At 50.8% G+C, this 144,179-nt stretch overlaps 2 protein-coding genes across 3 annotated transcripts; both read left to right on the top strand.

Moving 5' to 3' along the window:
• Nucleotides 1-244: 244 nt before the first annotated feature.
• Nucleotides 245-9,835, top strand: LOC140389469 (tumor necrosis factor ligand superfamily member 10-like). Its single transcript, XM_072473599.1, is given in 2 exon segments — nucleotides 245-395; nucleotides 7,116-9,835. Coding segments are annotated over 2 exon segments (642 nt in total). The 3' UTR covers nucleotides 7,607-9,835.
• A 32,639-nt stretch (nucleotides 9,836-42,474) lies between these two features.
• Nucleotides 42,475-109,177, top strand: LOC140389519 (growth hormone secretagogue receptor type 1-like). 2 transcript variants are annotated; one of them, XM_072473695.1, is made up of 3 exons: nucleotides 42,475-42,629; nucleotides 44,637-45,624; nucleotides 108,377-109,177. In XM_072473695.1, exons 2-3 carry the CDS (start codon nucleotides 44,844-44,846, stop codon nucleotides 108,679-108,681), a joined length of 1,086 nt encoding a protein of 361 aa, XP_072329796.1. In that variant the 5' UTR covers nucleotides 42,475-42,629; nucleotides 44,637-44,843; the 3' UTR covers nucleotides 108,682-109,177. The 2 variants fall into 2 exon arrangements, with proteins under 2 accessions (XP_072329796.1, XP_072329795.1); XM_072473694.1 differs by lacking the exon at nucleotides 108,377-109,177 and adding an exon at nucleotides 63,160-63,972.
• Nucleotides 109,178-144,179: the final 35,002 nt, after the last annotated feature.

The following is a 144,179-nucleotide window of genomic DNA, read 5'->3' as shown; positions in this document are numbered from 1 at the left end:
GGTTACTGGGTTATGGGGATAGGGTGGAGGTGTGGACCTTGGGTAGGGTGCTCTTTCCAAGAGCCGGTGCAGACTCGATGGGCCAAATGGCCTCCTTCTGCACTGTAAATTCTATGATGATTGTGACCCAACGTCTTCATGAGAGAAGTTGGGGGTGGAAATGGGTGGAACGAAAAGGCAGGGAGAAGAGTGAGAGGGAGGGAGGGATAGAGATAAATTCGGCACTGCGTCCATCCCTGAGGTGATGTATGAACTCTTTGTTCTGCTTCTTTCAGGTGAAGTGTCTCGTTTGCTCCCATCCCTGACGCAGTCGGAATCAGGTGCACGGCTAACTGTACAAAAAATTGCTGCTCATTTGACTGGGAACTACAAGACCAGGTCAACCCCACTGGCTGGTGAGTTATGGCCACTCGGAGTTCCTTCACTAGTAACGTTGGCAGCTTCTTTAATGTTGGCTACTTCGATATCATCTGCAAATAATAATATGGAGGTCCCTTGTTCGCACCATAAATGTAAATTTTGAATAATAAAGGCCATTGCAACACCGTTCTTTGCCCTCCTCCTATCTGAACAACTTTCCCTTACCTCCGCTCCCTGACTATTTTTAGCCAATTTGCTATCAGTTGAGCTATTTGTTGCCTGGCAGCGGCCCCCCCCCCCCCGACAATTCTCCGGGCCCCAATGGGCCGAGTGGCCGTCGGTTTCTGGGCAGTCCCGCCGGCGTGAAATGGACATGGACCCACATGGTGGGACCTGGCTGGTAGGCCGGCTGGTGTGGTCCTCGGGGGGGGGGGGGGGGGGCGCCAGTTGGGGGCTGTTGGCAGCAGCCCCCCCAGTAATTCTCCAGGCCCCGATGGGCCGAGCGGCTGTCCGTTTCTGGCCAGTCCCGCCGCCGTGGGTTACACATGGCCCACACGGCGGGACCTGGCATGTATGTCGGCGGGAGCGGTCCTTGTGGGGGCGCGGGGGGGGGGGAATCCGACCCTGGGGGGGGGGGGCCACGGTGGCCTGGCCCGCGATCGGGGCCCACCGATCTGCGGGCGGGCCTGTGCCGTGGGGGCACTCCTTCTTTCCGCCTCTGTAGGGCTCCGCCATGGCCGGCACGGAGATGAAACCCCCCCGCGCATGCTCTGGAATACGCCGGCCTGTCTGCGCATGCTCTAGAATACGCCGGCCTGTCTGCGCATGCTCTAGAATACGCCGGCCTGTCTGCGCATGCTCTAGAATACGCCGGCCTGTCTGCGCATGCGCGGAACCACACCGGCGGTTCTGCGCATGCGCTAACTCGCGCCGGCGTAACCTTCGGCGCTGGTTGGCGCGGTGCCAACCCCTCCGCCGCTGGCCTAACCCCTGGAAGTGCGGAGGATTCCGGAACTTCCGGTTGGCCCGGAGCCGGAGTGGTTTGCTCCATTTTTTTACGCTGGCGTCGTGCCATCGGGGGAGTCCCGCCCCCCCCCCCCCCCATCCCCTAAACTTTGCCACGGTTTTACCTTCTGATTTGATTTTTGATTGCAGGATAATGCAAATCTCAAAATCTATCGACCTCAAGTCTAGAACATGCTCAGTGACTGAGCTTCCACAGCCTCTGGGGCAGAGAATTCCAAAGATTCACCGCCCTTTGAGTGAAGAGGTGGCTCCTCATCTCAGTCCCAAATGGCCGACCTCTAACCCGGAAACCTTTCGACACCAGGGACCCCCAGGGTGTGGCGATTGGCTGAGAAACCGGAGTTGAGGTAGAGGTTCCGGTCCCGATCACATTGAATGGCCTCATGACCTACTCCAGCTCCTGTTTGTTATGTTACTTAAATTTGGGATTTTGAAATTCTGTTGGTTGGAGAGATAACAAAGAGAAGGGCGGAAAAAAAAGAAAGGTTTGCATTTATATAGCACCGTTCAACATGGTTCAACGGCCACTCCCAACATCCTGGGGTTGCCATTGGCCACAGACTGAACTGACTAGCTACATTTATACTGTGGCTACAATGGCAGGTCAAAGGTTTGGAATCCGATGAGTATCTCACTTCCTGACCCCTCCCAAAGCCTGTCCACCACCTACAAGGCTGGAGTGTGACGGAATACCCTCCACTTGCCTGGATGACTGAAGCTCCAACAACACTCAAGAAGCTCGACACAATACAGGGCAAAGCAAACCGCTTGATTGACACCCTATCCACAAACATTCACTCCCTCCACCACCGACGAACAGTGGCAGCCGTGTGAACCATCTACAAGATGCACTGCAGGAACTCACCAAGGTTCCTTAGACAGCACCTTCCAAACCCACGGCCACTATCATCTAGAAGGATAAGGGCAGCTGATACCTGGGAACCCCACCACCTGGAGACTCCCCTCCAAGTCACTCACCACCCCGACTGGGAAATATATCGGCCGTTCCTTCACTGTCGCTGGGTCAAAATCCTGGAACTCCCTCCCTAACAGCACAGCAGGTGTACCTACACCACACTTGTTAGGTGAATTGGACATTCTGAATTCCCCCTCAGTGTACCCGAACAGGTGCCGGAGTGTGGCGACGAGGGGATTTTCACAGTTACTTCATTACAAAGAACAAAGAACAAAGAAATGTACAGCACAGGAACAGGCCCTTCGGCCCTCCAAGCCCGTGCCGACCATACTGCCCGACTAAACTACAATCTTCTACACTTCCTGGGTCCGTATCCTTCTATTCCCATCCTATTCATATATTTGTCAAGATGCCCCTTAAATGTCCCTATCGTCCCTGCCTCCACTACCTCCTCCGGTAGTGAGTTCCAGGCACCCACTACCCTCTGCGTAAAAAACTTGCCTCGTACATCTACTCTAAACTTTGCCCCTCTCACCTTAAACCTATGCCCCCTAGTAATTGACCCCTCTACCCTGGGGAAAAGCCTCTGACTATCCACTCTGTCTATGCCCCTCATAATTTTGTATACCTCTATCAGGTCGCCCCTCAACCTCCTTCGTTCCAGTGAGAACAAACCGAGTTTATTCAATCGCTCCTCATAGCTTATGCCCTCCATACCAGGCAACATTCTGGTAAATCTCTTCTGCACCCTCTCTAAAGCCTCCACATCCTTCTGGTAGTGTGGCGACCAGAATTGAACACTATACTCCAAGTGTGGCCTAACTAAGGTTCTATACAGCTGCAACATGACTTGCCAATTCTTATACTCAATGCCCCGGCCAATGAAGGCAAGCATGCCGTATGCCTTCTTGACTACCTTCTCCACCTGTGTAGCCCCTTTCAGTGATCTGTGGACCTGTACTCCTAGATCTCTTTGACTTTCAATACTCTTGAGGGTTCTACCATTCACCGTATATTCCCTACCTGCATTAGCCCTTCCAAAATGCATTACCTCACATTTGTCCAGGTTAAACTCCATCTGCCATCTCTCCGCCCAAGTCTCCAGACAATCTAAATCCTGCTGTATCCTCAGACAGTCCTCATCGCTATCCGCAATTCCACCAACCTTTGTGTCGTCTGCAAACTTACTAATCAGACCAGTTACATTTTCCTCCAAATCATTTATATATACTACAAAGAGCAAAGGTCCCAGCACTGATCCCTGTGGAACACCACTGGTCACAGCCCTCCAATTAGAAAAGCATCCCTCCATTGCTACCCTCTGCCTTCTATGGCCTAGCCAGTTCTGTATCCACCTTGCCAGTTCACCCCTGATCCCGTGTGACTTCACCTTTTGTACTAGTCTACCATGAGGGACCTTGTCAAAGGCCTTACTGAAGTCCATATAGACAACATCTACTGCCCTACCTGCATCAATCATCTTAGTGACCTCCTCGAAAAACTCTATCAAGTTAGTTAAAACTCTATCAAGTTATTAGAGTGTTAATGTAAGCCTACTTGTGACACTAATAAAGATTATTATTATGGACTCCAACGGTTCAAGAAAGCAGCTCACCACCAACTTCTCAAGGGAAATTAGGGCTGGGCAACAAATGCTTGTCTGGCCAGTGAAGCCCACATCCACCCACGTCGGCGCTACCACCAAGAAAGCACAACAGCGCTTATACATCCTCAGGAAACTAAGGAAATTTGGCATGTCCACATTGACACACCAATTTTTGTTGGACGCACCATAGAAAGCATCCTATCAGGCTGCATCACAGCCTGGTATGGCAACTGCTCGGCCCAGGACCGCAAGAAACTTCAGAGAGTCGTGAACACCGCCCAGTCCATCACACAAACCCACTTCCCATCCATTGACACCATGTACACCTCCCGCTGCCTGGGGAAAGCGGGCAGCATAATCAAAGATCCCTCCCACCCGGCTTACTCACACTTCCAACTTCTTCCATCGGGCAGGAGATACAGAAGTCTGAGAACACGCACGAACAAACTCAAAAACAGCTTCTTCCCCGCTGTCACCAGACTCCTAAATGACCCTCTTATGGACTGAACTGATCTCTTCACACATCTTCTCTACTGAGTAGTACCACACTCCGTATGCTTCACCCGATGCCTGTGCCTATGTATTTACATTGTGTATTTATGCATGTCCTATGGTTTTTCGTGGATGGAATGATCTGCCTGGACTGTACGCAGGACAATACTTTTCACTGGACCTCGGTACATGTGACAATAAATCAAATCAATCAAAGTCAATAAAAAGACATTAGGCTGTCCCAAAGTGCTTTCTAGCCAATGAAGTACGTTTGAAGCACAGTCACTGTGGAAGTGTAGCAGCCAATTAACACGCAGCGAGCTCCTACAAACAGTGGTGAGGTATTGATCAATCTGTTGGTTCAAAGGGTTTTGTATCTTGATTGCCCCTCACAACTAGCCTTGAGCCTTTCAGCCTGGATTGCGCGCTGACGTTTCCGGAGAGTTGATTGAACTCATGGCCTGCTGACCAAGAGCTGAGAACATTCCTAGGTTGAGAAATGTTTCAAGACAGAGGTTGGAGACCAGGGGCGGGATTCTCCGACCCCCCGCCGGGTTGGAGAATCGCCGGGGGCTGGCGTGAATCCTGCTCCCGCCAGTTGCCGAATTCTCCGGCACCGGATATTCGGCGGGGGCCGGAATCGCGCCGTACCAGTCGGCGAGCGCCCCCCCCCCCCCCCCCCGGCGATTCTCCGGCCCGCGATGGGCCGAAGTCCCGCTGCTGGAATGTTTGTCCCGCCGGCGAGGATCAAACCACCTCTCTTCCCGGCGGGACAAGGCGGCGCGGGCAGGCTTTGGGGTCCTGGGGGGGGGCGTGGGGTGATCTGGCCCCCACGGTGGCCTGGCCCGCGATCGGGGCCCACCGAATTGCGGGCGGGCCTGTGCCGTGGGGGCACTCTTCTCCCTCCGCCTCGGCCACAGTCTTCACCATGGCGGAGGCGGAAGAACCCCCCCCCCCCCCGCCACCCCAGCGCATGCGCGGGGATGACGTCAGCAGCCGCTGACGCTCCCGCGCATGCGCGGACTTCCGCCGCCTGGCGAAGTCCTTTCGGCCCCGGCTGGCGTGGCGCCAAAGGCCTTCCACGCCAGCCGGTGGAGCGGAAACCGCTCCGGCGCGGGCCTAGCCCCTCACGGTGAGGGCTTGGCCCCTAAAGGTGCGGAGAAATCCACACCTTTGGGGCGCCCCGACCCCGGAGTGGTCCTCGCCACTCCATCCCGCCCGAACCCCCCGCCCCGCCGGGTAGGGGAGAATCCCGCCCCAGAGATGGGATAAGGATTGACTCTTAGATAAGGACATTTATGTCCCATCTTAAGGGCAATTAGGGATGGGCAATAAATGCTGACGTTGCCCATAACCTGTATTGTGTTGCAGATAAGGTCTCACCACTAACCAGTCTGAGTGCTTAAACTGAGGTGGTGTTGCAAACCCTCAACCTTAAAAGGCGAAGGGAAGTTTAAAACGATTAAAGATGTTGATAGTTTATGTAGAGAGGAATTATTCCTTCTGACGGGGAGAGTCCAGAACAAAAGGGCAGTCCCTTAAAATAAGAGCCAGGTTTTTCAGGAGTGATATCAGGAAGCTGTCCCTTACACAAAGGGAAGAGGGAGTCTCCTGGGAAAGCTGTCATTGCTGGAGGTCACTTGAAAATGTCAATCCTGAGAGTAGAAGATTTTTGTTACGCATGGGCACAGCGGCTTTCAGGAACAAGGTGGGAAATTAAGAGGCAGATGAGGTGTAATCTAACGGCACGCTGGAATGTTCCGGAAGGATTGAATGGCCCCCTCCTGTCCCTGTGGGTGGAATCCCTATGGAAAGACCTCAGGCTTCGGGACGGCTCAGAAGCACGGCAGCAGGATCGTCAAGGAGGTGCTCAGCTGACAAAGCGGCCTACCTCAGAATCCGCTGTCCCCGGTGCAGACATCGATGGGCCGAATGGCCTCCTTCTGCACTGTAAATTCTATGATTCTGGAGGGGGGGGTGCTTGCAGCACTGAGTGGAGGACAGTCCCATTGGGGAGGTGGCGCCGATGGGTAGGGAGGAACACATGAGAACCCTTCAAAATGGAGGCCTTCCCCCATGTGCGGCGAAAATGTAAAAAATAGAGGCCAGCGGTGTGAGGGACAGTGCCTCCTGCTGGATTTCCCAGAGACCCCAGCGTGTTGGGAAGCCACTCTAGCATCCAGCTTCAAAAAAACTTCATGTCCCCACCCCCAAACCTGCCTCTGCTGCCTTGGGAAGATTCCACTCGAAAAGAGATAGGGGCAGGTGCAGACCATTCGGCCCATCAAGCCTGCTCCTCCAACCAATGCCATCACGGCTGATCTTTTTGCCTCAACTTCACTCTCCAGGCCACTTTGAGAGAGACCAAAGATCTGCCCATCGCCACCTGAGAGGCACTCGACCGTCCTCAACCTGCTGGGGGGAGAGAATCTCAAAGATTCCGAACCCTTTGAGTGAAGAGACTTCTCATCTCAATCCGAAATGATCGACCCCCCCCTCCTACCCTGAGACTGGGCCACCCTGTGTTTCAGGTTACCCAGCTATTAGAAACTACCGCTCAGAATGCACCCTATCAACCTCCTTCACTACGTCTCAATGACTTCGCCTCCCCTTCTTCTAAACTCGAGAGATTAAATGCTCCGCTCGCCATTGCCGATAGATCTTTGGCCTACTCGAGCCTGTTGTCACTCAGCTTTTACTGTGTTAATGTTGCAGGTCCAGTGTCAAGGAAGCTTCAAGGACAGAAAATCCGCACCTGGGATCCCGAGAGAGGGCTAGCGTTCCTGCACAGTGTGGAATACAAAGATGGAGAGCTGATTATCCCGAAAACTGGACTCTATTACATCTATGGCCAGACCTACTTCCGATATTGCGAAGCTGCAGACTCCAGCCCAGCTGACTCGCTGTCAGTTTCCAGAAACACTCAGATGGTGCAGTATATCTACAAGAATACTGCCTACCCTGAACCTATTCTCTTAATGAAAAACACCCGGACAATATGCTGGGCTCGGAACAGGGAATATGAGTTGCATTCCATTTACCAGGGCGGAGTGTTTCAACTCAACTACCACGACAGAATATTTGTGACTGTCAGCAACGTCAGCTGGGTTGATATGGCTGCAGGATCCAGTTTTTTTGGCGCATTCCTGGTCAGTTAGACGGCTGGGGAAGGAAGTATCGCGAATCCCCGTTGTCCATTGGGCTAGTTTTACTTCTTTTCTTGGCCACGGCAGATCTTGTAGGAGACTGCGTGAAGATCAACTCGACAAGTTGTCAGTCACAGCTTGAAGACACGAATCAGAATTGTATTATCAAGCGGTTCCTCCGTCCTTGAGAGTGCTGAGGACTACGGGCCCAGCTGTGAATCCTCATGGGGGACTGGATCATAGGGTCAGTGCCCTTGTCTCTCTGCGACCTGGGTCCAGTTTCAACTCTTCCTGCTGGCTACAGTGGTCCAGTAGGCAATGAGCTTGAGTGGTCAAGACCCAGAGTTCAAAGTGGACATTGGACCCACAATAGTAAAGTACCCTCGCTTAGACACTATGGTGACAGGTAATGGTGACAGGAAATGCAAACTGTAGGGTTGTTGATCTGAGCAGACCAGAGGGAGAGCTTTACTTTGCATCTATCCTGTGCAGTACCTCACCTGTGAGTGCTGAGTGTCGTCGGAAAGTTCCCAAAGGTCTTCCATTCCCCAATACTGACATTCCTCACCTTAACAAAGGAACATTGAGGGGTAATTCCATGAGCCCTTGCTGTGATCCATAGGTGGAGTCATCGGCTCATAAACTACCCGCCCTCCCCCCACCTTCCCCTTGCTTATTAACATGAAGATGCCGAAGGGTTTCTGACTTCCCACAGGCTAGCATGAGTTCACCCTACGATTGCTCCAAGTTACTGTCGCTCCCTAAGACCGTTTCATACAGTAGCCATAGAGGTGAAGAGGCTGCCATTGCCTCGCATGGGAAGTCTGGCATCGCTATCCACCACTTTCAGACTTGAGGAGTGTAACTGATAAAATGTACAGTCCGAGCATGTAGCTGTTGGGTGGGGTCAGTGCGCACTTCATCTAATAGGCGAGGGCACACAGTGAAAAAAGGAGCAATATATATTCTTCTGCTATGCAAAGAACAAAGAGAACTCTGACTATCCACTCTGTCCATGCCCCTCGTAATTTTGTAGACTTAATTTTGAAAGAGAAAGACATCCTGTATGAAATAATATGTATATGTATATGTATATATGTAGATGTATATACGTATATATGTATATGTATATATATATATGTATATGCGTATATGTAGATGTATATATGTGTATATGTATATATGTAGACACTTTTTTACTTTGTAAGCCATTGTGTTCTATAAGAATAATTTTTATTGGTGTCACAAGTAGGCTTACATTAACACTGCAATGAAGTTACTGTGAAAAGCCCCTAGTTGCCACATTCCAGTGCCTGTTCAGGTACACAGAGAGAGAATTCAGAATGTCCAATTCACCTAACAAGCTCGTCTTCCGGGACTTGTGGGAGGAAACTGGAGCACCCGGAGGAAACCCACGCAGGCACGGGGAGAAGGTGCAGACTCCACACAGACAGTGACCCAAGCCGGGAATCGAACCTAGGACCCTGGTGCTGTGAAGCGACAGTGCTAACCACTGTGCTGCCCTCTATTCATTCAATGAATGCCAGGTATTCTTGGTGCCGTTGAATCAGTGAATTCAGGAATGAAATTTGGGTGATGATAGAGTGCATGCCTGTGAGCGAGCCACTCAACATTTAGATTAATGGCTGGAAGGAGTTCTGTGAGAATGTGTAACCTTCGCTCCCTCCCCCTGTAACTGCACCCAGAGCATTCAGTTTTCCCAAGTGCAAGGAAATGTCTTCCCAGTTTTCTTTCAAGCCTGTCTCCCAGCTGAAACGGTGGGACAGCCAGTCATAAAGGATCACATGTTATGAGCACTGCTCACCATAGGTGTGAGGATAAGTCTACACAGGGTGGTGGGAGGGGTTTTGATAGCTTCTCAGCTGCCACAGACGCAAGGCGTGGCTTTACCTGCACCGTATAAGACAGTCAGTGCCCAGGAGGCTGTGGTTGGTTGATTTTGACTGTTACTGAGATTGAGGCTCAGGTCGACCCTCACGCCAAGCATCAAACCCAGGAGCTCCTCACCATTATCACCTCTGTCACTCCTCCTCCTGTCTTCTCACCCAGCTTCTGTCTTGTGTCTGTACCTCACTTTTAAACCCCCACCTCAACCAGGCCACTGTAGCAATGCCCCACATACTGGGGGAAATGACATTGGGCCATCATAGGAAGTGGCTTGAATACTATCGGATGGAGCGCATCACAACCTCTTCTGTAAATATTACTGTTCTATGTGTCAATGTGAATGTCATAAATGTACATATGATTAAATTTGTTTTGATCTTTTCTCTGTGGATCTATTATTAGTCTTAATGATTTGGAGTACAAGGCAGATAAACTTTCCGTAATGCCATCAGTCAATAGAATTGACGTATAACCATCTTCAGCTGCTTCATCAATGACCTTCCTTCCATCATAAGGTCAGAAGTGGGGATGTTCGCAGATGATTGGTCAATGTTCAGCACCGTGAGCGACTCCTCAGACACTGAAGCAGTCCATGTCCAAATGTAGTGAGACATTCAGGCTTGGGCTGGCAAGGGGCAAGTTACATTCACGCCACACGCCAGACAACGACCATCTCCAACATGACAGAATCTAGGCATCTCCCATTGACATTCAATGGCATTGCCATCACTGAATTCCCCACTATCAACATCCTGGGGGTTACCATTGACCAGAAACTGAACAGGACAAACCTTATAAATACTGCGGCTACCAGAGCAGGTCAGAGGCTGGGAATTCTGCAGCGAGTAACTCACCTCCTGACACCCCCCTCCCCCCCTCAGAGCCTGCCCACCATCGACAAGGCACAAGTCAGGAGTGTGAAGGAATACTCTCCACTTGCAAGAAGCCTGATACCATCCAAGACAAAGCAGCCAATTTATCACCAATTTAGACATTCAATTCTCCCCCCCCACCCACACCCCCACCACCGCTGACTCACAGCGGCAACAATGTTGTTACAGCTACAAGATGTGCTGCAGCAACTCACCAAGGTTCCTTTGACAGCACTTTCCAAACCCGTGGCCTCTGCCACCTGGAACGGAAAAGGCAATAGACGCATGGGAATACCGCCACCTGCATGCTACCCTCCCAGTCACCCAGCATCCTGAGCTGAGCTGAGCACAGATCAGCATTCCTTCCTCATTGCTGGATCAAAATGCTCAACGATGGAACAATAGAGGGTCTATCTCCATGTCTATTTCTATAGGCCTCCGAAAAGTTCCAGAGTTGTAGAGGAAAGGATTGCAAAGATGATTCTGGATAGGAGCGAAAGCAACAGGGTAGTTGTTATGGGGGACTTTAACTTCCCAAATATTGACTGGAAACGCTAGAGTTCGAGTACTTTAGATGGGTCTGTTTTTGTCCAATGTGTGCAGGAGGGTTTCCTGACACAGTATGTAGATAGGCCAACGAGAGGCGAGGCCATATTGGATTTGGTACTGGGTAATGAACCAGGACAGGTGTTAGATTTGGAGGTAGGTGAGCACTTTGGTGATAGTGGCCACAATTCGATTACGTTTACTTTAGTGATGGAAAGGGATAGGTATATACCGCAGGGCAAGAGTTATATCTGGGGGAAAGGCAATTATGATGTGATGAGGTAAGACTTAGGATGCATCAGATGGAGAGGAAAACTGCAGGGGATGGGCACAATGGAAATGTGGAGCTTGTTCAAGGAACAGCTACTGCATGTCCTTGATAAGTAGGTACCTGTCAGGCAGGGAGGACGTGGTCGAGCAAGGGAACCGTGGTTTATTAAAGCAGTCAAAACACTTGTCAAGAGGAAGAAGGAGGCTTATGTAAAGATGAGACATGAAGGTTCAGTTAGGGCGCTCGAGAGTTACAAGTTAGCTAGGAAGGACCTAGAGAGCTAAGAAGAGCCAGGAGGGAACATGAGAAGTCTTTGACAGGTAGGATCAAGGATAACCCTAAAGCTTTCTATAGATAGGTCAGGAATAAACGAATGACTAGGGTAGGAGTAGGGCCAGTCAAGGACAGTAGTGGGAAGTTGTGCTTGGAGTCCGAGGAAATAGGAGAGGTGCTAAATGAATATTTTTCGTCAGTATTCACACAGGAAAAAGACAATGTTGTCGAGGAGAATACTGAGATTCAGGCTACTAGACTAGAAGGGCTTGAGGTTCATAAGGAGGAGGTGTTAGCAATTCTAGAAAGTGTGAAAATAGATAAGTCCCCTGGGCTGGATGGGATTTATCCTAGGATTCTCTGGGAAGCTAGGGAGGAGATTGCTGAGCCTTTGGCTTTGATCTTTAAGTCATCTTTGTCTACAGGAATAGTGCTAGAAGACTGGAGAATAGCAAATGTTGTCCCCTTGTTCAAGAAGGGGAGTAGAGACAACCCCAGTAACTATAGACCAGTGAGCCTTACTTCTGTTGTGGGCAAAATCTTGGAAAGGTTTATAAGAGATAGGATGTATAATCATCTGGAAAGGAATAATTTGATTAGAGATAGATAACATGGTTTTGTGAAGGGTAGGTCATGCCTCACAAGCCTTATTGAGTTCTTTGAGAAGGTGACCAAACAGGTGGATGAGGGTAAAGCAGTTGATGTGGTGTATATGGATTTCAGTAAAGCGTTTGATAAGGTTCCCCACGGTAGGCTACTGCAGAAAATACGGAGGCATGGGATTCAGGGTGATTTAGCAGTTTGGATCGGAAATTGGTTAGCTGGAAGAAGACAAAGGATGGTGGTTGATGGGAAATGTTCAGACTGGAGTCCAGTTACTAGTGGTGTGCCACAAGGATCTGTTTTGGGGCGACTGCTGTTTGTCATTTTTATAAATGACCTGGAGGAGGGCGTAGAAGGATGGGTGAGTAAATGTGCAGATGACACTAAAGTCGGTGGAGTTGTGGACAGTGCGGAAGGATGTTACAAGTTACAGAGGGACATAGATAAGCTGCAGCGCTGGGCTGAGAGGTGGCAAATGGAGTTTAATGCAGAAAAGTGTGAGGTGATTCATTTTGGAAGGAATAACAGGAAGACAGAGTACTGGGCTAATGGTAAGATTCTTGGCAGTGTGGATGAGCAGAGAGATCTTGGTGTCCATGTACATAGATCCCTGAAAGTTGCCACCCAGGTTGAAAGGGTTGTTAAGAAGGCGTACGGTGTGTTAGCTCTCATTGGTTGAGGGATTGAGTTTCGGAGCCATGAGGTCATGTTACAGCTGTACAAAACTCTGGTGCGGCCGCATTTGGAGTATTGCGTGCAATTCTGGTCGCTGCATTATAGGAAGGATGTGGAAGAATTGGAAAGGGTGCAGAGGAGATTTACCAGGATGTTGCCTGGTATGGAGGGAAGATCTTATGAGGAAAGGCTGAGGGACTTGAGGCTGGTTTCGTTAGAGAGAAGAAGGTGAAGAGGTGACTTAATTGAGGCATACAAGATGATCAGAGGATTGGATAGGGTGGACAGTGAGAGCCCTTTTCCTTGGATGGTGATGTCTAGCACGAGGGGACATAGCTTTAAATTGAGGGGAGATAGATATAAGACAGATGTCAGAGGTAGGTTCTTTACTCATAGAGTAGTAAGGGCGTGGAATGCCCTGCCTGCAACAGTAGTGGACTCGCCAACACTAAGGGCATTCAAATGGTCATTGGATAGACATATGGACGATAAGGGAATAGTGTAGATGGGCTTTAGAGTGGTTTCACAGGTCGGCGCAACATCGAGGGCCGAAGGGCCTGGACTGCGCTGTAATGTTCTATGTTCTATATCAGGATGGTGCGTGGCTTGGAGGGGAACCTGCAGCTTGAGGTATTCCCATGGTGTACCTTCACCTTGTAAACTGCAGGGGCAGGGGAATGTAGCTCACCACGATCTCCTCGAGGGCAATTTGGAATGAGTAATAATTGAAATTTATTCCAAACCTAGAGAATGAGAAAATGTTGACGGTATAACTTTGAACCTGGAGAACATGGGCGGGATTCTCCGACCCCCCGCCGGGTCGGAGAATCGCCGGGGGGGGGGGGGAGGGGCGGCGTGAATCCCACCCCCGCCGGTTGCCGAATTCTCCGGCACCGGGTATTCGGCGGGGACGGGGATGGCACCGCGCCAGTCGGCAGCCCCCCCCCCCCCCCGGCGATTCTCCGGCCCGCGATGGGCCGAAGTCCCGCTGCTGTCATGCCTGTCCCGCCGGCGAGAATCAAACCACCTCCCTTACCGGCGGGACAGGCGGTGCGGGCGGGCTCCGGGGTCCTGGGGGGGGGGGGGGGGGGGGCGCGGGGCGATCTGGCCCCCGGGGGGTGCCCTCACGGTGGCCTGGCCCGCGATCGGGTCCCACCGATCCGCGGGCGGGCCTGTGCCGTGGGGGCACTCTTTTCCTTCCGCCTCGGCCACAGCCTCCGCGATGGCCGACGCATAAGAGACACACCCCCCTGCGCATGCCCGGGGATGACGTCAGTGGCCGCTGACGCCCCCACGCATGCGCGGACTTCCGCCGCCCGGCGAAGTCCTATCGGCCCCGGCTGCTGTGGCGCCAAAGGCCTTCCACGCCAGCCGGCGGGACAGCAACCACTCCGGCGAGCTCTTAGCCCCTGATTGTGAGTGCTTGGCCCCTAAAGGTGCGGGGAAATCCGCACCTTTGGGGTGGCCCGACGCCGGAGTGGTTCCTGACACTCCATCCCGCCGGGACCCCCCGCCCCGCCGGGTCGGGGAGAATCCCGGCCCATGTAGCTGCGTGTGAATATCCCATTACTGGCTGCCCTTGACCTCCTAGGTGGTAGAGGTCACAGTTTTGACTTGGTCCTCACCTCAATAGCTTCTCTGCCTTGTGACTCTATTACCTGCTTACCCAATCAGAACATGAAGCTATAGGACGCCAGGTCCACTCCTTGCTGCACTTGATGTTCACACAGACAGTGTCACAGACTGACAAGGTGAGGCCACACCTGGAGTATTGTGGGCAGTTTTGGTGTCCTTATCTGAGGAAGGATGTTCTTGCTATGGAGGGAGTGCAGCGAAGGTTCCCCAGGCCTGGGGTGGCGGGACTGATGTATGAGGAGAAACTGAGTTGGTTTGTCGCCGGTCTTCAGGAGAATGAGGGGGGATCTCATAGAAACCTATAAAATTCTAACAGGACTGGACAGGGTAGATGCAGGAAGGATATTCCTGATGGTGGAGATGTCCAGAACCAGGGGCGGGATTCTCCGCAAACTGGCGCGATGTCCGCGTCCCGGCGCCAAAAACGACGCGGATCACTCCGGCGTCGGGCCGCCCCAAAGGTGCGGAATTCTCCGAACCTTTAGGGGCCAAGCCCTCACCTTGAGGGGCTAGGCCCGTGCCGGAGTGGTTTCCGCTCCGCCGGCTGGCGGGAAAGGCCTTTGGCGCCACGCCAGCCGGCACCGAAAGGACTTCGCCGGGCGACGCATACGCGGGAGCGTCAGCTGCTGCTCACGGCATCCCCGTGCATGCGCAGGGGAGGGGGTCTCTTCCGCCTCCACCATAGTGAAGACCATGGCGAAGGCGGAAGAAAAAGAGTGCCCCCCACGGCACAGGCCCGCCCGCGGATCGGTGGGACCCGATCGCGGGCCAGGCCACCGTGGGGGCTGCCCCCGGGGCCAGATCGCCCCGCACCCCCCCGCCCCAGGACCCCGGAGCCCGCCCGCGCCACCTGCTCCCGCCAGTAAGGTAGGTGGTTTAATCCACGCCGGCTGGAGAGGGTCGACAGCGGCGGGACTTCGGCCCATTGCAGGCCGGAGAATCGCCGGGGGTGGGCCCGTCGACCGGCGCGATTCCCGCCGAATCTCTGGTGGCGGAGAATTCAGGACACGGCGGGGGCGGGACTCACGCCAGCCCCCGGCGATTCTCCGACCCGGTGGGGGGTCGGAGAATCGTGCCCCATGGGTCACAGTCTGAGGGTACGGGGTAGACCATTTGGGACAGAGCTGAGGAGACATTTCTTCACCCAGAGAGTGGTCGGCCTGTGGAATTCATTACCACAGGAAGTAGTTGAGGCCAAAACATGTTTTCAAGCAGCAGTTAGATGCAGCACTTGGAATAAAGGGTTCAAAGAATGTGGGGGAAAAGCAGGATTAGGCTGCTGAGTTGGAGGATCAGCCATGATCATAATGAATTGTCGGGCCGAATCGCCTCCTCCTGCCTGTTTCTATGACAATGTCACACACAGACACGGGCTGATAGTGCCACACAGCTGCCAGTAAGTGGCACTCTAAACCAAAAAATATTCAAACATTCTTGTGGAAAGAGTCCTCAGAAGCCAATTTAAAACGAGAAGACTGAAACTGACCAGGAAAGCAATATTTTGGAAAATGGCAAGGGGACCTGAAAATCAGAAATCATACGTTAAATACCCCTCAACCACCAAGTTGCTGATGTTCTTGGACAGGCTGCTCTTTATTTGATTTGATTTCTATCTGCTCCTGTAATAGCCAGCTTGTCACAAGGTTGAATGCCCCAAGTGATTAGGGGCGGCGAGGGAGTCCGAGGGCAGGTGGGGTGCGAATGTAGTGTTGGATTGATTTACGGCACGCCTGCAGCTTCGTGCCTTGACCTGGATGCAAAGGGGATCGGACACCAGCCAGTCACTGGTTAACCAACATCGAATGTGCGCTCTTCCCCCAAAACCAATTTCACCCTCCGCAACTCTAAAATCAATGCAAGAGTATTCATCCAAAATTTAACCGCCTCTTAAACATCTGTTCTTTCAGCGCCATTAGCAAGAAAGTCCTGCATTTCCATAGCACCTTTCACAGCTGCAGGATGCAGGAAGTGCAGTCATTGTTCTAATGTCGGATACACAGCAGCTAATTTGGGCACAGCAAGATCCCAGAAACAGCAATGTGACAAACGGCCAGATAATCTTTTATTTCCCCCCCAATGATGGTGGCTGAGGGGTAAATAATGGCCGGGGCACCGGAGAAAAGGCCACAGCACTTCTTCCAATAGGGCTGTGGGAACTATACGTTCATCTGAGAGGGCAGGTGGACATTGATTTAACATCCCACCCAATAGACATCATTCCCTTAGTGCCACACAGCGATTGTCTGCATAGATTTTTAATTCTCTGGCGTGGGGTTTGAACCCACAACCTTCAAACAAAGTAGAGGAGATGCTGCCCATTGATCCGGAACGCACAAGAATAGGCCAACCGATCGGCGTTCTTGCTCCTGTGCATATTAGACAGTGAGTGAGCATCAGTGATTGACTGGGAATTTCCCTGTTCCTTGGTTGAAAGCATGCTGACTCTCAGAGGGGTAAGATCAGTTTGGGGCAGTGGAGTAAAACTGATGATTATTGAGCAGGGTGATTGTACACCCTGCTGGATTTTCTGCCACTTGCACAGAGTATGGAACTGCGGCTGATTCATTCTCACCCTATTTACACTTTTACCCACAGGCCCAGCATTGACCCTCAGTATTCACAACCTTTTTCGGGGTTAGAGTTCCAGAGTTTCACCAATATTTGTGCAAAGACACTTTGACGCTGGTGTCATGATGTGCAGACATGCAGATAATGATATACAGACAGGCAGCTAATGAACACAGAGAACAGGACATGACCAATGAGCAGGCAGGACACTCAGGGGTGGTATCTCATTAAAAAAAGGCACGAGGTACTCACACTCCGCCTCTTTCCACTGATGAACATCTACAGAGTGAGTCAGGGTGTATGTACAGTATCACACCTCCAGCACGTGGCTAAGAGCTAGTCTGGTTCAGTCAGACAGAGTAACCACACTTAGGTTAGCAGAGAGTCGAACTCGAGAACTGTGCTAACTGTGCTACTGGTTCAATAACTCAGATTGAACTAACTTCAAAGTCTGGAGTATCTTTTGGTTAAAGCTGCATCCAGTTGCAGCCTGTGTTATCCCAGAGTACAGAACACAAGATGCTGCCAGGAGACTGCTTAATCTAGGTGGTTTACCTCAGTCCGTTCCGTGACGACCAGCGAATGTACCCCGGCACCATGGAGAAGATTCAGGCTCCTCACCAGCTCAGGACCTCCGGCAATCTCAGTGCCAACTGGCGGACATTCAAGCAAAGGTTTCTGCTGTACATCAAAGCTTCGGACCTCGTGGGTGCGTCTGATGCAAGGAAGATCGAGCTTCTCCTCCCAACAGCGGGTGATGAAGCCATCGAACTCTTCAACTCTTTTCACTTCACCGAAGGCCAGGATAAGACAAAGTTTCAGACCATCCTGGACATGTTGGACAGTCGCTGTGAAGTGGACACCAATGAAATCTTCAAGTGCTACATATTGAAACAGCGTCTACAAGGTAAAGATGAATCTTTCAACTCCTTCTTAACTAACCTCCGCCGACTAGCGCTGTCCTGCAACTTTGGTGATATTGCTGACTCCATGATCAGAGACCAAATCGTTTTTGGAGTTCACTCTGATCCTCTGAGAGCAGCTACTGAAAATCAAGCACATGACCCTGCCAGTCACGATTGAAACATGCACAGTGCATGAGCACGCCAAAAATCGCTATGCCCAGTACAAATCGGCTGAAAATGAGAAACTTGCCTCCCACGAGGCAGAGAGTGTGCAGGCCATCTCCCGGATGCAGCGCCTCAGCATTGATGAAAGCGGCCATTTCGCGCGCTTTTCCTGGGGCCCCACGCATGCGCGATGCGAACTGGATAACGAAGCGGCCGATACCCGCACTGCGCATGTGCGACGACGCGCGGAGCGTCAAGTCGCCAACGTCATGACGTGCTCGAACTGCGGAAACGCCCACTTAAAGAAACACTGCCCTGCAAGAGGCAGGCGATGTTTAAACTGCGGGAAGCCTGGACACTATGCAGCCTTGTGCAGGTCTGCACCACCAGTCAGGGGCCAGCGCTCCCAACTCCGACAGCGTCGCGTTCAGAGTGTGCAACAACGATTACAGGATTCTGATCCTGGCTGCACAACGGATCCAGAGGAAGAATGCTTGGACTCCGCCTACTGTGTGGGCATCATTACCAAATGTGAATATTCCACATCCAACTCATCGCAAATTCAATCCATCCTCGCTGTGGATTCTGCGGACGAATGGTGTGCAGTGACGCAGGTCAACCGCTGCTCCATCCAGTTTAAGCTGGACACAGGTGCTTCTGCCAACCTCCTCTCACAGGCAGATTTCAAACGCATCAAGAAGCCCCCCAAGGTCCTTCTAGCAGCCTGCAGGCTCCTGGACTACAACGGAAATGCCATCATGGCACTGGGATCCTGCCATCTACTCGTCTCCAACCGGAGCACCCATGCACGGCTACGTTTTGAAATTGTCAAGCCAGACAGGGCATCCTTACTTGGCGCGCAGGCCTGCGAGCAGCTGAACCTCGTGCAGCGGGTTTACACAATGACATCCTCCAATGTGGATCTTCAGGCCGGCATTGACGACATCCTCGCTCAGTATCCGGATGTGTTCGACGGGATGGGCACGCTGCCATATCGATACAAGATTCTGCTACGACCTGATGCCAAGCCAGTGGTGCACGCACCACGCCGGGTCCCGGCTCCGCTGAGGGAGCGCCTGAAGGCACAGCTCAAGGATCTTCAGCAAGAGGGCATCATTTCCAAGGTAACCAAACTGACTGACTGGGTCAGCTCGATGGTACGCGTTAGAAAGCCTTTGGGAGACCTGCGCATCTGCGTTGATCCCAAGGATCTCAATAAGAAAATAATGCGTGAACACGACCCCATCCCGAAGCGGGAGGAACTCACCAGTGAGATGGCACACGCATTTTTTTTCACCAAGTTAGATACGTCACATGGATTTTGGCAAATCCAGCTGGATGAGTCCAGCAGAAGGCTCTGCACCTTCAACACACCGTTTGCTGATATTACTATAATCGCATGCCGTTTGGCATTGTCTCGGCATCGGCGATCTTCCATTGCAATATGGAGCAGATGATGGAGGGCATTGAAGGGGTTCGTGTGTACGTGGACAACATCATCCTACGGTCCACAACCCCTGAAGAGCATGTTTCCCGTCTCCAGCAGGTATTCCGCCGTGTCCATGCCAATGGCCTGAAGCTGAACAGGTCCAAATGTTGCTTTGGCATGTCGACACTCAAGTTCCTAGGTGACCAGATCTCTCAGCAGGGTATGCGCCCGGACACAGACAAGGTCAAGGCCATCAAAGCCATGAAGGTCCCTGAAGACAAGAGCAGTATTGCACTTCCTGGGCATGGTCAATTTTCTGGGCAAGTTCATCCCAAACCTGGCCTCACACACCACGGCCCTACGAAACCTGGTGGAAAAGGTCCACTGCCTTTGAGTGGAAGGCAGCACATCAGGCAGAGTGGTTGGAGCTGAAAGCCAAGCTCACCGCTGCACCCGTCTTGGTATTTTTCGACCCAGACAGGGAGACGAAGATCTCGACAGATGCGAGCCAGGATGGCATCGGTGCGGTGCTGCTTCAACGCAATGACACTTCATCCTGGGCACCGGTAGCCTACGCATCGAGGGCCATGACGCCCACTGAAACACGGTATGTGCAAATAGAGAAGGAATGCCTGGGCCTTCTCACTGGCATTCTCAATTTTCACGACTATGTCTACGGCCTGCCGACATTCACAGTCGAGACGGATCACAGGCCTCTGGTCCACATTGTCCACAAGGACCTGAACGACATGACGCCTCAGTTGCAGCGGATCCTCCTCAAACTTAGACTGTATGACTTTGACTTAGTGTACACGCCGGGCAAGGAGCTCATCATCGCTGATGCCTTGTCCCGCTCCATCACCTTGCCTAGTGAACCGCTGGAAATCATCCGGCAGATTGAACCACAGGTGCAGCTGTGTGCTAGCACCCTCCCGGCGTCTGATGAGAAGGTGGTTCGTATCCGCGAAGAGACAGCCAAAGACCCCCTCTTGCAGCGTGTCATGCACCACCTCGTCAATGGCTGGCAGAAAGGGAAGTGCCCTCAATTTTACAATATAAAGGACGACCTGGCGGTGATTGATGGTATCCTCCTCAAGCTGGACCGGATTGTCATTCCACTCAGTCTCCAGAGCTTGGTGCTCCGCCAAATCCATGAGGGACACCTGGGCGTCGAGAAGTGCAGACGCAGAGCCAGGCAGGCTGTCTACTGGCCCGGTATTAGCCAGGACATCTCGAACATGGTCCTCAACTGTGCGACCTGTCAACGCTTCCAGCCAGCGCAGAGCAAGGAGACGCTCCAGCAGCATGAAATCGAGACCTCCCCGTGGTCCAAGATTGGCATCGACCTCTTTCATGCGAATGGTCGCGACTATGTGTTGATTATTGACTATTTCTCCAATTACCCTGAAGTCGTGAAGCTCTCAGACCTCACATCTCGGACCGTCATCAAGGCCTGTAAGGAGATGTTCTCCAGGCATGGTATCCCACTCACTGTCATGAGTGACAATGGCCCGTGCTTCAACAGCCACGAATGGTCATACCATTGCAAACATGTCACTTCCAGCCCACACTATCCGCGGTCCAATGGGAAGGTTGAAAAAGGGGTGCACATTGTGAAACAGCTCATCTGCAAGGCCGCAGATTCTGCTTCTGACATCTACCTCGCGCTGCTTGCGTACAAGGCGACCCCACTGTCCACTGGTATGTCGCCGTCTCAACTCCTGATGAACTGGGACCTGCGAACGACCCTTCCAGCCATACACATGCCCAACCTGGATCACCTCCCGGTGCTGCAGAAGGTGCAGCAGCTCCGAATCCATCAGAAGCATGGCTATGATGCTCATGCCACCAATTTGCCCGTGTTATCCCCGGCAGACACTGTCAGGATCAAGATACCGGATGATGGCTGGTCTGCTCCAGCTGTCATTGTTCGACAGGCTGCGCCCCGCTCGTATGTTGTACGAATGGCTGATGGATCCCGCCTGTCAAGGCACCGTCGTCCCCGCCACCACCGCTCCGGCGGTCGACAAGGATCAGCCGCAAGTCACAGAGACTGGACTTATGAACATTTCTTTTGTTTGCTATGTTCTGTTTTCTCACATTAGACAGCTGACTTCACATGTAAATACATTCACATATGCCACTGCTTGTAAATATGTTAATATATGCCACCACATGTTAGTACGTTCCCATATGCCAACAAAACATTAAGAATAAGGGGGAGATGTCATGATATGCAGACATGCAGATAATGATATACAGACAGGCACAGACAGGCAGCTAATGAACACAGAGAACAGGACATGACCAATGAGCAGGCAGGACACTCAGGGGTGGTATCTCATTATAAAAGGCACGAGGCACTCACACTCCGCCTCTTTCCACTGATGAACATCTGCAGAGTGAGTCAGGGTGTATGTACAGTATCACACCTCCAGCACGTGGCTAAGAGCTAGTCTGGTTCAATCAGACAGAGTAACCACACTTAGGTTAGCAGAGAGTCGAACTCATAGAGAACTGTGCTAACTGTGCTACTGGTTCAATAAATCAGATTGAACTAACTTCAAGGTCTGGAGTATCTTTTGGTTAAAGCTGCATCCAGTTGCAGCCTGTGTTATCCCAGAGCACATGACAATAGCTGGGTAATCCGGCCCAATATCAGGATGAGGCCTACATTATCTCCACCCAACAATCAAGCTGGGTTTTGAAAGATATTGAGTGGAAATCTCACTCAAAGGCCAAACATGTCCCACTTGTACAGTGGGACTTGGCATTTCCCAATGTCGGAGCTTTAAATGTTCGTGCACCATGGGGTAAAATACAGAGTAAAAACTCACTCCACACGGTCCCCATCAAACACTCCCAGGACAGGTACAGCACGGGGTTAGATACAGAGTAAAGCTCCCTCTACACTGTCCCCAACAAACACTCCCAGGACAGGTACAGCACGGGGTTAGATACAGAGTAAAGCTCCCTCTACACTGTCCCCATCAAACACTCCCAGGACAGGTACAGCACGGGATTAGATACAGAGTAAAGCTCCCTCTACACTGTCCCCATCAAACACTCCCAGGACAGGAACAGCACGGGATTAGATACAGAGTAAAGCTCCCTCTACACTGTCCCCATCAAACACTCCCAGGACAGGTACAGCATGGGGTTAGATACAGAGTAAAGCTCCCTCTACACTGTCCCCATCAAACACTCCCAGGACAGGTACAGCACGGAGTTAGATACAGAGTAAAGCTCCCTCGACACTGTCCCCATCAAACACTCCCAGGACAGATACAGCACGGGGTTAGATACAGAGTAAAGCTCCCTCTACACTGTCCCCATCAAACACTCCCAGGACAGGGACAGCACGGGGTTAGATACAGAGTAAAGCTCCCTCTACACTGTCCCCATCAAACACTCCCAGGACAGGTGCAGGATAGGGTTAGATACAGAGTAAAGCTCCCTCTACACTGCCCCCATCAAATACTCCCAGGACAGGTACAGCACGGGGTTAGATACAGAGTAAAGCTCCCTCTACACTGTACCTATCAAACACTCCCAGGACAGGTACAGCACGGGGTTAGATACAGAGTAAAGCTCCGTCTACACTGTACCTATCAAACACTCCCAGGACAGGTACAGCACGGGGTTAGATACAGAGTAAAGCTCCGTCTACACTGTCCCCATCAAACACTCCCAGGACAGGTACAACACAGTGTTAGATACAGAGTAAAGCTCCCTCTCCACTGTCCCCATCAAACACTCCCAGGACAGGTACAGCGCGGGTTAGATACAGAGTAAAGCTCCGTCTACACTGTCCCCATCAAACACTCCCAGGACAGGTACAGCACGGGGTTAGATACAGAGTAAAGCTCCGTCTACACTGTCCCCATCAAACACTCCCAGGACAGGTACAGCACGGGGTTAGATACAGAGTATAGCTCCATCTACACTGTCCCCATCAAACACTCCCAGGACAGTACAGCACGGGGTTAGATACAGAGTAAAGCTCCCTCTGCACTGTCCCCATCAAACACTCCCAGGACAGGTACAGCACGGGGTTAGATACAGAGTAAAGCTCCATCTATACTGACCCCATCAACACTGTCAGTGAAAGTACAAGATTTACAATGAAGTAAATTTAAATTTCTCATCCTTGTTTTCAAATCCCTCCATGGCCTCACCTGCTCCTCGCTCTGTAACCTGACCAGCCCTGGGCGCCCCAAGAACTCTGTGCTACCCGATTCTGGCCTTGTGCATCCTCACTTGTTTCACACAGCCAGGGAAGGCCAGGCCTCCAGTTGCCTGGGTTGGATGCTGGACAATCCCCCCCCCACTAAAGCTCTCTGCCTCTCTGCCCCTCTCGCTTCCTTGATGATACTCCTTACTAACTACTTCTCTGAAGACGTTTTTCATGACTTGACCATGTGTTAGTTTTTTTCTTGTCCGATTGAATTCCTCGGATCAGTTTCTGCGTCAAAGGTGACGTACAGACTCCAACTTTAGATTGCCCATCGATTGTCCAACGGGCAGCACGGTAGCATTGTGGATAGCACAATTGCTTCAGAGCTCCTCGGTCCCAGGTTCGATTCCGGCTTGGGTCACTGTCTGTGGGGAGTCTGCACATCCTCCCCGTGTGTGCGTGGGTTTCCTCCGGGTGCTCCGGTTTCCTCCCACAGTCCAAAGATGTGCAGGTTAGGTGGATTGGCCATGAATAATTGCTCTTAGTGTCCAAAATTGCCCTTAGTGTTGGGTGGGATTACTGGGTTATGGGGATGGGGTGGGGGTGTTGACCTTGGGTAGGGTGCTCTTTCCAAGAGCCGGTGCAGACTTGACGGGCCGAATGGCCTCCTTCTGCACTGTAAATTCTATGATCTATGATACACGTTGTATTTATGATCAAACTGCTGCATTTAAATGCAACTTGTTGTACACGAATGCCAGATTTTGTTCTATATAACTATTTAAATGAAAGTTGCTGTTGTACATGAATGAGAGTTGTTGGTGCCAGTTGTTCACAATGTATATTAATGATTTAGATGAGGGAACAAAATGTAATATCTCCAAATTTGCACATGATGCAAACTTGGGTGGGAGAGTGAGCTGTGAGGAGGATAATTGAGAGAGCAGAATGTACAATGAAACCTGGGTGTCCTCAGACACCATTTGCTGAAACTAAGCGTGCAGGTGCAGCAGGCGGTAAAGAAGCAAATAGTAGGTTGGGCATCATAGCGAGAAGGTTCAAGTATAGGAGCAGGGTGCAATTATACAGGGTCTTGGTGAGGCCAGACCTGGAATATTGTGGGCAGTTTTGGTCTCCTTATCTGAGGAAGGATATTGTTGCGATGGAGGGAGAGCAGCAAAGCTTTACTGAACTGATTCCTTGGATGGCGGGACTGACTTATGAGGAGAGTTGGAGTCGGTTAGGGTTGTGTCGCTGAACCTCAGGAAAATGAGTGGAGATCTTCTGGAATACTATAAAATTCTAACAGGACAAGACATGGAAGATGCAGAAAAGATGTTCCTGATGGTCGGGGTGTCCAGAACCAGGAGTTAAAGTCTGAGGATACGGGGCAGACCGTTTAAGACTGAGGTGAGGAGAAAATTCTTGACCCACTGAGTGGCAAGCCTGTGGAATTCATTAGCGCGGAAAGTAGTTGAGTCCAAAATATTGTACATTTTCAAGAAGGAATTAGATGTAACTCTTGGGATTGAAGGGATCAAAGGATATGGGTGGAAAGCAGGACCAGGCTATTGAGTTGGATGATCAGCCATGATTATAATGAATGACGGAGCAGGCTCGAAGGGCCGAATGGCCTCCTCCTGCTCCTATTTTCTAAGTTTCTATGTTGTTGCATATCAATGTGAATTGTTGTTGTATATGAATGTGAATTTTGTATATGCTGCAGAGAGGGTGCAGAAGAGATTTACCAGGCTGTTGCCTGGTATGGAGGGCATTAGCTGTGAGGAGAGGTTGAATAAACTCGGTTTGTTCTCACTGGAACGGCGGAGGTTGAGGGGTGACCTGATAGAGGTCTACAAAATTATGACGGGCATAGGCACAGTGGATAGTCAGAGACTTTTACCCAGAGTAGAGCGGTCAATTACTAGGGGGCATAGGTTTAAGGTGCGAGGGGCAAGGTTTAGAGGAGATGTACGAGGCAGGTTTTTTACACAGAGGGTAGTGGGTGCCTGGAACACGCTGCTGGAGGAGGTGGTGGAAGCAGGGACGATAGTGACGTTTAAGGGGCATCTTGACAAATACATGAATAGGATGGGAATAGACGGATACGGACCCCGGAAGTGTAGAAGATTGTAGTTTAGTCAGGCAGCATGGTCGGCGCAGGCTTGGAGGGCCGAAGGGCCTGTTCCTGTGCTGTACTTTTCTTTGTTCTTTGTTCATGTGAGATTTGTATATGAATGTGAGTTGTTGTTGTCTATGAATGTGAATTGTTGTTGTATATAAATATGAGTTGTGTGGTGAACGTATTATGGTAACCATTCACCACTGTATTACATTGTACTATGCTGTTGCCCATGTGGGCTCCACCTATGGACCATTGTACTGTATTACACCGCTTGTATCATGTTGGTGCCCTTGTGGGCTCCGCTCCCTTGAGGGGAGGTACATAGAGCAGCTGCCCTGTAGGCAGCTCTCAGTGCAGAGCAGTCGCAGGCAGGCACTGTTCTAGTTGATTAAAGCCACTGTTCACTTCAACTCTCTGTCTCGTGTGAATTGATGGTCGCATCAATTTAATCAACTACAACATCACGATGGAAGCAGCCCTCAAACCTGACCCACTGGAACTCGACCCACAGGCCGCGGAAGCCAAAGGGATTTTTTCACACTTCATGTTCGACAATACGCAGCGGGGCAAGATCAAGAACGATAAAATCTTGAGGTGCAGGATCGAACTCTCCACCTATAATTACGATATAGTGTATCGTCCTGGGAAGCTCAACGAGCCCCCAGATGCCCTATCCCGCCGCGCATGGGCCAGCGAACAAGATAACCGACTCCGGGCCATCCACAATGACCTCTGCCACCCGGGGGTCACCCGGCTTATCCACTACATCAAGGCCCGCAACCTGCCCTACTCCACTGAGGAGGTCAGGGCCATGACCAGGGACTGCCAAATCTGCGCGGAGTGTAAGCCGCACTTCTATCGACCGGATAAGGCCCACCTGGTGAAGGCATCCCGGCTCTTCGAGCGCATCAGTATTGACTTCAAAGGGCCCCTCCCCTCTCCCAACCGCAACGCGTATTTCTTCAACGTCATTGACGAGTACTCCCGCTTCCCCTTTGCAATCCCCTGCCCCGACATGACCGTGGCCACCGTCATTAAGGCCCTGCATAGTGTCTTCACCTTGTTCGGTTTCCCCACTTACGTCCACAGTGACCGGGGCTCCTCGTCCATGAGCGACGAACTGCGTCAGTACCTGCTCGGTAAGGGCATCGCCTCGAGCAGGACTACCAGGTACAACCCCCGGGGAAACGGACAGGTGGAGAGGGAGAACACGACGGTTGGATGGCCGTCCTCCTGGCCTTGCGGTCTAGGAATCTCCCAGTTTCCCACTGGAGGTCCTCCCCGACACGCTCCACTCCATTAGGTCACTTCTTTGCACAGCCACGAACGAGACCCCTGATGACCGCCTATTTGTTTTCCCCCGGAAATCCACCTCCGGGATCTCGCTTCCAGCGTGGCTGAAGACACCAGGGTCCGTACTCCTCTGGAAACACGTGAGAAGCCATAAGTCCGACCCCCTGGTCGAGAGGGTCCAGCTCCTTCACGCCAACCCCCAGTATGCATACGTGGCACACCCCGACGGCCGACAAGATACGGTCTCCCTCTGGGACCTGGCACCCGCAGGATCCCCTACCATCACCTATCTCCCCAACCTACACCGAACAGCACCCCCGCCCCTACATAGCCTCCACACCCCCTCCTCTTCCTCCTCCCCCCATCGCCGACCTACAGGGATGAACCTCCAGAAGACACACTCCCAGAGTTCACACCTGTGCCCGCATCGCGAGTTCGACACCCGTGCCTGCTGCGAAACCAGAGCTCAGGCGATCGCAGTGCACGATCAGGGTGCCGGACAGACTCAACCTGTGAGCACTTCACCCCTGCCGGACTTCAATTTTTAACAGGGGGTGAATGTGGTGAACATATTATGGTAACCATTCACCACTGTATTACATTGTACTATGCTGTTGCCCATGTGGGCTCCATCTATGGACCATTGTACTGTATTACACCGCTTGTATCATGTTGGTGCCCTGGTGGGCTCCGCCCCCTTGAGGGGAGGTATATAGAGCAGCTGTTCTGTATGCGGCTCTCAGTGCAGAGCAGTCGCAGGCAGGCACTGTTCTAGTCGATTAAAGCCATTATTCACTTCAACTCTCTGTCTCGTGTGAATTGATGATCGCATCAAGTTGTTGTTGTATTTGAATGCAAGTTGTAGATGAATGTGAGTTGTTTTCTTTTAATAAACATTTTATTGAGGTATTTTTGGTATTGTAACAACAACAAAATAAACAATGTACATGAGCCTATAAACATAGTGCAAAAGCCGTCTCCCTCCCTTACAGGTCCCACCTTCACCAACCCCCTACTCTAAGCTAAACTAACCCCCCCCCCCCCCCCTTCTGCTGACGATTAATTTTATGCGAAGAAGTCGACGAACGGTTGCCACCTCCGGGCGAACCCTAACAGTGACCCTCTCAAGGCGAACTTGATTTTCTCCAGACAGAGAAAGCTAGCAATGTCCGATAGCCAGGTCTCCGACTTCGGGGCTTTGAGTCCCTCCAGGCTAATAGTATCCGTCTCCGGGCAAAGGCCAGAACATCTGCCTCTTTCTCCTGGATTCCCGGGTCTTCCGACCCCCGAAAATCGCCACCTCTGGACTCGGTGCCACCCTTGTTTTCAACACCTTGGACATGACATCTGCAAACCCCTGCCAAAATCCCCTAAGCTTCGGACATGTCCAAAAAGGTTCGATTCCGGCTTGGGTCACTGTCTGTGCGGAGTCTGCACGTTCTCCCCGTGCCTGCGTGGGTTTCCTCCGGGTGCTCCGGTTTCCTCCCACAGTCCAAAGATGTGCAGGTTCGGTGGATTGGCCATGATAAATTGCCCTTAGTGTCCAAAATTGCCCTTAGTGTTGGGTGGGGTTATTGGGTTATGGGGATAGGGTGGAGGTGTTGACCTTGGGTAGGGTGCTCGTTCCAAGAACCGGTGCAGACTCGATGGGCCGAATGGCCTCCTTCTGCACTGTAAATTCTATGAAAACATGTGGACATGGTTCGCTGGTCCTCCCACACATTTTGCGCACCTGTCTTCCACCCCAAAGAATCTGCTCATCCGGGCCACTGTCATGTGAGCCCGGTGAACGACCTTGAATTGTATCAGGCTGAGCCTGGCACATGTTGCAGACGCGTTGACTCTACGAAACGCGTCCGCCCATAGACCATCCTCTATCTCTCCTCCCAGCTCCTCCTCCCACTTGCGCTTCAGCTCCTCGGTCTGCGTCTCCTCTGACCCCATAAGTTCGATGTAAATGCCAGAGACGCTCCCTTCTCCTACCCACCCTCTGGAAACTACCCTGTCCTGCATCCCCCTTAGCGGTAGGAGCAGGAAGGTGAACACCTGTTTACGTAGGAAGTCCCGCACCTGCAGATACCTGAATTTGTTTCCCCTCGCCAACCCAAACTTCTCCTCCAGCGCCCTCATATTCGGAAAGCTCCCCTCTATAAACATATCCCCCATCCTCTCAATCTCTGCTCTCTGCCATATCCGGAACCCCCCATTCATACTTCCCGGGGCAAACCAGTGATTATTACAGATTGGGGACCAGACCGATGCTCCCTCTGCTCCCACGTGTCTCCTCCAATGCCCCCAGACTCTCAGGGCCGCCACCACCACGGGACTGGCGGAGTACCGTGCCGGCGGGAACGGCAGTGGCGCCGTTATCAACGCCCCCAAATTGGTGCCCTTACATGAGGCCGCCTCCATTCGCTCCCATGCCGACCCACCCCCACCACCCACTTCCTGATCATGGCTATATTCGCCGCCCAGTAATAGTTACTAAAATTTGGCAGCGCCAGCCTGCCCTCTCCCCGACTCCACTCATTACCTTGCTTACCCGCGGGGTCTTGCCCGCCCAGACGAAGCCAGTGATCACTTTGTTGACCCATTTAAAAAAGGACCTCGGGATAAAGATGGGGAGACACTGAAATACAAACAGGAATCTCGGGATGACCGTCATCTTCACCGTCTGCACCCTCCAACCAGTGACAATCTCCAAAAATCGTCCTTCATTTGGTCCACTAGTCGGGCCAGATTTAATTTATGCAGCCGGTCCCATTCCCGCACCACTTGAATGCCTAGGTACCTAAAGCTTCCCCCTACTAATCTAAATGGCAGCTCCCCCAGTCGCCTCTCCTGTCCCCTCGCCTGGACCGCAAACATCTCACTTTTCCCCATATTTAGCTTATACCCCGAAAACCAGCCAAATTCCCCTAGAATCCTCAAGATTTCTTCCATCCCTTGTATTGGGTCCGATACATACAGAAGCAGGTCGTCTGCATAGAGCGAGACTCTGTGCTCCATCCCCCCTCCTCCGCCCCAGACCAGCCCCTTCCAGCCCCTTGAGACTCTCAGAGCAATTGCCAACGGCTCTATCGCCAGCGCAAACAACAGTGGGGAGAGGGGGCACCCCTGTCTCGTCCCCCGGTGCAGTCTAAAATAGCTCGATGTTGTCCTATTCGTCCGTACGCTTGCCACAGGAGCCTGATACAGCAACCTGACCCAATCAATAAAGCCCCGCCCGAATCCGAACCGTCTCAGTACCTCACACAGATAATCCCATTCTACCCAATCAAAAGCCTTTTTTACATCCATTGCGATCACTACCCCCACCTCCCTTCCTTCCGGGGGCACCATGATCACATTTAACAGCCTTATTACATTGGCCACCAACTGCCTACCCTTAACAAACCCCGTCCGGTCCTCCCCAATAATGTCTGGAACACAATCCTCAATCCCGGAGGACAACATTTTGGCCAGCAGCTTGGCGTCCACATTCAACAGAGATATCGGCCTGTAGGACCCACACAGCTCCGGGTTCTTGTCCCGCTTCAGAATCAGTGCAATTGTGGCCTGTGACATCGTCAGGAGCAGCAGCACACCCCCCCCCCCCCCCCCCTCCTCCCTTGCCTCATTGAACATCCTCAACATCATCGGCCCCAATATCCCAGAGAACTTTTGATAAAACTCCACTGGGTACCCGTCCGGCCCCGGGGCTTTACCCGCCTGCATGGCCTTCAGACCCTCCACTATCTCTTCCAGCCCGATCGGGGCCCCCAGCCCTTCTACCAGCTCCCCGTCCACCTGGGAAATTCAGCCCCTCCAAGAGGTGCCTCATCCCCTCCAGCCCCGTAGGGGGTTCCGACCTGTACAGCCTACTGTAGAAATCCCTAAACTCCTTATTCACCCCTGCTGAATCTCCAACGAGGTTCCCATCTCCGTCATTTACTTTCCCTATCTCCCTGGCTGCCTCCCTCTTCCTAAGCTGCTGTGCAAGCATTCTGCTGGCCTTCTCTCCATACTCATAGATCGCCCACCCTCGCCTTTCTCAGCTGCCCCCCAGTTTCCCACTGACTATAATGTACCGACCTCCCACATCCGAGACTATTCTACCCGCCTCAAACACCACCCGCTTATTGATCAGGATCGCGACCCCTCTAGTCTTTGAGTCGAGTCCCGAGTGAAAGACCTGACTGACCCAGCCTTTCCTCAATCTAATCTGGTCAGTTACTCTAAGGTGCGTCTCCTGCAACATTACCACGTCTGCCTTCAGTCCCCTAAGATGCGCGAACACACGTGCCCTCTTGACCGGCCCATTTAACCCTCGAACATTCCAGGTGATCAGTCTAGTTGAGGGGCTCATTGCCCCCCCCCCCCCGCTTCGCCGATCAGCCATGTGGTGATATGCATCACTGTAAGTGCACAAGGGGTTAATGTAAATACACTTAGACCAGATAAACACTAGAGGGAGCACCAGAGACATCATGACACACAGACATTCAACCAATAGGCCAGTAAGATAAGACACGACCAATGGGCAGTCACGACACACCCAGAGGTGACACTACCACAGGGGGGCATTACACCAACCCATATATAAGGACACAACACACATGATCTTCCTCTTTCCAGTGGAGACACTTAGTAAGTACAGACAGGGTTGATTGAAACACATCACACCCACCACGTGGATTGTAGCAGACTGGTTAGTTAGTCTGTGTAACTATAGCAGGATTAACAGGAGAGTGAAATCCAAGTAGGAGAATTGTTAACAGTTTAATAAATGTGTTAAAGCTATCTCCAAGTCTGAACCTTCCTTTGTCAGAGTGCACATCAAGGAAGCAGCTTATGCTACGTCAAGAGCAGAACAAAACATGATACCAAGGAGTGACTGTTTAGATCCATATATTTTCAACTCAGCAAACCGTGACAACCAGCAACAACACCCAGGCAAGGTGATCGAGATTCCGGTTCCACAGCGGCTCAGGTGCCACGGCAATCTCAGTGCAAACTGGCGTGCATTCAGGCAAAGGTTTGGGATCTTCCTGGTAGCAGCCGACCTACAAGATGTGGCCGATGCTGAAAAGACAGAGCTTCTGCTCACCATCGCGGGTGCAGGAGCAGAAGAAATCTTCAAAACATTCAAGTTCTCCAAAGGGCAAGACAAGAGTGAATTCCAGACAGTCCTGGACAAGTTTGAACGATACTGCGAGGAAAAGACAAAGAAACCAACAGAAAACGGTAAAAGAGGCGCCAATACGAGGCCGGGGTGGACGAGCATGGAACGACAATTTTGATTGGTGGCCATCTTGGAAAAGGTACCGCACATGCGCAGTTGAGAGAAATGCGCAAAGTAAAGGAACAGCGATCTGCGCCTGCGCAATCGCTTCCTACGCTCTACATTGCAAGCGTCGTGACGTCAGAGGCCCCGGACCACGCCCACTTAATGGGGACATGTCCCAAAACAAGAAAAAAAAATTCTGAAGCCTCAAAACAAGATTCTTTCACCTGGAACGACAGCACAATGTCTGAACTTCGACCAGTAGCTGACAGTAACCTCCACAGAACCCTGCAACAAGCAGTTAGCACCGCCCACAGAAATGATACAGTCCTTGAAGACTATGACTCAGACCTTGATTTCTTCTTTGGACATCGCGAGCCCAATGCCAGCTCCGACACAAAACGTGATGATATGGTCCTAGAAGACTACGGCTCAGACGATGATTTCATCATTGGAGATGGCGGCCCCAGTATCAAATCCGAACCGCAACGAGATGTGTTCTACAGTGAAGAATCCGACACAGACGGAAATGTGTTCTTCGGATTTGAGGATCTTCAGCTCAGCATATACGACATCCCGACTCGTGAGTGCAGGATTATGCTGCGTCCTGACACCAAGAGACAGAGAGTGGTACAAGCCCACAGAGAGTGGCCTGCTGCCACACAGAGAGTGGTCCACGCACCGCGAAGAGTCCCCGACTCCACACAGAGAGTGGTCCGCGCACCGCGAAGGGTCCCGACTCCACACAGAGAGTGGTCCGCGCACCGCGAAGAGTCCCCGACTCCACACAGAGAGTGGTCCGCGCACCACAAAGGGTCCTAGCCTCCACACAGAGAGTGGTGCGCGCACCGCGAAGAGTCCCCGACTCCACACAGAGTGGTCCACGCACCACAAAGGGTCCTAGCCTCCACACAGAAAGCGGTGAAAGACTCCACAGCGAGGCAACTGCACGTCTCCACACAGAAAATGACTCCAGTGACACAAACCTCCACAACGAACTCGTGGGCAGCCTCCACGATAGGAGAAACGCAAGACCCCAGAGCGCAGTCCTTGCATGAACAAGCAGTGATGACAGTCTCCACAGCGAGACCAATGCATGATTCCACACAAGGAACGCTGCAAGACTCCACAGAGGGAGTGACACAAGCCTCCACAGTGAGCTCGTGGACGGACCCCACGATGGAAGCAACGCAAGACTCCAGAGCGCAGTCCTTGCATGAACGAGACCATGAAGGTCTAGCAACCTCCTCTGAGCAACCAGCAGCAGACAATGCAAGTCTGCCACGCTCAAGTGTACAGCAAGCAGACTCTGACAGTCTACCACACTCAAGTGCAAAGCAATAAGGCACTGAGGCTCTACCCACTGTCTGTGCGACAAGTGACGACGGCACCCCACTTCCCACACAAGATGTGCAACGTGACGGACCTCAGCTAGAATGTACAGTGGCACTCGACAATCACAGTGAGACTACTGGTGACTCCGGTGACCCCACGTTAATTCAAACCTCATCTGCTCGAGATTCTCCACAAGCAAATGCATTCCTGAATGTTTTGATTCCGGATGGGGAGCATCATGAAACTTCAGAAAATTCAAGTGAACCTGAAATGACTCCGGACGGGGAGCATCAAGAAACCAAAGCTGATTCAGCTGAACCAGAAAGGGCTCCAGATGGGGAGCATCGACAAGCCAAAACTGATTCAAGTAAGCCGGACATGACTCCAGACGGGGAGCGCCGCGATCCCAGGGACGGCACGCTCAAGGAAACAGCAGATGCCACAAAGCACGCTGACACGTGTAACTGTGAGAAGGACTCATATTATCCACAGAGTGTGGTCCTTGAGCGCAGCAAACACGACAACAAAACCAACCAACACAACAACAACATCAAAGACGCAAGAAGCGCACCAAAGGCAACAACGTCGGCAACAAGCACAACAAAAACAACACCAATGGAACTACGACTGGTACGACATGGTATAGCTCTGCAAATGAGGGACACTGTTACTGCTCAGCTCAGTACAATGACAGACCATGGCAGGACGATGCATCTTACCAATTCACATTTGCTGCACTACCAACAGGCAACCTGGCTTTCAGGACAGATGCCATCAAGAATTACCACCACAAGCATCGAAAGAAAGAACGAGTCCACCTCAGACAACGAAGTGATTTGACCATTTCTTTGTTCCTTACGCACAGGGGCACTGACGGCGTTGACAATGCCACCATCAACTCACCAACCAAACAAGAAAGACACTCGATCAGAATAATTCATGAACTTTGGACTCATGCATATGATTTGGACTTATTGTGTAATCATCACTCATCATGATTTGTACATGTCATCACTTATCTACCTAGTTTGTAACATTTTCTTTCACACTGTACAGAAAATATGTAACATGAGAAAAGGGGGGATGTGGTGATATGCATCACTGTAAGTACACAAGGGGTTAATGTAAATACACTTAGACTAGATAAACACTAGAGGGAGCACCAGAGACATCATGACACACAGACATTCAACCAATAGGCCGGTAAGAAAAGGACACGACCAATGGGCAGTCAAGCCACACATAGGGGTGCCACTACCACAAGGGTGCATTACACCAACCCATATATAAGGACACAGCACACATGATCTTCCTCTTTCTAGTGGAGACATTTAGTGAGTACAGAGAGGGTTGATTGAAACACATCACACCCACCACATGGATTGTAGCAGACTGGTTAGTCAGTCTGAGTAGCTATAGCAGGATTAAGAGGAGTGTCGAATCCAAGTAGGAGAATTGTTAACAGTTTAATAAATGTGTTAAAGCTAACTCCAAGTCTGGACCTTCCTTTGCCAGAGTGCACATCAGGGAAGCAGCTTATGCTACGTCAAGAGCATAACAAAATAAGCCATCCCCTTTTTTGGACCCGCCTCCAGCCCATGCTCCGCGCCTCCACCGGTCCGCCCCCCCGGCAGCCTCCACCCCAACTTCCTCTCTGTCCCTTAGCCCAAGTCCTTCCCTCGTCAGCAGAACATTTACCCCCTTCCCTCCCTAGTAACAACACTCTGTAACCCAACCCCTTTAATAAACCGAACATATGCACACCCCCCACTGCGCTTCTGTGAGCTAGCCCGCCCAGCTAGCTTGGTGCCCCTATCCCTGGCGCCGGATAGTCTCCCCCCTATTGTCCCCTCCCCACCCTCCCCCCACTCACACAAACATACTCCAACATCAAACAATCCCCACACAAATGCCCGACAGAAAAACACCAAAATCTAAACAAGCACACCTCCATCCCCCAACAGTGCAAATGAAAACCTTAACTCACTCAGCTCTACCGCTGGTCCCAAATCAATGCAAAATGCATTACAGCGTCCACAAAACGAAAAACGGGAAACTTTTTAAAAAAAGAACAGAAAAAAACCCAAAAAACCCCAAGAACTTTGCAGCAAAGTTCAGAAGTTCTCAGTCCACCACCAGTCCTTTCCTTTTCGCGAAATCCAGCGCGTCCTCAGGCGACTCGAAATAAAAGGGCTGTTCCTCGTGCATGATCAGAGATGGGCCGGATACAACAGTCCAAACTTCACCTTTTTATGAATGTGAGTTGTTGTATATGAAAGTGAGTTGTTGTATATGAAAGTGAGTTGTTGCATATGAATGTGAGTAGTTGCATATGAATGTGAGTAGTATATGTATGTGAGTTGTATATGAATGTGAATTGTTGCATATGAAAGTGAGTTGATGTATATGAATGTGAGCTGTTTTTGTTGTATATGAATGTGAATTGTTGTATATGGAAGTGAGTTGTATATGAATGTGAGTTGTTGTATACCAATGGGAGCTGTTGTTGGAAATGAATGTGAGTTGTTGTATATGAAAGTGAGTTGTGTATGAATGTGAATTATTAAATATGAATGTGAGTTGTATATGAAAGTGAGTTGTTGTATATGAATGTGAGTTATTGTTGTACATGAACATGAGTTGTTGTATATGTGCATTGCTGTATAAGAACATGAGTTGTTGTATATGAATGTGAGTGGTTGAATATGAAAGTGACTTTTGCATATGAATGTGAGTTGTTGTATATGAATGTGAATGGTTGTATATGAAAGTGAATTGTTGTATATGAATGTGAGTTGCTGTATATGAATGTGAGTTGTTGTATATGAAAGTGAGTGGTTGTATATGAAAGTGAGTTGTTTATATGAATGTGAGTGATTGTTGTATATAAATGTGAAATGAAATGAAATGAAAATCGCTTATTGTCACGAGTAGGCTTCAATGAAGTTACTGTGAAAAGAAGCCCCTAGTCGCCACAGTCCGGTGCCTGTCTGGGGAGGCTGGAACGGGAATTGAACCGTGCTGCTGGCCTGCCTTGGTCTGCTTTAAAAACCAGCGATTTAGCCCAGTGAGCTAATGTGAGTGGTTTTATATGATTGTGAGTTGTATATGAATGGGAGTTGTTGATTATGAATATGGGTTGTTGTATATGAATGTGAGTGGTTGTATATGAAAGTGAGTTTTGTATATGAATGTCAGTGGGTGTGTATGAAAGTGAGTTGTTGTATATGAATGTGATGGTTGTGTATGAATGTGAGTTGTTGTATATGAAAATGAGTGGTTGTATATGAAAGTGAGTGTTTTTATGAATGTGGCTGGTTGTTGTATATGAATGTGAGTTGTTGTATATGAATTTGAGTTGTTGTATATGAATGCGAGTGGTTGTATATGAAAGTGAGTTGTTGCATATGAATGTGAGTGGTTGTATATGAAAGTGAGTTGTTGTATATGATTGTGAATTGGTGTATATGAATGTGAAAGGCTGTATATGAAAGTGTGCTGTTGTATATTAATATGAGTTGTTGTATATGAATGTGAGTGGTTGTATATGAAAGTGAGTTGCTGCATATGAATGTGAGTTGTTGTATATGAATGTGAATGGTTGTATATGAAAGTGAATTGTTGTATATGAATGTGAGTTGCTGTATATGAATGTGAGTTGTTGTATATGAAAGTGAGTGGTTGTATATGAAAGTGAATTGTTGTATATGAATGTGAGTTGCTGTATATGAATGTGAGTTGTTGTATATGAATGTGAGTGGTTGTATATGAAAGTGAGTTGCTGCATATGAATGTGAGTTGTTCCATATGAATGTGAGTGGTTGTATATGAAAGTGAGTTGTTGTATATGAATGTGAGTTGTTGTATATGAATGTGAATGGCTGTATATGAAAGTGAATTGTTGTATATGAATGTGAGTTGTTGTATATGAAAGTGAGTGGTTGTATATGAAAGTGAGCTGTTGTATATGAATGTGAGTTGCTGTATATGAATGTGAGTGGTTGTATATGAAAGTGAATGGTTGTATATGAATGTGAATGGTTGTATATGAAAGTGAAATGTTGTATATGAATGTGGGTTTTTGTATATGAATGTGAGTGATTCTCTATGAACGTTAGTTGTTGTATATGAATGTGAGTTGTATATGAATGTGGGTGGTTGGATATGAAAATGAATGGTTGTATATGAAAGTGAGTTGTTTATATGAATGTGGGTGGTTGTTGTATATGAATGTGAGTTGTTGTGTATAAATGTCAGTTGTATATTAATGTGAGTGGTTGTTGTAAATGAATGTGAGTTGTTGTATATGAATGGGAGTTATTGTATGTGAATGTCAGTGGGTGTATATGAAAGTGAGTTGTTGTATATGAATGGGAGTTGTTGTATATGAATGCGAGTGGTTGTATATGAAAATGAGTGGTTGTATATGAAAGTGAGTTGTTGTATATGAATGTGAGTGGTTGTATACGAAAGTGAATTGTTTACATGAATGTGAGTGGTTGTACATGAATGTGAGTTGTTGTATATGAATGTGAGTGATTGCATATGAATGTGAGTGGTTGTATATGAAAGTGAGTTGTTTTATATGAGTGTGAGTTGTTGTATATGAATGTGAGTTGTTGTATATGAATGTGAGTGGTTGTATATGAAAGTGAGTTGTTGTATATGAATGTGAGTAGTTGTATATGAAAGTGAGTTGTATATGAGTGTGAGTTGTTGTCTATGAATGTGAGTTGTTGTATATGAATGTGAGTTGTTGTACATGAATATGAGTTGTTGTATATGAATGTGAGTGATTGTTGTATATGAATGTGAGTGGTTGTATATGAAAGTGACTTGTTGTATATGAGTGTGAGTCGTTTATATGAATGTGAGTTGTTGTCTATGAATGTGAGTTGTTGTATATGAATGTGAGTGATTGTTGTATACGAATGTGAGTGGTTGTATATGAAAGTGAGTTGTTGTATATGAGTGTGAGTTGTTGTATATGAATGTGAGTGGTTGTATATGAATGTGAGTGAATGTTGTATATGAATGTGAGTGGTTGTATATGAAAGTGAGTTGTTGTATATAAAAGTGAGTTGTTATATATGAGTGTGAGTTGTTGTATATAAAAGTGAGTTGTTGTATATGAGTGTGAGTTGTTGAATATGAACGTGAGTGGTTGTATATGAATGTGAGTGATTGTTGTATATGAATGTGATTGGTTGTATATAAAAGTGAGTTGTGTATATAAAAGTGAGTTGTATATGAGCTGTTGTATATAAAAGTGAGTTGTTGTATATGAAAGTGAGTTATTGTATATAAAAGTGAGTTGTTGTATATGAGTGTGAGTTGTTGTATATAAAAGTGAGTTGTTGTATATAAAAGTGAGTGGTTGTATATGAGTGTGAGCTGTTGTATATAAAAGTGAGTTGTTGTATATGGGTGTGAGTTGTATATAGAAGTGACTTGTTGTTTATGAAAGTGAGTTGTTGTATATGAGTGTGAGTGGTTGTATATAAAAGTGAGTTGTATATAGAAGTGAGTGGTTGTATATAAAAGTGAGTTGTTGTATATGAGTGTGAGTTGTTGTATACGAAAGTGAGTTGTTTACATGAATGTCAGTGGTTGTACATGAATGTGAGTTGTTGTATATGAATGTGAGTGATTGCATATGAATGTGAGTGGTTGTATATGAAAGTGAGTTGTTTTATATGAGTGTGAGTTGTTGTCTATGAATGTGAGTTGTTGTATATGAATGTGAGTGATTGCATATGAATGTGAGTGGTTGTATATGAAAGTGAGTTGTTTTATATGAGTGTGAGTTGTTGTCTATGAATGTGAGTTGTTGTATATGAATGTGAGTTGTTGTATATGAATGTGAGTGGTTGTATATGAAAGTGAGTTGTTGTATATGAATGTGAGTAGTTGTATATGAAAGTGAGTTGTATATGAGTGTGAGTTGTTGTCTATGAATGTGAGTTGTTGTATATGAATGTGAGTTGTTGTACATGAATATGAGTTGTTGTATATGAATGTGAGTGATTGTTGTATATGAATGTGAGTGGTTGTATATGAAAGTGACTTGTTGTATATGAATGTGAGTGGTTGTATATGAAAGTGAGTTGTTGTATATAAAAGTGAGTTGTGTATATAAAAGTGAGTTGTATATGAGTTGTTGTATATAAAAGTGAGTTGTTGTATATGAAAGTGAGTTGTTGTATATAAAAGTGAGTGGTTGTATATGAGTGTGAGCTGTTGTATATAAAAGTGAGTTGTTGTATATGGGTGTGAGTTGTATATAAAAGTGAGTTGTTGTATATAGAAGTGACTTGTTGTTTATGAAAGTGAGTTGTTGTATATGAGTGTGAGTGGTTGTATATAAAAGTGAGTTGTATATAGAAGTGAGTGGTTGTATATAAAAGTGAGTTGTATATGAGTGTGAGTTGTTGTATATAAAAGTGAGTTGTTGTATATAAAAGCGAGTTGTTGTAGATGAGTGTGAGTGGTTGTATATAAAAGTGAATTGTTGTATATAGAAGTGAGTGGTTGTATATAAAAGTGAGTTGTTGTATATGAGTGTGAGTTGTTGTATATAAAAGTGAGTTGTTGTATATGAGTGTGAGTGGGTGCATATAAAAGTGAGTTGTTGTATATAAAAGTGAGTTGTTGTATATAGAAGTGACTTGTGTATGAAAGTGAGTTGTTGTATATGAGTGTGAGTGGCTGTATATAAAAGTGAGTTGTTGTATATAGAAGTGACTTGTTGTATATGAAAGTGAGTTGTATATGAGTGTGAGTGGTTGTATATAGAAGTGAGTTGTTGTATATAGAAGTGACTTGTATATGAAAGTGATTTGCTGTATGTGAGTGTGAGTTGTTGTATATAAAAGTGAGTTGTATATAAAAGTGAGTTGTTGTATATGAGTGTGAGTTGCATATAAAAGTGAGTTGTTGTATATGAGTGTGAGTTGTTGTCTATAAAAGTGAGTTGTTGTATATGAGTGTGAGTTGTTGTATATAAAAGTGAGTTGTTGTATATGAGTGTGAGTTGTACATAAAAGTGAGTTGTTGTATATGAGTGTTAGTTGTTGTATATAAAAGTGAGTTGTTGTATATGAAAGTGAGTTGTTGTGTATAAAAGTGAGTTGTTGTATATGAGTGTGAGTTGTATATAAAAGTGAGTTGTTGTATATGAGTGTGAGTTGTATATAAAAGTGAGTTGTTGTATATGAGTGTGAGTTGTTGTATATGAAAGTGAGTTGTTGTATATGAGTGTGAGTTGTATATAAAAGTGAGTTGTTGTATATGAGTGTGAGTTGTTGTATATGAAAGTGAGTTGTTGTATAAAGCAGCCTGTCTGTTTCAATCACAACCAGAGATTGGATTCTTAATTTGAGGAATCGCAGGAAAGTGTTGTGCAATGATTGACTGGAAATGTAATGTCCTTTATGTAACCTGCCCCGCTCTGACTATGCCAGTCACATGGACATTCAAATGCAATCTTTCTCTGAAGATCTTGGCAAATTCATTTGTCAGATCGGCACCGATCAATGTGGATCGGGAGCTATGAGGTCGAGGAAGGTTATCTCCGTAAATTTTCATTTTGTTCTTTAATAAGCTATTTATACGTTATTGTACAGAGCAGCTGGCTCTGTTCTCATTTGTACCAACTGTTTTCTGTATTGTTTAGTGCAATGCTAATGCTCTGCATTTCTGTAGCACCTTTCAACTCCCAAAGTGTGTTGTAACGTGGAAAACATGGCAGCCAATCAGCACACAGCAAGATCCCACGAACAGCAATGTGATAATGACCAGGTAATCAGTTGGAGAGAACTCACCTGTGCTGATTTGAAATAGTGACTGTCAGATCTTTTACTTCCACCTGGCAGGGCCTTACTTTAACATTTCTTCTGTAAGAAGGTATCTCCAACAACATCAGGAAAGTGAATCAAGTCTCCATAGTCCCAGGTGACCATCGGCTGCTTTGCCCTTTGAGGGGTGAGAGCTGACTGGCGGTGATTTAACCTGAGGGTCACCACACCTCAGGTGAGGGGCAAGGTTGAGAAGGTGGGGCCTTTATGGGTAAACCCAGCCAGTCCGGGGATTGAACCCGCGCTGTTGGCCTGGCTCTGCATCACCAACCAGCTGTCCAGCCAGCTGAGCTAAACCGGCCCCATAGCCTCAGTGCTGCCACTGGGACTGTCAGCCTATATATTTTGCAAAGCCTGTCTGGGGTCGTATCTAACTCATCAAAGAGAATCCCTACCGTGCAGAAGGAGACCATTCGGCCCATCAAGCCTGCACCGGCCCTTGCAAAGAGCATCCTACTTAAGCCCCCGCCTCCACCATATCCCAGTAATCTCACCTGACCTTTTAGACACTAAGGAGCTCAAAGCATTTACTCTGTTTTACTCTCTCCACATCGACTGTCAGATCTTCTGGGTATTTCCAGCACCCTGTTCACATTTTGGATTTCTAGCATTCACAGTATCTTGCTTTGATTTGAGAATCGGGAGACCGCTCAATGGGATCAGGCTTACCATCTGCAGCAACTTTATGGATTTAAGACCAACCCTGTATAAAACGCAGTAGAATTCATCAGTCAATCCCCTTGTTATCCCTCCATTTGTAACTTTTATTTCTCCACTAAGAGCAACTCTATTGAACAGCTTGTCTCCCTCCCCCTTCCTCAAACCTGCTACCCAGGATTTATAACTAGACACTATACACTAACCTTCACACACTGCATTTCCTCGCTCAGTCTCTCTCTCTCCCGCTCTCTCTCCTCTATAATTGTGTGCGAGTTAGCAGGGAATCTATCAGTCAGGAACTGCTACCTCCCTGGTCGGCTGTAGCAGACGGGTGCTCTATGTTTCTCCGTTAGGGGGATGGTATGAGACTGGGATCTGATTCATGTACCTTCCCCTGTGATTTTTGTACATGTGATAATTTCACACGAAACAACAGCACAGTTTGGTGTTTCAATGGATTAATGTTCACATTCAGAGTCGATGCAGAAAAGTGGACCAACTGGTTAAAATCTGGATAACAGGTAAAAATAAACTGTTTGCAGCTCAGAATACAGGCTGATTTTTTCATCTCAGATAATCTGAGGGATTTGCTACTTCATTATAGCTGCTTTGTTACTTTATCAATCTTCAATTTTAACTGGTCGATAATTTCCTCAATGGATTAATGACTTCACTCTCCAAGTTTTTTGTTTATTACAATAATTCTGTTGATGTTTGGTTATTCTTATCAGTTTTATTATGATTGCCTGGTTAATGTTTCCGCTTGTTTATTTTAGGTTTGAGCTTTGTAGTAACTGTCTGTCTCTGTCTCTGTCCCAATGTCAGCCTCTTTTTCTGTCTAACTGTCTCAGTCTCTTTGTCCTCCTCTGCTGTGTGGCTGTGTCTCAGCCTCTGTTTGTCTGGATTTGTCGGTCTATTTCTGTCTGTCCTCCTGTCTCAGCCTCTCCGTCTGTCTGTGTCAGCCGCCCTGTACTATTTGCTTTGTATCTACGTCTTGAACTTGAATATTTTCCTGAGCTTCTCTCTCAATCTTTGTCCTTGTCCCTGGGAAATAACCGACTTGATACTGTGAAAATTTCTGTTCATTTCAGGATCTGACTTTGTTTTGTGAATAAGTGGTTGCTTTTTTCTTTATTCATTCCAGCCCGGTTCAAATCCTAAACAGGATTTGAACTCCCACACCGGACAGGGAGCGGGTCTGGGACAGAGATTGGGTCTGGGCCAGGAAGGGGGGGTCTGAGACAGGGAGCACGTCCGAGACAGGGAGCGGATCTGGGGCAAAGATCTGTAGAGGGACAGGTAGTATTGAGGAAGCAGGGGGGCTGCAGAAGGACTTGGACAGGCCAGGAGAGCGGGCAATGAAGTGGCAGATGGAACACCATGTGGAAAAGTGTGATGTTATGTACTTTGCAAGGAGGAATTTAGGCATAGACTATTTTCTAAATGGGGAAATGCTTCGGAAAGCAGAAGCACAAAGGGACTTGGGAGTCCTTGTTCAAAATTCTCAAGGTTAACGTGCAGGATCGTCATGGCATTCAGTTAGGAAGGCAAATGCAATGTTAGCATTCATGTCGAGAGGGCTAGAATACAAGACCAGGGATGTACTTCTGAGGCTGTATAAGGCTGTGGTCAGACCCCATTTGGAGTATTGTGAGCAGTTTGCCCCGTATCTAAGGAAGGATGTGCTGGCCTTGAAAATGGTCCAGAGGAGGTTCACAAGAATGATCCCTGGAATGAAGAGTTTGTTGTATGAGGAACGGTTGAGGAGTCTGGGTCTGTATTTGTTAGAGTTTAGAAGGATGAGGGTGGATCCTATTGAAACTTACAGGATACTGCGAGGCCTTGGGGATAGAGTGGACGTGGAGAGGATGTTTCCACTTGTAGGAAAAACTAGAAGCAGAGGGCACAACCTCAGACTAAAGCGACTATCCTTTAAAACAGAGATGAGGAGGAATATCTTCAGCCAGAGGGTGGTGAATCTGTGAAACTCTTTGCCGCAGAAGGCTGTGGAGGCCAAATCGCTGAGTGTCTTTAAGACCGAGATAGATAGGTTCTTGATTAATAAGGGGATCAGGGGTTATGGGGGAAGGCAGGAGAATGGGGAAGAGAAAAATATCAGCCATGATTGAATGGCGGAGCAGACGTGATGGGCTGAATGGCCTAACTTTGCTCCTTTGTCTTATGGTCTTAGGGAGCGGGTCTGAAACAGGGAGCGAGTCCAGGATAGGGAGCGGGTCTGAGGCAGGGCGCGAGTCCGGGACAGGGAGGATAAAGGATAAAGAAGAGAAGAAGAGAAGGGAGATACAGAGAAGTGGAGATGGATAGATTGAATGATAGGGACAGATAGTTCAGTGACATGGACCTGCAGAGAAAAAGAGAGCGAGAAAGCGAGAAAGACAGAAAGGGAATAAAAGTTGTCGAGAAAGAGAACAGGATAGACAATGAGATCTGGTGCTAAGACCTGATGCTGGTTGGATTTGCACACTACTGGCTGCTGATGGTAATCTTCTCCCTCTTGTCCTTTGTAGATGGGATGTGACCAGAGGGACCTCCTGTCTCTGGGGTTTGGAAGTTTTGTCCACTTTCCCTGTGAAGTCTCCTGCAATGTCCTGTTTCCCCTTGGTGTAGTGATGGTGTGAGACCTGCCCAGCTATCTCCGCCATCATTACTGCGAGCCTCAAACTGCAATCACACCTCCCCCCAACTCTGACAGACCTACACCCCAGTGACTCAGCATGGCCAACCAATCCAGCAAGCTGAACTGTAGCCACAACTGCAGCCTGGACAACATGGACTATGCTGAAGATTACTTTGATTATCCTGTTAATGTGTTCCCAATTCCCATCCTGACTGGCATCACCGTTACCTGCACTCTCTTGGCGTTGATTGGCATCAGCGGGAATGCCATGACGATCCTGGTTGTGCTGAAGTTCAAGGGGATGAGAACCACCACTAACTTCTATCTGTCCAGCATGGCCTTCTCCGACCTCTTCATTTTTGTCTGTATGCCTCTGGATTTGTACCGAATTTGGCAATACCGGCCCTGGAACTTTGGGACCCTGCTCTGTAAGCTATTCCAGTTTGTCAGCGAGAGCTGCACTTACTCCACAATCCTCAACATCACTGCCCTGAGTGTGGAGAGATACTTTGCCATTTGCTTCCCGCTCAAGGCTAAAGTGGTCATCACGAAGGGCAGAGTCAAAGGGCTCATCTTTTCCCTGTGGTCAGTGGCGTTTGTCAGCGCTGGGCCCATCTTTGTGCTGGTTGGGGTCGAGCACATGAATGGAACCGACCCCTTGCTGACCAACGAGTGCAAGGCGACAGAGTACGCGGTCAAGTCAGGCCTCCTGAACATCATGGTGTGGGTGTCCAGCATCTTCTTCTTTCTGCCTGTCTTCTGCCTGTCGATACTCTACAGCCTAATTGGGAGGAAGCTGTGGCAACGGAAAAAGGAGAGTCTCAGGCCCAGCATCAGTAGCAGAGAGAGGAACAACAAGCAGACGGTGAAAATGCTCGGTAAGTGGCGAGAGAAAGAACCTCAGGATATCCTGAAACCCTCTGCAGCCAATGAAGTACACTTAAAGTCTGATAACTGTTCTAATGTAGGAAAATGGCAGCCAATTTGTGCACAGCAAGCTCCCACAAACAGCAATGTGATAATGGCCGGATTATTTGTTATTTTTAATGATGCTGGTTGAGGGAAAACCCTTATCTTTGCTCTCATACCATGGGATCATTGGCATCCACCTGAACTAGCAAGCAGAGAGTTATTGTAATGCTTTGTACAAAGGATAGCTCCCACAACAGTGTTGCACACCCTCAGTTGGGTACAACAGCTGAGTACAACAGTGTTGTACTCCCTCAGCACTGCACTGGGACAAGATATTCCTGCGGGCCTGAAAGTAAGAATTGGAGCCAATATTTACACACTTCAAAGCATTTATTTACAGAGATACACATCACAAGCAGGCACCTCCTATACCACCAACCACACTTTTAGTCTATTCCTATTCATAGGAACACAAATCATAGAATTTACAGTGCAGAAGGAGGCCATTCAGCCCATCGAGTCTGCACCGGCTCTTGGAAAGAGCGCCCTACCCAAGGTCCACACCCCACCCTATCCACATAACTCAGTAACCCCACCCAATACTAAGGGCAATTTTGGCCACTAAGGGCAATTTAGCGTGGCCAATCCACCTAACCTGCACGTCTTCGGACTGTGGGAGGAAACCGGAGCACCCGGAGGAAACCCACGCACACACGGGGAGGACGTGCGGACTCCGCACAGACAGTGACCCAAGCCTGGAATTGAACCTGGGACCCTGGAGCTGTGAAGCAATTGTGCTATCCACAAGGCTACCGTGCTGCCCTCTGAATCCCTAGTGAATGCCCACGGGATACATAAACCCAGGCACACCTAACAGCGAGTGCCAGCCCAGGTTCCTTTGCTTAAGTTTCTGACTGCAACTTGAACCCACCCTTCCATGGGTCAGAAGTCAGAGTGCGATCCACCAAGCTACACCTGACACTAGGCAGAGAGACTGCACGCTCATCGCTATTGCTTTTGTTTTGACAGTGGAAAATACTTTTAGATTATTGCCTCGGCGGGTGCAGCTCCAACTATACTCAAGAATCTCAACACTGTCCAGCACAAAACAACCTGCTTGATTGGCACCCCACCCACCACCTTAAACATTCACTCCCTCCACCACTGCCACACTGTAGCAGCCGTGTGCACCATCCACAAGATGCACAGCAGGAACTCACCAAGGCTCCTTCAACAGCACCTTCCAAACCTGCCACCTCTATCACCCGGAAAGACAAGGGTATTCGGCACATGTGAACACCCCCCCCCCCCCCCCGCCAGTTCCCCTCCAAGTTACGCATCATCCTGACTTGGAATCTTATTGCCCTCCCTTCACTAAGAGCACTGTGGGTGAACCCACAACAGGTAAACTGCAACGGTTCAAGCGGGCAGCTCACCACCATCTTCTCAAGGGCAATTAGGGATGGGTCACAACCGTTGGCATCGTCAGTGGCGCCCACTTCCCGTTGAAGAGAAAATAAATCCAACAGATAGAACGTCAAACAGTGCAACACCCCTCAGTACGTTAGCTGGGGTATTAACCTAGATTATGGGCTCAGGTTTCTGGAAAGATTTTTGAGCCCTCCACCTTCCAACTCAGAGGTGAGAATGCTACCCACTGACCCACTGTTGACACCATAAATAAAGCGTTAGAAACATCAAATTTGTGCCTAATTCTACATAATTGCGTTCTGAAATATGAACTGAGTGGACTGTTTATAATATATGCTGTGTGACGACTAGCGTTAAATTGACCAGGGGTGGGATTCTCCGACCCCCCGCCGGGTCGGAGAATTGCCGGGGGCTGGCGTGAATCCCGCCCCCGTCGGTTGCCGAATCTGGAGATTCGGCGGGGGCGGGAATCGTTGGCCCCCCCCCCCCCCCCCCCCCCCGGGATTCTCCGGCCCAGATGGGCCGAAGTCCCGCTGCTGGAACGCCTGTCCCCCCCCCCGGCGTGGATTAAACCACCTCTCTTACCGGCGGGACAAGGCGGCGCAGGCGGGCTCCGGGTTCCTGGGGGGGGGGCTCGGGGCGATCTGGGCCCGGGGGGTGCCCCCATGGTGGCCTGGCCCGCGATCGGGGCCCACCGATCCGCGGGCGGGCCTGTGCCGTGGGGGCACTCTTTTCCTTCCGCCTTCGCCACGGTCTCCACCATGGTGGAGGCGGAAGGGACCCCTCCACTGCGCATGCGCGGGGATGCCGTGAGCGGCCGCTGACGCTCCCGCGCATGCGCCGCCCGGCAATGTCATTTCCGCGCCAGCTGGCGGGGCACCAAAGGCCTTTCCCGCCAGCTGGCGGGGCGGAAATCAGTCCGGTGCGGGCCTAGCCCCTCAAGGTGAGGGCTCGGCCGCTCAAGATGCGGAGGATTCCGCACCTTTGGGGCGGCGTGATGCCGGACTGATTTGCGCCGTTCTTGGCGCAGGTCGACGGACATCGCGCCGATTACGGAGAATTTTGCTCCTTGTCTCTGAATAAAACTCTGTCCTTGAGTAGCTTGTTCATGACCTTTCCTTGATAATTCTCCGGGAGATTTGCTGAGGAAGGTGACAAGCTTCGAACTCAGGACAGAAGCAAATTCAACACAGGGGGTGGGATTTATCCATCCCGCCTGCCCGCCCCAAGACCCAAAATCCCCGCCTGTGTCCCGCGGACCTTTAAATGGTGCATCCCGCCTGTGACAATTCCCACAGTGGGCGGGACCACAGAATTTAGACTCCCAGGGCGAAATTCTCCCCCAACGGCGGGATGCCCGCCGACTGGCGCCAAAGCCGGCGCCAATCAGACGGGCATCGCGCCGGCAAAAAGGTGCGGAAGTCTCCGCATCTTTGGCGGCCTAGCCCCAACATTGAGGGGCTAGGCCGACGCCGGAGGGATTTCCGCCCCGCCAGCTGGCGGAAATGGCGTTTGTTGCCCCGCCAGCTGGCGCGGAAATGCGGCGCATGCGCGGGAGAGTCAGCGGCCGCTGTCAGTTTCCCAGCGCATGCGCGGGAGCGTCAGCGGCCGCTGACAGTTTCCCGCGCATGCGCAGTGGGGAGAGTCTCTTCCGCCTCCGCCATGGTGGAGGCCGTAGCGGAGGCGGAAGGGAAAGAGTGCCCCCACGGCACAGGCCCGCCCGCGGATCGGTGGGCCCCGATAGCGGGCAGACCACTGTGGGGGCACCCCCCCCGGGTCAGATCGCCCCGCGCCCCCCCCCAGGACCCCGGAGCCCGCCCACGCTGCCTGGTCCCGCCGGAAAAATACCAGGTTTGATTTACGTCGGCGGGACAGGCAATTCCTGGGCGGGACTTCGGCCCATCCGGGCCGGAGAATCCAGCGGGGGGTCCCGCCAACCGGCGCGGCCGGATTCCCGCCCCCGCCCAATCTCCGGGAGCGGAGACTTCGGCGGGGGCCGGGGGCGGGATTCACGGCGGCCAACGGCCATTCTCCGACCCGGCGGGGGGTCGGAGAATGACGCCCTCAGTGTCCAACTTTAGATGTGATTCACAATTGGACAGCACACACTGAACAATCCTAAATGTTCTAAGATTTACACTAACAACCAATCTAAAATAAAAGCAAATTATTGTGGCAGCTGCAAAGCTGAAATAAAAAACAGGAAATGTTGGAAACCCAGAAGGTCTGGTAGCATCTGTGGAGAGAATCAGGTGTTTCACAACTCTGTTTCTCTCATGCACAGATGTTACCTGATGAGTGCGAAATGAAAAGCTTCGACAGGATGTCTCAACAAGATTCAGGGTTAGGAATTGTTGGAGCAATTTGGAATGTCGGTGGGGTTAACGATCCGAAAGCAACACCACCAACATTGAAAACATTTAATGGATGTATTTCAAACAAATGTGTCTCTGGGTGTAAGTAACACCGGTAAAGGCAGCATTTACTACACGTGAGATGGTGGTGATGAGCTGCCTTCTTGAATAGCTGCAGTCCCTGAGGTGTAGGTACACCCAGTGTGCTGTTTGGGAGGAAATTCTAAGATCTTCACCCAGCGACAGTGAAGGAACGACAATATATTTCCAAGTCAGGGCGGTGGGTGATTTGGAGGGGAACTTCCAGGTGGAGGTGTTCCCAGGTATCATCTGCCCTTCTCTATCCAGGTGGTAGTAGTCATGGGTCCTTCAAGGGAGCCTTGCTGGTGTGCATCTGGTAGACAGTTCACACTGCAGCCATGGTTCAGAGGTGAGGGAGCGAATGATGCAAATGTGATCTCTGGGTGGGAGGCATTGCAGCACAGTGGTTAGCACTGTTGCTTCCCAGCACCAGGGTCCCAGGTTCGATTCCCGGCTTGGGACACTGTCTGTGCGGCGTCTGCACGTTCTCCCCGTGTCTGCTCCGGTTTCCTCCCACATGCCCTGAAAGAGGTGCTTGTTAGGTGAATCGGACATTCTGAATTCTCCCTCTGTGTACCCGAACAGACAGGCCGGAATGTGGCGACTAGGGGCTTTTCATAGTAACTCCATTGCAGTGTTAATGTAAGCCTACTTGTGACAATAAAGATTATTATTATAGTGGCGAAGAAGGGCAGCATGCGGCACAGTGATTAGCACTGCTGCCTACGGCGCCGAGGTCCCAGGTTCGATCCCGGCTCTGGGTCACTGTCCGTGTGGAGTTTGCACATTCTCCCCATGTTTGCGTGGGTTTCACCCCCACAACCCAAAGATGTGCAGGGAGGGGGGATTGGCCACGCTAAATTACCCCTTAATTGGAAAAAAAATAATTGCGCACTCTAAAAAAAATTTTTTTTTAATTGTAGTGGCGAAGGTGCTACATTGTCAGAGGGTCAGTACTGAGGGAGTGCCGCACTGTCAGAGGGTCAGTACTGAGGGAGTGCTGCAGTGTCAGAGGGTCAGTACTGAGGGGGCGCCGCACTGTCAGAGGGTCAGTACTGAGGGAGTGCCGCACTGTCAGAGGGTCAGTACTGAGGGAGTGCCGCACTGTCAGAGGGTCAGTGCTGAGGGAGTGCCGCACTGTCAGAGGGTCAGTGCTGAGGGGGTGCCGCACTGTCAGAGGGTCAGTACTGAGGGAGTGCTGCACTGTCAGAGGGTCAGTGCTGAGGCAGTGCCGCACTGTCAGAGGGTCAGTACTGAGGGAGTGCTGCACTGTCAGAGGGTCAGTGCTGAGGGAGTGCCGCACTGTCAGAGGGTCAGTACTGAGGGAGTGCCGCACTGTCAGATGGTCAGTACTGAGGGAGTGCCGCACTGACAGAGGGTCAGTACTGAGGGAGTGCTGCACTGTCGGAGGGACAGTACTGAGGGAGTGCTGCACTGTCAGAGGGTCAGTACTGAGGGAGTGCCGCACTGTCAGAGGGTCAGAACAGAGGAAGCGCCGCACTGTCAGAGGGTCAGTACTGAGGGAGTGCCGCACTGTCAGAGGGTCAGTACTGAGGGAGTGCTGCACTGTCAGAGGGTCAGTACTGAGGGAGTGCTGCACTGTCGGAGGGTCAGTCCTGAGGGAGTGCTGCACTGTCAGAGGGTCAGCCCTGAGGGAGTGCCGCACTGTCAGAGGGTCAGTACTGAGGCCGCACTGTCAGAGGTTCAGTACTGAGGGAGTGCCGCACTGTCAGAGGGTCAGTATTGAGGGAGTGCTGCACTGTCAGAGGGTCAGTACTGAGGGAGTGCTGCACTGTCAGAGGGTCAGTCCTGAGGGAGTGCTGCACTATCAGAGGGTTAGTACTGAAGGAGTGCTGCACTGTCGGAGGGTCAGTACTGAGGGAGTGCTGCACTGTCAGAGGGTCAGTCCTGAGGGAGTGCTGCACTGTCAGAGGGTCAGTACTGAGGGAGTGCCGCACTGTCAGAGGGTCAGTACTGAGGGAGTGCTGCACTGTCAGAGGGTCAGTAGTGAGGGAGTGCTGCACTGTCAGAGGGTCAGTACTGAGGGAGCGCTTCACTGTCAGAGGGTCAGTACTGAGAGAGTGCCACACTGTCAGAGGGTCAGTACTGAGGGAGTGGTGCACTGTCAAAGGGTCAGTACTGAGGGAGTGCTGCACTGTCAGAGGGTCAGTAGTGAGGGAGTGCTGCACTGTCACAGTGTCAGTACTGAGGGAGCGCTGCACTGTCAGAGGGTCTGTACTGAGGTAGTGCTGCACTGTCAGAGGGTCAGTACTGAGGGAGCGCTGCACTGTCAGATGGTCAGTACTGAGGGAGTGCTGCACTGTCAGAGGTTCAGTAATGAGGGAGTGCTGCACTGTCAGAGGGTCAGTACTGAGGGAGCACTTCACTGTCAGAGGGTCAGTACTGAGGGAGTGCTGCACTGTCAGAGGTTCAGTAATGAGGGAGTGCTGCACTGTCAGAGGTTCAGTAATGAGGGAGTGCTACACTGTCAGAGGGTCAGTACTGAGGGAGCACTTCACTGTCAGAGGGTCAGTACTGAGAGAGCACTTCACTGTCAGAGGGTCAGTACTGAGGGAGTGCTGCACTGTCAGAGTGTCAGTACTGAGGGAGTGCTGCACTGCCAGAGGGTCAGTACTGAGGGAGCGCTGCACTGTCAGATGGTCAGTACTGAGGGAATGCTGCACTGTCAGAGGTTCAGTAATGAGCGAGTGCTACACTGTCAGAGGGTCAGTACTGAGGGAGCACTTCACTGTCAGAGGGTCAGTACTGAGGGAGTGCTGCACTGTCAGAGGTTCAGTAATGAGGGAGTGCTGCACTGTCAGAGGGTCAGTACTGAGGGAGTGCTGCACTGTCAGAGGTTCAGTACTGAGGGAGCACTTCACTGTCAGAGGGTCAGTACTGAGGGAGTGCTGCACTGTCAGAGGGTCAGTACTGAGGGAGTGCTGCACTGTCAGAGGATCAGTACTGAGGGAGTGCCGCACTGTCAGAGGGTCAGTACTGAGGGAGCGCTGCACTGTCAGAGGGTCAGTACTGAGGGAGTGCTGCACTGTCAGAGGATCAGTACTGAGGGAGTGCCGCACTGTCAGAGGGTCAGTACTGAGGGAGTGCTGCACTGTCAGAGGGTCAGTACTGAGGGAGTGCTGCACAGTCAGAGGATCAATACTGAGGGAGTGCTGCACTGTCAAAGGGTCAGTGTTAACATAAAAAAATCCCATGGTGGTATCTGGGGAATAACAGGGTTGCTACCATTGGTGGCCAGGGTCATGTTTATATCTCAACCACCATCAGTTCTGTGGGAGCTTTCTGTGCACAAATTAACTGCTGTGATTCCAACATTGTAACAGTGACTACATTAGAAAGAATACTTCTTGTCTGTAAAGCACTCTGTACAGCCCTGCAGTTGCTAAAGACATTGCGGAAAAGCAAGTGTTCTCTTTCTTTCTGGTTGAACAATGGACTGTGGCAGTAAATGTGATCATGCTGCTTTGTGCAAAGGAATATACAGATTGATGGGCCATATCTTGAGGTTGTAATGATGGTGAATCTCTTCGTGTTTTCGGTCATTATTCTGTGAAACAGACAGCAACTCCTGGCATCTGCTCCTGTGCAGATCACTGTGGAAAACCAGACTTGATCTCCCTGCTCGCTCCAGGATATAACAGTGGTGTCCTAGCGGAAAGAAATCTCAGAAATCATTCGCTTTGCTGTGCACTGCCAGTTTTTACACACTTTCAGAACCCTTTCAAATCTCTCCCATTGTGATAAAAAAAGCAAAGGTTTTTTATGTTTGCTGTTATATTTCAGCTTCTTGTGTGCATTGCAATCTTTAGTTTGCTTTCTGAGAAATTATGAAAAAATAGATAGATAGATAAATAGATAGATAGATACAGAAAGATAGATAGACAGATAGATAGAGGTAGATACAGGAAGATAGATAGATAGATAGCTGATAGATGGATAGATAGATAGATAGATTCATATGTATATCGATAGATAGATAAAAAGATAGATAGATAGATGGATAGATAAATAGATGGATAGATAAATAGATGGATAGATAGATGGATAGATAGGTGGATGGATAGATAGCTAGATAGATAGATAGAGGTAGATACAGGAAGATAGATAGATAGATAGATAGATAGAGGTAGATACAGGAAGATAGATCAACAGATAGATAAATAGATAGATAGATAGATAAACAAACAGACAGATACACAAACAGACAGCTAGATAGATAGACAGACAGACAGGCAGACGGCAGACAGACAGCTAGATAGAGAGACAGACAGACAGGCTGACGGCAGACAGACAGATAGATAGATAGAGGTACATACAGGACGATAGATAGATAGATAGATAGATTCATATATAGATAGATAGATAAATAGATAGATAGATAGATTGATAGAGGTGAATACAGGAAGATAGATAGATAGATAGATTCATATATAGATAGATAGATAAATAGATAGATAGATAGTTAGATAGATAGATAGATAGATAGATAAATAGATAGATAGATAGATTGATAAAGGTAAATACAGGAAGATAGATAGATAGATAGATTCATATATAGATAAATAGATAGATAGATAGATAGTTAGATAGATAGTTAGATAGATAGAGGCAATCATTATGGTGGCATTTCAATGTGCAATTAATTACAGAATAGAAATTATTCTACTGCAATCTGTATTTTGTATTTAAGTCCATAAGTCAGATGTTGTCAAATTGACTTCTCAAACGTTTACACACCAGTTGTACGTTTTGTAACGTTGGGGATTGCGCTGTCTTGTAGTCCTTCACTAGCTGATTAGTGGAATGGTGTATTTTCTCCTTAATTCCATCGCAGGTTTACTTTTTCCTGTGATTGTGGCAGGAGACAGTGGCAATGGGAGCTGGGATTCCTGAAATTTGTACGTGAGATTCTGAATGGACTTGACAAGGTGGACGTGGAAAGGATGTTTCCTCTTGTGGGCGAGTCCAGAACGAGAAGGCACTGTTTTAAAATTAGGGGTCGAGCTTGAAGGGCAGAGGTGAGGCAAATTCTTTTCTCTCAGAGGGTTGTGTGACTTTGGAACTCTCTACTTCAGAAGGTGGTTGGTGAGAGGGGGGGAGAGGGTCACTGGATATTTTAAAGGCAGAGGTAGATAGGTCCTGTTAGGCAAGAGACTTAAAGGTTATCGGGGTAGATGGGAATGTGGAATTCGAAACACAAACAGATCGGCCATGATCTTATCGAATGGCAGAGCAGGCTCGAGGGGCCGAATGGCCTATTCTGCTCCTAATTTGAATGTTCGTAATTTTTACCCAGGAGGTGAAAGTTTAAATCGATACTTTATACTTGCTGGTTTGCTGCCTGTGAGAATTCTTCCATGCGATTGGCTGACTAGCTTGCTTGCTGACACCATTGTTGCTGGACGCCAGGGATCCACAATTTCCCATGCTGGAACTACATGAATATCAGGAAAGGTAAAATCCTGACCACAGAGACCTCTGGATGTTCGTGGACAGTCTTCCTCAAGGTCAGCAGTCAACGCCAGTGGACGGCCACAGAATCCGGGCCAGTAATATTTGACGATTCACACTGGCAGTTGCACTTTTTACAAACAAATCCTTTTGGTATTTATCAACTCGCTCTGCCCTGCTCAACCCTTCAACCCTTTACTGAAGCAAGAGCCACTGGACAATGAGTTAGTAGAATGATACCAGAACTGAGCGGTTACAACCACCAAGAAAGATTGAACAGGCTGCGAACGAAAAGGGGAGGTTGAGGGGGGCTCTTTAAACTCTTTAAAATTATGAACGGTTTTAATTGTGTCGATGTAGAGATGATGTTTTGACTTGCAGGTAGATCTGGGCTCGGGGGCCATGAATACAAGACTGATGTGAGTAAATCCCATGGGAATTCAGGAGAAATATCTTTACCCAGAGAATGGAGAGAATGTGGAAGTCACTCCCACAGGGAGTGGGGAGAAGTAGGGACTCGCTCTCACGGGGAGTGGGGTGAATGTGGGACTCGCTCTCACGGGGAGTGGGGTGAATGTGGGACTCGCTCCCACGGGGAGTCGGGTGAATGTGGGACTCGCTCCCACAGGGAGTGGGGAGAATGTGGGACTCGCTCTCACGGGGAGTGGGGTGAATGTGGGACTCGCTCTCACGGGGAGTGGGGTGAATGTGGGACTCGCTCCCACGGGGAGTCGGGTGAATGTGGGACTCGCTCCCACGGGGAGTGGGGTGAATGTGGGACTCGCTCCCACGGGGAGTGGGGTGAATGTGGGACTCGCTCCCACAGGGAGTGGGGAGAATGTGGGACTCGCTCCCACGGGCAGTGGGGTGAATGTGGGACTCGCTCCCACAGGGAGTGGGGGGAATGTGGGACTCGCTCCCACGGGGAGTGGGGGGAATGTGGGACTCGCTCCCACGGGAAGTGGGGGGAATGTGGGACTCGCTCCCACAGGGAGTGGGGAGAATGTGGGACTCGCTCCCACGGGGAGTGGGGGAGAATGTGGGACTCGCTCCCACGGGGAGTGGGCTGAATGTGGGACTCGCTCCCACGGGGAGTGGGGGGAATGTGGGACTCGATCCCACACGGAGTGGGGTGAAGTGGGATTTGCTCCCACAGGGAGTGAGGAGAATGTGGGACTCGATCCCGAAGGGAGTGGGGAGAATGTGGGACCTGCTCCCACAGGGAGTGGGGAGAGTGTGGGACTCACTCCCATGGAGAGTGGGGAGAATGTGGGACTCGCTCCCACAGGGAGTGGGGAGAATGTGGGACTCGCTCCCATGGGGAGTGGTGAGAATGTGGGACTCGCTCCCACAGGGAGTGGGGAGAATGTGGGACTCGCTCCCACAGGGTGTGGGGAGAATGTGGGACTCGCTCCCACAGGGAGTGGGGAGAATGTGGGACTCGCTCCCACGGGGAGTGGGGAGAATGTGGGACTCGCTCCCACAGGGAGTGGGGAGAATGTGGGACTCGCTCCCACAGGGAGTGGGGTGAATGTGGGACTCATTCCCACAGGGAGTGGGGAGAATGTGGGACTCGCTCCCACGGGGAGTGGGGAGAATGTGGGACTCGCTCCCACAGGGAGTGGGGAGAATGTGGGACTCGCTCCCACAGGGAGTGGGGTGAATGTGGGACTCATTCCCATAGGGAGTGGGGAAAAGCTGGGACTCGATCCCACGGGGGGCGGAATTCTCCCGAAACGGCGCGATGTCCGCCGACTGGCGCCCAAAACGGCACCAATCAGACGGGCATCGCGCCGCCCCAAAGTGCGGAATGCTCCGCATTTTTGGGGGCCGAGCTCCAACATTGAGGGGCTAGGCCGGCGCCGGCCGAATTTCCGCCCTGCCAGCTGGCGGAAACGGCCTTTGTTGCCCCGCCAGCTGGCGCGGAAATGACATCTCCGGGCGGCGCATGCGCGGGAGCATCAGCGGCCGCTGACAGTTTCCCACGCATGCGCAGTGGAGGGAGTCTCTTCCGCATCCGCCATGGTGGAGACCGTGGCGGAGGCGGACGTGAAAGAGTGCCCCCATGGCACAGGCCCGCCTGCAGATCGGTGGGCCCCGATCGCGGGCCAGGCCACCGTGGGGGCACCCCCCGGGGTCAGATCGTCCCGCGCCCTCCCCAGGACCCCGGAGCCCGCCCACGCCGCCTTGTCCCGCCGTTCAAAAGGTGGTTTAATCCACGCCGGCGGGACAGGAAATTTATCGGCTGGACTTCGGCCCATCCGGGCCGGAGAATCGAGCGGGGGGGGCCCGCCAACCGGCGCGGCCCGATTCCCGCCCCCGCCGAATATCCGGTGCTGGAGACTTCGGCAACCGGCGGGGGCGGGATTCACGGCAGCCCCCGGCGATTCTCCGACTCGGCGGGGGGTCGGAGAATGACGCCTGGGGAGTGGGGGGAATGTGGGACTCGCTCCCACAGGGAGTGGGGAGAATGTGGGACTCGCTCCCACAGGGAGTGGGGAGAATGTGGGACTCGCTCCCTCAGGGAGTGGGGAGATTGTGGGACTCGCTCCCACAGGGAGTAGAGATGAATGTGGGACTCGCTCCCACAGGGAGTAGGGAGAATGTGGGATTCGCTCTCACAGGGAGTGGGGAGAATGTGGGACTCGCTCCCACAGGGAGTGGGGAGAATGTGGGACTCGCTCCCACAGGGAGTAGGGATCAATGTGGGACTCGCTCCCATGAGGAGTGGAGAGAATGTGGGACTCGCTCCCACAGTGAGTAGGGATGAATGTAGGACTCGCTCCCACAGGGAGTGGGGAGAATGTGGGACTCACTCCCACAGGGAGTAGGGATGAATGTGGGACTCGCTCCCACAGGGAGGGTAGGTGAATGTGGGACTCGCTCCCTCAGTGAGTTGGGAGAAGGTGAGACTCGCTCCCACAGGTAGTGGGGAGAATGTGGGACTCGCTCCCATGGGGAGTGGGGAGAATGTGGGACTCGCTCCCACAGGGAGTGGAGAGAATGTGGGACTCGCTCCCACAGGGACTGGGGAGAATGTGGGACTCGCTCCCACAGGGTGTGGGGAGAATGTGGGACTCGCTCCCACAGGGAGTGGGGAGAATGTGGGACTCGCTCCCACAGGGAGTGGGGGAGAATGTGGGACTTGCTTCCACAGGGAGTGGGGAGAATGTGGGACTCTCTCCCACAGGGAGTGGGGGAGAATGTGGGACTCGCTCCCACGGGGAGTGGGGGAGAATGTGGGACTCGCTCCCACAGGGAGTGGGGAGAATGTGGGACTCGCTCCCACAGGGAGTGGGGGAGAATGTGGGACTCGCTCCCACGGGGAGTAGGGAGAATGTGGGACTCGCTCCCACAGGGAGTGGGGAGAATGTGGGACTCGCTCCCACAGGGAGGGTGGTGAATGTGGGACTCGCTCCCTCAGTGAGTTGGGAGAAGGTGAGACTCGCTGCCACAGGTAGTGGGGAGAATGTGGGACTCGCTCCCATGGGGAGTGGGGAGAATGTGGGACTCGCTCCCACAGTGAGTAGGGATGAATGTGGGACTCGCTCCCACAGGGAGTGGGGAGAATGTGGGACTCACTCCCACAGGGAGTAGGGATGAATGTGGGACTCGCTCCCACAGGGAGGGTGGTGAATGTGGGACTCGCTCCCTCAGTGAGTTGGGAGAAGGTGAGACTCGCTCCCACAGGTAGTGGGGAGAATGTGGGACTCGCTCCCATGGGGAGTGGGGAGAATGTGGGACTCGCTCTCACAGGGAGTGGGGAGAATGTGGGACTCGCTCCCACAGGGACTGGGGAGAATGTGGGACTCGCTCCCACAGGGTGTGGGGAGAATGTGGGACTCGCTCCCACAGGGAGTGGGGAGAATGTGGGACTCGCTCCCACAGGCAGTGGGGAGAATGTGGGACTCGCTCCCACGGGGAGTGGGGAGAATGTGGGACTCGCTCCCACAGGGAGTGGGGAGAATGTGGGACTCGCTCCCACAGGGAGTGGGGGAGAATGTGGGACTCGCTTCCACGGGGAGTGGGGAGAATGTGGGACTCGCTCCCACAGGGAGTGGGGAGAATGTGGGACTCATCCCACAGGGAGTGGGGGAGAATGTGGGACTCATCCCACAGGGAGTGGGGGAGAATGTGGGACTCGCTCCACAGGGAGTGGGGAGAATGTGGGACTCGCTCCCACGGGGAGTGGGGGAGAATGTGGGACTCGCTTCCACGGGGAGTGGGGGAGAATGTGGGACTCGCTCCCACAGGGAGTGGGGAGAATGTGGGACTCGCTCCACAGGGAGTGGGGAGAATGTGGGACTCGCTCCCACAGGGTGGTTGGCGTCAATGGTATTTGAGGGAGCTGAAGCAGAAGGGTGTGCTGATAGGTGCATTGAAGCAGAATGAGAGAAGGTAGAGGAGTTGGGCTGAATGGTTGTTGCGTGTCCTGTAAAACCTTTCAGCAAAAACAGCGAGATGTTATAATTAGACAACCCTTTTCCACACAGTGCAGAGTTAGTGAATTCAAATCCTGTAGAAATGAATGTTAAACAGGTGGATTTACTCGAGAGAATTATTCAACAATATTCATTTGGCCATCTGTTTTGTAGCTTTGCTCTTGTAAACCTTCAAAACACCTTTCTGTTGAGATTATCAGTTGCAGATGTCAGTACTCGGTAATTTGAGGCACCCAGTCAGACATCAAACACTCCCGGGACAGGTACAGCACGGGGTTAAATACAGCGTAAAGCTCCCTCTACAGTGTCCCCATCAAACACTCCCAGGGCAGGTACAGCACGGGGTTAGATACAGAGTAAACTCCCTCTACAGTGTCCCCATCAAACACTCCCAGGACAGGTACAGCACGGGGTTAGATACAGAGTAAACTCCCTCTACACTGTCCCCATCAAACACTCCCAGGACAGGTACAGCACGGGGTTAGATACAGAGTAAAGCTCCCTCTACACTGTGCCCATCAAACACACCCAGGACAGGTACAGCACGGGGTTAGATACAGAGAATACTCCCTCTACAGTGTCCCCATCAAACAATCCCAGGACAGGTACAGCACGGGGTTAGATACAGAGTAAACTCCCTCTACACTGTCCCCATCAAACACTCCCAGGACAGGTACAGCACGGGGTTAGATACAGAGTAAAGCTCCCTCTACACTGTGCCCATCAAACACACCCAGGACAGGTACAGCACGGGGTTAGATACAGAGTAAAGCTCCCTCTACACTGTCCCCATCAAACACTCCCAGGACAGGTACAGCACGGGGTTAGATACAGAGTAAAGCTCCCTCTACACTGTCCCCATCAAACACTCCCAGGACAGGTACAGCACGGGGTTAAATACAGCGTAAAGCTCCCTCTGCACTGTCCCCATCAAACACTCCCAGGACAGGTACAGCACGGGGTTAGATACAGAGTAAAGCTCCCTCTGCACTGTCCCCAACAAACACCCCCAGGACAGGTACAGCACAGGGTTAGATACAGAGTAAAGCTCCCTCTACACTGTCCCCTTCAAACACTCCCAGGACAGGTACAGCACGGGGTTAGATACAGAGTAAAGCTCCCTCTGCACTGTCCCCATCAAACACTCCCAGGACAGGTACAGCACGGGGTTAGATACAGAGTAAAGCTCCCTCTACACTGTCCCCATCAAACACTCCCAGGACAGGTACAGCACGGGGTTAAATACAGCGTAAAGCTCCCTCTGCACTGTCCCCATCAAACACTCCCAGGACAGGTACAGCACGGGGTTAGATACAGAGTAAAGCTCCCTCTGCACTGTCCCCAACAAACACCCCCAGGACAGGTACAGCACAGGGTTAGATACAGAGTAAAGCTCCCTCTACACTGTCCCCTTCAAACACTCCCAGGACAGGTACAGCACGGGGTTAGATACAGAGTAAAGCTCCCTCTGCACTGTCCCCATCAAACACTCCCAGGACAGGTACAGCACGGGGTTAGATACAGAGTAAAGCTCCCTCTACACTGTCCCCATCAAACACTCCCAGGACAGGTACAGCACGGGGTTAGATACAGAGTAAAGCTCCCTCTACACTGTCCCCATCAAACACTCCCAGGACAGATACAGCACGGGGTTAGATACAGAGTAAAACTCCCTCTACACTGTCCCCATCAAACACTCCCGGGACAGGTATTGCACGGGGTTAGATACAGAGTAAGGCTCCCTCTCCATAGTCCCCATCAAAGAGACGTTTGACAGGCACGGCATACCACTCACAGTAATGAGTGACAACGGCCCATGTTTCTACAGCCGAGTGGTCTGACTTTGCACGATCCTACCACTTCAGTCACATCACATCCAGTCCCTGTAGAGGGTTCCATCTCTGCTACTCCACTACTGGGCCGATATCTGGGGTTTGAGTATCTGTGTGTGTCTCTCTCCAGCTGGCACTGAAACTTCAGAGGCCAGGGGATGCCGCACTGGGACACCTCCACGGGAGAGAGCACTGAATCAAGCCTGCCGTTTATCCCTAACCGGAAGCCTGAGGCTTATATCACACAGATATCCAGACCCCCACCAATGCCCAGGTGATTCTCTCTCTTGCCGGTGGTGCAACACCCACCCGGTTCCTACTTCGCTGGAGTAGCTTTCCCAAGAGAGAGAATAGGACACTGCTGTTTATTACCTAACCAGCAGCCTGTCCTGAGTGAATTGTTCAAGATGACCCTAGATTCTCGAACCCGGAATTAAGGTGAGGAATATCTTAACAATGACTTGGTCAGAGATCGCTGGTGAGAGATTGAAGAATTTAAACGACTCCAATTATCAGCAAATCAAGGTTTATTGCAAAACCCAGGTCAAAATCATCAAACAGAAGAAATTATAATAAAATCTTAAACTCTAACACAAACTAAGTCTATTCAGAAAGTACTACAACGGACACAACGTAAAATCTTATTGTTACACAGTTTTAGCAATGACACAGAACACAAATCAAGTCCCCTTCCCCAAAGCCTCAACTACTATCAAGGTCAAGGGAGTTTCGCAAGCTGCTGCAGGGTACTTACGGTCACAGGCTGCAGGAGGTCAAGTCGAAGGTGGAGAGGTCAAGCCAAGAGAGCCTCAATCGAAACACAGCCCCTTTTATATCCGTTTTACCAGGCTTTTTCCTGTGTTCGGCCAGCCCCTTTTGCATTGAATTCATAAGGTTTAAAGTTCCCGCTGGTCCCGCCCCCTTTGAGCCGGTCAGAGCTGTCGACTTCCGGGTTTTCCTCCCCCTTTGCGTTGTATCGGTCCAAGTTTAAAGTTCCCGCTGGTCCCGCCCCCTTTGAGCCGGTCAGAGCTGTTCGCTTCCGGGTTCTCCTCGCAGGTCCGCTCCTTCCAGCCAGGCAGACCTGCCGCGATTTGAATTTGGCGCCGACTCCGCCCCCTCCACCCAGTGAGTTCCTGCCGGTGGCTTCTGTCAGGATTGGAGTACCTCCCCCAGGTCCGCCTCCAACTTGGTTTTTTCTACCGTTTATCTTCAAGGGGCTTTTCCAGCGCAATATACTGAGCCCAGACAGTCTGCTTTTTGGGATAACAAGGTTAAGCTCTCTTGTGAAGATTTTCAAAGTCTTCCAGCTGCTCCGGAGATGGCTGCTATTCTCACCTTGCTATGTTGATGGGGTGTTAATTGGATTCTGCTCTGGTGGAGGCCAAGTCATTTACATCTGCATGGGGCTATGACCATCCCATTGTCCTGCTTGCAGGCAGGCCCCTTACAGCATTACCATGCCCCTTTGTCTGTGTTTTAATCTCATCTAGTTTTCTGGCTCCTTCTTCCTTGTAGCTCCTGGGGGGGGGGGTTTGTAAATACCTATGCCCCTACTCAGCTCAGCGGACCAAGCCTGCTGGGAAATTTGGTTACGTTCCCTTGGCTGAAAAGTGTCCAGTTTACAGTCTCTGGGTTTTATCCTTGGGCAATCCAAAAAGGGCCGAATTGCCCGAAAACCTTACATCCCCATTACCCGCAATCAAACGGGAAGGCCGAAAAAGGGGTCCATATTGTCAAGTGGTTGCAGTGCAAGGCTGCAGAATAAGCCTCGGACTTCAACCTGGCGCTGTTGGCATACAGGGCAACCCCTCTGTCGACTGGTTTGTCTCCGGTGCAGCTGCTCATGAACCGCAACCTGAGGATGACTGTTCTCGCCATCTATGTTCCAGACTTTGACCGCCTCACGGTGCTGCAGAAGGTGCAGCGATCCAGGGACCAGCAGAAGATCACGTATGATGCTCATGCCAAGGATCTACCTGCGCTGGCTCCAGACGATATTGTTCGTGTCCAGTTGCCTGGGGGAGGTTGGTCAGCCCCAGTTACTGTCGTCAGGCAGGCTGCCCCCAGGTCCTTCGTTGTCCAAATGGCTGATGGCTCCATTCTACGGCGCAACAGGAGGGCGCTACGAAATGTTCCCTGCCCACCGCCTGGCCGCACTTCTCCGCATGTCATCATGCCTCCTCCGGACATCTCGCACCACGAGGCCACCGATCTGGCAGCAATCCCGCCTGTCCAAGTGCCGGCGTTCCCCCCCTCCACCTCTGAGGTGATCGACAAGAATTTGTCGCCCGCCACAAAGACTGAATCTATAGACTTAAATCTTGTAAACTTTGTTCAGTTTCCTCTGTATCTGCACGATAGACACCTTCCAATGTACATATGTTCATTCACTCACCACTTGTATATAATCATGCATGTATATATATCGCCACGTTCCAAAATTTATTTCAGAAAGGGGAGATGTCATAATATCCACTCATGTATATAATGAGATGCAGACAGGCAGTGATTGACACACAGGATAACCAATGAACACACACGACACATAACAACCAGTCACCAGACAGTACACCACCACTATAAAGCACACAGGGCATTAAGACTCTCGCTCTCTCTACAGGACACAGCTACTGAGATAGAAAGAGTGCACAAGCCAGTGAGCACTATCACCATGAGGTAGAGAGTTAGTCTGGTCAGGCCAGTAGGAGGTTATTAGTTAGATTGATAGAGTGTCAACTCACAGCAGGCTATGTACAGCAATCAGCAAGTTCAATAAAACAGTGTTGGACCGTCTCCTGTGTCAGAAGCCTGTTTCTAGCTTCACTGCATCCAGTTGCAGTCAACGTTGAACCAACTTACTTAACACATCAGGGTTAAGTGGTGATAACTGGTTTCCCGCCACGTTGCAGCGAGATCCCGATTTCGCCTACAGGAGTGGGCCAGTTGCATTGTTTGGTGGCCGGCATGGTTCTCGTTTTCAGCCTCTCCCGCTATTCTACCGGCCTTCTCTTGCTCGAGCAGGAGTGCAACGAGGCCGCAGACTCACACCCCTTGTCGTCAAAACCCCCAACTTATTGACTGATCGAGGAAATCTGTCACCTCTGACTGGCCCCGCCTCCAGTGACTCCAGTCGCAAAGGAACGTGTTTGACTCTTAACTTCCCTCTGAAGCGGGTGGCAAACCATTGTATCAAACTACTAATCCCGGTTCGAAAAGTGACCACTCCACCTCCCCGGAGCAATTCTGGACGGGGAACACGTGTCAGCTTTTGCCATGACGCCTCATCTCAAAAATACCATGAAGGCGTGAATGTGAGAAAGCTGGTCCACACATTCGTGCATTTCCGTGGTTCTATATTGCAGACAGAATGTTCTGTCGGATTCCTCTATGGACAGTGGAGAAGAATCGTTTGTAACGGTAATGGTATTTGCAATATGGACCAAGTGACTGATATAAATTCCAATTCAATAAGTGTGAATGTGTAATTTGTCTCGATAGCGAAGTGCGTCCTTTTCTGGAAGACAGCCTGGCTGTCTCTTGAGCCAATTTAGACTCTTTGCTTCGAGCACACTTATTGATACCCAGTGACATTTTATTTTAAAATATTTTTATTCGCCATATTTTCATAATTTTTACCATACAGAAGAGAAACAAAAACAACCCCAACAATATCAAAAAAGCAACAATCCTCCCACAAACCCAACCCCCCCCCCCACCTCCTGATTCCCCCCCCCTCCAGAACAGTCAACAACAACCAACTCCCGAAAGTGCACAACAAACAAACCCCAAGAATTGTCGAACCACACCCGCCCTCCGCCCCCCTCAGCTTCAACTTCACCTTCTCCAGGGTCAAAACCTCCAGCAGGTCCCCCCCACCACCCCCCCCGCCACCCCGCCCCGCCACGCCGAGGCACAGGGTGAGGTGACTGACCACCACCCCAACAGGACCCGCCTGTGAGCGATCAGCGAGGCGAAGGCTAAAACATCCGCCCCCGAACTTGGGCTTCTAGGGGACCGGGCTCCACATCCACGTGTAAGACCCCCGAGATGGTGCTGAACACCATCCTCCAAAACCATTCCAGCTTCGGGCAGGACCAAAACATATGGACGAGGTTCATGAGGCCCCTGCCACATCGCTCACAGACATCCTCCACCCCCTCAAAAGGCCGGCTCATCCTTGGCATTGTGAGATACACCCTATGCGTGACTTTCAACTGTGTCAGCCCCAGGCTCGCACACAAAGTCGAGGCATTCACCCTCCGCAGCACCTCGCACCACAATCCTTCTTCCATCGCCCCCCCCCCCACAGCTCCTCCTCCCATTCTGCTCCCCCTCCATGGACACCCTGTCCTCCTCCAGGAGCCTCCCGTGGATCACCGCAGCAACTCCCCTCTCCAGACCTCCCGCTGACAGCACAGCGCCCAGCAACCAAGAGGCCGGCACTATCGGGAAGGTCGGGGGGAACCTTCCTTGTGAAATCTCGAAGCTGCAGGGACCTAAACCCTTCCCCCTGAGCCAACCCATACTTCTCTCCCAACTCCTCCATGCTCGTGAATCACCCCCGCCCCCCAAGAAACAAATCCTTCATTTCCTTGATTCGCCCACTCATCCCGTCTCCGAAACCTCGCATCCATCCTCCCCGGCTCGAATCCATGATTGCCCCTAATCGGCAATCGCCCCCGCCCCCCCCACCGACACAGCCCACAGCCTAAAATGTTGCCTGAACTGCCTTCATAGGATTCCCCACCCCTCTCCCCCAGACAAAGAAATCCACCCCCTTGAAGAAGGACTTTGATAAAAAGACCGGCAAGCACTGTAATAAAAACAAGAATTGCGGCAACACGTTCACTTTAACTGCCTGCACCCCCAAGCACCGAAAGTGAGTGCCCCCCCCCCCCCGTCCCCGTCCCCCCTCTTCCCCCCCCCTCCCCCCCGCCCCCCTCCCGGCTGGGCGACCATGAAATACCCGCTTTGCCTAAATTCAACTTATACCCCGAGAACGACTTTGTTTGCACTGAGTGCTGAATTTGAGTGCTAGAGTGAGAGTTTGGTGACTGAGGGAGTGCTGAATTTGGTGCATTTGAGTGCTATAGTGAGAGTTTGGTGACTGAGGGAGTTAGGAGAGGAGGGAGTAAGGTGCTCCTTTCATTTTGTTTCCTACACTTCCGCAAAGAGCGAGAAGGGAGCCAGGAGTTTACAGAGAGTGCAGCTGACTGGGAGCAGAGTCGGAGGGCGGAGATCCAGTTGCTCCACAGGGCAGCTATATTCTGTAAGGTAAGAGGGGATGGAGGCTAGGGCAGTTGCATGCTCCTCCTGCAGGATGTGGGTGGTGAGGGATACCACTGGTGTCCCCGCTGACTATACCTGCGGGAAGTGCACCCAACTCCAGCTCCTCAGAGACCATGTTAGGGAACTGGAGCTGGAGCTCGATGAACTTCGGATCATCCGGGAGGCAGAGGTGGTTATAGAGAAGAGTTACAGGGAGGTAACCACACCCAAGGTACAGGACAAGAGTAGCTGGGTTACAGTCAGGGGAAAGAAAACAAACAGGCAGACAGTGCAGGGATTCCTCGTGGCCGATCCCCTTCAAAACAAGTATACCGTTTTGGATGCTGTTGGGGGGGATGACCTACCGGGGGAAGGCCCTAGCGGCCAGGTCTCTGGCACTGAGTCTGGCTCTGGGGCTCAGAAGGGAAGGGGGAGAATAGAAAAGCAATAGTAATAGGATATTCAATGGTTAGGGGAATAGACAGGAGATTCTGTGGTCACGAGCGGGACTCCCGGAAGGTATGTTGCCTCCCGGGTGCCAGGGCCAGGGATGTCTCGGATCGTGTCTTTAGGATCCTTAAGGGGGAGGGGGAGCAGCCAGAAGTCATGGTGCACATTGGTACCAATGACGTAGGTAGGAAAAGGGGTGTGGAGGTAATAAACGAGTTTAGGGAGTTAGGCTGGAAGTTAAAAGCCAGGACAGACAAAGTTGTCATCTCTGGTTTGTTGCCGGTGCCACGTAATAGCGAGGCTAGGAATAGGGAGAGAGTGCAGCTGAACACGTGGCTGCAGGGATGGTGTAGGAGGGAGGGCTTCAGGTATTTGGATAATTGGAGCGCATTCTGCGGAAGGTGGGACCTGTACAAGCAGGACGGGTTGCATCTGAACCAGAGGGGCACCAATATCCTGGGAGGGAGGTTTTCTAGTACTCTTCGGGAGGGTTTAAACTAATATGGCAGGGGAATGGGAACCGGATTTGTAGTCCAGCAACTAAGCTAGCCGATATTCAGGACGCCAAAGCGTGTAATGAGGCAGTGGGGAAGGGAACACTGACAAAGGAGAGTACTTGCAGGCACGGAGATGGTTGAAGTGTTTATACTTCAACGCAAGAAGCATCAGGAATAAGGTGGGTGAACTTAAGGCATGGATCGGTACTTGGGACTACGATGTGGTGGCCATCACGGAAACTTGGACAGAAGAGGGGCAGAAATGGCTGTTGGAGGTCCCTGGTTATAGATGTTTCAATAAGATTAGGGAGGGTGGTAAAAGAGGTGTGGGGGTGGGGGGGCGGCATTGTTAATTAGAGATAGTATAACAGCTGCAGAAAGGCAGTTCGAGGAGTATCTGCCTACTGAGGTAGTATGGGTTGAAGTCAGAAATACGAAAGGAGCAGTCACCTTGTTGGGAGTTTTCTATAGGCCCCCCAATAGTAGCAGAGATGTGGAGGAACAGGTTGGGAAACAGATTTTGGAAAGGTGCAGAAGTCACAGGGTAGTAGTCATGGGTGACTTCAACTTCCCAAACATTGAGTGGAAACTCTTTAGATCAAATAGTTTGGATGGGGTGGTGTTTGTGCAGTGTGTCCAGGAAGCTTTTCTAACACAGTATGTAGATTGTCCGACCAGAGGGGAGGCCATATTGGATTTGGTACTTGGTAATGAACCAGGGCAAGTGATAGATTTGTTAGTGGGGGAGCATTTTGGAGATAGTGACCACAATTCTGTGACTTTCACTTTAGTAATGGAGAGGGATAGGTGCGTGCAACAGGGCAAGGTTTACAATTGGGGGAAGGGTAAATACGATGTTGTCAGACAAGAATTGAAGTGCATAAGTTGGTAACATAGGCTGTCAGGGAAGGACACAAGTGAAATGTGGAACTTGTTCAAGGAACAGGTACTACGTGTCCTTGATATGTATGTCCCTGTCAGGCAGGGAAGAGATGGTCGAGTGAGGGAACCATGGTTGACAAGAGAGGTTGAATGTCTTGTTAAGAGGAAGAAGGAGACTTATGTAAGGCTGAGGAAACAAGATTCAGACATGGTGCTGGAGGGATACAAGATAGCCAGGAGGGAACTGAAGAAAGGGATTAGGAGAGCTAAGAGAGGGCATGAACAATCTTTGGCGGTTAGGATCAAGGAAAACCCCAAGGCCTTGTACACATATGTGAGAAATATGAGAATGACTAGAGCGAGGGTAGGTCCGATCAAGGACAGTAGCGGGAGATTGTGTATTGAGTCTGAAGAGATAGGAGAGGTCTTGAACGAGTACTTTTCTTCTGTATTTACAAATGAGAGGGGCCATATTGTTGGAGAGGACAGTGTGAAACAGACTGGTAAGCTCGAGGAAATATTTGTTAGGGAGGAAGATGTGTTGGGCATTTTGAAAAACTTGAGGATAGACAAGTGCCCCGGGCCTGACAGGATATATCCAAGGATTCTATGGGAAGCAAGAGATGAAATTACAGAGCCGTTGGCAATGATCTTTTTACCCTCACTGTCAACAGGGGCGGTACCAGGGGATTGGAGAGTGCCGAATGTCGTGCCCCTGTTCAAAAAAGGGACTAGGGATAACCCTGGGAATTACAGGCCAGTTAGTCTTACTTCGGTGGTAGGCAAAGTAATGGAAAGGGTACTGAGGGATAGGATTTCTGAGCATCTGGAAAGACACTGCTTGATTAGGGATAGTCAGCACGGATTTGTGAGGGGTAAGTCTTGCCTTACAAGTCTTATTGAATTCTTTGAGGAGGTGACCAAGCATGTGGATGAAGGTAAAGCAGTGGATGTAGTGTACATAGATTTTAGTAAGGCATTTGATAAGGTTCCCCATGGTAGGCTTATGCAGAAAGTAAGGAGGCATGCGATGGTGGGAAATTTGGCCAGTTGGATAACGAACTGGCTAACCGATAAAAGTCAGAGCGTGGTGGTGGATGGCAAATATTCAGCCTGGATCCCAGTTACCAGTGGTGTACTGCAGGGATCAGTTTTGGGTCCTCTGCTGTTTGTGATTTTCATTAATGACTTGGATGAGGGAGTTGAAGGGTGGGTCAGTAAATTTGCTGACGATACGAAGATTTGTGGAGTTGTGGATAGTGAGGAGGGCTGTTGTCGGCTGCAAAGAGACATAGATGCAGAGCTGGGCTGAGAAGTGGCAGATGGAGTTTAACCCTGAAAAGTGTGAGGTTGTCCATTTTGGAAGGACAAATATGAATGCGGAATACAGGGTTAACGGTAGGGTTCTTGGCAATGTGGAGGAGCAGAGAGATCTTGGGGTCTATGTTCATACATCTTTGAAAGTTGCCACTCAAGTGGATAGAGCTGTGAGGTGATGATGCAGCTGTACAAATCTTTGGTAAGGCCACATTTGGAGTACTGTGTACAGTTCTGGTCGCCTCATTTTAGAAAGGATGTGGAAGCTTTGGAAAAGGTGCAAAGGAGATTTACCAGGATGTTGCCTGGAATGGAGAGTAGGTCTTACGAGGAAAGGTTGAGGGTGCTAGGCCTTTTCTCATTAGAACGGAGAAGGATGAGGGGCGACTTGATAGAGGTTTATAAGATGATCAGGGGAATAGATGGAGTAGACAGTCAGAGACTTTTTCCCCGGGTGGAACAAACCATTACAAGGGGACATAAATTTAAGGTGAATGGTGGAAGATATAGGGGGATGTCAGAGGTAGGTTCTTTACCCAGAGAGTAGTGGGGGCATGGAATGCACTGCCTGTGGAAGTAGTTGAGTCGGAAACATTAGGAACCTTCAAGCAGCTATTGGATAGGTACATGGATTACGGTAGAATGCTGGGGTGTAGATTAATTTGTTCTTAAGGGCAGCATTGTGGATGGCGCAGTTCCTTCGCAGCTCCAGGGTCCTGGGTTCGATTCCGGCTTGGGTCACTGTCTGTGCGGAGTCTGCACGTCCTCCCTGTGTATGCGTGGGTTTCCTCCGGGTGCTCCAGTTTCCTCCCACAGTCCAGGGATGCGCGGGTTGGGTGGATTGGCCATGATAGATTGCCCTTAGTGTCCAAAATTGCCCTTAGTGTTGGGTGGGGTTGCTGGGTTATGGGGATAGGGTGGAGGTGTTGACCTTGGGTAGGGTGCTCTTTCCAAGAGCTGGTGCAGACTCGATGGGCCGAATGGCCTCCTTCTGCACTGTAAATTCTATGATAATCTCTGATTAATCTAGGACAAAGGTTCGGCACAACATCGTGGGCCGTAGGGCCTGTTCTGTGCTGTATTTTTCTATGTTCTATGTTCTAACGTCCCGAATCTCTGGAGCAGTTCCATTATACTCCCCACTGACGTGCTCGGTTCTGAGATATACAATAGCAGATCATCGCCTTATAAGGACACCCTATGCCCCACCTCCCCGCCCGCACTATTCCCTTCCACAGCCCCGAGCCCCTTCGTGCGATGGCTAAGGGCTCTATAGCCAATGCAAACAACAGGGTGGCATAGGGCATCCCTGCCTCGTACCCCGGTGAGTGCAATGTACCCTGAGGTCATACTATAAGTGAAAACACTTCGCACCGGCTCCTTGTCAAACAGCCGTACCCACGCAAACCTCGGCCCAATTCTAAACCTCTCCAATACCGCCATCAAGTAACCCCACAATACCCTTAAACGCCTTCTCTGTGTCAAGTGCCACCACCATTTCCGTCTCCTTTCCCTCCAGCGGAGACAGGATCACATTCAGCAATCCCCTCTCGTTCAAGAACATCTGCCTTCCCTTCATGAACCCCGCTTGGTCCTCCCCAATCACCTTCAACCTTCGACATCCGTTCAACCTTGACACCAGGACCTTTGCCCATACCTTGGCATCGACATTCAATAGGAATATGGATCGATACGACCCTCATCCACTGGATCCTTCTTCAGCAGCAGCGAAATCGAAGCCTGCCCCATCGTCTGTGGCAAGACACCCCTGCCTATCGCATCCTCGAACATTCCCACCATCAGTGGCACCAACCTGTCCTTAAATTTATGGTAGAATTCAAATGCCCCCGCTGCCTTCCCTTCCTGAATCCTCCCAAATGCCTCAGCCCCTCCAACCCTACCCTGTCCTCCTCACCCAACGTCAGATACTCCAACTCGTCCAGGAACTCTCTCATCCCCCCACCCCCCTCCTCTCCCGGTGGCTCCGACCTATGTAGCTTCTTAAAAAACTCTTTGAATACCTTATTGATCTGCTCCAGGGCCATCACCAGATTCCCCATCTTACCCCGCACCTGAACTATCTTCCTTGCCACCGTCTTCCGCTGGAGCTGGCCGGCCAGCATGCACCCTGCCTTCTCCCCGTGCTCATAGACCGCCCCCCTTCACCCTTCTTAACTGGCGCACCTCTTTCCCTGTGGACAACTGGCCAAGCTTCGCCAGAAGCTCCTTCCTCTTGGCCAAGCGGGCTGGGTCCGGGTCCCCTGCGTACCTCCCATCCACCTGCAGAATCTCCTCTATTAATTTGTGGTGCTCCGCTCTCTCCTCCTTGTCCACCTTAACCTTGAACGAGATCACCTCCCCCCTCACCACTGCCTTCAGAGCCTCCCAAACCACCGACTGCAAAACCTCCCCCGTGCAATTAAACCCCACATATTCCTCAATCACCTTCCTGGTCTTATCACAAAAACTCCGGCCCACGAACAACCCCACGTCTATTCTCCATCCCGGTGTCTGGGCCGTCCCCTTCTCCAAAACCTCATCCAACCAATGCGGAACATGGTCTGAAATCACTATTGCTGAATGCTCCGACCTCCTAACCCCAGCTAATAGCGCCTTCCCACCATGGAAAAGTCTACCTCGTGTACACCTTGTGTACCGGGGAGAAAAACGAATACTCCCGTTGACTTGTGCGGGGAATTCAAATCCGGAGTGGCACCCAGCATCCTCTTCACAGACCCTACATCATACCAGTTGGAGCTGCTCACCAGTGCCCCCGTCGCTATCGTATACCTGCTCCCCTGGTCCGCCATCACCTTCTCCATCTGCAACCTCACCCTCTTGCCCACCAATATCTCTAACCAACCCCCCCCCCCCCCCCAAGCCCTGCTATCAAACCCCGAGTGGAAAACCTGACTCACCCAACTCTTCCTCAGCCCTCACCTGATCCTTCACCCGCAGATGGATCTCCTGCTACATCACCACGTTGGCCTTTAAGTGTGTAAAAACCCTCCATCTCATCACCCGCGCCCCTAACCCCCTCATGTTCCATGTCTGAGCGGTGGTCTCTCACCCCCCCCACCCTCCCTCCTCCTCCCCCCCCCCCCCTCCTATCCACCACCATCATAACCCCGGGCCCTGCCCTTCAGGCCTAAGCAGCCCCGTCAATCGCCAGTGAAATTGAGTCATAGAAACCTACATGTTCCCCTTAATACTTTGGAAAGGTCAATAAAATCATCCCTTAAACGTTTACATTTCAGGGACCGCAGAGTCTGTCCTTCCCTCAAAAGTTGAGTCTCAGAAGAGGTTTCCTCCTTCTGCTGGTTTCGGAATACAGAAACAGAATGAGGCCAGTCGGCCCGCCGTGCCTGTGTCGGATGTTGTCTTGGATGAACAGTAGCACAGTGGTTAGCACTGTTGCTTCACAGCGCCAGGGTCCCAGGTTCGATTCCCGGCTTGGGTCGCTGTCTGTGTGGAGTCTGCACGTTCTCCCCGGGTCTGCGTGGGTTTCCTCCGGGTGCTCCGGTTTCCTCCCACAAGTCCCGAAAGACGTGCTTGTTAGGTGAACTGGCCATTCTGAATTCTCCCTCCGTGTACCCAAACAGGCGCCGGAGTGTGGCGACTAGGGGCTTTTCACAGTAACTGCATTGCAGTGTTAATGTACGCCTACTTGAGACAATAATAAAGATTATTATCAGAGTCGAACTACAACTGATTATCTTGCAGACAACTACACAAATGTTTGAGTTAAATCCGATTGTGGAGCAGAAACAAAAGTTACTTTGAATATACTCTGCCATTAGCTTAATCCATTCATTGGGCGGAGAGAAATGGAGAAAATCTGGGTATATGGAGTTGAAGAGCAGGTGAACCCTGACCTGTTTGACCGATAGACCCGGCTGGAGGGGGTGAGTGGATTTGCTCCTCTTTACAAGTTTTTCTGTGTACAGATCAGGTGGGTCCCACGTTGTATTTGTATTGAGGTGGAGTGTCATCTCCAAGTGAAAGCAGGGTAAATAAGATAGGGTTCCATTAATGATCACTATCCAATGGCTACCTGTAGTACCCTCAATAACGACGCAAGAGGTCCAAGGTGGTGAAAGTCCAGGTCAAACCAAGTTGGGGGCTGGCATTATTTGGGGTGGCGGACGAGCCGGGAGTGCAGGAGGCGAAAGAGGCCGGTATTCTGGCCTTTGCGTCCCTGGTAGCCCGGCGGAGGATCTTCCTCCTATGGAAAGATGCAAAGCCCCCCAGTGTGGAAGCCTGGATAAACGACATGGCAGGGTTCATCAAGTTGGAGAGGATTAAGTTTGCCTTGAGAGGGTCTGCGCAGGGGTTCTACAGGCGGTGGCAACCGTCCCTAGACTATCTCGCGGAGCGCTAGAAGGAGGTCGGTCAGCAGCAGCAGCAACCCAGGGAGGGAGGGGGGGGGAGTGGAGGGGGGGGTCTCTTTTGGGGGGGGTATATGGGTGGGCGGGGAAGAGGGTTTCTCTAGGGGCACTTGGAAAAGGAAAAACATGAAGATATGGGCGAGTTAACGTGTGCGGGAGGAACCCACTGTACAAGTTCTGTATTATGTTGGATTGATATGTTTATGTTATGTTCGGTTCCTTCTCTTTTTCTTTTCTGTTACGGGGGGGGGGGTTTAATTGGTTGAAAATTTTTGTTGGAAAAACTTTGAATAAACATATTTTTCGACGCACGAGAGTAGAACAGTAAAGAAGGCTTTAATAAGCTGAGAACTAGCCTGATGCCGAGATGGGTGCTTACTGGGTGCCGCCTACAGAGCGGCCCCTTATATACGACTCCCTGGTGGGCGGAGCCGGAGGCGGAGTCCCCCAGAATTCCAAGCCTGGTCTTAAAGGGGACATCACCTTGCATGATGATCAGGGTACAGTAACACAGTAACCGTTCATCACACTACCCTCCACTAACAGACTGCAAGCGGGGCTGTGGACCGCATTAGGGTTAATGTCATCATTCAACACACTCCTCATTGAATACACGCATGCGAATATAACTGCGTGGAATTGGAGAACAGACAGTATCTGTGTTGCAAAGGAGGGAGGGAAAAAATTGACAAGCAAAAGGAACAAAAGATGTTTGAAATTCTTCAGGAAGAAATCTTTATCCCTGCACTGCCCACCCCCAAATAAACCTAATTCAAATCTACTGCAAACGTCTTGGAGTCAGAGAGGAATAATCGAGAAAGAATTAAATCTCAAAAAATAAGAAGGTACTTTGACCATTATACTTAAGTCAAATGACTAATAGATTCTGCATGCACAGAAGGAGAAAGACAGACTGAGCAAAAGGCATGTCGACCTTTAAATTAAGTCTTTCTCTTTGGTATTTACAGTTGAACTACCCAGGATCTTCGCTCATCCAATAATTGAGCTGTCAGAGGATTCTTCAAAGAGTTGCAGAGATGGAGAGCTTTGTAGAGAAATAGTTATTGAAACGGAAAAGCCTTTATGAGGACTCATAAAGGTGGTTGTCTTTTCCAAGAAGCTCTTCTTGTTTTCGTTTTCCAATTGGATTCAACTCAACTATTTGTGTAGCTGTTTGTGAAAAAAGAAAATGCAGTCATCTTCCACCCAGACAGCATCCGGTACAGGCATTGATGGGCTGAAGGGTCGCCTTCTGTTCCCATATTCTAGAACCAAGTGAAGGAGGAAAAGCTCCTCTGGCACACAACTTGAGATAACATTGGTTTTTAGCCTTGCCAGCAGAAATGGCTCACTTTCGCTAAAGAAAAAGACACACTGAAAAGGAAATTTTAAAAGCAAAGCCCTTCTGTTCCCACTGCTTGTAAGCTTCCCCTCAAAGTTTAATTCTCCTCTTTTCTCCCAACTGATCTCATATTCCTGCTTCCTCGCCAGAATGTTTATATTTTTCTTGAACCCCGTATCAATTTAACATTGATCTCGCGCTCAGCTATCTCTTTGCAGATATTTTCCCCGTCTTTTTTATTCAAGTCTTGTTTGGGGATCCTGGCCTTGGCTAATGCGAAGATCAGAAGCAATAACTTGGATTTATAATCGCACCTTTAACATGACAAAGTGTGCCAAGTTGCTCGGCAGGAAATTTATACGGCAAATTTTATCACCGAATTATGGCGAGGGGAGGGATTGATAGATTTATTGTCACATGACAGTGAAAAATATTTTTCTGCGACCAAGGGAACGTACACAGTAGATAAAAATAATAATCAACAGAGAACATTGACAAATGGTACATCGACAAACAGTGATTGGTTACAGTGCGGAACAAGGGGCCAAACAAAGCAAATACATGAGCAAGAGCAGCATAGGGCATCGTGAATAGTGTTCTTAAAGGGAACAGATCAGTCCGAGGGGGAGTCGTTGAGGAGTCCAGTAGGGCAGGCGGACCAAACGCTTGTTAGAAGGAGGGAGAAGCTGAGATGTTTGGTTAGGGAATTGCGGAGCTTAGGGCCCAGGCTGAAATCTGGAACGCACTGCCTGAGAGTACTGTTCAAAAGGGAATTGGAGAACTGCTTAGGGACATTGTCAGGGTTATGGGGGAAAGGCAGGGCAGTGGGACCAATTGGATAGGTCTTTCAGAGTGTCAACACTGACATGATGAGTCAAATGACTAATATCCCACACACAGTCATCACCAACCCGGGATATATCCTGTCCCATCAACAGTTTGGACCCACAGAGGTGGTGGGGAGGCACAGTGCTCTACAGTCAGGGGCAGTGGTGGGCAAGCTGCGGTCTCGGGGGCAAGATGTGGCCCATCAGTGTTCTGAGTGCGGCCCCCGAGACATTTTGTTGACATTTGCCCATGCCCAGGGTCGCCACATTCCGCTGATTTCTATCTGTGTAGTTTTTTCCCCTCCTAGTCTGACTGAAACGATTTGCAAGTGAAGTGAGGGAGCGTGCAGATTGCGCACAACATTGACTGTGAGAGTCGGCGCTCCCTCAAAAGGTAAACATTCATATTGTTTTTAACATTTGAAGTTGATGGCAGTTCTATTAATATATAAATGATGAAGCATTTTCGATAACTCGCTATGAAATATTTGGCGTGTATTAAATGTATTCAACCTCCTGCACGGGTTCATGGTTCATGAACAAGCCCGATTTCAATCTTACGGCCCACTTAGGTGAAAGAGGACCTGCCGAGGTTGCTTACCATTGGTCAGGAGGAAGTTGCCCGCAAATCCATAACATTGACCTTGGACCCCGTCATGTCTCATGGAATCGGGCCAAGTGTGAGCAAGGAAACCTCCTGCTGCTTACCACATAATGTGTGCCCTCTCTACCCCCTACCCCCCACCCCTACCTCAGCTGATGAATCAGTCCTCCTTCATCTAGAACATCAATTGGAAGAAGCACTGAGGGTGGCAAGGGCACAGAATATACTCTGGGTGGGGATGTCCATCATCAAGAGTCACTCGGCAGTTCCACTACTGACCAAGTTGCCGTGTTCTGAGGAACACATCTGCCTTCAGCAGCTGATGTGGAAACCAACAAGAGCGAAAAACTGACCAGACCCATGACCTCACTAATCTACCTGCCTCAAGTCCACCTGTCCATCGTAGATAGGAGAGACCAGACACCGTACAACCCCTGAGGAGACAGAGGGCGCAATCTCCCCAAAAGGGAACAAAGTCCCCGAGTGAGCTTGCTTAGCCGCAGTGCCGAGAAACACGTGGCTATTCAACGCTACTCATGTTGAATGAGGGGCCTAAATGGGAAACGCTCGGCCGAGGCCGCACATAGCCCCGTTTTTTTACAACGGGGAGCACCGCTCACTCAAACTCCCCGTTGTAGCGAGAGATCGGGGCGCCATTTTTAAATGGTGTCCCCAATCTCCGAAGCCCACCAAAAAAAAAGGACCTCCCCCCCAGCCCGAACGCAACATGGGAGGGTTCCTGGGCCCCCCCTCGCACCCCCAACACCCACGGTGAGTAACCCCGGCTCGATCATGCGTGCGCAAAAAAAGCCACCTTGGCGGTGCCAACCTGGCACCATGGCAGTGCCCTGCCAGTGCCACCTAGGCACCTTGGTAGTGCCAGGCTTGCACCCAGGTGGCCAATTAAACAACTCACTGGAGGAGGGGGCTCCACAATATCCCCATCCTCAATGATGGAGGAGCCCAGAATATCAGAACCAAAGATGAGGCTGAAGCATTTGCAACAATCTTCAGCCAGAAGTGCCGAGTGAATGGTCACTCTCAGTGTTCTCTGGAGGTCCCCAGCATCACAGAGGTCAGGCTTCAGCCAATAGTATTTACCCCACTTGATATCAAGAAACGGCTGAAGGCACTGGACACTGCAAAGGCTACGGTCCCTGGACATTCGTTTTTATTCATTTTTTACGGGATGTGGGCGTCGCTTGATAGACCAACATTTATTGCCCATCCCTAATTGCCCTTGAGAAGGTGGTGGTGAGTTGCCTTCTTGCACAGCTCCAGTCCATGAGGTGTAGGTGCGCCCACAGTACAGTTAGGGTGGGAGTTCCAGCATTTTGACCCAGCGACAGTGAAGGAACAGCGATATATTTCCAAGTCAGGATGGTGAGTGACTCGGAGGGGTACCTCCAGGTGGTGGGGTTCCCAGGTAACTGCTGCTCTTGTCCTTCCAGATGGTAGTGGTCGTGGGTTTGGAAGGTGCTGTCTGAGGAACCTTGGTGAGTTACTGCAGGGCATCTTGTAGATGGTACACGCGGCTGCCACTGCATCGATGGTACAAGGGGTGAATGTATGTGGAAGGGCTGCCAATCAAGCGGGCTTGTTTGTCCTGGATGATGTCGAACTTCTTGAGTGTTGTTGGAGCTGCACGGCAGCACAGTGGTTAGCACAGTGATTAGCACGCTTGCTTCACAGCTCCAGGGTCCCAGGTTTGATTCCCGGCTGGAGTCACTGTCTGTGCGGAGCATGCACGTTCTCCCCGTGTCTGCGTGGGTTTCCTCCGGGTGCTCCGGTTTCCTCCCACAGTCCAAAGATGTGCAGGTTAGGTGGATTGGCCGTGATAAATTGCCCATAGTGTCCAAAAAGGTTAGGTAGGGTTATAGGGATAGAGTAGAAATGTGGGGTTAAGTAGGGTGCTCTTTCCAAGGGCCGGTGCAGACTCGATGGGCCAAATGGCCTTCTTCTGCACTGTAAATTCTATGATCTATGATCATCCAGGCAAGTGGAGGGTATTCCGTTACACTCCTGACTTGTGCCTTGTAGATGGTTTGGGGAGTCAGGGATTGAGTTACTCTCTGCAGGATTCCTAACCTCTGACCTGCTCTGGTAGCCACAGTATTTAGAAGGCGAGTCCAGTTCAGTTTGTGGTCAATGGTAACCCCAGGATGATGACAGTGGGGGAATTCAGCGATGGTAATGTCAAGGAGTGATGGTTAGATTCTATCTTATTCCATTACCATCGCTGAATCTCCCAACATCAACGTCCTGGGTTTTAATATTGACCAGAAACTGAACTGGACCAGCCATATAAATACTATGGCTGTAAGTTAAGTTTGAAAACAATGTACTTGAATCGAAAGCTTGTGTCTTAAATGGAAACAAAGGAAACTATGAAAATATGAGGAACAAGTTGGTTGTGGTGGATTGGGAAAATGCATTCAAAGGTATGATGGTTGACCGGCAGGGGCTAGCATTTAAAGAACTGTGCATGGTTGACAACAAATCTAAATTCCTCTGAAGCACAAAACCCAACAGAAAAAGTAAGTGGGTAACAAAGGAAGTTCAAGATTGTATTCGTTCAGAGGGAAATGCAGCACGGTAGCATAGTGATTGGCACAATTGCTTCACAGCTCCAGGGTCCCAGGTTCGATTCCGGCTTGGGTCACTGTCTGTGCAGAGTCTGCACGTTCTCTCCGTGTCTGCGTGGGTTTCCTCCGGGTGCTCCGGTTTCCTCCCACAGTCCAAAGATGTGCAGGTTAGGTGGATTGGCCAATGATAAATTGCCCTTAGTGTCCAAAATTGCCCTTAGTGTTGGGTGGGGTAACTGGGTGTTGGGGATAGGGTGGAGGTGTGCGGTTGGGAAGGGTGCTCTTTCCAAGAGCCGGTGCAGACTCGATGGGCCGAATGGCCTCCTTCCGCACTGTAAATTCTATGAATTCTGTGAATCAAAATTGCCAACATAAATACGAAGCCTGTGGATTGGGAGCATTTTAGAATTTAGTAAGAGTGGCTCAAGAAAGAAAAATAAAATAGAATATGAAAGTAAACTTGTGAGAAACATACAAATGGACTTTAAAAGCTTCTGCAGGTAAGTAAAAAAGGAAAACATTAGCAAAGACAAATGTGGGTCCATTACAGACAGAGGAGAATTTATAATGAGGAATAAGGAAATGGCAGCGAAGCGAAACAGTTATTTTTTGTATGTCCTCATGGAAGAAGATACAAGAAATCTCCCAGAAACCGTAGCAAACCCAGGGATTATTGGGAATGAGGAGCTGCAGGAAATCAGTATTTGCTGAAAAGAGAGACATACCGTTGAAGCTTTTTGTTCTGCACGCATCAGGACAGTTCACAGGAACACCGAATCTCGAAGAGAACACAATTTATACTGCATGAGAAGAGAGTGCTGATTGTTTGGAATGTGGGCTCTGATAGGCAGGGGCGCTGCCATGGAGAATGCACCAGGGAACAGTTAGTTAACTGCCAAGCATTTGCTTAAATTCAAATCAGGCAGATTGGTCAAGAGATTGCATTGGGGAATTTGCATTGGAGATATGTGGATTAAATGAAATATTTCCAAGTTTGAGGATGGCACAAAACTAGGTGGGGATGTGAGTTGTGAAGACGATGCAAAAGAGGCTTCAAGGGGTTTGGGCAGGCGTTCACTTTATCCACAGAAAAAACAGAAAAGCAGAGTATTTCTTGAATGGTGAGAGATTGGGAAATATTGATCTCCAGTAGGACCTGGGTGGTCATTGAAAGCTAGAGTGCAGGTGCAGCAAGCTATTAGGAAGGTGAATGGTGTGTGGGTCTTTATTGCAAGAGGATTTGATTGCAGGAGTAAAGATGCCTGGCTGCTGTTGGCCCGAACATTGGTGAGGCCCGTACGTGGAGTTTTGTGGGAAGTTTTGGTTCCCTTCTCTCAGGAAAGATATACTTCCCAGAGAGGGAATGCAGCAGCGGTTCCCCAGACTGATTCCCGGGATGGTGGGACTGTCCGCTGAGGAGGGATTGAGGAGACTGGGCCTATATTCTCGAGGGTTTTGGAGAATTGAGAGATTATGGGCTGGATCGACCGGCCACCCCGCCGTGTGTTTTTTTTAGCGGTGGAGTCGGCCCGCCAGCGGGATCTACAGACCCCGCCGTTGTCAAGGGGATTTCCCGGTGACAGCACCCCTCGTCGCCAGGAAACCCGTGCGACGGCGTGGGGCCGGAATCTTCCGCCGGTGTGAACAGCCGATAAGTCCCGCCCTCTCTCATTGAAACGGGCTCGGCAGGGTAGGTGCAGGAAGCACGCTTCCCCTGGCTGGAGGCGTCTCGGATCGGGCACACGGTCTCAGGATAATGGACAATTAGGACTGAGATGAGGAGGACGTTCGTAACTCAGAGGGTGGTCAATCTGTGGGATTCTCCACCCCAGAGGGTGTGGAGGCTCCAGCATTGAGCATGTTCAAGATAGAGATTGACACAGTTCTAGACAGTAAGACATCCAGGGATGCGGTGATAGTCTGGAAAAATAACATTGAGATAGATGATTAGATAAGATCCAATTGGGAATGAAATGTCTGCTCCTGTTGTCTTGTTCCTCTTTGTTAATTGGTTGAATTGAATGGTTGATTTGTCAACACTTCTGAAAATATGTGGGAAAGTTAACTTTCTTAGTTTGGATATTTATATTTGGCAATTTAAATAACTGAAGGCGTAAAGCCCAAAGGGGCTGCTCTGGCAGCTCAGGGAGTCCAACTCTAGAACAGAGGGTGTGAAACTTGTCTTCGGCAGGAGGAAATCAGTGGCCGTTTAGTCTTTTCCCTTTCCTTATGCGCCGACCCAGTTGGTTGCATTCTTGTCTCTGAACCATTATATCGTGGGTTCAAGTCCCCCGCAGGGCTTGAGCACAACGGTCTGTGCTGACAGTCCAGTATAGTACCGAGGGAGTCTGCGCTGGCATCAAAGAATAGTTAAAGCACAGAATGAGGCCAGTCAGCCTGTATGTACTGGCTCTCTGCAAGATGAATTTGCTTTGTGCCCCCCCTCCCCCTGCTTTTACCAATGGAACCCTGATAAACCAGACCCAATTCTCTTTCGAAAGCCTCGATTGAAGCTGCCTCCGCCACAATGTCAGGCAGCGTATTCCAGAAACTAACCGTTCTCTGTGTAATGACGTCGGTCATGATAGGTTTTAATGTCTCCATTGCTTCTTGTGCCAATGATCTTAAATCGGTTTCCTCTGGGTCTCGATCCTCCCATCAATGGGGAAGGTTTCTCCCCATCTACCCTGACCAGACCCCTCGCGATTTTGAAAATCTCCTCTCAACCTTCTTTCAGGAAAGAAACAGAGAATCAGAGAAAAATAGCCTGAGGGAGGAGCAGCGCTCCGAAAGCTAGTGATTTGAAACAAACCTGTTGGACTTTAACCTGGTGTTGTGAGACTTCTTACTGTGCCCACCCCAGTCCAACGCCGGCATCTCCACACCATAGAAAAATAGGAGCAGAGGGAGGATCTGCATTTATTGCCCATCCCTAGTTGCCCTTGAGGGGCCAATTAAGAGCCAACCACATCGACAATGGTTCCATGGTGAGACTTTTCGCATTTTCTTTTATTGAATTCAAACTTCAGAATGAGGAATCCCAAACTGGGATTCGAACCCAGGCCTCTGGATTACGGGTCTCGTGACCAAATCTCTGCCTCACTGCCTCCCCCTGCCACAATTCCGACATTACACGAAAGCGACTAGGCTTTGAGATATCTGGGGGTTGTGAAAAACACATCATTCTTCTTCACTCCCCTCAGTGGTGTCAGCACAATCTGCGGAATTTCCACAACTGCCTGCCACGTTCCCCAGCGTTGTCAGTGCTGATTGGGGAAGTGGTCGGGAAGCAGGAAAGGAAGATAGGACAGGTGCGTGGACCCATTGAGACTCCGTCCGGGCCCTCACTCGCCTTTCCTCCCACTCTTGCAAGAGTCCTGAGCAGTGAGTGGAAATGTTGGAGATATTTTAAACAGGTCCGTCTAGCCCATGTGCAAGATGTTTAATCAGGATTAGCCCTGTCACACACAACAGCTTGCAAAGGGTCTACTCAATTGAATTAAGCCCTAGTTTATGCAGAACTGAAAACCTATTTATCACCATCTGTGTTCTGGCAGGCTACAATTATAAAACTTCCAGGGCCTGAGCTATGGAGTGATTTTTAATTAAGCTAATTTACTCCTGCAAATGTAATAAAATGAATAGAATTCACAAATAGGTATTGGCTAAATAGTTACCCTCGAACTTTCACAAATAGTTACACAGAAAGATTTGTGGCAGTGAGAAGTATTTTCGGTTGACACACTCACCCACCCACACACATACACTCGCTCACACACACACACCTGCACACATACACTCGCTCACACTCATGCACCCGCACACATACACTCGCTCACACTCACCCACCCACACACATACACTCGCTCACACACACACACTCGCACACATACACTCGCTCACACTCACACACCCGCACACACACACTCGCTCACACACACACACTCGCACACATACACTCGCTCACACTCACACACCCGCGCACACACACTCGCTCACACACACACAGTCGCACACATACACTCGCTCACACTCACCCACCCGCACACACACACTCGCTCACACACACACACTCGCACACATACACTCGCTCACACTCATGCACCCGCACACATACACTCGCTCACACTCACGCTCTCGCACACATACACTCGCTCACATTCACGCACTCGCACACATACACTCGCTCACACTCACACACCCGCACACTTACACTCACTCACACTCACCCACACACGCACATACACTCGCTCACACTCATGCACTCGCACACATACACTCGCTCACACACACACACCCGCACACATACACTCGCTCACATTCACCCACACACACACATACACTCGCTTACATTCACCCACCCACACACATACACTCGCTCACACTCACGCACTCGCACACATACACTCGCTCACACTCACCCACCCGCACACATACACTCGCTCACACACACACACCCACACACTTGCTCACACTCACCCACCCGCATACATCCACTCGCTCACACACACACACCCGCACACATACACTCGCTCACACACACGCACCCGCATACATACACTCGCTCACACTCACGCACTCGCACACATACACTTGCTCAAACTCACGCACCCGCACACATACACTCGCTCACACTCACACACCCACACACACCCGCACACATACACTCGCTCACACTCACGCACTCGCACACATACACTCGCTCACATTCACACACCCGCACACATACACTCGCTCACACACACACACCCGCACACATACACTCGCTCACACACACACAACACTCGCTGACACACACACACACCCGCACACATACACTCGCTCACACTCACGCACTCGCACACATACACTCACTCACACACACACCCGCACACATACACTTGCTCACATTCACACACATACACTCGCTCACACACACACACCCGCACACATACACTCGCTCACATTCACACACCCGCACACATACACTCGCACACGCACACACACCTGCACACATACACTCGCTCACACTCATGCACCCGCACACATACACTCGCTCACATTCACCCACCCACACACATACACTCGCTCACACACACACACACCCGCACACATACACTCGCTCACATTCACACACCCACACACATACACTCGCTCACACACACACACACGCACACATACACTCGCTCACACACACACAGTCGCACACATACACTCGCTCACACTCACCCACCCGCACACACACACTCGCTCACACACACACACTCGCACACATACACTCGCTCACACTCACGCACCCGCACACATACACTCGCTCACACTCACGCTCTCGCACACATACACTCGCTCACATTCACGCACTCGCACACATACACTCGCTCACACTCACACACCCGCACACTTACACTCACTCACACTGACCCACACACACACATACACTCGCTCACACTCATGCACTCGCAGACATACACTCGCTCACACACACACACCCGCACACATACACTCGCTCACATTCACCCACACACACACATACACTCGCTTACATTCACCCACCCACACACATACACTCGCTCACACTCACGCACTCGCACACATACACTCGCTCACACTCACCCACCCGCACACATACACTCGCTCACACACACACACCCACACACTTGCTCACACTCACCCACCCGCATACATCCACTCGCTCACACACACACACCCGCACACATACACTCGCTCACACACACGCACCCGCATACATACACTCGCTCACACTCACGCACTCGCACACATACACTTGCTCAAACTCACGCACCCGCACACATACACTCGCTCACACTCACACACCCACACACACCCGCACACATACACTCGCTCACACTCACGCACTCGCACACATACACTCGCTCACATTCACACACCCGCACACATACACTCGCTCACACACACACACCCGCACACATACACTCGCTCACACACACACAACACTCGCTCACACACACACACCCGCACACATACACTCGCTCACACTCACGCACTCGCACAAATACACTCACTCACACACACACACCCGCACACATACACTTGCTCACATTCACACACATACACTCGCTCACACACACACACCCGCACACATACACTCGCTCACATTCACACTCCCGCACACATACACTCGCACACACACACACACCTGCACACATACACTCGCTCACACTCATGCACCCGCACACATACACTCGCTCACATTCACACACCCACACACATACACTCGCTCACACACACACACACGCACACATACACTCGCTCACATTCACACACCCGCACACATACACTCGCTCACACACACACTCGCACACATACACTCGCTCACACTCACGCACCCGCACACATACACTCGCTCACACTCACGCACTCGCACACATACACTCACTCACACTCACTCACCCACACACATACACTCGCTCACACTCACGCACTCGCACACATACACTCGCTCACACACACACACCCGCACACATACACTCGCTCACACACACACACGCACACATACACTCGCTCACACTCACACACTCGCACACATACACTCGCTCACACACACACACCCACAGACATATACTCGCTCACACTCATGCACTCGCACACATACACTCGCTCACACTCACCCACCCGCACACATACACTCGCTCACACTCACCCACCCGCACACATACACTCGCTCACACTCATCCACCCGCACACATACACTCGCTCACACTCACCCACCCGCACACATACACTCGCTCACACACACACACACGCACATATACACTCGCTCACACTCACACACTCGCACACATACACTCGCTCACACTCACCCACCCGCACACATACACTCGCTCACACACACACACACGCACACATACACTCGCTCACACTCACCCACCCGCACACACACACTCGCTCACACACACACACTCGCACACATACACTCGCTCACACTCATGCACCCGCACACATACACTCGCTCACACTCACGCTCTCGCACACATACACTCGCTCACATTCACGCACTCGCACACATACACTCGCTCACACTCACACACCCGCACACTTACACTCACTCACACTCACCCACACACGCACATACACTCGCTCACACTCATGCACTCGCACACATACACTCGCTCACACACACACACCCGCACACATACACTCGCTCACATTCACCCACACACACACATACACTCGCTTACATTCACCCACCCACACACATACACTCGCTCACACTCACGCACTCGCACACATACACTCGCTCACACTCACCCACCCGCACACATACACTCGCTCACACACACACACCCACACACTTGCTCACACTCACCCACCCGCATACATCCACTCGCTCACACACACACACCCGCACACATACACTCGCTCACACACACGCACCCGCATACATACACTCGCTCACACTCACGCACTCGCACACATACACTTGCTCAAACTCACACACCCGCACACATACACTCGCTCACACTCACACACCCACACACACCCGCACACATACACTCGCTCACACTCACGCACTCGCACACATACACTCGCTCACATTCACACACCCGCACACATACACTCGCTCACACACACACACCCGCACACATACACTCGCTCACACACACACAACACTCGCTGACACACACACACACCCGCACACATACACTCGCTCACACTCACGCACTCGCACACATACACTCACTCACACACACACCCGCACACATACACTTGCTCACATTCACACACATACACTCGCTCACACACACACACCCGCACACATACACTCGCTCACATTCACACACCCGCACACATACACTCGCACACGCACACACACCTGCACACATACACTCGCTCACACTCATGCACCCGCACACATACACTCGCTCACATTCACCCACCCACACACATACACTCGCTCACACACACACACCCGCACACATACACTCGCTCACATTCACACACCCACACACATACACTCGCTCACACACACACACACGCACACATACACTCGCTCACACACACACAGTCGCACACATACACTCGCTCACACTCACCCACCCGCACACACACACTCGCTCACACACACACACTCGCACACATACACTCGCTCACACTCACGCACCCGCACACATACACTCGCTCACACTCACGCTCTCGCACACATACACTCGCTCACACTCATGCACTCGCAGACATACACTCGCTCACACACACACACCCGCACACATACACTCGCTCACATTCACCCACACACACACATACACTCGCTTACATTCACCCACCCACACACATACACTCGCTCACACTCACGCACTCGCACACATACACTCGCTCACACTCACCCACCCGCACACATACACTCGCTCACACACACACACCCACACACTTGCTCACACTCACCCACCCGCATACATCCACTCGCTCACACACACACACCCGCACACATACACTCGCTCACACACACGCACCCGCATACATACACTCGCTCACACTCACGCACTCGCACACATACACTTGCTCAAACTCACGCACCCGCACACATACACTCGCTCACACTCACACACCCACACACACCCGCACACATACACTCGCTCACACTCACGCACTCGCACACATACACTCGCTCACATTCACACACCCGCACACATACACTCGCTCACACACACACACCCGCACACATACACTCGCTCACACACACACAACACTCGCTCACACACACACACCCGCACACATACACTCGCTCACACTCACGCACTCGCACAAATACACTCACTCACACACACACACCCGCACACATACACTTGCTCACATTCACACACATACACTCGCTCACACACACACACCCGCACACATACACTCGCTCACATTCACACTCCCGCACACATACACTCGCACACACACACACACCTGCACACATACACTCGCTCACACTCATGCACCCGCACACATACACTCGCTCACATTCACACACCCACACACATACACTCGCTCACACACACACACACGCACACATACACTCGCTCACATTCACACACCCGCACACATACACTCGCTCACACACACACTCGCACACATACACTCGCTCACACTCACGCACCCGCACACATACACTCGCTCACACTCACGCACTCGCACACATACACTCACTCACACTCACTCACCCACACACATACACTCGCTCACACTCACGCACTCGCACACATACACTCGCTCACACACACACACCCGCACACATACACTCGCTCACACACACACACGCACACATACACTCGCTCACACTCACACACTCGCACACATACACTCGCTCACACACACACACCCACAGACATATACTCGCTCACACTCATGCACTCGCACACATACACTCGCTCACACTCACCCACCCGCACACATACACTCGCTCACACTCACCCACCCGCACACATACACTCGCTCACACTCATCCACCCGCACACATACACTCGCTCACACTCACCCACCCGCACACATACACTCGCTCACACACACACACGCACATATACACTCGCTCACACTCACACACTCGCACACATACACTCGCTCACACTCACCCACCCGCACACATACACTCGCTCACACACACACACACGCACACATACACTCGCTCACACTCACCCACACACACACATACACTCGCTCACACTCACCCACCCGCATACATACACTCGCTCACACTCACGCACGCGCACACATACACTCGCTCACACTCACGCACTCGCACACATACACTCACTCAGACTCACGCACTCGCACACATACACTCGCTCACAGTCACGCACTCGCACACATACACTTGCTCACACTCACGCACTCGCACACATACACTCGCTCACATTCACCCACATACACTCGCTCACACTCACCCACCCGCACACATACACTCGCTCACACTCACACACCCGCACACATAAACTGGCTCACACACACACACCCACACACATACACTCGCTCACACACACACACCCACACACATACACTCGCTCACACTCACACACCCACACACACACACCCACACACATACACTCGCTCACACTCACGCACTCGCACACATTCACTCGCTCACACTCACGCACCCGCACACATACCCTCGCTCACACACACACCCGCACACATACACTCGCTCACACACACACACCCGCATACATACACTTGCTCACACTCACGCACCCGCACACATACATTCGCTCACACACACACACCCACACACATACACTCGCTCACACTCACACACCCACACACACACACCCGCACACATAAACTCGCTCACATTCACACACCCGCACACATACACTCGCTCACACACACACACCCGCACACATACACTCGCTCACACACACGCACACATACACTCGCTCACACACACGCACCTGCACAAATACACTCGCTCACACTCACGCACTCACACACATACACTCGCTCACACACACACACCCGCACACATACACTCGCTCACATTCACACACCCACACACATAGACTCGCTCACACACACACACCCGCACACATACACTCGCTCACATTCACACACCCGCACACATACACTCGCTCACGCACACACACCCGCACACATACACTCGCTCACACTCATGCACCCGCACATGTACACTCGCTCACATTCACCCACCCACACACATACACTCGCTCACACACACACACCCGCACACATACACTCGCTCACACTCACACACCCGCACACATACACTCGCTCACACTCACGCATTCGCACACATACACTCGCTCACACACACACACCCGCACACATACACTCGCTCACATTCACACACCCACACACATACACTCGCTCACACACACACACCCGCACACATACACTCGCTCACATTCACACACCCGCACACATACACTCGCTCACGCACACACACTCGCACACATACACTCGCTCACACTCACCCACCCGCACACATACACTCACTCACACTCACCCACCCACACACATACACTCGCTCACACTCACGCACTCGCACACATACACTCGCTCACACACACACACCCGCACACATACACTCGCTCACACACACACACGCACACATACACTCGCTCACACTCACACACTCGCACACATACACTCGCTCACACACACACACCCACACACATACACTCGCTCACACTCATGCACTCGCACACATTCACTCGCTCACACTCACCCACCCGCACACATACACTCGCTCACACTCATCCACCCGCACACATACACTCGCTCACACTCACCCACCCGCACACATACACTCGCTCACACACACACACGCACACATACACTCGCTCACACTCACACACTCGCACACATACACTCGCTCACACTCACCCACCCGCACACATACACTCGCTCACACACACACACACACACATACACTCGCTCACACTCACCCACCCGCACACATACACTCGCTCACACTCACGCACGCGCACACATACACTCGCTCACTCTCACGCACTCGCACACATACACTCGCTCACATTCACACACCCACACACATACACTCGCTCACACACACACACACGCACACATACACTCGCTCACATTCACACACCCGCACACATACACTCGCTCACACACACACTCGCACACATACACTCGCTCACACTCACGCACCCGCACACATACACTCGCTCACACTCACGCACTCGCACACATACACTCACTCACACTCACCCACCCACACACATACACTCGCTCACACTCACGCACTCGCACACATACACTCGCTCACACACACACACCCACACACATACACTCGCTCACACTCATGCACTCGCACACATTCACTCGCTCACACTCACCCACCCGCACACATACACTCGCTCACACTCATCCACCCGCACACATACACTCGCTCACGCACACACACTCGCACACATACACTCGCTCACACTCACCCACCCGCACACATACACTCACTCACACTCACCCACCCACACACATACACTCGCTCACACTCACGCACTCGCACACATACACTCGCTCACACACACACACCCGCACACATACACTCGCTCACACACACACACGCACACATACACTCGCTCACACTCACACACTCGCACACATACACTCGCTCACACACACACACCCACACACATACACTCGCTCACACTCATGCACTCGCACACATTCACTCGCTCACACTCAGCCACCCGCACACATACACTCGCTCACACTCATCCACCCGCACACATACACTCGCTCACACTCACCCACCCGCACACATACACTCGCTCACACACACACACGCACACATACACTCGCTCACACTCACACACTCGCACACATACACTCGCTCACACTCACCCACCCGCACACATACACTTGCTCACACACACACACACACACATACACTCGCTCACACTCACCCACCCGCACACATACACTCGCTCACACTCACGCACGCGCACACATACACTCGCTCACTCTCACGCACTCGCACACATACACTCGCTCACATTCACACACCCACACACATACACTCGCTCACACACACACACACGCACACATACACTCGCTCACATTCACACACCCGCACACATACATTCGCTCACACACACACTCGCACACATACACTCGCTCACACTCACGCACCCGCACACATACACTCGCTCACACTCACGCACTCGCACACATACACTCACTCACACTCACCCACCCACACACATACACTCGCTCACACTCACGCACTCGCACACATACACTCGCTCACACACACACACCCGCACACATACACTCGCTCACACACACACACGCACACATACACTCGCTCACACTCGCACACATACACTCGCTCACACACACACACCCACACACATACACTCGCTCACACTCATGCACTCGCACACATACACTCGCCCACACTCACCCACCCGCACACATACACTCGCTCACACTCACCCACCCGCACACATACACTCGCTCACACTCATCCACCCGCACACATACTCTCGCTCACACTCACCCACCCGCACACATACACTCGCTCACACACACACATGCACACATACACTCGCTCACACTCACACACTCGCACACATACACTCGCTCACACTCACCCACCCGCACACATACACTCGCTCACACACACACACATGCACACATACACTCGCTCACACTCACCCACACACACACATACACTCGCTCACACTCACCCACCCGCACACATTCACTCGCTCACACTCACGCACGCGCACACATACACTCGCTCACACTCACGCACTCGCATACATACACTCGCTCACACTCACGCACTCGCACACATACACTCGCTCACAGTCACGCACTCGCGCACATACACTTGCTCACACTCACGCACTCGCACACATACACTCGCTCACACTCACCCACCCGCACACATACACTCGCTCACACTCACACACCCGCACACATAAACTGGCTCACACACACACACCCACACACATACACTCGCTCACACACACACACCCACACACATACACTCGCTCACACTCACACACCCACACACACACACCCACACACATACACTCGCTCACACTCACGCACTCGCACACATACACTCGCTCACACACACACACCCGCACACATACACTCGCTCACATTCACACACCCACACACATACACTCGCTCACACACACACACCCGCACACATACACTCGCTCACATTCACACACCCGCACACATACACTCGCTCACGCACACACACCCGCACACATACACTCGCTCACACTCATGCACCCGCACACGTACACTCGCTCACATTCACCCACCCACACACATACACTCGCTCACACACACACACCCGCACACATACACTCGCTCACACTCACACACCCGCACACATACACTCGCTCACACACACACACCCGCACACATACACTCGCTCACATTCACACACCCACACACATACACTCGCTCACACACACACACCCGTACACATACACTCGCTCACATTCACACACCCGCACACATACACTCGCTCACGCACACACACTCGCACACATACACTCGCTCACACTCACCCACCCGCACACATACACTCGCTCACACTCACGCACTCGCACACATACACTCACTCACACTCACCCACCCACACACATACACTCGCTCACACTCACGCACTCGCACACATACACTCGCTCACACACACACACCCGCACACATACACTCGCTCACACACACACACGCACACATACACTCGCTCACACTCACACACTCGCACACATACACTCGCTCACACACACACACCCACACACATACACTCGCTCACACTCATGCACTCGCACACATACACTCGCTCACACTCACCCACCCGCACACATACACTCGCTCACACTCACCCACCCGCACACATACACTCGCGCACACTCATCCACCCGCACACATACACTCGCTCACACTCACCCACCCGCACACATACACTCGCTCACACACACACACGCACACATACACTCGCTCACACTCACACACTCGCACACATACACTCGCTCACACTCACCCACCCGCACACATACACTCGCTCACACACACACACACTCACACATACACTCGCTCACACTCACCCACACACACACATACACTCGCTCACACTCACCCACCCGCACACATACACTCGCTCACACTCACGCACGCGCACACATACACTCGCTCACACTCACGCACTCGCACACATACACTCACTCACACTCACGCACTCGCACACATACACTCGCTCACAGTCACGCACTCGCACACATACACTTGCTCACACTCACGCACTCGCACACATACACTCGCTCACATTCACCCACACACACACATACACTCGCTCACACTCACCCCCCCGCACACATACACTCGCTCACACGCACGCACCCGCACACATAAACTGGCTCACACACACACACCCACACACATACTCTCGCTCACACACACACACCCAAACACATATACTCGCTCACACTCACACACCCACAGACACACACCCACACACATACACTCGCTCACACTCACGCACTCGCACACATACACTCGCTCACACTCACGCACCCGCACACATACCCTCGCTCACACACACACACCCGCACACATACACTCGCTCACACACACACACCCGCATACATCCACTCGCTCGCACTCACGCACTCGCACACATACACTTGCTCACACACACACACCCACACACATACACTCGCTCACACTCACACACCCACACACACACACCCGCACACATAAACCCGCTCACATTCACACACCCGCACACATACACTCGCTCACACACACACACCCGCACACATACACTCGCTCACACACACGCACACATACACTCGCTCACACACACACACCCGCACACATACACTCGCTCACACTCACGCACTCACACACATACACTCGCTCACACACACACACCCGCACACATACACTCGCTCACATTCACACACCCACACACATACACTCGCTCACACACACACACCCGCACACATACACTCGCTCACATTCACACACCCGCACACATACACTCGCTCACGCACACACACCCGCACACATACACTCGCTCACACTCATGCACCCGCACACGTACACTCGCTCACATTCACCCACCCACACACATATACTCGCTCACACACACACACCCGCACACATACACTCGCTCACACTCACACACCCGCACACATACACTCGCTCACACTCACGCACTCGCACACATACACTCGCTCAAACACACACACCCGCACACATACACTCGCTCACATTCACACACCCACACACATACACTCGCTCACACACACACACCCGCACACATACACTCGCTCACATTCACACACCCGCACACATACACTCGCTCACGCACACACACCCGCACACATACACTCGCTCACACTCATGCACCCGCACACGTACACTCGCTCACATTCACGCACCCACACACATACACTCGCTCACACACACACACCCGCACACATACACTCGCTCACATTCACACACCCACACACATACACTCGCTCACACACACACACGCACACACACTCGCTCACATTCACACACCCGCACACATACACTCGCTCACACTCAGGCACTCGCACTCATACACTCGCTCACACACACACACCCGCACACATACACTCGCTCACATTCACACACCCGCACACATACACTCGCTCACACACACACACCCGCACACATACACTCGCTTACATTCACCCACCCACACACATACACTCGCTCACATTCACACACCCGCACACATACACTCGCTCACGCACACACACCCGCACACATACACTCGCTCACACTCATGCACCCGCACACGTACACTCGCTCACATTCACGCACCCACACACATACACTCGCTCACACACACACACCCGCACACATACACTCGCTCACATTCACACACCCACACACATACACTCGCTCACACACACACACGCACACACACTCGCTCACATTCACACACCCGCACACATGCACTCGCTCACACTCAGGCACTCGCACTCATAAACTCGCTCACACACACACACCCGCACACATACACTCGCTCACATTCACACACCCGCACACATACACTCGCTCACACACACACACCCGCACACATACACTCGCTTACATTCACCCACCCACACACATACACTCGCTCACACTCACGCACTCGCACACATACACTCGCTCACACTCACCCACCCGCACACATACACTCGCTCACACACACACACCCACACACTTGCTCACACTCACCCACCCGCATACATCCACTCGCTCACACACACACACCCGCACTTATACACTCGCTCACACACACGCACCCGCATACATACACTCGCTCACACTCACGCACTCGCACACATACACTTGCTCAAACTCACGCACCCGCACACATACACTCGCTCACACTCACACACCCACACACACCCGCACACATACACTCGCTCACACTCACGCACTCGCACACATACACTCGCTCACATTCACACACCCGCACACATACACTCGCTCACACACACACACCCGCACACATACACTCGCTCACACACACACCCGCACACAACACTCGCTCACACACACACACCCGCACACATACACTCGCTCACACTCACGCACCCGCACACATACACTCGCTCACACACACACACCCGCACACATACACTTGCTCACATTCACACACCCACACACATACACTCGCTCACACACACACACCCGCACGCATACACTCGCTCACATTCACACACCCGCACACATACACTCGCACACGCACACACACCTGCACACATACACTCGCTCACACTCATGCACCCGCACACATACACTCGCTCACATTCACCCACCCACACACATACACTCGCTCACACACACACACCCGCACACATACACTCGCTCACATTCACACACCCACACACATACACTCGCTCACACACACACACACGCACACATACACTCGCTCACATTCACACACCCGCACACATACACTCGCTCACACACACACTCGCACACATACACTCGCTCACACTCACGCACCCGCACACATACACTCGCTCACACTCACGCACTCGCACACATACACTCACTCACACACACCCACCCACACACATACACTCGCTCACACTCACGCACTCGCACACATACACTCGCTCACACACACACACCCGCACACATACACTCGCTCACACACACACACGCACACATACACTCGCTCACACTCACACACTCGCACACATACACTCGCTCACACACACACACCCACACACATACACTCGCTCACACTCATGCACTCGCACACATACACTCGCTCACACTCACCCACCCGCACACATACACTCGCTCACACTCACCCACCCGCACACATACACTCGCTCACACTCATCCACCCGCACACATACACTCGCTCACACTCACCCACCCACACACATACACTCGCTCACACACACACACGCACACATACACTCGCTCACACTCACACACTCGCACACATACACTCGCTCACACTCACCCACCCGCACACATACACTCGCTCACACACACCCGCACACATACACTCGCTCGCACTCACCCACACACATACATACACTCGCTCACACTTACCCACCCGCACACATACACTCGCTCACACTCACGCACGCGCACACATACACTCGCTCAGACTCACGCACTCGCACACATACACTCACTCACACTCACGCACTCGCACACATACACTCGCTTACATTCACCCACCCACACACATACACTCGCTCACACTCACGCACTCGCACACATACACTCGCTCACACTCACACACCCGCACACATACACTCGCTCACACACACACACCCACACACTTGCTCACACTCACCCACCCGCATACATCCACTCGCTCACACACACACACCCGCACTCATACACTCGCTCACACACACGCACCCGCATACATACACTCGCTCACACTCACGCACTCGCACACATACACTTGCTCAAACTCACGCACCCGCACACATACACTCGCTCACACTCACACACCCACACACACCCGCACACATACACTCGCTCACACTCATGCACTCGCACACATACACTCGCTCACATTCACACACCCGCACACATACACTCGGTCACACACACACACCCGCACACATACACTCGCTCACACACACACCCGCACACAACACTCGCTCACACACACACACCCGCACACATACACTCGCTCACACTCACGCACTCGCACACATACACTCGCTCACACACACACACCCGCACACATACACTTGCTCACATTCACACACCCACACACATACACTCGCTCACACACACACACCCGCACACATACACTCGCTCACATTCACACACCCGCACACATACACTCGCACACGCACACACACCTGCACACATACACTCGCTCACACTCATGCACCCGCACACATACACTCGCTCACATTCACCCACCCACACACATACACTCGCTCACACACACACACCCGCACACATACACTCGCTCACATTCACAAACCCACACACATACACTCGCTCACACACACACACACGCACACATACACTCGCTCACATTCACACACCCGCACACATACACTCGCTCACACACACACTCGCACACATACACTCGCTCACACTCACGCACCCGCACACATACACTCGCTCACACTCACACACCCACACACACCCGCACACATACACTCGCTCACACTCACGCACCCGCACACATACACTCGCTCACACACACACACCCGCACACATACACTTGCTCACATTCACACACCCACACACATACACTCGCTCACACACACACCCGCACACAACACTCGCTCACACACACACACCCGCACACATACACTCGCTCACACTCACGCACTCGCACACATACACTCGCTCACACACACACACCCGCACACATACACTTGCTCACATTCACACACCCACACACATACACTCGCTCACACACACACACCCGCACACATACACTCGCTCACATTCACACACCCGCACACATACACTCGCACACGCACACACACCTGCACACATACACTCGCTCACACTCATGCACCCGCACACATACACTCGCTCACATTCACCCACCCACACACATACACTCGCTCACACACACACACCCGCACACATACACTCGCTCACATTCACAAACCCACACACATACACTCGCTCACACACACACACACGCACACATACACTCGCTCACATTCACACACCCGCACACATACACTCGCTCACACACACACTCGCACACATACACTCGCTCACACTCACGCACCCGCACACATACACTCGCTCACACTCACGCACTCGCACACATACACTCACTCACACTCACCCAGCCACACACATACACTCGCTCACACTCACGCACTCGCACACATACACTCGCTCACACACACACACCCGCACACATACACTCGCTCACACACACACACGCACACATACACTCGCTCACACTCACACACTCGCACACATACACTCGCTCACACACACACACCCACACACATACACTCGCTCACACTCATGCACTCGCACACATACACTCGCTCACACTCACCCACCCGCACACATACACTCGCTCACACTCACCCACCCGCACACATACACTCGCTCACACTCATCCACCCGCACACATACACTCGCTCACACTCACCCACCCGCACACATACACTCGCTCACACACACACGCACACATACACTCGCTCACACTCACACACTCGCACACATACACTCGCTCACACTCACCCACCCGCACACATACACTCGCTCACACACACCCGCACACATACACTCGCTCACACTCACGCACTCGCACACATACACTCGCTCACACACACACACCCGCACGCATACACTCGCTCACATTCACACACCCACACACATACACTCGCTCACACACACACACACGCACACATACACTCGCTCACATTCACACACCCGCACACATACACTCGCTCACACACACACTCGCAAACATACACTCGCTCACACTCACGCACCCGCACACATACACTCGCTCACACTCACGCACTCGCACACATACACTCACTCACACTCACCCACCCACACACATACACTCGCTCACTCACGCACTCGCACACATACACTCGCTCACACACACACACCCGCACACATACACTCGCTCACACACACACACGCACACATACACTCGCTCACACTCACACACTCGCACACATACACTCGCTCACACACACACAAATCCACACACATACACTCGCTCACACTCATGCACTCGCACACATACACTCGCTCACACTCACCCACCCACACACATACACTCGCTCACTCACGCACCCGCACACATACACTCGCTCACACTCATGCACCCGCACACGTACACTCGCTCACATTCACGCACCCACACACATACACTCGCTCACACACACACACCCGCACACATACACTCGCTCACATTCACACACCCACACACATACACTCGCTCACACACACACACGCACACACACTCGCTCACATTCACACACCCGCACACATACACTCGCTCACACACACACACCCGCACACATACACTCGCTCACATTCACACACCCACACACGTACACTCGCTCACACACACACACACGCACACATACACTCGCTCACATTCACACACCCGCACACATACACTCGCTCACACACACACTCGCAAACATACACTCGCTCACACTCACGCACCCGCACACATACACTCGCTCACACTCACGCACTCGCACACATACACTCACTCACACTCACCCACCCACACACATACACTCGCTCACTCACGCACTCGCATACATACACTCGCTCACACACACACACCCGCACACATACACTCGCTCACACACACACACGCACACATACACTCGCTCACACTCACACACTCGCACACATACACTCGCTCACACACACACACCCACACACATACACTCGCTCACACTCATGCACTCGCACACATACACTCGCTCACACTCACACACCCGCACTCATACACTCGCTCACACTCACCCACCCGCACACATACACTCACTCACACTCATCCACCCGCACACATACACTCGCTCACACTCACCCACCCGCACACATACACTCGCTCACACACACACACGCACACATACACTCGCTCACACTCACACACTCGCACACATACACTCGCTCACACTCACCCACCCGCACACATACACTCGCTCACACACACCCGCACACATACACTCGCTCACACTCACCCACACACACACATACACTCGCTCACACTCACCCACCCGCACACATACACTCGCTCACACTCACGCACGCGCACACATACACTCGCTCAGACTCACGCACTCGCACACATACACTCACTCACACTCACGCACTCGCACACATACACTCGCTCACAGTCACGCACTCGCACAGATACACTTGCTCACACTCACGCACTCCCACACATACACTCGCTCACATTCACCCTCACACACACATACACTCGCTCACACTCACCCACCCGCACACATACACTCGCTCACACTCACGCACCCGCACACATAAACTGGCTCACACACACACACCCACACACATACACTCGCTCACACACACACACCCACACACATACACTCGCTCACACTCACACACCCACACACACACACCCACACACACACACTCGCTCACACTCACGCACTCGCACACATACACTCGCTCACACTCACGCACCCGCACACATACCCTCGCTCACACACACACACCCGCACACATACACTCGCTCACACACACACACCCGCATACATACACTCGCTCACACTCACGCACTCGCACACATACACTTGCTCACACTCACGCACCCGCACACATACATTCGCTCACACACACACACCCACACACATACACTCGCTCACACTCACACACCCACACACACACACCCGCACACATACACTCGCTCACATTCACACACCCGCACACATACACTCGCTCACACACACACACCCGCACACATACACTCGCTCACACACACACACGCGCACATAGACTCGCTCACACACACACACCCGCACACATACACTCGCTCACACTCACGCACTCACACACATACACTCGCTCACACACACACACCCGCACACATACACTCGCTCACATTCACACACCCACACACATACACTCGCTCACACACACACACCCGCACACATACACTCGCTCACATTCACACACCCGCACACATACACTCGCTCACGCACACACACCCGCACACATACACTCGCTCACACTCATGCACCCGCACACGTACACTCGCTCACATTCACCCACCCACACACATACACTCGCTCACACACACACACCCGCACACATACACTCGCTCACACTCACACACCCACACACATACACTCGCTCACACACACACACCCGCACACATACACTCGCTCACACACACACACACCCGCACACATACACTCGCTCACACTCACGCTCTCGCACACATACACTCGCTCACACACACACACCCGCACACATACACTCGCTCACATTCACACACCCACACACATACACTCGCTCACACACACACACCCGCACACATACACTCGCTCACATTCACACACCCGCACACATACACTCGCTCACGCACACACACCTGCACACATACACTCGCTCACACTCATGCACCCGCACACGTACACTCGCTCACATTCACGCACCCACACACATACACTCGCTCACACACACACACCCGCACACATACACTCGCTCACATTCACACATCCACACACATACACTCGCTCACACACACACACGCACACACACTCGCTCACATTCACACACCCGCACACATACACTCGCTCACACTCTGGCACTCGCACACATACACTCGCTCACACACACACACCCGCACACATACACTCGCTCACATTCACACACCCGCACACATACACTCGCTCACACACACACACCCGCACACATACACTCGCTCACACTCACGCACTCACACACAGACACTCGCTCACACACACACACACGCACACATACACTCGCTCACACACACGCACCCGCACACATACACTCACGCACACTCAGGCACCTGCACACATACACTCACTCACACTAACACCTGCACGGATACACTCGCTCACACTCACACACCCGCACACATACACTCACTCACACTCACACACCTGCATACATACACTCGCTCACACTCACACACTAGCACACATACACTCTCTCACACTCACACAACTGCACACATACACTCGCTTACATTCACACACTTGCACACATACACTTGCTCACACTCACAAACCTGCATCCATACACACGCTCACACTCACACACCTGCACGCATACACTCACTCACACTCACACACCTGCACGCATACATTCACTCACACTCACACATCTGCACACATACACTGGCTCACACTCACACAACTGCATGCATACACTCGCTCACACTCACACACCCACACACATATACCCGCTCACAATCACACACCTGCATCCATACACACGCTCACACTCACACACCTGCATGGATACGCTCGCTCACACTCACACATCTGCACACATACACTGGCTCACACTCACACACCCGCACACATACACTCTCTCACACTCACACAACTGCACGCATACACTCGCTCATACTCACACACCCACACACAGGCACTCGCTCACACTCACACACCAGTATACATACACTCGCTCACACTCACACGCCTGCACGCATACACTCGCTTACATTCACACACCCACATACATACACTCACTCACACTCACGCACATGCACACATACACTCGCTCACACTCACACGCTTGCACACATACACTTGCTCACACTCACACACCTGCATCCATACATACGCTCACACTTGCACACCTGCACGCATACACTCACCTCACACTCACCCACCTGCACAACTACACTCACACACCCACACACACCCACACACACACACACACATACACTCGCTCACACTCACACACACTCACTCACACTCACATCTGCGCACATACACTCGCTCACACTCACTCAACTGCACCCATACACTCACTCACACTCACACCAACACACATACACTCGCTCATCTTTACACACCTGCATGCATACACTCACCCACACTATCACACCCGCACACATACACTCTCTCACAATCACACAGCTGCACACATACACTCACTCACACTCACACACCAACACACATACACTCGCTCACACTCACACCCACACACATACACTCGCTCACACTCACAACCCCGCATACATACACCCGCCCACACTCACACATCCGCACTTATACACTCACTCACACCCATATACCTGCACGCATACACTCGCTCACACTCACACACCCGCACACATACACTCGCTCACACTCACACACCCACACACATACACTCGCTCACACTCACACACCTGCATACATACACTCGCTCACACTCACACACCTGCATGCAGGCACTTGCTCACACTCACCCACTTGCACACATGCACACTCACACACCTGCACACATACACTCACTCACACTCACACACATGCACAGCTACACTCGCTCACACTCACACACACACACATGCACTCACTCACACTCACACACCCACACACATATACTCACTCGCACACGCATACACTCGCTCACACACACTCACTCACACTCACATCTGCGCACATGTACTCGCTCACACTCACACACCCACACACATACACTCACTCACACACACACACATACACTCGCTCACACTCACACTCACTCACACTCCCATCTGCGCACAAACACTCGCTCACACTCACTCACCTGCACCCATACACTCGCTCACACTCACACACCCACACACGTACACTCGCTCACACTTACACACCTGCACGCATGCACTCGCTCACATTCACACACCCGCACACGTACACTCACCCACACTCACACACCCGCACACTTAGACTCGCTCACACTCACACACCTGCATACATACACTCGCTCACACTCACAAACCCACACACATACACTCGCTCACACTCACACACCCACACACATACAATCACTCACACTCACATATACGCACACATACACTCGCTCACACTCACACAGCTGCACACATACACTCACACTCACACTCACACACCAACACACATACACTCGCTCACACTCATACCCACACACATACACTTGCTCACACTCACAACCACGCGTACATACACTCGCTCACACTCACATATCCGCACACATACACTCACTCACACTCACACACCCGCACAGATACATCGCTCACATTCACACACCTGCACACATACACTCGCTCACACACCGGCAAATATACACTCACTCATACTCACACACCTACACACATACACTCGCTCACACTCACACACCTGCCGCATACACTCGCTCACACTCACACACCTGCATGCATACACTTGCTCACACTCACACATCCGCAAACATACACTCGCTCACACTCACACACACCCACACACATGCACTCGCTGACACTCACACACCCACACACATACACTCGCTCACACTCACACACCTGCATACATACACTCGCGCACACTCACACACCTGCATGCAGGCACTTGCTCACACTCACCCACTTGCACACATGCACACTCACACACCTGCACACATACACTCACAGCTACACTCGCTCACACTCACACACACATGCACTCACACACACTCACACACCCACACACATATACTCACTCGCAGACGCATACACTCGCTCACACTCACACACACTCACTCACACTCACATCTGCGCACATACACTCGCTCCCACTCACTCACCTGCACCCATACACTCACTCACATTCACACACACCCACACACATGCACTCGCTCACACTCACACAACTGCATGCATACACTTGCTCACACTCACACACCCGCACACATACACTCGGTCACACTCACACACCCACACACATACACTCGCTCACACTCACACACCTGCATACATACACTCGCTCACACTCACACACCTGCATGCAGGCACTTGCTCACACTCACCCACTTGCACACATGCACACTCACACACATGCACAGCTACACTCGCTCACACTCACACACACACACATGCACTCACTCACACTCACACACCCACACACATATACTCACTCGCACACGCATACACTCGCTCACACACACTCACTCACACTCACATCTGCGCACATACACTCGCTCACACTCACTCACCTGCACCCATACACTCACTCACATTCACACACACCCACACACATGCACTCGCTCACACTCACACACCCACACACATACACTCACTCACACACACACGCATACACTCGCTCACACTCACACTCACTCACACTCCCATCTGCGCACAAACACTCGCTCACACTCACTCACCTGCACCCATACACTCGCTCACACTCACCCACCCACACACATACACTCGCTCACACTTACACACCTGCACGCATACACTCGCTCACATTCACACACCCGCACACGTACACTCACCCACACTCACACACCCGCACACATAGACTCGCTCACACTCACACACCTGCATACATACACTCGCTCACACTCACAAACCCACACACATACACTCGCTCACACTCACACACCCACACACATACAATCGCTCTCACTCACATATACGCACACATACACTCGCTCACACTCACACAGCTGCACACATACACTCACACTCACACTCACACACCAACACACATACACTCGCTCACACTCATACGCACACACATACACTCGCTCACACTCACAACCACGCGTACATACACTCGCTCACACTCACATATCCGCACACATACACTCACTCACACTCACACACCCGCACAGATACATCGCTCACATTCACACACCTGCACACATACACTCGCTCACACACCGGCAAACATACACTCACTCATACTCACACACATACACTCGCTCACACTCACACACCTGCCGCATACACTCGCTCACACTCACACAACTGCATGCATACACTTGCTCACACTCACACATCCGCAAACATACACTCGCTCACACTCACACCCACCCACACACATGCACTCGCTGACACTCACACACCCACACACATACACTCGCTCACACTCACACACCTGCGTAGGTTCTTTACTCAGAGAGTAGTAAGGGTGTGGAATGCCCTGCCTGCAACAGTAGTGGACTCGCCAACACTAAGGGCATTCAAATGGTCATTGGATAGACATATGGACGATAAGGGAATAGTGTAGATGGGCTTTAGAGTGGTTTCACAGGTCGGCACAACATCGAGGGCCGAAGGGCCTGTACTGCGCTGTAATGTTCTATGTTCTATATCCTAAAGGATATCCGATGGGTTTGTACAGCAAGCGACCATGATTTCATGGTCGCCATTTCTGAGGCCAAGTTTTTTAATTCCAGATTAATAAATTGATTTTAAATTCCACCAGCTGCCGCGGTGCGATTTGTACCCGCGGCCCCCGAGCATTAACCTGGGCCTCTGGATTACATGTCCAGTAGCCTAAACCTTCCTCACAATGAACTGGAGGCCAGAACTGGAGGAATGCAGAGAACTCGGAGGGTTTCTAACACTTTGCAAAATTCATTTTTACAGGACGTCGCCGGCTAAGCCCAGCATTTCTTGCCCATCCCGAGTTGCCCTTGAGAAGGCGGTGGTGAGCCGCCTTCTTGAACCGCTGCAGTCCCTGAGGTGTCGGTACACCCACAGTGCTGGGCTGTAGGGCTGGTGGAGATGGCAGAGATAGGGAGATGCAAGGAAACGGAGAGATTTGATGGGTATACGGACCGGGAACCCATGCCGGTCGGTGAAAAGCGGGGGTGTTAACGAATGGTGCAGCCAGGTCGGGATGAGCTGAGCTTTCGTGCAGGCTAGAGGCCGGCCAGCAGATGGAGTAGTTGAGTTCAGAGGCAACAAAGGCGTGGGCGAGGTGGGGGGGTGGGGGGGGGAGCAGTGAGGGTGGGGGGCTCGTGGAGGTGGGCAAGGCAAAGGTTGCTGCAGGCAGCCTTGGTAATGGTGGGGTTACGTAGGACATAGAACATAGAACATTACAGGGCAGCACAGGCCCTTCGGCCCTCGATGTTGCGCCGTCCATATGTTTATCCAATGACCATTTGAATGCCCTTAATGTTGAGTCGGAAATTCAGCTCAGGGCCAAAGAGAGCACCAAAGTTGTGATCAAACTGGGCCAACCTGGACTAGAAGAAGATAGAATTTGGTGAACGGTCATGGAGTGCTGACCCCTAATCGCCATGTCAGAACACATTTCCTTTATCCAGCAGCCTGTCTTGGTTTACAGCCAGAGCTCTGTGTCTGAAATATATTCATTCTTATAATGTGGAAAATGTGGTGGTCAGTTTGAACACAGCAAGAGCCCAAAACCAGCACTGAAACCAAAGTCACCATAACTGACCCTTCCTCTTTCCCAGGTACTCGCGCTGTGCCAGTGTATGCTTGTCACATAGCAATGTTTCTTGAAGCCATTTTCCCCAGTTTCAGGAAGGTTAAGCCTTTGCAATGCCTGACTAACCTCTGCTCCCTCCTCCCTCTCTTCCAGCCGTTGTGGTGTTTGCTTTCGTCCTGTGCTGGCTGCCGTTCCATGTTGGCCGCTACCTCTTCACCAAATCCTCGGAGATCGGCTCCTTTGAGATGCTCCAGATCAGCCAGTACTGCAGCCTGGTCTCTTTCGTCCTCTTCTACCTGAGCGCTGCGATCAACCCCATCCTTTACAACATCATGTCCAAGAAATATCGGGTGGCCGCCCTCAAGCTGTTCCACGTCAAGGAGGCTCCAAGGAGAACCTCGTCGACTGCCAAGAACGTGAGCTGTCCCACCTGGACAGAGACCATTGTGAGCACTTGACCACTGCAGAGCTGCCAAGAGTTACGGTTTGTTCGTAGCCCATGTGCAAACTGCAGGCGGGCATGGCCGATTGGACAAAGAGTGTGTTCGCCCCGTGAGCTGGAAGGGGTGTTGCCCAGTGACGGGGAGGATGAAACAGCCACAGTCTTGGCAACCGCGGTAACTCTAAAAGAACCCACATGATTCCGACGTATTTGGTGTCCCTTTCACCTTGCCTGGCTGCACTGTACATCAGATCATCCAAAAATATTGGGCTGCATATTTGATGCCAGCATATTAATATTTCCCCTGATGCCCTAAAACAAGTAAATTAATGTGGGTGCCGAGTCAACTGGTTAATTGAAGTCACTGTGCGATAATGAACAGGATGCTGTGGTAAGCTGGCCAGAACACTGTAAATTATCTTTGATTTCATGCCCTCCATTGTGTGGTGAGAGAGTTTCTAAAGACGATTCTTTCTTCTTTGTAATGAAATAAACAGCCACAGCTTCAGACAGGACAGCATTGAAACCTCACCACAGTCAAAGGCCAAGGTGCGTCTAAATTGCCTGCTACCAGCCCGCTGGTCACGCAATACAATAATAATGGATTTATTGGCGACTCTTATCAACCACTTTCTACCAATGAGCCGAGGAGAGGCCCAGGAAGGTGGGGGAAATGCCTCGTGATGGCGAGCAGTGGCAACTAGTGGTCCATCAAACCCACTTGCTCCAATATTTCCATAGTTCATTTTTAATAACCCGGATTCCCATTTGTTGACCGGAACTTGATGAAATCCATTAAGTTTCTTGGCGCATCAATGTGACAGTAATCTGATCCAAACACTTATCATTCTTTCAGGATACAATGTTTGGCCAGTATATTTAATTTTCTCTTGTTCTTTGGATATTGGATGATATGTAATGGACAGCATTATTAACATAGAATCTTGGAAATGTGGGCCTACAATATCACAGAGATACTTTATCTCTGTACCGCAGTACAATCACTCAGCTCTTAATCCTCAACAAATCTCCAGCACCTACAAACTTGTATCAAATTGACCAGTGCTGCATTACTCAGTGCCAAACTCCCCAGTGTTGCATTACCCAGTGCCAAACTCCCCAGTGCTGCATTTCCCAGCGCCAAACTCCCCAGTGCTGCATTACCCAGTGCCAAACTCCCCAGTGCTGCATTACCCAGTGCCAACCTCCCCAGTGCTGCATTACCCAGTGCCAAACTCCCCAGTGCTGCATTACCCAGTGCGAAACTCCCCAGTGCAGCATTACCCAGTGCCAAACTTCCCAATGCTGCATTACCCAGTGCCAAACTCCCCAGTGCTGCATTACCCAGTGCCAAACTACCCAGTGCAGCATTACCCAGTGCCAAACTACCCAGTGTAGCATTACCCAGTGCCAAACTCCCCAGTGCTGCATTACTCAGTGCCAACCTCCCCAGTGCTGCATTACCCAGTGCCAAACTCCCAGTGCTGCATTACCCAGTGCCAAACTCCCAGTGCTGCATTACCCAGTGCCAAACTCCCCAGTGCTGCATTACCCAGTGCCAAACTCCCCAGTGCTGCATTACCCAGTGCCAAACTCCCCAGTGCTGCATTGCCCAGCGCCAAACTCCCCAGTGCTGCATTACCCAGTGCCAAACACCCCAGTGCTGCATTACCCAGTGCCAAACTCCCCAGTGCTGCATTACTCAGTGCCAACCTCCCCAGTGCTGCATTACCCAGTGCCAAACTCCCAGTGCTGCATTACCCAGTGCCAAACTCCCAGTGCTGCATTACCCAGTGCCAAACTCCCCAGTGCTGCATTACCCAGTGCCAAACTCCCCAGTGCTGCATTACCCAGTGCCAAACTCCCCAGTGCTGCATTGCCCAGCGCCAAACTCCCCAGTGCTGCATTACCCAGTGCCAAACACCCCAGTGCTGCATTACCCAGCGCCAACCTCCCCAGTGCTGCATTACCCAGAGCCAACCTCCCCAGTGCTGCATTTCCCAGTGCCAAACTCCCCAGTTCTGCATTTCCCAGTGCCAACCTCCTCAGTGCTGCATTACCCAGAGCCAAACTCCCCAGTGCTGCATTACCCAGTGCCAAACTCCCAGTGCTGCATTACCCAGAGCCAAACTCCCCAGTGCTGCATTACCCAGTGCCAAACTCCCAGTGCTGCATTACCCAGTGCCAAACACCCCAGTGCTGCATTACCCAGTGCCAAACTCCCCAGTGCTGCATTACCCAGTGCCAAACTACCCAGTGCAGCATTACCCAGTGCCAAACTACCCAGTGCAGCATTACCCAGTACCAAACTCCCCAGTGCTGCATTACTCAGTGCCAACTTCCCCAGTGCTGCATTACCCAGTGCCAAACTCCCAGTGCTGCATTACCCAGTGCCAAACTCCCAGTGCTGCATTACCCAGTGCCAAACTCCCCAGTGCTGCATTACCCAGTGCCAAACTCCCCAGTGCTGCATTACCCAGTGCCAAACTCCCCAGTGCTGCATTGCCCAGTGCCAAACTCCCCAGTGCTGCATTACCCAGTGCCAAACACCCCAGTGCTGCATTACCCAGCGCCAACCTCCCCAGTGCTGCATTACCCAGTGCCAAACTCCCCAGTGCTGCATTACTCAGTGCCAACCTCCCCAGTGCTGCATTACCCAGTGCCAAACTCCCAGTGCTGCATTACCCAGTGCCAAACTCCCAGTGCTGCATTACCCAGTGCCAAACTCCCCAGTGCTGCATTGCCCAGCGCCAAACTCCCCAGTGCTGCATTACCCAGTGCCAAACACCCCAGTGCTGCATTTCCCAGCGCCAAACTCCCCAGTGCTGCATTACCCAGCGCCAACCTCCCCAGTGCTGCATTACCCAGTGCCAAACTCCCAGTGCTGCATTACCCAGTGCCAAACTCCACAGTGCTGCATTACCCAGTGCCAAACTCCCCAGTGCTGCATTACCCAGTGCCAAACTCCCAGTGCTGCATTACCCAGTGCCAAACTCCCAGTGCTGCATTACCCAGTGCCAAACTCCCCAGTGCTGCATTACCCAGTGCCAAACTCCCAGTGCTGCATTACCCAGTGCCAAACTCCCAGTGCTGCATTATTCAGTGCCAAACTCCCGAGTGCTGCATTACCCAGTGCCAAACTCCCAGTGCTGCATTACCCAGTGCCAAACTCCACAGTGCTGCATTACCCAGTGCCAAACTCCCCAGTGCTGCATTACCCAGTGCCAAACTCCCCAGTGCTGCATTACCCAGTGCCAAACTTCCCAGTGCTGCATTGCCCAGTGCCAAACACCCCAGTGCTGCATTTCCCAGCGCCAAACTCCCCAGTGCTGCATTACCCAGCGCCAACCTCCCCAGTGCTGCATTACCCAGTGCCAAACTCCCAGTGCTGCATTACCCAGTGCCAAACTCCACAGTGCTGCATTACCCAGTGCCAAACTCCCCAGTGCTGCATTACCCAGTGCCAAACTCCCAGTGCTGCATTACCCAGTGCCAAACTCCCAGTGCTGCATTACCCAGTGCCAAACTCCACAGTGCTGCATTACCCAGTGCCAAACTCCCCAGTGCTGCATTACCCAGTGCCAAACTCCCAGTGCTGCATTACCCAGTGCCAAACTCCCAGTGCTGCATTATTCAGTGCCAAACTCCCGAGTGCTGCATTACCCAGTGCCAAACTCCCAGTGCTGCATTACCCAGTGCCAAACTCCACAGTGCTGCATTACCCAGTGCCAAACTCCCCAGTGCTGCATTACCCAGTGCCAAACTCCCCAGTGCTGCATTACCCAGTGCCAAACTTCCCAGTGCTGCATTGCCCAGTGCCAAACTCCCCAGTGTTGCATTACCCAGTGCCAACCTCCCCAGTGCTGCATTACCCAGTGCCAAACTCCCCAGTGTTGCATTACCCAGTGCCAAACTCCCCAGTGCTGCATTACCCAGTGCCAAACTCCCCAGTGTTGCATTACCCAGTGCCAAACTCCCCAGTGCTGCATTTCCAAGCGCCAAACTCCCCAGTGCTGCATTACCCAGTGCCAAACTCCCCAGTGCTGCATTACCCAGTGCCAACCTCCCCAGTGCTGCATTACCCAGTGTCAAACTCCCCAGTGCTGCATTACCCAGTGCCAAACTCCCCAGTGCAGCATTACCCAGTGCCAAACTCCCCAGTGCTGCATTACCCAGTGCCAAACTTCCCAGTGCTGCATTGCCCAGTGCCAAAATCCCCAGTGTTGCATTACCCAGTGCCAAACTCCCCAGTGTTGCATTACCCAGTGCCAAACTCCCCAGTGCTGCATTACCCAGTGCCAAACTCCCCAGTGCTGCATTACCCAGTGCCAAACTCCCCAGTGCTGCATTACCCAGTGCCAAACTACCCAGTGCAGCATTACCCAGTGCCAAACTCCCCAGTGCTGCATTACCCAGTGCCAAACTTCCCAATGCTGCATTACCCAGTGCCAACCTCCCCAGTGCTGCATTACCCAGTGCCAAACTCCCCAGTGCTGCATTACCCAGTGCCAAACTCCCCAGTGTTGCATTACCCAGTGCCAACCTCCCCAGTGCTGCATTACCCAGTGCCAAACTTCCCAGTGCTGCATTATTCAGTGCCAAACTCCCCAGTGCAGCATTACCCAGTGCCAACCTCCCCAGTGCTGCATTACCCAGTGCCAAACTCCCCAGTGCTGCATTACCCAGTGCCAAACTTCCCAATGCTGCATTACCCAGTGCCAACCTCCCCAGTGCTGCATTACCCAGTGCCAAACTACCCAGTGCAGCATTACCCAGTGCCAACCTCCCCAGTGCTGCATTACCCAGTGCCAAACTCCCCAGTGCTGCATTACCCAGTGCCAAACTTCCCAGTGCTGCATTGCCCAGTGCCAAACTCCCCAGTGTTGCATTACCCAGTGCCAACCTCCCCAGTGCTGCATTACCCAGTGCCAAACTCCCCAGTGTTGCATTACCCAGTGCCAAACTCCCCAGTGCTGCATTACCCAGTGCCAAACTCCCCAGTGTTGCATTACCCAGTGCCAAACTCCCCAGTGCTGCATTTCCCAGCGCCAAACTCCCCAGTGCTGCATTACCCAGTGCCAAACTCCCCAGTGCTGCATTACCCAGTGCCAACCTCCCCAGTGCTGCATTACCCAGTGCCAAACTCCCCAGTGCTGCATTACCCAGTGCCAAACTCCCCAGTGCAGCATTACCCAGTGCCAAACTTCCCAATGCTGCATTACCCAGTGCCAAACTCCCCAGTGCTGCATTACCCAGTGCCAAACTCCCCAGTGCTGCATTACCCAGTGCCAAACTCCCCAGTGTTGCATTACCCAGTGCCAAACTCCCCAGTGCTGCATTACCCAGTGCCAAACTCCCCAGTGCTGCATTACCCAGTGCCAAACTCCCCAGTGCTGCATTACCCAGTGCCAAACTACCCAGTGCAGCATTACCCAGTGCCAAACTCCCCAGTGCTGCATTACCCAGTGGCAAACTTCCCAATGCTGCATTACCCAGTGCCAACCTCCCCAGTGCTGCATTACCCAGTGCCAAACTCCCCAGTGCTGCATTACCCAGTGCCAAACTCCCCAGTGTTGCATTACCCAGTGCCAACCTCCCCAGTGCTGCATTACCCAGTGCCAAACTCCCCAGTGTTGCATTACCCAGTGCCAAACTCCCCAGTGCTGCATTACCCAGTGCCAAACTCCCCAGTGTTGCATTACCCAGTGCCAAACTCCCCAGTGCTGCATTTCCCAGCGCCAAACTCCCCAGTGCTGCATTACCCAGTGCCAAACTCCCCAGTGCTGCATTACCCAGTGCCAACCTCCCCAGTGCTGCATTACCCAGTGCCAAACTCCCCAGTGCTGCATTACCCAGTGCGAAACTCCCCAGTGCAGCATTACCCAGTGCCAAACTCCCCAGTGCTGCATTACCCAGTGCCAAATTACAAGAACCAAATGACACAACAACAAATCTCCCAGTGGCAAAATCCCCAGCATGAAAAGACCCAGCATCAAGGCTGTCAGTGTCAAATCCCCCTGCACCAAATACTCAACACCAAGGGTCGAGTTTGATGGCCCAAACGTGATGATGGTGGGGGGAGGGGGAGTTAAATATAGTCAGACATTCAAAGCTCTATTACTTTCATCAGGAACAGAGGGAATGGGCTGTAACATTCTCCTCAAATCCACCTGCACCATATCCATGATCATCCAAACCACCAGCACCAACCTCCCAACACAAAATAGCCCAGCACTAAATATACAGCACCAAATCACCGAGCACCAAATCACCGAGCACCAAATCACCGAGCACCAAATCACCGAGCAACAAATCACCGAGCACCAAATCACCGGGAACCAAAGCACCGAGCACCAAATCACTGGGCACCAAATCACCGAGCACCAAATCACTGGGCACCAAATCACCGAGCACCAAATCACCGAGCAACAAATCACCGAGCACCAAATCACCGGGAACCAAAGCACCGAGCACCAAATCACTGGGCACCAAATCACCGAGCACCAAATCACCGGGAACCAATCACCGAGCACCAAATCACCGAGCACCAAATCACCGAGCACCAAATCACCGAGCACCAAATCACCGGGAACCAAATCACCGAGCACCAAATCACTGGGCACCAAATCACCGAGCACCAAATCACCGAGCATCAAATCACCGGGAACCAAATCGCCGAGCACCAAATCACTGGGCACCAAATCACCGAGCACCAAATCACCGGGAACCAATCACCGAGCACCAAATCACCGAGCACCAAATCACCGAGCACCAAATCACCGGGCACCAAATCACCGAGCACCAAGTAACCATGTACCAAATCACCAAGCACCAAATCACCGAGCACCAAATCACCGAGCCCCACCCCCGCCCCCCTGCCCCCCAAGCAGGTGAATCGCAGTGAATCAGCTGATCCACAGTGTTTGCAATAATGGAGGATAAATAATGGCCTCAGGAGAGAAGTCTCCTATTCTTCCGTGGAATAGCGCCTGGTATCATTCACACCCAGCGGTGAGGGCGGACAAGGCCTCACCCAAAAGGACGGCACCACCAACAGTGCTGCAGTCCCTCAGTGCTAGACTGAGAGTGTCACCCGAGATCAGCCAGCGACACCCACATCCTGCACAAGAATAAAAACAGAGAAAAGGCCATCGAGGAAATCTCCAAACATTATGTGCTGTGTTGCTGTGAGTGTTGATCCTGTAAAACAATTGTGAGTTATTGGTGCTTTGGAGTGCAGTCTTACAGGTAAGATAGCCTGTTTATTGGACAGGAGTAACTGATCATGCCACAGGCTTGAAACAAACTCAAGAGAGTTGAACGGATTAGAGGGAGTGAGATCCCACTCTTAAACCTCTGGACTTAGTAGAAATATCACATACTTTACTGGAGAGGAAAACGCAAACCTAACCCACAGCCTAGTGAGATTGAGTACAATAATACATTCCCTCAGTCAGGCACCTCAGGAACTGAGGGGGGAGCTGGGGGGGGATGGGGGGGTGGGGTGGGGGATGGGAAGCTGCAACAAAACTGGGGATCAGGATAGTGGATCACATATCAAGCCTTCCACACAAGGAAACTTCTGCAAAAGCGTCGGTTCCGAATTGTAATGGAAAGAGCCCTCCTTCCGCTGATTTGCTTTGATGCATACTAACTCCGCACTCACCAGCACTCCACCAATTACATTTTACAATCAGGTCGGTTAATTATGACAAAAAAAATCATCAAAATGGTAAACCAGAAGTAGAAAATGATGCAAATTTGGAGCGAGAAAAGACAGCATGATCCTTGACTGGGCCAGCACACTCATCCACTGAAGCAGGGTTACGGGCGGCACGGTAGCACTGTGGTTAGCACTGTTGCCACACAACGCCGGGGACCCAGGTTCGATTCCCGGCTTGGGTCACTGTCTGTGCAGAGTCGGCACGTCCTCCCCGTGTCTGCGTGGGTTTCCTCCGGGCGCCCCGGTTTCTGCCCACATGTCCCGAACGACGTGCTTGCGATGTGAATTGGACATTCTGAATTCTCCCTCTGTGCACCCGAACAGGCGCCGGAGTGTGGCAACTTCATTGCCGTGTTAATTTAAGCCTCCTTGTGACACCAATAAAGATTATCATGAATTGCTGCTACTGATAAACGCTGGTGGTACTGTGTAGTACTGAAGGAGTGCTGCACTTTCTGAGGTTCTATTTTTCAGAGGAGTTATTTAATCGGGTGCACCCTTACAGGTAAAGGAGGCAACCAGAGATCAGAGTAGATCGGGAGATAGACAAATAGGGAGAAACCGTTCCGCTCACGAAAGGACCGAGAATGAGAGGCAATTGGTGAGGAGGAGAAACCCTATTCACACAGCGAGTGGTTCGGGGTCTGGAATGCACGGTCTGAGAGATGGAGGCAGGTACAATCGAGGCAGAACAGAGGGAAGTAGACGATTATTTGCAGAGCAACAATGTGCAGGGTTATGGGGAGAAGGCGGGGGGAATGGCCTTCGGTGAGTTACTCATTCGGAGAGTTGGTGCAGACACCATTGGCTGAATGACATCCAACTGCACTGTAACAATCCTGTCATTCTATAAAGGGCTGACAGATCCCCCTCTCAGCTTCCAGCATTCCGTTCTCCCGGGTGTCTTCGGCCAATATGTATCCCTGAATCAACACCGCGATAAACAGATTTTCTGATCACCATCATGTCACTGTTCGTGAGATCCTGCTGTGCACAAATTGGCTGGTGCCATTTTTTACATTGCTGAAGTGGCGACACTAATATTCTACTAGTTGCCAGGCGCTTTGAGACATCCTGAGCTTGTGACAGATGCCAAAGAACACTGCACGCTTAATGGTTCGATTCGATTGCATTCAGACAACAGGCCACCCAGCTGAACTGTAAACTCTGCTCTCGCTCTCTCTTTAAGTTTGTCTGGCCTGTGTTTCCAATGGTTTCTGTTTTTAGTTTTGATTTTCTGCAGTTGCAGTGTCTTTATCTTTGCATCGTTAGGGTGGGTGCTCAGTTCTGAAGGAATGCGCTGTCGATGTTTAATGGGCTTTTTCTGCAAACCAGACAATCCCCATTTTAATCTCAGGCAAATCTCAAATTGGACAATTGTTAAACAAATGATCGGCAAGAAGTACGGTTGCATTTTTAAATCTCTCCGATGTAAACAGAGCATCCAAATGTGTTTCACCAAGGGTTTTTAAAATTCTTTCAGGGGATGTGCGTGTCGCTGGCTACGTCAGCATTGATGGCCCATTGCTAGATGCCCTTAAGTAGGTGGTGGGGAGCTGCCTTCTTGAACCGCTGCAGTCCATGAGGTGTAGGTACACCCACTGTGCTGTTAGGGAGGGAGTTCCAGGATTTTGACCCAGCCACAGTGAAGGAGCGGCGATATATTTCTCAGCCAAAATGGTGTGTGGCGTGAAGGGGAGCTTGCAGGCGGTGGTGTTCCCATGTGTCAGCTGCCCTTGTCCTCCTGGGTGGCAGAGGTTGTGAGTTTGGAAGGTGCTGTCCCAAGGTTGAGGTAACTTGGACCATGATCCAGGAAAGTGATCAGGAGATGTGACCAAACGCTGGGCCGAAGTGGAGTTGGTTTATTCGGGGAGCAGAGGGGTGCGGTACTGGTTGTCCCAGCATTGAAATTAGATCTCCAATGCACCCCCAACCTGGAACAGGAAGGTTGTGTGCCTTTTATTCGATGAGCAGGTGATGGTTCTGTTCCATCATTCAATGAGATCTTGGCTGATCTGTACACTCACTCCATCCACCAACCCTGGCTCCATATCCATATTCTTGGCTCAAAATAAAGCCCGCCCATCACAGATTTAAAATCATGAATTGAGATCCCAGTGCCTTTGTGCAGGAGGGAGACCCACTCTTTGTGTGAAGAAACATTTCCTAACTTGCCTCCTGAATGGCCTGGTTCTGACTGCATGATGACGTCCTTTGTCCTCAACTCCAGCCTCAATGAAAACAAGTTTCTTTGTCTCTCTCTCATTTCTGAATCCTGAAAAACCTTTATCAAGTTGCCCCTTAACTCTGCACATTCCAGGCAACACAAGGTTAATCCAATGTAATCACTCCTCACGACAGCGCACATTCGAGGTGATTGGCAAGAGGAGCAGTGAAGAGACGGGGAAAATAGTTTCCACACAGCGAGTGGTTAGGATCTGGAATGTGAGAGTGTGGTGGAGGCAGATTCAACTGAGGCATTCAAAGGGGAATTGGATGAATATGTGGATAGCAAGACTCTGCAGGGTTGTGGGGAGAAGGTGGGGGAGTGGCACTGGGGTGAATTGCTCCTTCGGAGGATCAGCGCAGGCATGAATGGGCCGAATGGCCTCCTGTGCTGTACGGCAGCACGGTAGCATTGTGGATAGCACAATTGCTTCACAGCTCCAGGGTCCCAGGTTCAATTCCGGCTTGGGTCACTGGCTGTGCGGAGTCTGCTCATCCTCCCCGTCTGTGCGTGGGTTTCCTCCGGGTGCTCCGGTTTCCTCCCACAGTCCAAAGATGTGCAGGTTAGGTGGATTGGCTGTGCTAAATTGCCCTTAGTGTCCAAAATTGCCCTTAGTGGTGGGTGGGGTTGCTGGGTTATGGGGATAGGGTGGAGGTGTTGACCTTGGGTAGGGTGCTCTTTCCAAGAGCCGGTGCAGACTCAATGGGCCGAATGGCCTCCTTCTGCACTGTAAATTCTATGATAATCTATGAACCATTCTCTGATTCTGCGGTAATGCTGACAGTACACTCGATTGTTCAATGACACCAAAGAAGGCCACTCGGCCAATCCTGCCTGTCCTGGCTCTTTGAAACAGCAATGCAAACAGAGGCACTCTGTGGAGATTTAAGGGGAACACAGCAGAGTAAAGGTCACCTGGTCTGGGAGACCAATCGGGACTCAGAATGGGGATGCAACCCAGGGGGAGGGGATCTCCGAGGGCGGGTGTGTTTGAGAATTAGCTGCAAACACACTGCTGCTCTTGAAGATCACTAAATAAGTCCGTTTTTGTTCAGTACAGAACGTCTCTCAAAGTGCATCATTACACATTCTAGCCTCACAGCCCTGCAACGTTTCTGCTCCTCCGTGCATTTATTCGCAGTTAAACATTCGAATACTGATGAACTTGGAGGAACATTTGAAAGCTTTGAGCTTTGAGTTGTGGGTAATTTGTGACTTGCTGGGTTGCTGGTCAGAAAGCAGAACGCCTTCGAAGGCACCCTCAATCTCTCAGTACCGCACTCGCTTTTCCCATTCCGATGCTGGGGTTGGACTGTACAAAGTGGAAATGTCTGTGTATAAATGACCTTGATGTAAAAAATAATGTGATTTATCGATGTACAATTTTCAGTGACATGTATTTATTCCTTGTTGTGGGCTCCGAAATGTGAACGTCGATGTAAGTTTTATTAAAAGGTGTCCTGAGAGAGCTGGTCTGTGGCCGCGAGTTGTTCTTTTAACTCCCAAATCGCAGACATGTGAAGAGGTTCCCTCACTAAAGTTAGACCACACCTACCTGCATCGCACTGCCTGCCATTCTGGGCAACATACATGAGCAAGGATGGCCTGTGAGGGGGGCAGGGAGGGGGAGGGGGGCGGGTGGGGGGAGGGGGGTGGGGGGGATGTGGGAGGGCGAGGGGGGGGGGAGTTCAGCACAGATTTATGAGACTGAATTCTGGACACAAAGGGCAGAATGCTATGCTCCCCTTCAGGGGGGTTCTGAGCAGAAGAGGAACCCCCCCCCCCGCCCCCCGCTTTCCGGGATCCCACTGTCGTGTTGGGTGCTCTGCTACACAGACGAACCAACACGGTTGCAGATGGTACAACTCAGTTTTATTACTATCAATAACAACATCTGTAAACTGGTTACTGTGGTTCGTTCATTACCCTCTAACCTGTGGAACCAGCCCTAACACTACCTTGGAGAAGCACTCAGCACATGGTGAATGTCTGAGTGGCACGCTGTGAGCTCTGTGCCCTGAGCTGTCTCCTGCTGGAATGAGCGGGAAGTGTCGTGTTTCCCGTTTTATAGTGTGTCTGCTCTTGCTTGTGATTGGCTGTGATGTTGTGTGTGTATTGATTGGTCCATTGATCTGTCCATCAGTGTGTATGTAAGTTTGCACCATGATGTTTATCTAAATATCATGACACCCACCTTCCCAAACACCTTCCAGAAAGCCTTTGACAAGGTGCCACACAAAAGGTTGCTGCATAAGATAAAGATGCATGGCATTAAGGGGAAAGTAGTAGCATGGATAGAGGATTGGTTAATTAATAGAAAGCAAAGAGTGGGGATTAATGGGTGTTTCTCTGGTTGGCAATCAGTAGCTAGTGGTGTCCCTCAGGGATCAGTGTTGGGCCCACAATTGTTCACAAGTTATATAGATGATTCGGAGTTGGGGACCAAGTGCAAAGTGTCCAAGTTTGCAGATGACACCAAGATGAGTGGTAAAGCAAAAAGTGCAGAGGATACTGGAAGTCTGCAGAGGGATTTGGATAGGTTAAGTGAATGGGCTAGGGTCTGGCGATAGAATACAATGTTGACAAATGTGAGGTTATCCATTTTGGTAGGAATAACAGCAAAAGGGATTATTATGTAAATGATAAAATATTGAAACATGCTGCTGTGCAGAGAGACCTGGGTGTGCTAGTGCATGAGTCGCAAAAAGTTGGTTTACAGGTGCAACAGGTGATTAAGAAGGCAAATGGAATTTTGCTCTTCATTGCTGGAGGGGTAGAGTTTAAGACTAGGGAGGTTATGCTGCAGTTATATAAGGTGTTAGTGAGGCCACACCTGTAGTATTGTGTTCAGTTTTGGTCTCCTTACTTGAGAAAGGACGTACTGGCACTGGAGGGTGTGCAAAGGAGATTCACTAGGTTAATCCCAGAGCTGAAGGGGTTGGATTACGAGGAGAGCTTGAGTCGACTTGGACTGTACTCGTTGGAATTTAGAAGTATGAGGGGGGATCTTACAGAAACATATACAATTATGAAGGGAATAGATAGGATAGACGCGGGCAGGTTGTTTCCACTGGCGGGTGAGAGCAGAACTAGGGGGCATAGCCTCAAAATAAGGGGAAGTAGATTTAGGACTGAGTTTAGGAGGAACTTCTTCACCCAAAGGGTTGTGAATCTATGGAATTCCTTGCCCAGTGAAGCAGTAGAGGCTCCTTCATTAAATGTTTTTAAGATAAAGATAGATAGTTTTTTGAAGAATAAAGGGTTTAAGGGTTATGGTGTTCGGGCCGGAAAGTGGAGCTGAGTCCACAAAAGATCAGCCATGATCTCATTGAATGGTGGAGCAGGATCGAGGGGCCAGATGGCCGACTCCTGCTCCTAGTTCTTATGTTCTTATGTTCAAACCAAGACACAATTTCACACTTGGGCAGGCAGGCCCTCAGGCCTTTCACCTATTAAGACTCCTAAATGGCCACAGTGCCGGATCCCATTCAGCTTCAACTTGTAGGTTGGTGGGTGCTGGTGTGGGAAGGTTGGGAAAATGACATTTGAATTTTTCTCCTTCTCTGGGTGGGAAGGAAGGGGGACGATGGGCGATGTTTGATGACAAACCCTGTCACAGCTGCTTCCCAAAGATGTCCCAGATATTTGCCTGAGCCCCTGGGTGATCGATTATCACCAGACCGCGTTGGGGATCCCTGCTTCTTCACGGACTGTTCCAGGTGGAGTGGTATTGTCACGGTGTTAGTAATCCAGAGGCTCAGGCCAACGCTCTGGGGGACATTGGTTCAAATCCCACCACGGCTGCTGGTGGAATTAAAGTTCAATCAATAAAGCTGGAATATAAAGCCAGCATGAATGTCTGTCTAGCAGCGGAGGAAATCTGCCTCCATGTCCAGTCCTACAGCAATGTGGTTGACTCTTACCTTCTCCCTGAAATCAGTTCAAGGGCAATCCCTTGAAAGAATAAATACAGAGAACCGATGGGAAGGAAGATGTTTCTGGTGCTTGGATCATTTCTTCACCAAATGAATGTCGAGTCAAAGGAGGAAGTTCACTGGATCAGTGACTCACACACTTCGCCAAAACAAAGGACAAGGACGCAAAGCTGGGTCTTGGAAACAGTGAGATGTTAGACAAATTCATGTCATGCCATTCATGACCTCAGCAGCAACTAAATAACACCTTGAATATCATTTTAACATTGTAGGTGTCACGGGGACCTGGGTTCGATTCCCCGCTGGGTCACTGTCTGTGCGGAGTCTGCACGTTCTCCCCTGTGTGTGCGTGGGTTTCCTCCGGATGCTCCGGTTTCCTCCCACAGTCCAAAGATGTGCAGGTTAGGTGGATTGGCCGTGCTCAATTGCCACTTGGTTTCCAAAAAGGTTGGGTGGGGTTACTGGGTTACAGGGATAGGGTGGAGGTGTGGGTTAAACTAGGGTGCTCTTTCCAAGGGCCGGTGCAGACCCAATGGGCCGAATGGCCTCCTTCTGCACAGGGTTTCTATTACCCATGAACCAAGTGACATCCGAACAGCACTTACGAGTCTCTGAAATGGAGAATCCCACCCTCGGTCTCCGGCGGGAATCCAGGTGTGATTTCCGCCGGATAGTTTGGCATGATCCAGATCGCAATCCTCCCTCACTTACAAATTTTTTTGGAGGGGTGCGGGGGCGAGTTTTGCACCCACACTAAGAGGGGCAGGGCCTAAACATGGCAACAAGTCTGGCTTCAGAGATTGGAAGTTCTAGTGTAGTTCACCCCCCCCCCCCCCCCCACACCGCACATCAGCAGCATCTGGGCTTCAGTCCCTCCTCCCCTTTCTCCCCTCCCCTCCCTCCTGCTTCAAGGATTGCTGGTATCGGGGCCCTCCGGATGGACGTTCCTTCAGACCCCCCCAACACCCCCGTTCTCACTGACATCAGCCTCCCCCCCCCCCACCAAAGCCCACAATCGCTGGTCCAAGTAGCCCTCCCCTCCCCCCCCCAGCTGAGCTACACCCTTCTATGGGCTCCCCAAATGCCCCCCTTCGGGCCGTGCTCCTTTCAGACCCCATCCCTTGGCAGTGCCAAACCGCCGACAGCGCTCTCCGTGCCCCGCCATGTGTTTGGTGGCGGCGAAGGCCGTCTATCAGTGGCCCGATGGCAGGAGCTCGGGTGCTGACGTTCTCCTTTAAAAACGTTTTGTAAATTTAGTCTACCCAATTCTTTTTTTTTCCGATTGAGGGGCAGTTTAGCGTGGCCAATCCACCTCACCCACACATCTTTGGGTTGTGGGGGCAAAACGCACGCAGACACGGGGGGGGGGGAATGTGCAAACTCCACACGGACAGTGACCCAGGACCGGGATCGAACCCGGGTCTTCAGTGCCGTGAAGCAGCAGTGCTAACTGCGCCACCGTGCCGCCCCTTAAACATGAAAGTGATGCTTCATTTGGACAGTGTTATGAGCCTGGGTTCGGAAAACTCCAAAGTATATCAAAGAGTTCACCTGACCTACAACTGTTTATTGATTTTAGTTACGATGAGCACAAGGCCGTGCCTTTCAGGTGTTATTCAACATAGGCCTTAAGCACTTTTAATCAAAAACAAGCTTTATCATACGAATTTAGTTAACATTTTTATAAATACACATACAATACAAACATAAATACCCCACACAGCTACAGTACTCTATGTATCACCCTTAATAAATTCCCCCTTTAACTGTTCCAATTTAATAACAAGATCCCAGAAACCAGAAACCTCTTTTCAAAGGTGTGGCCCAGCACACGGCACTCAAGACCTGGTTGAGATCCTCCTGTTTTCTTTCCAAAACAGCAGGTTTGAATTCCCTCCAGATAACAGTTAGCACTTTTAAGTTATCAAGTAATCCGGAAACAGCTTTTTAAACTGAAGATAGAGACAGGCTAAGATACTTCTCTTTCTGAGTACAGCAGCCAAAGGTGAAAACGAAAGCAAAAACTCAGAGCCACAAACCAGCCCCCAAACCAAAGCGAAAGTAAAACCAACTCCCAGAGCCACAGCCCAGCTCCACCCACACAATGACACTGCTGAAGCCATGTGATAAGACAAAATCAGTTCCTAAAGGGACACTTCCATGACAACAGACTCAAATGGCTGACCTAAAATAAATGGCTCTTGGTTCCTATCACACCCAGCCTGCGTTCAAAGGATACTATCTTTTCAACATGAAATACTGTGAGAAAGTGATCTTTCACTGAGGTGTCATTTGGCAAAACTATGAAGTGGTTTATTACTTGGCAATTTTGATTGAAGAAGGAACCTGCACAAGGCACGGTAGCACAGTGATTAACACTGCTGTCTCACACCGCCAGGGACCTGGGTTCAATTCCGGCTTGGGTCACTGTCTGTGCGGAGTCTGCACATTCTCCCCGTGTGTGCGTGGGTTTCCTCCGGGTGCTCCGGTTCCCTCCCACAGTCCAAAATGTGTAGGCTAGGTGGATTGGCCATGATAAATTGAACTTTAGTGTCCACAAGGATAGGTGGAGTTACTGGGTTATGGGGATAGGGTGGAGGCCTAGGCAGATTGCTCTTTCAGTGGTTCGGAGACACAATGGGCCGAATGGCCCCCTTCTGCACCGTAGGGATTCTATGTCAGGGCAGGTAACTAAAGTATTGCACAGAGAAGTAGGTTTGAAGGGTGTTCTATCAGAGCAGAGAGAGGTAGAAATTCCAGAGCTTAGTATCCAGGCAGCCAATAGCACGGCTGCCAATGATTAAAATTGGAAATGTGCTCCGGAGGGTGAACGCCTCCACCTCGTGCGCGAGGCTGAGGCTGATAACAGCTGAAGGTGGTGTATAGAGCGCACCTTACAAGGGCGAGGATGAGCCGGCTCTTTGAGGGGGTGGAAGATGTGTGTGAACGTTGCCCCGCAAACCACGTTCATATGTTTTGGTCCTGTCCAAAGCTGGAGAATTACTAGAAGGAGGTGTTTCAAGGTAATCTCTAAAGTGATGCACGTGAAACTGGACCCGGGCCCTCGGGAGGCCATATTCGGGGTGTCGAACCAGCCGGGGTTGGAAACGGGCGGGGAGGCAGATGTTATAGCTCTCGCCTCGTTGATTGCCCGAAGGCGGATCCTGTTAGGGTGGAGATCAACCCCTCCACCCTGTGCGTGGCGGGGGGACCTGCTGGAATTCTTAACTTCTTAACGCTTGAAAAGGTCAAATTTGAACTGAGGGGAAGGCTAGAGGGGTTCTACAATTCATGGGCGTTATTCAAAGAACAAAGAAAAGTACAGCACAGGTACAGGCCCTTCGGCCCTCCAAGCCCGTGCCGACCATGCTGCCCATCTAAACAAAAATCTTCTGTACTTCCGGTATCCGTATCCCTCTATTCCCATCCTATTCATGTATTTGTCAAGATGCCCCTTAAACGTCACTATTGTCCCTGCTTCCACCACCTCCTCCAGCAACGAGTTCCAGGCACCCACTAGCCTCTGTGCAAAAAACTTACCTCGTACATCTCTAAACCTTGCCCCTCACACGTTAAACCTATGCCCCCTAGTAATTGACCCCTCTACCCTGGGAAAAAGTCTCTGACTATCCACCCTGTCTATGCTCCTCATAATTTTGTAGTCCTCTATCAGGTCGCCCCTCAACCTCCTTCGTTCCAGTGAGAACAAACCGAGTTTATTCAACCTCTCCGCATAGCTAATGCCCTCCATACCAGGAAACATCATGGTAACTCTCGTTTGCACCCTCTCTAAAGCCTCCACATCCTTCTGGTAGTGTGGCAACCAGAATTGAACACTATACTCCAAGTGTGGCCTAACTGAGGTTCTATACAGCTGCAACATGTCTTGCCAATTTTTATACTCAATGCCCCTGCCAATGAAGGCAAGCATGCCGTATGCCTGCTTGACTACCTTCTCCACCTGTGTTGCCCCTTTCCGTGACCTGTGGACCTGTGCACCAAGATCTCTCTGACTAACAATACTCTTGAGGGTTCCACCATTCACTGTATATTCCCTACCTGTATTAGACCTTCCAAAATGCATTATCTCACATTTGTCCGGATTAAACTCCATCTGCCATCTCGCCGCCCAAGTCTCCAAATGATCTAAATCCTGCTGTATCCTCTGACAGTCCTCATCGCTATCCGCAATTCCACCAACTTTTGTGCCGTCTGCAAACTTACTAATCAGACCAGTTGCATTTTCCTCCAAATCATTTATATATGCTACGAACAGCAAAGGTCCCAGCACTGATCCCTGCGGAACACCACTAGTCACAGCCCTCCAATTAGAAAAGCACCCTTCCATTGCTACTCTCTGCCTTCTATGACCTAGCCAGTTCTGTATCCACCTTGCCAGCTCACCCCTGATCCCGTGTGACTTCACCTTTTGTACTAGTCTACCATGAGGGACCTTGTCAAAGGCCTTACTGAAGTCCATATAGACAACATCCACTGCCCTACCTGCATCAATCATCTTTGTGACCTCCTCGAAAAACTCTATCAAGTTAGTGAGACACGACCTCCCCTTCACAAAACCATGCTGCCTCTCGCTAATACGACCACTTGCTTCCAAATGGGAGTAGATCCTGTCTCGAAGAATTCACTCCAGTAATTTCCCTACCACTGACATAAGGCTCAGCGGCCTGTAGTTCCCTGGATTATCCTTGCTAGCCTTCTTAAACAAAGGAACAACATTGGCTATTCTCCAGTCCTCCGGGACATCACCTGAAGACAGTGAGGATCCAAAGATTTCTGTCAAGGCCTCAGCAATTTCCTCTCTTGCCTCCTTTAGTTTTCTGGGGTAGATCCCATCAGGCCCTGGGGACTTATCCACCTTAATATTTTTGAAGATGTCCAACACCTCGTCTTTTTGGATCTCAATGTGACCCAGGCTATCTACACACCCTTCTCCAGACTCAACATCCACCAATTCCTTCTCTTTGGTGAATCCTGATGCAAAGTATTAATTTAGTACCTCGCCCATTTCCTCTGGCTCCACACATAGATTCCCTTACCTATCCTTCAGTGGGCCAACCCTTTCCCTGGCTACCCTCTTGCTTTTTATGTACGTGTAAAAAGCCTTGGGATTTTCCTTGACCCTATTTGCCAATGACTTTTCGTGACCCCTTTTAGCCCTCCTGACTCCTTGCTTAAGTTCCTTCCTACTTTCCTTACATTCCACACAGGCTTCGTCTGTTCCCAGCCTTCTAGCCCTGACAAATGCCTCCTTTTTCTTTTTGACGCGGCCTACAATATCTCTCGTTATCCAAGGATCGCGAAATTTGCCATATTTATCCTTCTTCCTCACAGGAACATGCCGGTCCTGAATTCCTTTCAACTGACATTTGAAAGTCTCCCACATGTCAGATGTTGATTTACTCTTAAACATCCGCACCCAATCTATGGGCGAAATTCTTCCCCAACGGCGCGATGTCCGCCGACTGGCGCCAAAAACGGAGATGGCTCCGCATCTTTGGGGGCTGAGCCCCAACATTGAGGGGCTAGGCCGACGCCGGAGGGATTTCCGCCCCGCCAGCTGGTAGAAATGGCGTTTGTTGCCCCGCCAGCTGGCGCGGAAATGCGGCGCATGCGCGGGAGCGTCAGCGGCCGCCGACAGTTTCCCGCGCATGCGCAGTGGGGAGAGTCACTTCCTCCTCCGCCATGGTGGAGACCGTGGTGGAGGCGGAAGGGAAAGAGTGCCCCCACGGCACAGGCCCGCCCGTGGATTGGTGGGCCCCGATCGCGGGCCAGGCCACCGTGGGGGCACCCCCTGGGGTCAGATCACCCCGCGCCCCCCCCAGGACCCCGGAGCCCGCCCACGCCGCCTGGTCCCGTCGGTAAATACCAGCTTTGATTTACGCCGGCGGGACAGGCAATTTCTGGGCGGGACTTTGGCCCATCCGGGCCGGAGAATTGAGCGGGGGTCCCGCCAACCGGCGCAGCCCGATTCCCGCCCCCGCCCAATCTCTGGTACCGGAGACTTCGGCGGGGGCAGGGGCGGGATTCACGGCGGCCATCGGCCATTCTCCGACCTGGCGGGGGGTCGGAGAATGACGCCCTATGTTCTTCAGTTCCCGCCTAATATTTGTTACAATTAGCCTTCCCCCAATTTAGCACATTCACCCTAGGGCCACTCTTATCCTTGTCCACCAGCACTTTAAAATTTACTGAATTGTGGTCACTGTTCCCAAAATGCTCCCCTACTGAAACCTCTACCACCTGGCTGGGCTCATTCCCCAATACCAGGTCCAGTACAGCCCATTCCCTAGTTGGACTATCTACACATTGTTTTAAGAAGCCCTCCTGGATGCTCCTTACAAACTCTGCCCCCTCCAAGCCGCTAGCACTAAGTGAGTCCCAGTCAATATTGGGGAAGTTAAAGTTTCCCATCACAACAACCCTGTTGCTTTTACTCCTTTCCAAAATCTGTCTATCTATCTGCTCCTCTATCTCCCGCGGCTGTTGGGAGGCCTGTAGTAAACCCCCAACATTGTGACTGCACTCTTCTTATTCCTGATCTCTACCCATATAGCCTCGCTGCCCTCTGAGGTGTCCTCCCGCAGTACAGCTGTGACATTCTCCCTAACCAGTAGCGCAACTCCTCCACCCCTTTGATATCCCCCTCTATCCCACCTGAAACATCTAAATCCTGGAATGTTTAGCTGCCAATCCAGTCCTTCCCTCAACCAGGTCGCTGTAATGGCAACAACATCATAGTTCCAAGTACTAATCCAAGCTCTAAGTTCATCTGCCTTACCTGTTATGCTTCTTGCATTAAAACATATGCACTTCAGGCCACCAGTCCCGCTGTTTTCAGCAACATCTCCCTGTCTGCTCTTCCTCAGAGCCATACCGGCCCTATTCCCTTGTTCTCCCTCAATGCTTTCACCTTCTGACCTATTGCTCCGGTACCCACCCCCCTGCCATATTAGTTTAAACCCTCCCGTGTGACACTAGCAAACCTCGCGGCCAGGATATTTATGCCTCTCCAGTTTAGATGCAACCCGTCCTTCTTATACAGGTCACACCTGCCCCGGAAGAGCTCCCAGTGGTCCAGATAACGGAAACCCTCCCTCCTACACCAGCTGTTTAGCCATGTGTTTAGCTGCTCTATCTTCCTATTTCTAGCCTCACTGGCACATGGCACAGGGAGTAATCCCGAGATTACAACCCTAGAGGTCCTGTCTTTTAACTTTCTGCCTAGCTCCCTGAACTCCTGCTGCAGGACCTCATGCCCCTTCCTGCCTAAGTCATTAGTACCAATATGTGCAATGACCTCTGCCTGTTTGCCCTCCCCTTTCAGGATGCCCGCTACCCGTTCGGAGATATCCTGGTCCCTGGCACTGACGAATGTGATATAAAATAGTTACTTTAGAGATATTAGTTAATGTAATGTAGAAATAAGCCACTTTGATTCTGGCAAGTAGAGACAAAGGATTTTAGACCGCATGGAAAAAAGCAGGAAGAGGTGTGCCTATGAGAGTGATGCTGAATTGATAGGGGCCGGAGAAAGGGATTGGAAGTGAGTCAATCAGAATAGATCAAACAAGTCAGGAGGGATATAGGATGACCTATGGGTGTCGAGTATGTGAAACTTGATGCCATTTGAATGTATCAGTACTGATCTCTTTGTCTGGGACATTCGCTTAGTTCCCGGGGCTGCAGAGAGCAACATGTTATCTGTATCACTGTGGACTAGGTAGCTTGCAAGCTGAATAAAATAACTATTGTTATACTTGCAAATCCATCTCGACTTTTATTGAGGCCAGACTGACGGATAAAGAAATTTGGGATTCAACATTTGGTGCCGAAAACCGGGATTTATCAGGGCGATCCTGGTCCAACTGCGAAATCAGAATTAGACTGATTATGAACAGGAGGATGGGGAACGAGGGCCCTCAATGTAGAACTGGAAAATGACCGCGCATTGATTGTTCCCCTCTTCTTATCGTCTGATTAGTCTGGTCACTCGCGGTTGGCACAGAAAGTCCGCCTCGACGAAATCACAGGTCAGTCTGGGGATTAGCAATTTAATTGATGGGATTTCATATTGTTGATTCGGCTTGGGTTAGGGTTTTGGGTTGATGTGACATCTCAAATGATGATTCAATTCCAAGTATAAGGGTTCAGAGGCTGATGGGACTTCAGTAATGAAGGTTCAGTCTATTATATGGGTTCAGGGGCTGATGGGACTTCAGTAATGAAGGTTTAGTCCAGTATAACTGTTTTTAAATCTGAAGATGGTTCAACTCTATGTGTGAGTGTTTTAAATATATAGTTGATTAAGCTAAAATTGTCTCCTTGGACTGTATTGGCGAAAAACGCAGTTCCGAGGATTAGTTGAGATTGTGGGGAATGCTGCATATTGGTTGAAGCAGAAGTCTCTCAAAGGGTTAACAGCAGCAGGCAACATCAAAAGACAGACAGTGCTTCTCACTCAGGCTTTGAGATAACAGCAGCAGCCGTAGTGTAATCGGATACCTTTCCTTTGAGTCAGTGAACACCAGCAAAGTTACGTTTTGAATTAATTAAAGGAAACCAGTGGGTTTCTCCACCTCTTTGATAAAAGTTATTATTTTCGAAAGCAATTGATTGAAATTGCCAGAATCTTAAGTTTTACTTACTTGAAATAATGTTTATCTCATTTTATCAGGAGATTAATAGAAACTTAAAGGAGGTCACGGACAGCATTTTTTAAAAAAAGTGTAAATCTGGAGATGATAGTTGATTTTGCCAACACTTATGTGAATGTAAAAGAAAAAAAACTTGTTAAAAGACAAATTGTTAAGATAAAGAAATAATTAAGTTGTAAATGTTATACAAGTTTTTGTTAAGCAAATTGTAAATTTAGTTCTGAGTTGAGATCAGAGCTAAGCTTGCAAGTTGCAGTAATTCAATTTGAATTTTCAAACATTTTTAAGTTTAAAAAAAAAGCGCAAGTAGAGACAGGAAAGACGCGGGTCAAACAAGAGATGAGCTACGTAGTTCAATGGCTGGCCTTGAATTGACAGAAAAAGAAAAATTCAATAATTTGGAAAAGTAAGCATATCACCTAAGTCTCTCCAAACTAAGGAGAAACCACAAGGTTCCGGAACAAAGGAAGCTGAAACAAGTTCTTTTGAAGAGAAAGAACTCCCCCTAGTGACAGGGACAGACGTTGAAGTCTTGGAACAACCAGGGGAAATAGCTAGAGTGCCCCCTGGTGACATTCGGAGACAGTTACTGATTAGGAATATGCGAAACCTTGACGCAGTGACTGCGGGAGCGAACCCCACAATAGACGTTTACTTCCCATGGACACCCAGTGAGATGATGGCTATTATGGCTACAATCCCAGATAAAAAAAAATCTCCTGCTGCCTTCGTGGATTCCTTGAGAACTACCATCTCAATTTATCAAGCTGATTCAAGGGACCTCTGGGCCCTAGTCCAGCAGATTTTAACCCCAGCAGAGTACCGCAATTATCTTAACCACCTGAATTATGCTAGTCATGCCGCACTTCAGCAGGCCTATGCGTTAGACGACGATAGAAGGACACAGATCCTGAATGCGTTGAATAGCACATTTCAAAGGCCCATAAATCTTTCTGTTATCTTAGACCTAAAACCTAAGAAGACTGAAGAGCCAGAGGAATTTCTGGAGCGTTTTAATGAAATCTACTGTGGGCAGTCAGGCGACTTGCCACATCAAAATGGTCAGAATTCCCCTCAATATTGTGCTATGTTAATGCATTGCCTACCACCTTCTGTGGTTACTGCTGTGAAATGTAATAACATGAATTGGACAGAGAACGACCCTTCCCAGATGGCAAGGGCAGTCGGATTTTATTGGTAGGAGGGTGTAGGCCAGGAAGGAGGCTCAGTTACAAAGGTTAAGACTGAGTATGTAATGAAAAAGGATGATCTGCGACCCCAACAAGCGGCAGAAATGGTAGTTTACCAGCAGGAGCCCCAATATTGTGACTTTGGGTAGGTGGATCAGCGAGGGGGAGGATATCAAACCCACCCAAAGGGACCCTCAGCTCCTTTTTATGGCCCACCGAATGAATCAACAGCTCTACAACCGCAGCCCCCTCTGAGGGGCCATTGGTCTACTGGAAGAAGAGGACGGGGCAGATATAGAGGGAGCAATGCATGTTTTAATTGCGGCCGTGCAGATCACTGGCAACAGGAATGCCCCTTTAAAAGACAGGCAGCAGAAGGAGAGGGTACCCACCAAGGGAAGGACAGACGAGATACACTGACTTCTCCCAGGAAAACCCTTTCCCAACACAGGATTGACTAGCTAATTTAGCCATAAGGACTCTCCAATCGGACAGGGAACCTATTATCTCTCTGCAGATAGGAGATCAGCATCACTCATTTGTAATCGACACCGGGGCAGCCATGTCTTCTGTGCAATCAGCACTTAAATTACCATTATCCGACCACACGCAGCAATTGTCAGGGTTCCAAGGACAGGTGTGTGAGTATCCTATTTCTGAACCTGTGACAGTCACTTACGAGAATAAGTCTGCAGAACATCAGTTTGTAGTGACTACTGGATTGGACTGTAACTTGTTGGCCCGAGATTTACTGTGTATCTTCCAGCTACAGCTAGAATGCGGAGATGAGGGGGTAACGGTTACATCATGGAGGATGAGACAACAGTGCTATATTTCTATCACCCCCCAGTGGTGGACGTTAGATGTTGAACAGTCACTGCATCACGTTACCCTGGCCTATGACAGAACTGGACGAAACAGGGAGTTGGAGGACAAATACCGGCCATTACTTGAGACCGAATGGCCAGTCAAGGTTACAGCCACAGTCATGGGAAAAGAAGGTACAGCCGATTTTGTTACAATATCACCACATTTATGGCCACAGTCAGCTTCGGTAAGCCCTCATATTACACGTCAGGTCCATGACCAGTACCATGCCAGGGATATGGGGCGAATGGTCAGGAGGGCAGTGGATCATTCGGATCCAACAGAGTAACTTCAAGTCATGCCGGACGGCACTACCAAAAAAAAAATTTTGAGGTCCCTGAAATAATTAACACTCGACTGCAGCATCACAGGGGACATGATGTGTTGGAATGTGTCAATCCACAGGTCTGGGCGGAATACCCATCACAAGTGGGAAAGACAAATGTTACACCTATTAAGGTGATGATTAAGGATCATGTAAAGCTACCTTCCATTCGACAATACCCCCTGAAATCTCAAGCTGCTCCATCAATAGATAAATTAATTCAAGAGCTGTTGACACAGGGTATTTTGGTCCCTTGCCAATCAGAATGTAACACCCCCATACTTGCTGTGCCTAAACCAGCCAAACCAGACCAGTACCGATTAGTACAGGATTTACGTTCAATCAATGCCATCGCATAGCCGTTACATGCTCTCACCCTCCAACAGGATATTACGGTGTACAGCTCCCACTCGGTCATCGCACTACTGAGGCAACTGCAGACTCAGCATCTTACCGCAGCTCGTCAGAATAGGTATGAGATATACCTTTTGAACAATCCACGTCTGACATTTAACCACTGTACCACTATCAATCCAGCCTGTTTTCTTAGTGGTCCCCCTGTCCATGAAGACGCACCTGGCCACGACTGTTTAGCCTTGATTCAGGAAACTACCACAATAAGGGGCGATTTGAGTGACATTTCGTCAGAACAACCTGACATGATTATGTGTGGTCAAATATCCCACCGGGGTTTAGTTAATGACCTACTGCAGGCCCTCCTTATGCCCGCGCAGATTTCCGTTATTAAATGCGCTGCCCACACGAATGGTACAACCCCAGTTGGCGTTGGTAATGAACGAGCAGATTGTGCAGCGCGAACAGCCGCGCAAATTCAGCAAGTGAGACTAAACGATCTACTATAAATATGTCTGCTTCTGACAAGTCAATGCCAACCATCCAAGACGTCATAAGGTTACAGGAGACGCTCCTGAGAGTGATAAACAAATGTGGAAACGGTTAGGTTGTACATATGATTCTGTTTCCTCTTTATGGACCACGCCTGCACATCAGACTTGTATGTCTGATGTGCTGGCTTTATGGGTCATTGAATGTGTACACTTTGCAACTCATTGTGGGGCTCGAGGGACTAGTGATTTGTTGCTGGACACTTGGTGGCACCCTAAAATGCAGGGGTTGGCCCAAAGTATCAGTAATCGGCGTTTGATTTGTCAGCAATATAACACCGGAAAAGGTATCCCTTGTGGTATGGGGCAAACCCCGTTGCCCAGTGGTCCCTTTGAGACGCTCCAAATGGATTACATTGAGTTGGAAAGGTGTCAATGTTATAAATATGTTTTGGTCATTGTGGATGTGTTCAGCAGATGGGTCGAGGCGTATCCGACTATCGATAATAAAGATGCTACTGTGGTTAAAGTCTTGATGAGGGAAATCATTCCCCGGTACGGTATACCAGCTCAGTTAATTTCTGATAATGGGCCTCATTTTATTGGACAAATTAACAAGGAGTTTTGCTCCCAGTTGGGCATACGCCAGCAGTTACACAGTGCTTACAGACCGCAGGCGGCCGGGTTGGTTGAGAGACACAATCAGACCCTCAAAACTAAATTGGCTAAATTAAGAGAAGACACGGGACTGACATGGCTTAAGTTGCTCCCCGTTGCCCTCTTCCAGCTGCGGGTTACACCTGCGGGACTGGCCCGGCTCTCTCCCGCCAAGATTCTTTATGGCAGGCCTCTTAGAACTCCCTGGAGCCTGCAGGTTCCCAGACTGGTTCAGTTTCATCAGATGACTGAAGAGATGACCACCTATGTTCTAGCCCTCACGCAAGTGCTCAAGGAACTCCATGGCCAGGTCCGCGCGGCTCACCAGCCATCGCCCCCAGTACCTAGCTCACTTTCAGTCCAGCCCGGTAGTTATGTCATGGTCAAAAATTGCACTAGGAAGGGGTCGGAGCTGCGATGGGACGGCCCTTCCAAGTTCTCCTTACCACCCCCACAGCAGTTAAAGTGGAGGGGCGAAGTGCTTGGGTCCACCTACATCACTGTAAATTGAGTCCATCTCCACTACTGTAAAAGGTCGGATACTAACCTGCCTCCCTTCTCCAGTGCTATTTTACAGGTGTGGAGCATGATGGGGTGGCTACGCACCGTCTGTGTGATATTTGGCCTCACTTCGCTTGGCGTGTTATTGGCGATGGACATGGAAAAGGGGAATATTATGTATCTGTGTAGCCCCAACCAATCTACAAGGTTACATCACCTCTGCAAAGGTGATGTTCTTCGCTGCCCCCATATACGAGGACATGGTATCGACTCATGGAAGGTCATCAAAGTTAAGGAGAATGCAGGAGTCATGAAGCAGTTGCACCGGTCCCGGCGATGGGAAGGGAACATTATATGGACATTGCCTTGTTTTTGGAATACATGTAAATTTGATTTTGGATGTGTTAAGAGTGGTACAATAAAGGTAAAATCAGGCTGTCAGAAGAGCGTAGGAAGGGGCTATGAGAAAGTGAAAGGGACTAGAGAGGATAGGGCGTATGAGAAGGGAAGTACAGCTAGAACGTAGGTTACCGGGAGATACACTTAAGTTAGTTAAAGGCCAAACTGAGGAAAACCCGGGTAGTAAACCTTGGGAGCCCTCGGGGCAATAACCAAGGAATTGTCTCAGCTACGGTTGTTTGCAATGCAGAACCGGTATGCTCTTGACTATCCTCTGGCCCGTGAGGGTGGGGTATGCGCCATAGTGCAGGGCAAGTTTTTCATGGGAGTTCAGGATAACATCACTAAATTTATGGATCACATACGGGATCACCTGGACAGAATGCAGGAACCTGGCTCTTGGGGTAACTGGGGATTTGGAGGTTGGAAGGACTGGTTGATAAATATGGTCATGTATTTAGTGGTGGCTATCGGCTGCATCTTTGTGGGCCCAGCCATCCTTAAATGTGTGATGGGTAGAATGCGGGGTGCACTGGAACAGATCAACGCCTCTAAAATCTTAGCTGTCAAAATTCATGAGGGTGAAGCAGATGAAGGGGGGCTAAGCCAGGAATTGGAAATGCAGCAAAGGATCTTTTTAGATGAGGAACCGTAGCTATGGATTGGATAGTTCGGTTATCATGGAATGATAAAAGGAGGGAATGACGAATGTGATATAAAATAGTTTCTTTAGAGATATTAATTAATGTAATGTAGAAATAAGCCACTTTGATTCTGGCAAGTAGAGACAAAGGATTTTAGACCGCATGGAAAAAAGCAGGAAGAGGTGTGTCTATGAGAGTGATGCTGAATTGATAGGGGCCGGAGAAAGGGATTGGAAGTGAGCCAATCAGAATAGATCAAACAAGTCAGGAGGGATAAAGGATGACCTATGGGTGTCGAGTATGTGAAACTTGATGCCATTTGAATATATCAGTACTGATCTCTTTGTCTGGGACATTCACTTAGTTCCCGGGGCTGCAGAGAGCAACATGTTATCTGTATCACTGTGGACTAGGTAGCTTGCAAGCTGAATAAAATAACTATTGTTATACTTGCAAATCCATCTCGAGTTTTATTGAGGCCAGACTGACGGATAAAGAAATTTGGGATTCAACAGCACCAGGGAGGCAACATACCATCCTGGAATCTCTTTCACGTCCACAGAAGCGCCTATCTGTGCCCCTGACTATAGAGTCCCCTATGACTATTGCTCTTCTGCGCTTTGACCCTCCCTGCTGAACATCAGAGCCAGCCGTGGTGCCACTGCTCTGGCTGCTGCTGTTTCCCCCTGATAGGCTATCCCCCCCGACAGTATCCACAGTATTCATTATGCACTTTTGAGAATTGGACCACATCGAACATTAGGGGGGTTAGGGGGATTGGGAGAGTGGGGGCGAGGGGGACTGTGTGTATTAATGGTGACTATGGGTGATTCCTGATTCCTTTTTGTCATTTGTTTATGATAACATGTGGGCTAATATCTGGGGTTTGGTGGGAGGATGGGATCGTTGTTATTGATATGGGGATTGACATTACATTCGTTACTGATTATTGTTTATTGTTGGGTGTAAATTTGGAAGAAAATGTGATAAAGGAGGAGAATTATTTTTTTTAAATTGGAAATGCACAATCTTTGGCAAATGTCCATCTCATGAGACAATGGCGGGAATTTCCCAGACCATCACGCCGGTGGGGACCACGTGGGGGTGGGGGGGGGGAGAGGTGGGGTGGGGGGGGCGGGGTCGGGTCATCATTGTCAGGGGGAACGGAAACTCCCATCAGCCAGAACGGACGGAAAATTTCAGCCAGTGGTGAGCCGGACTTGCTGGTCGTTCTGGAAAATTCCAGTCAATGGTTTTCCCACTCTGGCTTGGTAATCTCTGCCAGATGTGCTGCAGACATTGGGCTGAGAAAGTGCAGGATCCGCTGGCCCCTGTTTCCTCTGGGCCCTCTACTCAACCAATTGAGCTCCCCACCTTTTTGTTAGTTTTGTTTGTTTGCTCCGTGTATTGGACCAGGTCCGACAGTCGAGCAGAGACGTTAAGCTCCAATCGGCCAATGGCAGCACCGTGCTCGTCGGCCTGCCCAATTTGAGGCGGTTGATGGTGATTCATTCCACTGGGGACAGCCTCCAGTACACAATTTCTACACCAAGCAAGTTAGCTGTACCATGTGTAATTACTGTCTCCTGTGTTGTGTAAATGCTCTGCAGTTAAACTGGAGACTCCTGTCCAGGGTGAAGCCTGCGCAAAATTGATGGAGACCCCGAACTGGCCAAATATCGGGGTCCCCCTCATTGGAATCCATAAAAACACAAATTTCTATCTTTGACACTTGATTGGTTGCCAAGGTGGCCAGAAAGATGACATATTTAAATATCAATTCACCTTCGGGCTTCTCTTTTCTTTAGGATTTATCCTGATAGCCTTAACACCACAAGGCAGAATGGTTTGTGGTAGAATGGCTTGCCTCACAGTGCTAGGGACCCAGGGTCAATTCCGGCCTCGGGTGGCTGTCTGTGCGGAGTCTGCACTTTCTCCCCGTGTGTGCGTGGGTTTCCTCCGGGTGCTCCGGTTTCCAAAGATGTGCAGGTTACGTGGATTGGCCATGCTAAAATTGTCCCTCAGTGTCCAAAAGGTTAGGTGGGGTTACAGGGATAGTGTGGGGGAGTTGGGCCTAGGTAGGGTGCTCTTTCAGAGGTCAGTGCAGACTCGGTGGGCCGAATGGCCTCCTTCGGCACTGTGGGGATTCTATGATTGGCTCATTGCTGGGAGTTTGGTTCATGAATGAATGTGCCTGTGGGCTATACCATCACGTGTCTGGGGGCAAAACACCCTCTGAGTTCTTCTGAAACTTTAGCCTGGGGCATTGAGGGTCCAGTTTCCCTGTGTCAAGCAGAGGACTGGCCAATGGAGAGGTTGTGTACTGATAGGGAGAGATTGACTCATTTGGGACTCCTGAATCTAATCTCGTAGTCTACTCCCAACCCCCTGAGACTTACAAAACTCGAACAGGACTGGACAGGGGAGATGCAGGGAAGATGTTACCAATGATGTGTGTGTCCAGAACCAGGGGTCACAGTCTGAGGATTCAGGGTAAACCATTTTGGACAGAGATAAGGAGACAATTCTTCACTCAAAGAGTGGTGAACCTGTGGAATTCATTACCACAGGAAGTAGTTGATGCTAAAACTTTGAATATATTCAAGAGACGGCTGGATATAGCACTCGGGGAGAATGGGATCAAAGGCTATGGGGAGAAAGCAGGATTAGGATTAGCTATGGGGATTAGGATTAGGATTAGGTATGGGGAGAAAGCAGGATTAGAGTTGGATGATCAGCCATGATGGTGATGAATGGCGGAGCAGGCTCGAAGGGCCAAAAGGCCTCCTCCTGCTCCTATCTTCTATATATGTATCTATGTACGATCTCATTTTCTGGATCAGTCTCTTATACAGCGCCTTCTGGGAGACTAGATATACCACATCCACAGGTTCCTCATTATCCACCTTGCTGGTTACGACCTCAAAGAACTCAAACAAGTTTGTCAAGCATGACTTACCCCTCATAAAACCGCGCTGACAATGGCGGATTGAGCTTTGTCTTTCCAAACGTTCAGTCATCTCCTCCTTAATGATTGATTCCAGCAACTTCCCCACCACAGAGGTCAAGCTAACCGGTCTATAGTTTCCTACTTTTTGCCTCTCCCTCTTTTTGATTAGGGGCGTCACATTAGTGTGTTTCCAATTCACCGGGACCCTTCCAGAATCCAGGGAATTCTGAAATATCACAACCAATGCATCCACTATCTCTGCTGCCAACTCCCTTTATATCCTCGGATGTAGGCCATCAGGTCCTGGAGACCTATCTGCCCTTAATCCTATCAATTTATTCAATACCGTCTCCCTAGTGATAGGTTATTGCCCCATGTTCTTCTGCGTTAAGTGTCATTTTTGGAAAAGATTTATTGTCTTCCACTGTGAAGACAGAGGCAAAACATTGGTTCAGTGCCTCCGCCATTTCTGTGTTCCCCATTATTACTTTGTCAGTATTGCCCTCTAAGAGGCTAACATTTACTTCATCTATTCTCTTCCTCTTTATATACTTATGGAAGCTTTTGATATCAGGAATAAAGGGATACGGACCCCGGAAGTGCAGAGGGTTTTAGTTTAGACAGGCATCGTGATCGGCGCAGGCTTGGAGGGCCGAAGGGCCTGATCGTGTGCTGTACTGCTCTTTGTTCTGTGTTAATACCACGGAGCCTCAGCCTCCCTCTTGAAGCTTCCTTCATCACAGCTGGAGTCAGCAATCTTCAGGAAGGACCAATTGTAAAATTGGGAAGGGTACCAAGCCTCTTTATCAATATCGCTGTTGAATATTACCAAGTAAATCTCAAACTGTTCAGTTCTGAAAGCTTCCGTTTAAAAAGCTACCTTCAAGACTCAGTCAAATGATCACATTAATATGAAAGGACTCCAGGGCTATAACTAACTAGAACATTCTGTTGCTCAAGCTAGTAAGTAGAGAATTTCTCACCCAGCACACATTAAATTTCCCTCTCGTTGGAGGAAGCAATGCATGAAGATCATTAGGATCCTTAAAATAATCCTGAAAATAATGGCTGAAAGAAAAACGCTTCATTAAATGTCAACAGTGCAAAAATGCAAAACAGAATTTCCATTGTGCTAATCCAATTCTGTCAGAGCTCCCGCAGGGCAAGAGGTTCACAGTCTGAGTAAGTGCGACAGATTGAAAGGAAGATGGTGAGGGCTGAGATTGCTGTTGAAGGGGTGAATCAGCAGCTCGTCCGACACTCCGCACAATGTTCCTTTTCACTGATGACGAAAACTAGACCCTGCGCGAAATGGGCCATCCACTTGCTGTCTCACACACTTTGCGTTGCTCCGTGAAGACCAATTTCACTCATGCATGGTTGGACACGTTGCAGCCTCAGAGACTCAACTTTGAGTTTGGTAACTACAGATTATGATCTTTCTCCTCAACCCCGTTTGAAAAATATACCATGCATGTATTACCTGAATGCAAACCGTTCCCCCTCCAAATCCCACACCAGGCCTTTGCTCTTCAAGTTGCTACTTTTTGTTGCAGTTTCGACAGCTCAAATACTTTCTCCCTCCTTTCAGTTCTGATGAAGAGCCAAAGGTCTTGAAACGTTAACTCTGCTTTCTTTCTCCTTCCAATTGCAGGCCGACCTGCAGAGATTTCCCAGCATCCTCTTGTTTCACCAGCGTACGCCAGTTTCTGGCTGGTAGCATTGTCAACTCTTGCGCTGGTAAGATGTGACAAATGATCTCTTTCTGTGTTGTAAGGCTGCACCCACGTAGAGGCACGATAATTTGGCGGTTAGCATCCAATTCAAGATGAGCATCAGAAACGTAAGATAAATCAAACCTGTTTCAATGAGAAATAAATTGACATTTTCTAACACCTTATCACTTCCTCAACATGTTTCAAAGAATTTCACAGGCAAATTGGAAAACGTAGTGACGCCTCTTGTAGGAAAACATGGAAACTATTTTAATGGTGGGCTGGCCTAGTATTTATTTCCCATCCTCCATTTCCCTTGAGAAGGTGGTGTTTGAGCCGCCTTCTTGAACAACTGTAGTCCCTGCAGTGTAGGTACACCCACAGTGCTGCTAGGGAGGGAGTGCCAGGATTTTGACCCAGTGACAGTGAAGGATATATTTCCAAGTCAGGATGGTGTGTGAATTGGTGGGTCAACTCCAGGTTGTGATGTTCCCAAGTGTCTGCTACCCTTGTCCTTTTAGAACCACAGGACCCCTACCATGCGGAAGGAGGCCATTCGGCCCATCGCATCTTCGAAAGAGCACTCTACCTAGGTCCACTCCCCCGCCCTACCTCGTAATGCCAAACCTGTACATGTTTGGACTGTGGGAGGAAATCAGAGAACCCAGAACAAGCCCACCCAAACATGGAGGGCGCGATTCTCCGAGCCTCGCGCCGGGCCGGAGAATTGCCGGCGCTCGATTCTCCGAGGTGCGGAGCACTGGCGCCATTTGTGCCGGCGCGTTTGGCGCGGCGCCGGTCGCGGGCCGCTGACCACAGCTGGGCCGCCGATTCTCCAGCCGGATGGGCCGAGCGGCCGCGCGGATACGAGAGAGTCCCGCCGGCGCCGTTCACCCCTGGTCGCTGCCGGCGGGAACTCTGCGCGAAGGGGCGGGGGGGCGGCCTGTGGGGCAGGGGAATGCACTCCTTCACCGGGGGGGGGGGGGGGTCCTCCGATGGGGTCTGGCCTGCGATCGGGGCCCACCGCTCGGCGGGCCAGCCTCTCCCCCCCCCAGCCTACTTTGTTGCGTAGCTGGCCCCTGAACCCCCGTGCCATGTTGAGCCGGGGCCGGCGTGCTGAAGAAGTCCCCCGTGCATGCGCGGGTTGGCGCGGCGCCCATTTGGCGCTGAGAAGGGAGGCTGGAGCGGCGTCAACCACTCCAGCGCCGTACTGGCCCCCTGTGGGGGCCAGAATCGGTGGTCCCCGCACCCGTTTCGCGCCATCGTGAAACGCTACGGCGCGAACACAGCGTCACGCGAACCATGATCGGTGAATCGCGCCCAGGGAGTATGTGTAAACTCCACACAGGCTCAACTCCACACAAACTCCCAAGGCCGAATTCGAACCCAGGTCCCTGGTGCTGTGAGGCAGCAGTGCTAACCTCCAGGTGGTTGAAATCATGAATTTGGAAAGTTCTGGCGAAGGAACCTTGCAGCATTGCAATTGTGTGGTAGCTATGGCTCCCACTGCTTGTCGGTGGTGGAGAAAGTAAATGTTTTTGGATGGGGTGCTAATAAAGTAGGCTGCTTTATCCTGGAGGTGCTGAGTGCCTTGAGTGTTGTTGGAGCTGCACGCATCCAGGCAAGTGGAGAGTATTCCATTACACGCCTGACTTGTGCCTTGTAGATGGTGGACAGGCTTTGGGGAGTCAGGATTTCCAGCCACTGACCTGCTCTTGTAACTCTTTGCCAAAGGGTCACCCAGACATTAGCTCCCTTCTCTCTCCACAGACGCTGCCAGCCCTGCTGAGATTGTCCAGTATTTTCCGTTTCTGATCCCAGCTCCGCAGTAATTTGCTTTTATTCTGCAGAAAGGTCAGTGGAGAATCACTGAGCCAAATGGTCACCTTCTGTGTTGGACCGTTCCCTAGGTTTATGATCCTGTGTTGTGCGGCCACGATTATATACTCAACCTCTGAAATGAATTTCAAGTCACAACTTTTTAATTCAGAGGTGACCGTGGCAGTGGAGTGCCTGTGCCTGTGTTTAATAGGGGCATTATTCATTGGGCTTCAATTAAATCTGATGTTAAGCTAAATGATTTATAAATTCAAAGACCGATTCACTCTCAGTCAAGGGCAATGCAGAGCAGCGCACTCAAATATTATCACAGTAGATCATCAAAAAATATTTGAAAAAGGAATCAAACTTCTTTAAGTTTGTTGGAGAAGCACTAGCTCAGCAGCCCTGGTCACGGTGCCTCTGCCGCTTCCGCCGGCACGGTACTCCACCAGCCCAATGGTGGTGGCGGCTCTTCGGATCTGGGGCCAGTGGAGGAGGCATGTAGGGGAGGTAAGAGCATCGGTCTGGACCCCAATCTGCGGCAACCACCGATTTGCCCCGGGGAACATGGAGGGGGGGGTATTGACTGTGGAGGAGGGCGGGGATTGTGAGGATGGGGGATCTGTTTCTGGAAGGGAGCTTTCTGAGCATGAGGGCGCTGGAGGAGAAGTTTGGGCTGGCGAGAGGGAACGACTTTAGATGCTTACAGTTGCGGGATTTTGTACGCAGACTGGTGCCGTCCTTCCCATGTTTCCCGCCGAAGGGGAGGCAGGACAGGGCAGTTTCTAGGGGAGAGGTGGGAGAGGGTAGAGTCTCAGACGTCTACAAGGAGCTAATGGGAGCTGAGGATACACAGACCGAGGACCTGAAGCTTAAGGGGAAGAGGAGCTCGGGGGGGAGATGGAGGACGGTATCTGGGCAGAAGCCCTGAGCAGAGTAAACACGACCGCAACATGCGCCAGGCTCAGCCTGATCCAGTTTAAGGTCGTGCACCGGGCCCACATGACGGTGGCCTGGATGAGCAGATTCTTCGGGTTGGA

This window comes from Scyliorhinus torazame, chromosome 14 (genome assembly GCF_047496885.1).
Source record: "Scyliorhinus torazame isolate Kashiwa2021f chromosome 14, sScyTor2.1, whole genome shotgun sequence".
NCBI lineage: Eukaryota > Metazoa > Chordata > Chondrichthyes > Carcharhiniformes > Scyliorhinidae > Scyliorhinus > Scyliorhinus torazame.
The sequence above is the reverse complement of the archived record's forward strand: the minus strand, read 5'-3'. Positions and strand labels throughout refer to the sequence as shown.

Bases quoted from the DNA above. Each gene is read 5' to 3' on its own strand.
- LOC140389519 (XM_072473694.1), top strand. From the start codon at position 44,844: ATGGCCAACCAATCCAGCAAGCTGAACTGTAGCCACAACTGCAGCCTG. The intron at 45,625-63,159 runs GTAAGTGGCGAG...TCTATGTTCCAG, and splicing joins GCAGACGGTGAAAATGCTCG to ACTTTGACCGCCTCACGGTG.